Source organism: Hordeum vulgare, chromosome 4H, assembly GCF_904849725.1.
Source record: "Hordeum vulgare subsp. vulgare chromosome 4H, MorexV3_pseudomolecules_assembly, whole genome shotgun sequence".
Taxonomy (NCBI): Eukaryota; Viridiplantae; Streptophyta; class Magnoliopsida; order Poales; family Poaceae; genus Hordeum; species Hordeum vulgare.
This window is the reverse complement of record NC_058521.1, coordinates 492,925,019-493,069,197: the sequence shown is the minus strand read 5'-3', so window position 1 is coordinate 493,069,197 and position 144,179 is coordinate 492,925,019.

Below are 144,179 nucleotides of genomic sequence, written 5' to 3'. Positions count from 1 at the left end.
TGTTTTAAAGGAAAATAAACATTAATGCAGACTTCATGAAAAAAATCCTACCATGTGAACCAAATAGCATCTTTTCTTATTCTATTCAGACTTCCTTTGGTTCCTTGCATAGGAATATCATAGGAATAGGAAACTTGCATACAATGATATGATGCATGCATCTCAAATTCTCTAAATAAGAATAGGAAAAGATATGATATTTGGTTCGCATGATTGTTTTATTGATTCTAGGCTAATCGACAACCCACAAGTATAGGGTATCACAACCGTCTTCATGGGTAGTATTACACCCAAATTTATTGATTCGATACAAGGGGAGCCAAAGAATATTTATTGTTCTTAGTAGTTGAGTTATCAATTCAACCACACATGGAATTTCTTTCTGCAACAAAGTTTTAATAGCAAAGTAACAAGAACAATAGGAACAATAATAACTGTGATCGTGATGATTGTAACAACAACAATAACATAAGCTTGTCAAAAAAACAATAACAACAGTAACTTAGCAAAGATCAATATGTGAAAAGCACATGCATTGATTCAATGATGGATATTTGTGTTGGATGACATTCAACATGTAAAAGTTACATACTAGAGCGACACAGAACTAGCTCCAATTCATCGATGTAATGTAGGCATGTATTCACTATATAGTTAGACGTGCTTATAGTAAGAAATTGCATGACATGTTTTGTCCTACTATCACGTGGGAGGGGGCACATGAGAAAATCTAAGGGATATTAAGGCCTCCTTTCAATAAAGAACTGGAACAAAGCATTAACACATGGTGAATACATGAACTCCTCATACTACGGTCATCATCGGAGATTATCCCAACTGCTGTCACTTTGGGGTCTAGAGATCATAACACATAATAGATTCCTACAACTTGCAAGGTAGGATCCAAAATACTCTCATCTGAACTCATGGCACTCGGGCCCTAATGACAAGCATTAAGCATTGCAAAGTCATAGCAACATCAATCTTAGAACATAGTGGATACTAGGGATCAGGCCCTATTAAAATAACTCGGTTACATGTGAAATCTCATCCAATACCATCATCATCCAGCAAGCCTACGAAGGAATTACTGACTTCCGGTGGTAAGCATCATGGAACTTTTTGTTAGGCAACATCGCATGGGAAACAAAAAAATTCCTACGCTTACCAAGATCAATCTATGGAGACTAACATCAACGAGAGGGGGAGTGCATCTACATACCCTTGTAGATTGCTAAGAGGAATCATATATAATGCAGTTCATGTAGTCGAACGTCTTCGCGATCCAATCACGATCTGTCCCGCGAATCCATCACGATACATCATGATCTAGTGCCGAACAGACGACACTTCTGTCTTCAGCACACGTACAACTCGATGACAATCTCCACCTCCTTGATCCAGCAAGCGAGCGGTGGAGAGGTAGATGAGTTCTCCGTCAGCACGACAACATGGCGGCGGCGGTGGTGGAGCTGTTCTGACAGGGCTTCGCCAAGCAATACCGGAACCGATCTAGTGGAGAAAACTCATCTATGGGGGAGATAGGCCTGCGCCGTGGAATAGGTGTGTTGTAGCCCTCTTTACCCATATGTATGTATAGGGGGAAGGGAGAGTAGGGTTGCACCCTAGGGTTTTCCCCTAGGGGGGCGACGACCAAGAGAGCGAGGGGTGGCGGCCCATGGGGTGGCTTGCCACCCAAGCTAGGGTGGCGCCACCTCCTAGGGTTGGCCCTCCACCAGCCCAGCCGCATGGGCCTTAGGTGGGGAGGTGTGCACAACCCACCAAGGGCTGGTGTGCATCCCTCACAGTCCATGTGGCCCGTACGGGGCTGGAGGCCCCTTCCGGTGGACCCTTGGAACCCTTCCGGCACCCCTTGTACGCTACCGGTGACGCCTGAACCTTTTCCGGTGACCAACTCGGAACTTCCCATATATCAATCTTTACCTCCGGACCACTCTAGAGATCCTCATGACGTCTGGGATCTCATCCGAGACTCTGAGTAACCTTTGTTCACCAACATACATAACTCAACTATCCCGAAACAAATTGTTAAGGAAATCGGTAACTGGTAACTGCTTGGTCAGCTTGGGAGTAGAGATTTATCGGTGAATCGTCTTATGAACTGGATTAACCGGTCGGCCATTAATTGGTAGATTTAATAGGAACCTATGAACATATTCTAGTTTCTTTTATGTATTATACCCTACTCTCATCCTCTCAGTTATGCGATATACCATAATAGTGTACTGTTTGATCAATTCCTAGATATTGAGGAGCGAGAGGAGGATGGGAGAGGTTACATGCAAAAAAATTGGGCCTTTTTAGACCAGAAGTTAGTAGGCCAACTAAGATTAATTGGCCTGACAACCTATTAATCGGTCTAACATGCCATTTAATCGGCCCGACAAGTTAACACGATGAATATGTGTTATTCTAATCGGCCACCCAATGAGTAGCGATTAACTGGTCCATTAACTGATTAATCGGATGAATTCTTGAACAGTGCCGAAACGTCACCGAACCTTAAGTATGCAGACCCTACGGGTTCGAGAACTATGTAGACATGACCTGAGACACTCTCCGGTCAATAACCAATAGTGGGACCTGGATGCCCATATTGGCTCCTACATTTCTACGGAGATCTTTATCGGTCGAACCACGATGTCAAGGATTCAATCAATCTCGCATACAATTTCCTTTGTCCATCGGTATGTTACTTGCCTAAGATTCGATCGTCGGTATCTCCATACCTAGTTCAATATCATTACCGGCAAGTATCTTTACTCGTTCCGTAATACAAGATCCCGTGACTAACTCCTTAGTCACATTGCTTGCAAGCTCATTGTGATGTTGTATTATCGAGTGGGCCCTAGAGATACCTCTCCGTTAAATGGAGTGACAAATCCCAGTCTCGATTCACGCCAACCCAACAGACACCTTTGCAGATACCTGTAGATAACTTTTATAGTCACCCAATTACGTTGTGACGTTTGATACACACAAGGCATTCTTCTGGTGCCCGGGAGTTGCATGATCTCATGGTCATAGAAACAGATACTTGATATGCAGAAAACAGTAGCAATAAACTTACACGATCACATGCTACATTCATAATTTGGGTCTTGTCCATCACATCATTCTCCTAATGATGCGAACCCATTATCAAATGAGAACTCATGTATATGTTCAGGAAACCTTGACCATCTTTGATCAATGAGCTAGTCCTTAGAGGCTCACTAGGGACAGTGTGTTGTCTATGTATCCGCGCATGTATTTGAGTTTCCAAACAATACAATTCTAGCATGGATAATAAACAACTATCATGAACAAGGAAATAAAATAGTAACTATTTTATTATTGCCTCTAGGTCATATTTCCAACAGCCTCCCACTTGCACTAGAGTGAATAATCTAGTCCACATCACTATGTGATTCACACCCAATGAGTTCTGGGGTTTATCATGTTTTGCTTGTGAGAGAGGTTTTATTCATCGGGTCTTAACCCTTCAGATCCGTGTGTGGTTTACAAATATCTGTATCATACTTTATGTGTTGCTACGGCACTCCATTTGGAACTATTCCAAATGACTGCTCCATTATACGAATCCGGTGTGCTACTCAAGGTCATCCAGATTGGTGTCAAAGCTTGCATCGATGTAACCCTGTATGACGAACTCTTTTATCACCTCCATAATCGAAAAACATTTCCTTAGTCCTCAAGTTATTAAGGATAATTTTGACCGATGACCAGTGATCCATTCCTGGATCACTCTTGTACCCCTTGACATACTCATGGCAAGGCACACATAAGGTGCGGTACAGAGCATGGCATACTATAGAGCCTACGGCTAAGGCATAGGCGACGACCTTCGTCCTTTCTCTTTCTTCGAGTCTTACTCAAATTCACACCTTACAACACAGTCAATAACTCTTTCTTTGACCGATCTATTTTGAACTCCTTCAAAATCTTGTCAAGGTATGTATTCATTGAAAGTTTTATCAAGCATCTTGATCTATCTCTATAGATCTGGATGCCCAATGTTCAAGTAGCTCCAGGTTTTTCCTTTGAAAAACTCCTTTCAAACAACCCGGTATGCTTTACAGAAATCCCACATCATTCCCGATCATCAATATGTCAACAACATATAGTCATCACAAATTCTATAATGCTCCCTCTCACTTTCTTGGAAATACAAGTTTCACATAAAATTTGTATAAACCCAAAAGCTTTTATCATCTCATAAAAGTGTATATTCCAACTCCGAGATGCCTCCTCCAGTCCATAGAAATATCGCTAGAGCTTGCATACTTGTTAGCATCCTTAGGATCGACAAAACCTTCTGGTTGTATCACATACAACCTTTCCTCAAGGAAATGTCGAGGAAATAATGTTCTGACATCCGTCTTCAAGATTTCATAATTGAAAAATACAACAACTGCTAACATAATTCGAACAGACTTTAGCATCGCTACGAGTGAGAAAGTCTCATCGTAGTCAAGTTCTAGAAGTTGTCAGAAACCTCTTTGCGACAAGTTGAGCTTTCTTAAATGGTGACATTTACCATCATCATCTGTCTTCCTTTTAAAGATCCCTTTGCACTTAATAGCCTTATGACCATCAAGTAGTTCTTCCAAAGTCCATACTTTGTTTTCATACATGGATCCTATCTCAGGTTTCATGGCCTCCAGCCATTTTTCGGAATCAGGGCCCACCATCGCTTCTTCATAGCTCGTAGGTTCATTATTGTCCAACAACATGACCTCCAAGATAGGATTACCATACCACTATGGAGCAGTACGTGTCCTTGTTTACCTACGAGGTTTGGTAGTAACTTGATCTGAAGCTTCATGATCGTCAGCATTGGCTTCCTCTTCAATTTGGTGTAGGCGCCACATGAACAACTTCGTGCGCCCTGCTACACTCTATTTGAAGTGACGGTTCAACAACCTTATCAAGTTCCACCATACTTCCACTCAATTATTTTGAGAGAAACTCTTTCTCGAGAAAGGACCCATTTTCATCAACAAACACTTTGCTCTTGGATCTGAGATAGGAGGTATATCCAGCTGATTCCTTTGGGTATCCTATAAATATGCATTTATCCGCTTTGGGTTCGAGCTTATCAGGCCGAAGCCTTTTGATATAAGATTCACAGCCCCAAACTTTAAGAAAGATAGCTCAGGTTTTTACAAACCACAGTTCGTACGGTGTCATCTCAACGGAATTATATGGTGCCCCTTTTGAAGTGAATGTTGTTGTCTCTAATGCATAACCCCAAAACGATAGTGGTAATTCAATAAGAGACATCATAGTATGCACCATATCTAATAGGTCGCGTCTACGTTGTCCGGACACACCATCACACTATGGTGTTCCAGGTGGCATGAATTGTGAAACAATTTCCACATTGTGTTAAATGTATACCATACTCGCAACTCATATATTCATCTCGACGAGCACATTGTAGATATTTCATCCTTTTGTCACGACGATCTTCAACTTCACTCTGAAACTGCTTGAACTTTTCAACACTTTAGACTCGTGATTCATCAAGTAAATACATCAGTAACTCGAATCATGACTGAAGTAAGAACATAATGATATCAACAGCGTGCCTCAACACTCATTGGACTGCATACATCAAAATGTATTTTTTGTAGTAAGTCACTTGCTCATTCCATCTCAATGGAAAACGATGCCTTTAGTCATCTTGCCCATGTGGCATGATTTGCATGTCTAAATTGATTCAAAATCAAGTGAGTCCAAAAGATCCATCTGCATGGAGTTTCTTCATGTGTTTACACCAATAGGCATGGTTCTCATGTCTCAAACGACTCAAAATCGAGTGAGTCCAAAGATCCATCAGGATGGAGCTTCTTCATGTGTTTTATACAATTATGACTTACGGGGCAGTGCCACAAGTAAGTGGTACTATCATTATTGCTTTGTATCTTTTGGCATCAATATTATGAACATGTGTATTAGTACGATCGAGATTCAATAAACCATTCATATTAGGTGCATGACCATTGGAGGTATTATTCAAGTAAACAGAGTAACCATTATTATCTTTAAATAAATAACTATATTGCAATAAGCACGATCCAATCATGTTCATGCTCAACACAAACACCAAATAACATTTAGGTTTAACACTAATCCCGAAGGTAGATGAAGCGTGCGATGGTGATCTCATCAGCCTTGGAAACAATTCCAACAAACATCGTCACCTCGCCTTTAGCTAGTCTCCGTCTATTTTGCAGCTTTTATTTCGAGTTACTAACATTTAGTAACTAAACCGATATCTAATACGCATGTGCTACTAGGTGTACTAGTAATATACACATCAATGACACATATATCTAATATACTTCCGTTTCCATCCTTCTTATGTACCAAGTATCCAGGGCAGTTCCACCTCAGTGATCATTCCCCTCATCATAGAAGCACACATTCTCGGGTTTGAGTTCAACCTTGGGTTTCTTAATTGGAGTGACAACTGACTTGTCATTCTTGAAGTTTCCGTTCTTTCCTTTGCCCTTCTTGAAACTAGTGGCTTTACTAACCATCAACACTTGATGCTCCTTCTCGATTTCTACCTTCGTGGTGTCAAACATCGCGAATAGCTCAAGGATCATCTTCTCCATCCCAGGTATGCTATAGTTCAGCATGAAGCTCAGTAGTTTGGTGGCAGTGACTTTGGAGAACTATGTCAACCACTATCTCATCTCGAAGACCAACTCCCACTCAATTCAAGTAATTGTACTACTGAGACAATCTGAGCATATGCTCAATGATTGAGCTTTTCTCCTTTACTTTGTAGGCAAAGAATCTTGTCGGAGGTCTCACACCTCTCAACACGGGCACGAGCCTAAAATCCTAATTTCAGCTCTTGGAACATCTCATATGTTCCATGACGGTTAAAATGTTTTGGAGCCTCAATTCTAAGTTGTAAAGCAAGACACACTAAACTACCATGTAGTCATCAAAACGTGTATGTAAGATGTTCATAACATCCACAGACGACGCTTGGGGTAGCTCACCCAGCGGTGCATTAAAGATATAGGCCTTATGCGCAGCAATGCGGACAATCCTCAATTTATGGACCTAGTCCGCATAATTGCTACTATCATCTTTCAACTTAGCTTTCTCTAGGAACATATCAAAATATAGAGGAGCTACAGCACAAGCTAATCATCTACAACATAATTCGCAAAGAAATTTTGACTATGTTCATGATAATGAGTTCAATTAATCATACTACTTAAGAACCCCCACTCAAATTTACATCCCTTTGGTTATTCATTGGTACATGATCCAAATCCACCAACCCATGTCCGATCATCACATGAGATGAGGTGGCTTCAATGGTGGACATCTCCATGTTGATCATATGTACTATATGACTCATGTTTGACCTTTCGATCCCTTGTGTTTCGAGGCCATGTTTGTACATGCTAGGCTTGTCAAGTTTAACCCGAGTGTTTTGCGTGTGCAAAACTGTCTTGCACCCATTGTCTGTGAACGTAGAGTCTATCACACCCGATCATCACGTGGTGTCTCGAAACGACGAACTGTCGTAACGGTGCACACTCGAGGAGAACACAATTTTATCTTGAAATTTTGGTGAGGGATTACCTTATAATGCTACCATCGCCCTAAGTAAAACAAGGTGCATAAATAGTATTAACATCACATGCAAATCATAAGTGACATGATATGGCCGTGATCTTGTGCTTTTGATCTCCATTTTCAAAGCACTGGAATGATCTCCATCGTCATCGGCACCACACCATGATCTCCATCCTTGTGTTGCCATCAAGGTCGTCGTGCCAACAATGCTTGTACTACTATTGCTACCATTTGGCGATAAAGTGACGCATTACATAGCACTTAATGAGTGACACGAAGGTTGTACAATAATTAAAGACAACGCTATGGATGATGCCGGTTGCTGAAGCATCGACATGCAAGTCGATATTAACCATTACAACATGATCATCTCATACATCAAATATATACCATCATGTCTTTGGCCATATCATATCACAACATACCCTCCAAAAACAAGTTAGACGCCTCTAATTTGTTGTTGCATGTTTTACCTCGCTGTTATGGGTATCTAGCAAGAACACTTCTTACCTACGCAAAAACCACGACGGTGATATGCAAGTTGTTATTTAACCTTCTACAAGGACCGCCTCCGTCTAATCCAATTCAACTAAAGTAGAAGAGACAAACACCCGCCAGCCATGTTTACGCAATAAGTTGCATGTCAGTCAATGGAACCAGTCTCTCGTACGTGGACGAGTAAAGTTGGTCCGGGCCGCTTCGTCCCACAATATCGTTGAGTCAAGAAAACACTAAGGAGGGAAGCAATTTGAATATCAATGCCCACAAACTCCTTTGTGTTCTACTCGTGATGTCATCTAAGCATATACCTAGCTCTGATACCATTGTTGGGAACGTCGCATGGGAAACAAAACTTTTCCTACGCTCACCAAGATCTATCTATGGAGACTAAGATCTACGAGAGGGGGGAGTGCATCTACATACCCTTCTATATCGCTTAGTAGAAGCATATATAATGCCGTTGATGTAGTCGAACATCTTTGCAATCCAATCACGATCCATCCCGCGATCTCATCACGATCCGTCTCGTGATCACATCACCATCCATCCCGATCTAGTACGGAACAGACGACACCTCTACATTCAACACACGTACAACTCGATGACGATGTCCACCTCCTTGATCTAGCAAGCGAGTAGTGGATAGGTAGGTGAGTTCTCCTTTAGCACGAATACATGGTGGCATCATGGTGGAGTTGTTCCGCTAGGGCTCCACCAAGCAATATCAGAACCGATCTAGTGGAGAAAACTGATCTTAGAGGGAGATAGGGCTGTGCCGTGGCATAGGTGTGTTGCAGCCCTTTCTCCCCATCTATATATATAGGGGGGGAGGGAGAGGAGGGCTGCGCCCTAGAATTTTCCCTAAGGGGGCGACGGCCAAGAGAGGGAGGGGTGGCGTCCCATGGGGTGGCTTGCCACCTAAGTTAGGGTGGCGCCACCTCCTAGGGTTGGCCTTCCACCAGCACAGCCGCATGGCCTTAGGTTGGGAGGTGTGCCCAGCCCACCAGGGACTGGCGTGCATCCCTCATAGCCCATGTGGCCCCTCCGGTGCTGGTGGCTCCTTCTGGTGGACCCCCGGAACCCTTCCAACACCCCCGGTACGCTACGGTGACGCCCAAACCTTTTCCGGCGACCAACTCGGAACTTCACATATATCAATCTTTACCTCCGGACCACTCCGGAGATCCTCGTGATGTCCATGATCTCATATGGAACTCCAAACAACCTTCGGTCACCAACTATGCCGAAACATCACCGAACCTCAAGTGTGCAGACCCTGCGGGTTCGAGAACTATGTAGACATGATATGAGACACTCTCCAGTCAATAACCAATAGTGGGATCTGGATGCCCATATTGGCTGATACATATTCTACGAAGATCTTTATCGTTTGAACCACGATGTCTAGGATTCAATCAATCCCATATACAGTTTCCTTTGTCCATCGGTATGTTACTTGCCTGAGATTCGATCGTCGGTATCTCCATACCTAGTTCAATCTCGTTACCGTCATGTCTCTTTACTCGTTCCATAATACAAGATCCCGTGACTAAATCCTTAGTCACATTGCTTGCAAGCTCATTATGATGTTGTATTACCTAGTGGGCCCTAGATATACGTCTCCGTTAAACGGAGTGACATGCGGAGCACCTTTATAGTCACCCAGTTACGTTGTGACATTTGATACACACAAGCCATTCTTCCGGTGCCCGAGAATTGCATGATCTGATGGTTATAGAAATAGATATTGTACATGTAGAAAACAGTAGCAATAAACTGACACGACCACATGCTACGTTCATAGTTTGGGTGTTGTCCGTCACATCATTCTCCTAATGATGTGGTCCCGTTATCAAATGAGAACTCATGTCTATGGTCAGGAAATCTTGACCATCTTCGATCAACTCGCTAGTCCTTAGAGGATCACTAGGGACAGTGTGTTTTCTATGTATCCACACATGTATTTTAGTTTCCAATCAATACAATTCTAGCATGGATAATAAGCAATTATCTTGAACAAAGAAATATATTAATAACAAATTTATTATTGCCTCTAGGGCATATTTACAACATTTTTTATGGAGAAGGTTTGGTGATGACAAGGATGACGAATCCCCCTCTCTGGGGCTCCAAACAAACTCCAAATAAGCCTAACCAAGGCAAAACAAGAGGTGGCAGCAGATCCATCTCATAAAAAATGACAAAATATTCTCTCTGATTTTTTCCTCCGCGGGACAGAACTTATAGTGTTGGATTTAGGTGAGCCAGGGCCATGAGGGGCCCACAATCTCAGAAGGCGCGCCCTAGGGGCGGCGCCCTCTAGGCTTGTGACTCCTTGGTGACCCCCTCCGGTGTATCTTTACACCAATATTATTTATTAATTCCAAAAATATTCTCCATATTTTTTTAGCTCAATTCGAGAACTTCTATTTCTCCACAAAAATGACACCATGGTATTTTTGTGGAAAATATCATTAGACCGAATTAGTTTCATTCAAATCATGCAAATTAGAGTCCAAAACAATAGAAAAAGTGTTTGGAAAAGTAGATACGTTCGAGACGTATCAATTCCCACAAGCATAACTCACTGGTTGTCCTCAGGCACTTCAGTTGAAAAACTAAAAGTGATAAAAAGCTTTTACAAAATCTTTTGTTCATGTTGTTGTATATATGCTTAGCTAGTGTTTAGGTTTTCAGACAAAATCATAACTAACCATTTCAATTATAAGAATTATATTTACCCATGACAATAACATAACCAACTAGCAAGTAATAATAAGATATCTCAAATACTAATAATTTGTCAAAACAATCATGATATAATATGATAATATGGTATCTCGCTAGCCCTCTGTGAGACCGCAAAACATAAATGCAGAGCACCACTCAGGTTCAAGTAGTGACTAAACATTGTAATTAAGGGCAGAGAAGATCCAATCATGCTCACATCCAACATTAACTAGACTTAATGCATAAAAATGACAATAGTGCTCTCACGTCTGGTGTTTTGTAGGAAGGTGATGAATCACCAAATAATGATAAAATACATGAAAGTAAATAGAAAGGCCCTTCACAGAGGAAGCATTGATTTGCATCGGTGCGAGAGCTCATGGTTTAAAACTAAGATGAAATTGTAACTTTGGGTGGTGTGCTTTTCTTGTCAATGTCACGACAAAGGATTTCAGTATCTTGCATGCTAAGCACATTATCAGTGGTTCCCAATCGGAATTGTAATGTATCCTCCCCTCCACCATCATACACAAACCATGGCTAACCGAATCCACGGGTGCCCTCCAATAATCAACTTCCCAGAGGAGTTTGTTTAATTTATTTTTGATTATGCAGGAATGGGCATCCATTTTACAAGCATCTCTCATGCAATGATAGGGGAATAAAGGCCCATCTTGGGAATAACTCGCTTAGCATGGAGGATACTGACCGCCCCGTCACTCCATGAGAGGCATGAGCACACAAAGAGGTGTTTATTTGAATGATTAGAAGTGGCACTTGCAAATTTTCTTGCAACGGTGGGGTAATACCGCATATAGGTAGATTGGTGGACTCATTTGAAACATATTAGGTTTAAGGATTTTGGATGCACACGTAGTATTTCCACTTAGTAGAGGTGAAGGCTAGCAAATAGATTGAGAGGTGGCCAACTAGAGAGCGAAACATTCATAGGCTTGCATTGAGAATAATTAGCATCGAACAATAGCATGAGTAGTGTCAGGGATATAAACCCACGACATCACCCGCCATACTGGGCTGGGTCAAACCATAGAGAAGACAAGAAGATGGTCCAAATGACTTATCCAATAAGCCGCCTGGCGGCCCAACACCGGAAGACGACGACTCAAGGCCCACAAAGGAAGAGACGCCAGAAGTTTTCCTAAACTTGGGAAGAAAGGTAGAATAGAATCGTAGTAAGTCACGGGTGTTTATTTGACACAGACTGTGTTGTAAACTTGAGGCCTCTACCTATATATAAAGGAGAGCCCTCGAGCCAGAAAGATCAAGTAAGAAACTCTCGAGAGCTAGGTTGGCAATTACGCGTCCTTGCAATCGAGATCCCTATCAATATAGACACCAAAGCAGAACATAGGCTTTTACTTCCATTGGAGGGGCCTAACCTGGGTAAATCCGCCTCCTGCTCCCGGTTAACCTCTTCGAGTCGCCACACCACGACGATGGCCTCACCACTAAGTCCGTTCACGAGGACATCTACCATGACAAAACCACGACAGTTGGCACCCACCATGGGGCTATCGCAAGGTGGAATTGAGTCCTCCAAGGGAACCCGCCCAGGGTTCGGGAGGTACGTGGTTGCTATGACGATCAAGAATCGCCATAGTGATCGCTAGGCCAACAATCTAGGTCAGGATTATACAATATAACTTGTCACAATTACAACAGAAAACAAATTAAAAAAACAATTATACAAAAGAAATAGCAATAAACCTAAAAGGACTAAAACATTATTTGTTTTGCTTAAAACCCTAATTTAAAATATTATAAAAATTCTGAAATTATACCTACTCATAAATAAGATCACTAGTGACCAGTAGCAAAAAGAATCAACTCAAAACCTATTTTTAAACTCATGATATTTAGAAAACAAGATTTGAATCAAATCTGTTTGAATTCAAATTTAAAATATTCAAACATGGTCAAAATTTATATCTAAGAAACTACATAAACTTTGTGACACAATGCAAAAAAGAATCACTCAAAAATAATTTAAAACATAAAAGATATACAGAAAACAAAGCAGAACTAATTATGTTAAAGAATTAAAAACTGGAAAAACAAAAAAGTTAGCTCGCGCACGGGGGGCTACGTGGCGTGCTGTGAGTGGTTGAGAGGCGTGTGCTGTGGGGCTAAAGTGACCGACGGCCGCACGTTAGAGAAAAACGTTTCGGCTAAAGTAACTAAAAGAAAACCGCCCGGTTCACTTAAAATAGACAGAAGGGGTAACTACTTCTAATCTTAGACGTTGGCTGCAGATCTAACGGTTGAGGAGGAGGGGATGTTCACCTCGGCGGCTGGATGAGACTCCGGCGATGTCCGACGGTGGACGACCTTCGGTGGTGGTCGGGGCTGGGGCTCCAGCGGTCATTTGCGGCGACGGAGATGACCAGGAGATGGCGGCGATGCTCCGGGGGCGATTGACGGCGTCTACAGGACTTGGGGGCGGTGAAGGGGAGTGGCACGAGCTCAGGAAGAGCTTCGGGTCTTGTCGAAGTCCGACGAGGTGCAGCGGGGCGCTTTGGCGAGTGGTGGGGGGTTTCGGGTGGAACGGGTGCGGGGCTCGAGGGGGTTTTATAGAGGGTATCGGGGGGCTCGGAGGGAAGGGGATCGCGTAGGTCGGAGGCGGGATCGTGGCGGTTCCAGCGATGGAAGGTGGGGGCGCGAGGAGGGAGGAGACGACCGGGGCGAAGCTCTGGTCGGGCGATGGGGCCCAGCGTCAGCGAGAGAGGAGAGGCCCGGGGTGGGGCGGTCGGTCGATCTAAAGTTGATTCGAATCTAGCGAGGGATCTGCGAGCCGAAACCTTCCTATCGGGCCACTCGCGATTTTCCTATTAAAGGACAATGTTCCTTTTAATTAAAAAGAGGAAATAAAACTAAAGAAAGGAAATAAAATATACTCCAAATATAGGAGTATTATATATTAAAATTATCAGAAAAATAAATCCAATAAGGTGAACATTTTTCCATGGCCAAAAAAATACTTCAGAAAAACATTTTTTTGACAAAATTGCCTAAATGATTTGTTTCCTTTTACAAATATTTTTTTCAAAAGACCCCCTAAGTTTTTGGGTTCAAATATTTCTCAAAATGCCCGTGGTTTGGAGTGTCATGTTCCTCCTCTCATATTTTTAATATTTGAATTCATTTAAACTTTTAAAATAGAGCCAAAATGAAATGAATTCCAAAAAGAAAAATTTCAGAAGTTTTCAAATACAATCCATTCAAATCCTTTATTATGAAGAAGTCATGTTATCTTCTCTCAGTGGTTTGGATTGGATGAATTTGAAATTCAAAAGACAAGGGGAAAGTCATTTTATTCCCTCTCACTTTTAAAATGTCAAAAATTTCAAATTTCACTCAATTTCAAATCACTCAAACAAACAATCAATCAATCAATCTAGTAATTATTATAACATACCAAATTTTGGGATGTTACATATAAGTAAGAGAAATCAAATACTAACAAAATAAAATGATGCTCCAAGTAAAGCACATATTATGTGACGAATAAAAATATAGCTCCAAGTAAGATATACCAATAGTGTTGAAGACGAAAGAGGAGATGCCATCCGGGGCATCCCCAAGCTCAGACACTTGAGTATGCCTTGGATATTACCTTGGGGGTGCCTTGGGAATCCCCAATATTAGGTTCTTGATGCTCCTTATTCTCCTCATATCGGTATCTCACCCAAAACTTGAAAACTTCAATCACAACAAACTTAACACAAACCTCATGAGATCCATTAGTATATTTGGCAAATCATAAACTTTAGATCCTGTTATAAACTAATTCTTATTTACTTATTGCATCAGGTACTATATTCAAACTTCTCCGTGGCTGCATCAAAACAAGCAAACTATGCAAGCAAAAAACAGAATCTGTCTAAAACAGAACAGTCTCAAATGATCAGCACAAACACAATACTTATATAACTGAAAAAAAATCTGAAAGTTAGGACGCCCGGGGAAATTTGTATATTAATACTATGTAAAAAATTAGATCAAAAATACATTCAAGTAAAATCATAGAAATTCTGCACTGGACGTCAAAGTTTCTGGTTTTGCATCAGATCAATTCTACTCATCATCCAAGTCATCCCAAAAGATTTACTTGGCGAGTACTGAAATAAAAGACACAAAACATGATTACTAAAGTATCTTAATCATGTGAAAACACACAAACATAAAGTATAAGTGTTGGGTTGTCTCCCAACAAGAGCTTTTCTTTAATGCCTTTTAGCATGGCATGATAATTTCAATGATGCTCACATAAGGATAGTTGATGAAACATACAAAAGAGCAACATGAAAATTGAAAAGCACATTATTTTTGTGGTATAGTGGTATATACGAGGGGATGAATATTTTTAGGAGAAAATTCTGTCAAAAAATCTACATTTTTTCAATGAGAATGAACGAAAGTGTTCAAGGTCGACCCTCACTTCTTCAATGCATAAGTTTCCAATCGCTTCTCTTTTAAGAGGCAAGTAAAAAATTTGTGTTTTTCAATTTTTCAATTTTTTTGTTTCACCCACAACTAAATAAATAAAACAAGAAAACATAAACAAAACACAAGCAAAATCTACTTACTTGTAGAATCAAACAAGCATACACAAAAATATTAACACCACACTATTGCTCCCCAACAATGAGGGGAGAAAAGAGCTTGATAATGCCCAAGTGCGAGGAATAATCGTAGAAATTTCCAAAGATTGAATGGGTGAGTATGGAGTGTCGAAACCACAAGGAGCTAAAGGTAAGATAAATATTCTCTCGAATCATATCTACCAATGATACAACTCTACATACACCGATCGTTTGCTTCTATCTAGTAACGACAAATAAAACCACATCGTGGTATACAGAGGTTAGCTTTGCATGAAATTGGAGAACAAAAATATGAAAATAATTGTTGCCTAAATAAAGTTACAATATATTACAAATAGTGAGTGTGGAATAATGATGGTATGGTGTGCAAAATCATCCTAGGCAATTGATAACAAGATCGGTAATCATTCTTGCAATTTTCCATTATTGGATCATATGAACTTATGATTGGATCTCTAGCAAGCATCTACAACTACTAGAAATCATTAAGGTAAACTCAACCATAGCATTAAACATCAAGTCCCCTTTACTTCCATATGTAAGCAACCCCCTTACTCGGATGTAAGCTTTTGTCACTCAAGCTACCCACTATAAGAGAATCATGAACATATAGGAACACCCTCCAGCTTGAATACTTCACGTGTGTGGCTCACAAAAGGCACCTTAGTACAGCACGAAAATAAAACATACAATCAAACCAATCAAGATCATCGATCAACCCAAAGGACAACATATATCTACTCAAACATCATAGGATGTCAATGCATCATATATTAATAATATGTGGCATGGAACACCATGTTCAATTAGGGTATTACAACGGGGTGCTGGAGAGTGGACCACCAAAGATAGATGAGGGAAGGTGATGGAGACGGTGATGTTGATGAAGACGATCACCGTGGCGATGGTTCCCCCGACGTCACTCTGACACCACCAGAAGAGAGGGGAGAGAGTCTCCCCCTTAGTCTTCCTCCTCCATGGACTCTCCCCATCTAGGGAGAGGTAGTCACTCTGGTCCTTGGCTTCAATGGCTCTCGGAGGGGGAGATCCCCTTTGAGATTCGACATCTCTCTTTGTTTCTCTCCTATTTTTGCTATTGTTTTCTCGCCCTTCATCGTTTGTTAAATATCCAGAGATCCGTAACTCCGATGGGGCTAAAATTTTGAGGGGGGGGGGGGGGTTATCGGAAAAACATATCCTGGTTAGCGAAAGAAGGGCCTCAACCGACTTAAGGAGTGGTCCCAAGGTATCAGGGTGCGCCCCCCCTGTGGACGTGCGTTGTTGTCTTGGGAGAGCCTCACACATCGTGTGGCGATGATTCTTCTTCCCAAAATTGACATACATTTATCGGGACCCCGATCCTAAATCATAAGAACCCAACATGTAACACATCACATCACTTTGCGGCCTCACGCACGGTAAATTCCATGGCTGCCACCTTACCTTGGCCGGGACCATTTGCGTATTTTGGCTCATGTATATGAATGTGTCGCTAGCATTCAAACGACAAAGAACCCGGGTTGACATGACTAGTTATAAACCCAAGTGGTACATCCGTACAGGGACAGTCATACATAACCCAGCAAAGCAGGTGTCGGTCATCAGCGTGTGTAGACGAGTCATAGCAAGCTACAAGGACTCCATTACACCGCGTGACATTTCCCGAAGGGACAGACACGACAGCAAAGAAGGATACATGCCGACCAATCAATGTGTCCAGAGCAGTAGCAAGCTACCAAAGCTCGGTGGAAGCACAAATAGGCATTTCCCCGTAAAGAGTACTACTAAAGGCACACAACTAGGTGTCGAATCCCACACATATAATGCATTTCATAACATACACACAATATGCACGATATGTGTAGATACAACATGGCATCACAACATAACTCTATGACTCAAGTTATTATTAAAGACTCATAAGAGTCAACATAGTACGATATTACAAACAGGGGTCACACGACCCTACACTCAAGTCATACAACCATCAAGCAGAAGCATAATATGTCTGAGTACAGACATCTACTAAAAGTGGCTGGAAGAGCCTGAAAAGCTACAATGACCCTACCAAAGGAACCAAACCTCTTTCTGGGATTCCCAAGCTATTCGGTCAACATCGAACACATCGCGTAGAAAACTTTAATGAGACTAAAATCTTCTATGCAAAACATAAATAAAACAACTGTGAGTACAAAGGTACTCAGCAAGACTTACGTCAGAACTATCTACGTATGCATCAGTATCAATGAAGGGGTTGTGGAGTTTAATTGTAGCAAGCCAGCTTTGACTCTTGGCTAACATGTACTACGACTACAAGTTCTTACTTTGAGGTGGGTTAGCGCACACGTGTCCACATATTCACCAATTCAATACACCACTATGGATCCACCCTCGTCTCCTACGAGAAAGCCATCCATAACACTCACACTTACTTGCATGTTTTAGAGTATCCATTTAAATTGTCTATGTACCACATAATGTTTCCAAGTAGTCCATATCCGAGGACGCTACTATTCGAATAGATTAATTTAACCTACAGGGGTATACTTCTTCACACATGCTCTCACCACTTAGCAGCATATGCACGTCATGCATCTCGGCAACCTTCAAGCGGAAGCACTGGCGTGGGTGTCGGCCACGATCGTTAACCACACAAGACCCTACTCCAGGTTTTTCGCCTATTTGAGACTGAACCCGCAAGGAAGTCCGGCCGAGGTTTCCTCTACGGCCGCAAACGATGTGCGCAGGGTTCCCAAGCCCACCATCCGGGTGCCACTTGGTACACCGTGCCACTGTGTATCTACCGTAGTGAAGCCTACCCTGTCGGTCAGAGCTAAACACGATCGCCAACACTTTTCCTACAAACACCCGAAACTAGTTGGAACTCCTGGACAGAGATCTAGGCGATTAATAAGATGAGCAGGGTCATATTTCAGGGCCCAATGCATGGTAGTATCTTGTCTTGGATAACATACACAGAACTCAGTTCTTAAGGATGGTCCTAGTGAGATAACCCACCATGTACTCCTACATGGCCTCTCATCGCTACCTTTACCAAATCATATTCACACTTTTACTCTCACACTGTAGGACATGAACACAACCATTTCGATTCATCATCCAGACGGATCAGACCTAACACAACTCTAATCATAGCAGGCATAGTAATCAAGCATGGATGAGTAAGCACAACAAGGCTCAACCAGTTGCTACTCATGCCAAGTGGTTTCAACTATTTACTGGGGCAAAAACAAGTCATGTAGAGGAATGGATTCAACTGCCGAGAACATGTAACAGTTGAATCGTGTTTGTCCTAATGCAATAAAAGAGAGCAGGAGCGAGAGAGTAGGATTGTATCGGAATGCTAAAGGGGCTTGCTTGCCTGACAGTTGTGAAGATAGCAATGAGTCTTCATTAATGTCAACGATCACATCGTCGGAACCATCGTCTACCGAGAGGAACAACACCGGCAAACAAGAAAGAACAATATTTACTTCACGGAAATGCAACACTGTGATGCATGATCATGACATGAAAATGAAATGTGGCATGGGCTAATGTAGCTACCACTTCTTAGGTTGAAGCTAATTTGAATCAAAATTCAAATATCACTTCAAATAAGGTATTTTTCAAATACCCTTTTAATTAATTTGACCTGATGCTCAGGTATAACTTGTTTGATCATGCATGAAAATAGCACCATTGGATTCCTTGATTTTTTCTGATCATTTTTCATATATAAATTATTTCCCTTGGATTTATATTTTATTTTCTATGATTTTTCAAAGTTTTCAGCATTTTCTGGAATTATTTTTATATCAAATAATTATTTATTGCATCAGCTCTGCGTTAGCATTGCGTCAGTAGGTCAACTGACCTAGTCAGAGTCAAACCTGACGTGTGGGGTCCACACGTGAGTGTCTCATTTGGCTAACAAAGATAATTAGTGATAATGGTTGTTAAACTAAAACTAAAAAGGGGTGGGGCCCGCGTGTCATTGACCTCTCGGGGTCAATCTTGGCCAGCAAGGTCAAGGCCACCGGCGGCTCAACACCGGCAGCAGCAAACACGGCGGGGCTCATCTACTCGCTACGCCTATAGGGATTTCCTTGGCAAATATGCAAAGGATTCCCCCGCGGCCTTGGAGACTTGCGTTGGTGTACCCTTGAAGAGGAAAGGGTGATGTAGCACAGCAGCGGTAAGTATTTCCCTCAGTTCCAGAACCAAGGTATCAATCCAGTAGGAGGATCGCGTCGAATCACAAGTACGTGCACAAACACAAAGAGCTTGCACCCAACGCTATGAAGGGGTTGTCAATCCCTTATAGATTGTTTGCAAAGTGTGAACTGAAAGCAAAAAAGTAAACAAAGCAAAGTAAAAGTAAAAGTGGAGACGATAGTTGTGAATAGACCCGGGGGCCGTAGTGTTCACTAGTGGCTTCTCTCATGAAAGCAAGTAGACGGTGGGTGAACGAATTACTGTCGAGCATTTGATAGAACCGCGCAAAGTCATGACGTTATCTATGGCAATGATCATACATATAGGCATCACGTCCAAAACAAGTAGACCAATACTTTCTGCATCTACTACTATTACACCACACATCGACCGCTATCCAGCATGCATCTAGTGTATTGAGTTCATAAGAACAGAGTAACGCCTTAAGCAAGATGACATGATGTAGATGGACAATCTCAAATCTATGATGAAAGCCCATCTTGACCCTTGATGGCAACAACATGATGAGTGCCTTGCTGCCCCTTCTGTCACTAGGAAAGGTCACCGCACGGTATGAACCCAAAACCAAGCACTTCTCCCATTGCAAGAATCATAGATCTAGTTGGCCAAACAAAACCCAAGACTCAGAGAGACTTACAAGGATATCAAATCATGCATATAAGAAATCAGCAAAGACTCAAATATAATTCATAGATAATCTTGTCACAAATCCACAATTCATCGGATCTCGACAAACACACTGCCAAAGAGGATTACATCGGATTGATCTCCATGAAGATCATGGAGAACTTTGTATTGAAGATCCAAGAGAGAGAAGAAGCCATCTAGCTACTAACTACGGACCCGTAGGTCTGAAGTAGACTACTCACGAGTCATTGGAGAGGCAATGATGTTGATGTAGAAGCCCTCCAGCTCCAAAGTCCCCTCCGACAGGGCACCAGGAAGGGTATCCAGATGAGATCTTGCGGAAACGGAAGCTTGCGGCGGCGGAAAAGTGGTTTCGTGGACGCCCTGATTTGTTTTGGGATTTTAGGGAATATATAGGCCAAAGAGCTAGGGCAAGGGAGCTCGAGGGAGGCCACAAGCCTGGTGGCCGCGGGCCCCCCTGGCCGTGGCCACAGGGCTTGTGGGCTCCCTGTGGGCCTCCTGCCTTGGCCCTCAAGTCCCCCGGTCTTCTTCTGTTCTGGAAAACTTTATTTCAGGGATTTTATTCCGTTTGGACTCCGTTCCAAAATCAGATCTGAAAAGAGTCAAAACCACAGAAAAATCAGGAACTGGCACTTGGCACTGAATTAATAAGTTAGTCCCAAAAAAGATATAAAAGGTATATAAAACATCCAAAGTTGACAAGATAACAGCATGAAACCATCAAAAATTATAGATACGTTTGAGACGTATCAGGCTCGACGGACTTCGCCATCCGGCGACCATTCGGACGGCCGAGGCCATTTACGCGAAGCCGAGGCTCGAGCGAATCTGATGGGGCATAGGGAAGGATGTGAGGTCGCCGGAATGGTGGCTGGCGACGAGCCTGGCGGCGGCGAGCTTCGGGCATGGCGGTGCTATCGCCTATAGGCACGAAATGGAACGGGGAGAAGGGGAAATGGACTCTGTGGCTCACTGCGAGGAGGATGAAGCCAAAGGCGATGGAGGGGGGCTCTGCTCGCGGCATATTGATGCGGCATCTGACGACCAGAGATGGGAAGATGGCAGCGATGGCGCCGCTCCGAGGCCTTCGGGCTCGATTCCGGTGGCAAGGGGGATCAGGGAGACGAGGCGGTTCCGTTGGGCTTCTCGAAGAGGCGAGGGGAGGCTGGAGGCTGCGACAACTCGAGCAGAGCTCGACCATGGCGAGGAGAAGCGACAGGACCCGAGGGGGGAGAAAAAGAGAGGGGTGGCTCGGTGGCGTGAGGATAAGGGAGAGGGGGGCGACGAGGCAGGCCGGCAGCTGTTGGCGTGGTGCCGAGCAAGCCTTCCGTGGGCTCCTTCTCCTCTGCCTACTAGCAGAGGAAGAAGACGACAGGGGGAACTCGATGATGGGTTGGGGCAGGTGAGCGCCAGGTGTTGGAAATTAGCCCTAGAGGCAATAATAATTACTTATTATTATATTTCTTTGTTCATGATAATCGTTTATTATCCATGCCATAATTGTATTGATTGGAAACACAATACTTGTGTGGATACATTGACAAAACACTGTCCCTAGTAAGCCTCTAGTTGACTAGCTCGTTGATCAAATATGGTCAAGGTTTCCTGACCATAGGCAAGTGTTGTCACTTGATAACGGGATCACATCATTAGGAGAATCATGTGATGGACTAGACCCAAACTAATAGACGTAGCATGTTGATCGTGTCATTTTGTTGCTACTGTTTTCTGCGTGTCAAGTATTTGTTCCTATGACCATGAGATCATATAACTCACTGACACCGGAGGAATGCTTTGTGTGTATCAAACGTCGCAACGTAACTGGGTGACTATAAAGATGCTCTACAGGTATCTCCAAAGGTGTTCGTTGAGTTAGTATGGATCGAGACTGGGATTTGTCACTCCGTGTGACGGAGAGGTATCTCGGGGCCCACTCGGTAATACAACATCACACACAAGCCTTGCAAGCAATGTGACTTAGTGTAAGTTGAGGGATCTTGTATTACGGAACGAGTAAATAGACTTGCCGGTAAACGAGATTGAAATAGGTATGCGGATAGTGACGATCGAATCTCGGGCAAGTAACATACCGAAGGACAAAGGGAATGACATACGGGATTATATGAATCCTTGGCACTGAGGTTCAAACGATAAGATCTTCGTAGAATATGTAGGATCCAATATGGGCATCCAGGTCCCGCTATTGGATTTTGACCGAGGAGTCACTCGGGTCATGTGTACATAGTTCTCGAACCCGCAGGGTCTGCACACTTAAAGATTCGACACTGTTTTATGCGTATTTGAGTTATATGGTTGGTTACCGAATGTTGTTTGGAGTCCCGGATGAGATCACGGACGTCACGGGGGTTTCCAGAATGGTCCGGAAACGAAGATTGATATATAGGATGACCTCATTTGATTACCGGAAGGTTTTCGGAGTTACCGGGAATGTACCGGGAATGACGAATGGGTTCCGGATGTTCACCGGGGGGCAACCCACCCCGGGGAAGCCCATAGGCCTTGGGGGTGGCGCACCAGCCCTTGGTGGGCTGGTGGGACAGCCCAAGAAGGTCCTATGCGCCAAGGATATAAAATCAAAGAGAATAAAAAGGAGGTGGAAAGGAGAGTAGAACTCCACTTTCCAATCCTAGTTGGACTAGGATTGGAGGAGGACTCCTCCTCCCTTGATGGCGCAGCCCTTGGGGCTCCTTGAGCCTCAAGGCAAGCCTCCCCTCCCTCCTCCTATATATATGGAGCAATTAGGGCTGATTTGAGACAACTTTTTCAAGGCAGCCCGACCACATAACTCCACGGTTTTACCTCTAGATCGCGTTTCTGCGGAGCTCGGGCGGAGCCCTGTCGAGATAAGATCATCACCAACCTCCAGAGCGCCGTCACGCTGCCGGAGAACTCTTCTAGCTCTCTGTCTCTCTTGCTGGATCAAGAAGGCCGAGATCATCGTCGAGCTGTACGTGTGCTGAACGCGGAGGTGCCGTCCGTTCGGCACTAGATCGGAGCGGATCGTGGGACGGATCGCGGGACGGTTCGTGGGACGGTTCGGGGGGCGGATCAAGGGACGTGAGGACGTTCCACTACATCAACCGCATTTCTTAACGCTTCTGTTGTGCGATCTCCAAGGGTACGTAGATCGGAAATCCCCTCTCGTAGATGGACATCACCATGATAGATCTTCGTGCGCGTAGGAAATTTTTGTTTCCCATGTGACGTTCCCCGACAGTGGCATCATGAGCTAGGTTCATGCGTAGATGTCTTCTCGAGTAGAACACAAAAGTTTTTGTGGGCGGTGATGTGCGTTTTGCTGCCCTCCTTAGTCTTTTCTTGATTCTGCGGTATTGTTGGATCGAAGCGGCTCGGACCGACATTACTCGTACGCTTACGAGAGACTGGTTTCATCGCCACGAGTAACTCCGTTGCTCAAAGATGACCGGCGAGTGTCGGTTTCTCCAACTTTAGTTGAATCGGATTTGACCGAGGAGGTCCTTGGATGAGGTTAAATAGCAATTCATATATTTCCGTTGTGGTGTTTGCGTAAGTAAGATGCGATCCTACTAGATACCCATGGTCACCACGTAAAACATGCAACAACAATTAGAGGACGTCTAACTTGTTTTTGCAGGGTATGCTTGTGATGTGATATGGCCAACGATGTGATGTGATATATTGGATGTATGAGATGATCATGTTGTAATAGTTAATATCGACTTGCACGTCGATGGTACGGCAACCGGCAGGAGCCATAGGGTTGTCTTTAAACTAACATTTGTGCTTGCAGATGCGTTTACTATATTGCTAGGACGTAGCTTTAGTAGTAAGGGCATGAGTAGCACGACAACCCCGATGGCGACACGTTGATGGAGATCATGATGATGGAGATCATGGTGTGACGCCGGTGACAAGAAGATCATGCCGGTGCTTTGGTGATGGAGATCAAGAAGCACATGATGATGGCCATATCATGTCACTTATGAATTGCATGTGATGTTAATCCTTTATGCACCTTATCTTGCTTAGAACGACGGTAGCATTATGAGGTGATCTCTCACTAAAATTTCAAGACGAAATTGTGTTCTCCCCGACTGTGCACCATTGCGACAGTTCTTCGTTTCGAGACACCACGTGATGATCGGGTGTGATAGACTCAACGTTCACATACAACGGGTGCAAAACAGTTGCACACGCGGAACACTCGGGTTAAGCTGGACGAGCCTAGCATGTGCAGACATGGCCTCGGAACACATGTGACCAAAAGGTCGAGCATGAATCGTATAGTTGATATGATTAGCATAGAGATGCTTACCACTGAAACTATTCTCGACTCACGTGATGATCGGACTTGAGATAGTGGATTTGGATCATGTACCACTCAAATGACTAGAGAGATGTACTTTTTGAGTGGGAGTTCTTAAGTAATATGATTAATTGAACTAATTGTCATGAACATAGTCTAATGGTCTTTGTGAATTACGATGTAGCTTGCGCTATAGCTCTACTGTTTTTATATGTTCCTAGAGAAAATTTAGTTGAAAGTTGATAGTAGCAAACTTTGCAGACTGAGTCTGTAAAACCGAGGATTGTCCTCGTTACTGCGCAGAAAGCTTATGTCCTTAATGCACCACTCGGTCTGTTGCACCTCGAGCGTCGTCTGTAGATGTTGTGAACATCCAACATACACGTTTCTGATGACTACACGATAGTTCAGTACAAAATACTTAATGGCTTAGAAGCAAGGCGCCGAAGACGTTTTGAAACGTCACGGAACATAAGTGATGTTCTAAAGAGATGAAATTGTGATTTCATGCTTGTGCCCTTGTTAAGAGGTACGAGACCTCCAACAAGATTCTTTGTCCACAAAGTAAAGGAGAAAAGCTCAATCGTTGAGCGTGTGCTCAGATTGTCTGAGTACGACAATCGCTTGAATCAAGTGGGAGTTAATCTTCCAGATGAGATAGTGATAGTTCTCCAAAGTCACTGCCACCAAGCTGTGTGAGCTTCGTGATGAACTATAACATATCAAGGATAGATACAATGATCCTTAAGCGATTCGCGATGTTTGAAACTGCGAAAGTAGAAATCAAGAAGGAGCATCAATAGTTGATGGTTTGTAAAACCACTAAGTTTCAAGAAAGGCAAGGGCTAGAAGGGATACTTCGTGAAATGGCAAAACAGTTGCTGCACTAATGAAGAGACCCAAGATTAAACCCAAACCTGAGACTAAGTGCTTCTGTAATGAGGGGAACAGTCACTGAGGCGGAGCAACTCTAGATACTTGGTAGATAAGAAGGCTGGCAAAAGTCGAAAGAAGTATATTTGATATGCATGATGTGTACTTTACTAGTACTCCTAGTAGCATGAGGGTATTGGATACCGGTTCGGTTGCTAAGTGATTAGTAACACGAAATGATAGCTACGGCATAAATGGAGACTAGCTAAAGGCGAGGTGACGATACGTGTTGGAAGTGTTTCCAAGATTGATATGATCAAAACATCGCACGCTCCCTCTACCATCGGGATTGGTGTTAAACCTAAATAATTGTTATTTCGTGCTTGCGTTAAGCATGAACATGATTGGATCGTGTTTATTGCAATACTATTATTCATTTAAAGAGAATAATGGTTACTCTATTTGCTTGAATAATCACCTTCAATGGTTTATTGAATCTCGATCGTAGTGTTACACATGTTCATAATATTGGTGCTAAAAGATACGAGGTAATGATGATAGTACCACTTACTTGTGGCACTTCCGCTTGAGTCATGTTGGTATAAATTGCATGAAGAGGCTCCATGCTGATGGATCTTTATACTCACTTGATTTTGAATCACTAGTGACATGCAAATCATACCACATGAGCAAGGCCTTGTTTTCATTGAGATGAAACAAGATAGTAACTTGTTGGAAGTGATACATTTTGATGTATGCAGTCCAATGGGTGCTGAGGCACGCAGTGGATATCAGTATGTTCTTACTTCAATGACGATTTGAGTAGATACAAGAGTATTTACTTAATGAATCACAAGTCTGAAATATTGAAAAGTTCAATTCTGTTTCGGAGTGAAGTTCGTCGTAACAAGAGGATAAACTGTCTACGATATGATCATAGAAATGAATATCTGAGTTACGAGTTTTGGTACGTAGTTAAGACAATGTGGAAATTGTTTTGCAGTTCATGCCACCTCGAACATCATAGTGTGATGATGTGTCTGAACGTCATAGCCACACACTATTTGGTATGGTGCATGCTATGATGTCTCTTATCGAATTACCACTATCGTTTATGGGTTATGCATTAGAGACAACCGCATTCACTTTAAATAGGGCACCGCGTATTTCCGTTGAGATGACACAATATAGACTGAGGTTTAGAGAAATCTAAACTGTCGTTTCTTGAAAATTTGGGGCTTCGACACTTATGTGAAAAAGTTTCAGTCTGATAAGCTCGAACCCAAAACGGATAAATGCATCTTCATAGGATATCCAAAACAGTTGGGTACATCTCCTATCTCAGATCCGAAAGCAAAGTGTTTGTTTCTAGAAACGGATCCTTTCTCGAGGAAAGGTTTCTCTCGAAAGATTTGAGTGGGAGGGTGGTAGAACTTAATGAGGTTATTGAACCATCACTTCAACCAGTGTGTAGCAGGGCGCAGGAAGTTGTTCCTGTGGCGCCTACACCAATTGAAGTGAAAGCTGATGATGGTGATCATCGAGCATCAGATCAAGTTACTACAAACCTCGTAGGTTGACAAGGTCGCGTACTACTGCAGAGTGGTACGGTAACCCTGTCTTCGAGGTCATGTTGTTGAGCAACATTGAACCTACGAGTTATGGAGAAAGCAATGGTGGGCCCGGATTCTGACAAATGGCTGGAAGCCATGAAATCCGAGAGAGGATCCATGTATGAAAACAAAGTGTAGACTTTGGAAGAACTACTTGATGGTCATAGGACTATTGAGTAAAGATGGATCTTTAAAAGGAAGACAGACGATGATGGTGATAAGTCACTATTAAGAAAAGCTCGACTTGTCGCAAAGATGTTTCCGACAAGATCAAACAGTTGACTATGATGAGACTTTCTCACTCGTAGCGATGCTGAAAGTCTGTTAGAATTATGTTAGTAGTTGTTGCATTATTTATGAAATATTGCACATAGGATGTCAAAACATTGTTTCCTCGACGGTTTCCTTGAGGAAACATTGTATGTGATACAACCAGGAGGTTTTGTCGATCCTAAAGATGCTAGCAAGTATGCAAGCTCCAGCGATCCTTCAATGGACTGGTGCAAGCATCTCGGAGTTGGAATATACACTTTGATGAGATGATCAAAGATTTTTGGGTTTGTACAAGGTTTATGAGAAACTTGTATTTCCAAAGAAGTGAGTGGGAGCACTATAGAATTTCTGATAAGTATATGTGGTTGACATATTGTGGATCAGAAGTAATGTAGAATTTCTGTAAAGCATACAAGGTTGTTTGAAAAGAATTTTTCAAAGGAATACCTGGATTGCGCTACTTGAACGTCGAGCATCAAAGATCTATGGAGATAGATCGAAAGCGCTTAATAGAAGTTTCAACAAGATGCATGCCTTGACAAGTTTTTGAAGGAGTTCAAAATAGATCAGTAAAGAAGGAGTTCTTGGTTGCGTTGTAAGGTGTGAATTTGAGTAAGACTCAAAACCTGACCCCGGCAGAATAAAGAGAATAGACGAAGGTCGTCTTCTATGCCTTGGCCGTAGAATCTGAAGTATGCCATGCTGGGTACCGCACCTGATGTGTGCCTTGACTCAAAGTCTATTGAGAGATACAGAGAGTGATCCATGATTGAATCACTAGCAGCGGTCAAAATTTATCCTTAGTAACTGATGGACTAAGGAATTTTTCTCGATTATGGAGGTGGTTAAAGAGTTCGTCGTAAAGGTTTACGTCGATGCAAGCTTTGACACTAATCCGAATAACTATGAGTAGTGAAACGGATTCGTATAGTAGAGTAGATATTTGGAGTATTTCCGAATAGCACGTAGTAGCAGCATCTATAAAATGACAAAAAGATTTGTAAAGAACGCACGGATCTGAAAGTTTCAGAACCGTTGACTAAAACCTGTCTCATGAGCAAGACGTGATCAGACCCGAGAACTATATGGGTGTTTGATTCGTTGAAATCACATGGTGATGTGAACTAGATTACTGACTCTAGTGCAAGTGGGAGACTGTTGGAAATATGCCCTAGAGGCAATAATAATTAGTTATTATTATATTTCTTTGTTCATGATAATCGTTTATTATCCATGCTATAATTGTATTGATTGGAAACACAATACTTGTGTGGACACATAGACAAAACACTGTCCCTAGTAAGCCTCTAGTTGACTAGCTCGTTGATCAAAGATGGTCAAGGTTTCCTGACTATAGGCAAGTGTTGTCACTTGATAACGGGATCACATCATTAGGAGAATCATGTGATGGACTAGACCCAAACTAATAGACGTAGCATGTTGATCGTGTCATTTTGTTGCTACTGTTTTCTGCGTGTCAAGTATTTGTTCCTATGACCATGAGATCATATAACTCACTGACACCGGAGGAATGCTTTGTGTGTATCAAACGTCGCAACGTAACTGCGTGACTATAAAGATGCTCTACAGGTATCTCCGAAGGTGTTCGTTGAGTTAGTATGGATCGAGACTGGGATTTGTCACTCCGTGTGACGGAGAGGTATCTCGGGGCCCACTCGGTAATACAACATCACACACAAGCCTTGCAAGCAATGTGAATTAGTGTAAGTTACGGGATCTTGTATTACGGAACGAGTAAATTGACTTGCCGGTAAACGAGATTGAAATAGGTATGCGGATACTGACGATCGAATCTCGGGCAAGTAACATACCGAAGGACAAAGGGAATGACATACGGGATTATATGAATCCTTGGCACTGAGGTTCAAACGATAAGATCTTCGTAGAATATGTAGGATCCGATATGGGCATCCAGGTCCCGCTATTGGATATTGACCGAGGAGTCACTCGGGTCATGTCTACATAGTTCTCGAACCCGCAGGGTCTGCACACTTAAGGTTTGACGTTGTTTTATGCGTATTTGAGTTATATGGTTGGTTACCGAATGTTGTTCTGAGTCCCGGATGAGATCATGGACGTCGCGAGGGTTTCCGGAATGGTCCGGAAACAAAGATTGATATATAGGATGACCTCATTTGATTACCGGAAGGTTTTCGGAGTTACCGGGAATGTACCGGGAATGACGAATGGGTTCCGGATGTTCACCGGGAGGGGGGGGGGCAACCCACCCCGGGGAAGCCCATAGGCCTTGGGGGTGGCGCACCAGCCCTTGGTGAGCTGGTGGGACAGCCCAAGAAGGTCCTATGCGCCAAGGATAGAAAATCAAAGAGAAAGAAAAAAAAGGAGGTGGGAAAGGAGAGAAGGACTCCACTTTCCAATCCTAGTTGGACTAGGATTGGAGGAGGACTCCTCCTCCCTTGATGGCGCAGCCCTTGGGGCTCCTTGAGCCTCAAGGCAAGCCTCCCCTCCCTCCTCCTATATATATGGACCAATTAGGGCTGATTTGAGACAACTTTTCCAAGGCAGCCCGGCCACATAACTCCACGGTTTTACCTCTAGATCGCGTTTCTGCGGAGCTCGGGCGGAGCCCTGCCAAGATAAGATCATCACCAACCTCCGGAGCACCGTCACGCTGCCGGAGAACTCTTCTACCTCTGTGTCTCTCTTGCTGGATCAAGAAGGCCGAGATCATCGTCGAGCTGTACGTGTGCTGAATGCGGAGGTGCCGTCCGTTCGGCACTAGATCGGAGCGGATCGTGGGACGGATCGCGGGACAGCTCGTGGGATGGTTTGCGGGGCGGATCGAGGGACGTGAGGACGTTCCACTACATCAACCACGTTTCTTAACGCTTCTGCTGTGCGATCTACAAGGGTACGTAGATCGGGAATCCCCTCTCGTAGATGGACATCACCATGATAGGTCTTCGTGCGCGTAGGAAATTTTTTGTTTCCCATGCGACGTTCCCCAACACCAGGTTAGTCCTCTTCTTATCTTTTTTTTCTTTTCTTCTTTTATTTGTTTTCTTACATTTGTGTTTGAAATTAATAAAATAACAAACCATTTTGTAAAATCCTGAAAATAAATATGGAGTATGTTTGGAATATTTCCAATCTCCACAGAAAGTTTCAGCATTTTTGAGTGATCTAAAATATTTATAGTTATTTGTTTTAAGCATTTCAGTGGCTTTTAAGAACTATTTAAAATGTCAAAATTGGTTGAAAAAATAAAATTCTTCACTGGAATGTTCTTTCCAACATTTATCACAAAATTAGAACATTTTTGTAAGCCATTTTGGGTTCACTGAAAATCACCACTATTTGGATTTGTTTTATTCAATGACTTGCTTGGGTTTTGTTAGCCCAAAACTCAAAATCATTTAGGTTTAATGTGATGCAAGATGATGGTGCAACTAGTTGCAAGCAGTCATTTAGGGCTTTGACAACTCACCCCCACTAAACAAGAATCTTGTCCCGAGATTCAAGTGTAGGGTAGGAGTAATTAGGGGACACTAGATATCACAATCTTCGCGATCCAATTGCCCTTCGTGGAGATGTTGGTTCATTGCATCATGCTGATCTTGACATCTTTGTTTTTGACGCCTTCATCTAACACAATGACAAAAGAACAGGAAGACTCTACAAGATTTGATCTCCTCGAAGATCGAGCAACTCATGATCAACTCATAGAATGAGACGTAGGAACGTCCCTTGAGATGAGACACAAAACACATAACAGGAATGAGGAACTGAGGCATAGACAGAGGTTCAATTGGTAGGCAACAATTCCACGCTTAAAATAGATGGTGACGGGGTTTCAAAGTAGCAAGGAGTTAAGTTGCCCTTCATACCATAACGGGGCACCTTAGATAGGTGACTCGTAGAGTTATTCCCTTAAGTGGCAAACAGAATTACTTTTGATACGAAGATCATTAAAACTCTGCATACCAGGGTAAGGCAATTCACAATTGATTGTTTGAAAGAATTCGAAAGAATGTCATACTCAGTTTGGAAAGAAACTAGAGTTATAGAGCAGATCGGCAAACGGAAGGCACATTCCAATTGATACCAAGGGTATAACCTAGTGTCTGAGCATGCTCTCAAGAACTTGAGAATTTCCTTATTCATCAAAGTTTTACCAATATCTGTGCCAAGATCTTGGTGACACATCATACTATCATGATGAATAATGGTGGAGGATGCAGATGCAAAGGAAGACAACACTTTCTCAGATTTCACCTTAGATATTCCAAGGAAACGAAACCTAGATAATCGATCGAGAGACATTTAGCACTCCGCTTCTAAAGTTCTCCTTGATGTAATAGATAACTTAACTTCTTGGTATCTAGAACATCAAGTAAAGGTCGAACTTCGGGGCTCAAAGGGTCCATGAGGAACATCTTCTAAAATAAGTCATCCAAAGACCTCACGGGGAGATGGCTAAGGTTGCTGATGCAAGATATTATAATATTAAGTCTTCCGGCTAGGTGTGTTAGCCATGACATCACTTTACCGGGTTACAGAGAGACCAATATTATAATTCACGTCGGTAACTTGCACCAATTACATGTGAATGGAGAGGAAGTCACTTCTTACACCTAACATATACTTCATCAATATACATGAAAACAATGTCTACAAAGTTTCCAACACTAGCTTAATGTTCAACATAAATCATGGAACAAATGAAAATGTTGACGATGGGCTCAACAACAATTCATCGAGATACCCATATAAATGGATTTCTATTACTATGTGAGCAAGATAATAGCATTGGTCATATCAAAGAATATAATGGTGTATGCTCAAGGAAATCCACGAGTAAGACACCATTACGAAAATCTTTGGTTCTGAGTTTGATTTGACAATAGCCCAAACTCAAATCAAAATTGGACAAGATAATATATGCAACAATTGATCACACGAATCAACCGATGAGAATATCATCGTTCTTCAAGACTCAAACAACAGAAAAGATATCCCTATAAAATGAACTAAGTTAGGCAAAGCTTTTATCTTCCAACTAGTTTCAGAGGTATCCAACACGGATTCTTGGAGAAGGGTGGCTTAGAGGGAAACCAACTTGATCAGGAGCTCTATCATAATAGTCAGGAAACAACCTGGTAATACTTCCGAGAAGATATTCGGAAAACCACGAACCACCGATATGTTTTTAAGCTTGGGAACAATCTCGCTTTTCAGACAAGATGATATGATCAATATAGCGAGGGATTGACACAATCCTAACCTATTGATCGAAAAGTGCACCATGAAACATGGACTAGGTATCACGGTCATCTTTAGAATGATGATTTAATAACCAACACACTAAGAATGAATTTATTGTCCATTAACTACAAGGCAACTAAGTTGCTAAGAGTATTGATTTCACACATCATGGTTCACTTGTCGATATTCCGGTTACAACCAACACAGAAACTGAGGGATGAATAATGATGTCGAAAAGTATCATTACATCAAGAGCTCATAAGAGATGGTGCAATTCTCACAACAGTCTTGACAAAAGAGGGTAATACTCCTAGATAGAACACAACAAAAGCTGGTTTGGCATTTGATCTGCGGCATATAACTAGTTTGACCCAATCCAAGAAATGGATGAGGTACTGGAGTTTGCTTCTCCCAGTCATTTTGAAATAGAACAACTTGACAGACCACAGGTATAATAGACATCAATGACACGAATGCACAACTACTCTTGACAATCATCTCATAAATGAAGGCCAGAAACAATTGAATAGTGCCAACTCAAGAGCACATGATTTTTCTGAGTTGTGGATGCATAGATTACCATATCGAACGAGTTCAACATAATTCTTCCAGATAACCCATGAAGAAGGGCAGAGTTGGCAAAATCACAATATGGAGTAGAGAACTCATGACAAGAACTCTTGTTATGATCTTTAGTTCACGAAGAACTTCTGCCAGAGATGGTCCATGCTGTTGGAAGAATGATATACCACGAACCTTGGAAACTACAACAAGGTTACTAATCATTCTAAAGGAACTAGCAACACTATCAACAGAAGTGAGCAGAATGATCCTTCGGTTCAAGAACCCAGAAATAGAATACCTACTAGCTAAATAACATCAGGGGATGTGTTCAAAAATGATGGCCAGAATTATCACACTAAGAACCAAAACACATCTAGACTATTGGGTGGTTTTCAGAAGTAACATGGTTTCCTAATACTTCAACAATATGTCGAGGTAATAAAGTACCTCAACACAATAATTAGTGTGGTTTGTCTGGCCAAAAAGACATTAACTCGGGATGAGAGGATTTGCAATTGCATCAGATTATTTAGAAACCTTGGAAAACTCGGACAGCATAACGGCTGTACGGGCATGAAATATGAGGCAACCTGCAAGAAAACTGACAACATAACAATTGAATTCTTATGGAGACTATGATTCTTATGGAGAGTATTCTGATGCAAGATGATGGTGCAACTAATTGCAAGAAGTCATTCTAGCGCTGTGACAACATTCCAAAAAAATCTCCGTAAATTTTTATCGCATTTGGACTCCGTTTGATATGGAATTTCTGCGAGACAAAAAACACATAAAAAACAGGAACTAGCACTAGGCACTAGATAAGTAAGTTAGTCCCAAAAATAATGTTAAATGTTGCCAAAAGTATATGAAAGTTGTAGAAACTTGGCATGAATACTTCATAAACTACCGATACGTTGGGGACGTATCAGCATACCCAAACTTAATTCTTGATTGTCCTAGAATAGGTAAATGATAAAAGAAATAATTTATGACGTGTGAATGCTAGCAGAGTATATAGGTTTGATAATGTTACTACCAATCACTTCTTCTAGCATCATAAAATAGCAACTCTTTTCTCATAGAACTTCTCATGATCAAGTAACAAGCTATTCACATGTTAAAGTACATACCATAAACTTTCTTTAGAACTAGCAAACTATGTTTCTTAGTCATCAAACAATTACAATTCATCTTATTTTCAGGAAGCGTCTATGTCAGAGCTTTGATTTAGAACAAGAACTTTCAATCAAACACACAGGAAGATAGGGGCTTAATGTTCTGCCTCCCAACTTATTTGTCTCAGGGATAATGTCAAAACTAATGAATCATGATCACCTATATCCAACTGGATATATGTGCCTAGATATTTCCCCACCACATGATGCTTTCCAACTAATAAATTGAGGTTGCGATAAGAAGTTGAATCAACAAGAAAATAAGTAACATGAAATTAAATAGGTTATACCTTCTCAGAGCGAAGCACAGATTTGCACGGGTGTCAGGCCTCATTGTTTCAAAATAGAGATGAAGATGTAATTTTGGTTGGTGCGCCTTTCATGTCAACATCACAAGAGAGTTTTCAATACCTCCAATGCTAATCACATTATTAGCAGTTCCCAAAGAGAATTGAAATTTTACTCCCCCTCAACCATTCAATCGCATTCCATGCCTAGCCGTATCCATGGGTGCTCTCCAAACAATCAACTTTCTGGGGGTCCTTATTTATTTATTTTTGTACTATGCACGACTATGCATCCTTTTTACCAGCCTCTCTTGTGCAATGACAACTGGATAAACAGTCATCATGAGAATAACTCACTTATCATGGAAGATAATAACCGCCCTGTTGCTCCATGATTGGTACGAGCACACAAAACAGATGTTTCTTTGAAGATTTTAGAGGTGGCACATGCAAATTTACTTGGAATGGCAGTGAAGTACCATATATAGGTAGGTATGGTGGACTCTCATGTAAGAACCTTGGTTCAAGGGTTTGGACACACAAGTAGTATCTCTACTTAGTACGAAGTTTTGGCTACGAAAAGGTTCTAAGAAAGCATCACATGTTAGAGGATTCCTGACAATATAACTTCTAGGTGAATATAAACAAACATAACCATTATGCTGTCTTCCTTTTCCAATGTCAACTACTTGACCATGTTTGAAAATAATTAATGGGAGCTCCCAATCATAGAAGATGTCCAAGATAGTATATTTATACGTGAAATCTTTATTCCTTCAATATTATTTCAATAATTTTTCAAGTGACTAATGCTATGTTTGCTAACCTCCAATAAATTTATTGCTTATACTCTTAGTATGTGAAGTCACTATTCCCCACGGGACAAGCATATGAAGCTTATATAAATTCATGTTTTATGAAATTCTATTCATTCAACATTTTCTCTTGGGATATAAGTGAAGCACAAGAGTGATCATGAAACTACTCTCGACATGATATAAGTGAAGTTCATAGAGCATTCTTCAAACAATATAGAGAGACCAATATCCAAGCTCAAAATATAAAAGTGAAGCACGTGAAGCATTCTATAAAGCCATACTCAAAAGATTTAAGTGAAGCACATGAAGCATTTTATAAGTAAACCAAGGTTTATCTAATTCCACCATGGTGCATATAATAATAAGGAATACTAAATACATAATATGCTCCAAGAATATCACAAGTGAACGAATGAAAACTGAGGATCACATTGGCTAAACGATAATTGTTGACGAAGAGAGGTGGGATGCGTAGCATCCCCAAGCTTAGATGCTTGAAACTTCTTGTAATATATACTTGGGGTGCATTGGGCGTCGCCAACCTTGAGCTTTTGTATCCTGTTCAATAGCCTCATATCTCGGTTTCACCTAAGCCTCAAAACTTCATCGAGAGAAACATTAATAGAACCCGTGAGATAGATTAGTACACATAATAATAAGGGACATTTACATTTTCCCCCTAATTTTGGCCCGACCTCATCTTTACCCCTAAAAAACAGTGCTCAACTTTCTCCCTCTTCGTTAGATGGCGTTATGGAAATTCCCTTCCGTCTCGTTTCCGTCCGGACAAAGGGGCTTGACCGTTAAATTGTGGACGAAAAAAACTATGTCCAGGAAATGTCTCGATAACGTTCTAACCCCTTTGACCTGATGGAAATGGTACGAAAGGGTATTTCCATAACGCCATCTAAAGGAAGAGGGGCAAATTGAGCACTATTTTTTAGGGGTAAAGATGAGCTAGGGCCAAAGTAAGGGGGAAATGGAATTGGCCCTAAGAATAAATCTACACTTCATGTACTGCCAAGAGAAGTTGCATAATCATTTTCAAACATTACGTATTGTATACTATCATTTTCACAATTTATATCTACCAATATAAGCCATGAAAACTCTAGGATAAGTAGATGGAAAACTATGACAACAATATGTCCAAACAAAACAATTTGTAGCAATTCATTTAAATAGTACACTTATGCATCTCCAAAAATTCGAAAATTTAGGAAATGCTAAAGAATTTGTATGACAGTAATGTATAAATATTCCATAAACTTTCCACGTTCCAGTAGAATCTATTTATTCAAATACTAAAACAAAGTTTTTGTTTTTATACAGCACACCTCACACATGCAATTCAAGCATTTTAAAGGCGATTCTTGGAATTTTTTATTGAGAAACAGGATTCTAAGTAATAGCAAGAAAATACTACTAAAATAAAATTACGCTCCAAGCAAAACACATATTATGTGACGAATAAAAATATTGCTCCAAGTAAGATATACCCATAGTGTTGAAGACGAAAGAGGAGATACCATCCGGGGCATCCCCAAGCTTAGACGCTTGAGCCTTTCTTGGATATTACCTTGGTGGTCCCTTCGGCATCCCCAAGCTTAGGTTCTCCATGCTCCTTATTCTCCAAATATCGGTATATCACCTAAAAGTTGAAAACTTCAATCACAGAAAACTTGACAGAAACCTCTGAAATCCGCTAGTATAATAGGCAGAGCATAAACTTTATGTACTATTATAAATTGGTCCATGTTTAATTATTGCATAAGGTATCGTATTCTAACTTCTCCATGGATTATAGCCCTCGATACAATCCGTAGCATCATCAAAACAAGCAAACTATGCAAGCAAAAAACATAATCTATCTAAAATAGAACTCTCTGTAATGATCAGCACAAACACCATACTTATGTAACTCAAAAAACTCCGAACAATTGGGAATACCTTGGTATTTTGTATATTAATACCATGTAGAAAATGCACATCAAAAGTACGTTCTAGTAAATTCATAAAAATTCTTCATTGGATGTCAAAGTTTCTGTTTTTGCACCGTGTCAATTCTACTCATCATCCAAATCATCCCAAAGGCTTTACTTGGCACATTATTGAAATAAAAGACCCAAAATATGATTACTACAATAGCTTAATCACGTAAACAAACAAAAACAGGAAGTATAAGTGTTGGATTGTCTCCCAGCAAGCGCTTTTCTTTAAACCTTTTAACTAGGCATGATAATTATAGTTGATGAAACATGCAAAAGAGCATAATGAAATTTTTGAAAAGAATATTATTTTTATGGTACAGTGGTATATACAAGGGGATGATTATTTTATTAGAAACTTCCATGAAAAATTCTACATTGTTTCCATGAGCATGAACACAAGTGTTCAAGGTCGACCCTCACTTCTTCAATGCATAACTTTCCAACCGCTTCTCTTTTAAGGGCAAGTAAATTTTTTGTGTTTTTAATTTTTCAATATTTTTTTGTTTTCAACCAAAAGTAACGAAGAAAAACAGGAAAAAAATCTACTTAGTGATAGAAGCAAACAAGCATACACAAAAATATTAACCCCACACTACTGCTCCCCAGCAATGGCGCGAGAAAAGAGCTTGATAATCCCCAAATGCAAGGAATCATCATAGCAATTTCCAAATATTGAAGTTGTGAGTATGGATTGTCGAACCCACAAGGAGCTAAATATAAGATCAGTATTCTCTCAAGTCCTATCTGCCACTGATAGGACTCTACATACACCGAACATTTGCTTCTATCTAGTAACAAGAAATAAAACCGCGTTGTGCGTATAGAGAGGATAGCTTTGCATGAAATTGGAGAAACAAATATGAAAATAGTTGTTTCCTAAATAAAATTATAATATATTAAAATATATTACAAATAGCAAGTGTGGAATAATGATGGTATGGTGTGCGGAATCATCCTAGACAATTGATAAAAAAGATCGGTAATCATTCTTGCAATTTTATATGAGGGAGAGGCATGATCTAACATACTTTCCGTAATTGTATCATATGAACTTATGATTGGACCTCTAGCAAGCATCGCCAACTACTAGCAATCATTAAGGTAAACCAAACCATAGCATTAAACACCAAGTCCCCTTGTACTCCAATACTTAAACAACCCCCTTACTCGATTGTAAGCTTCTATCACTCTAGCCACCCACTATAAGAGAATCATGAACATATTACAACACCCTCCAGTGTGAATCCTTCATGTGTGTTCCTCATGGAAGGCACCTTAGGACAACACCAAAATAAAATATACACTTAAACCAATTAAGATCATCAATCAACCCAAAGGACAACATAGTTCTACTCAAACATCATAGGATGGCAACAAATCATTGATTAATAATATGTGGCATGAAACACCATGTTCAAGTAGGGGATTACAGCGGGATGTGGGAGAGTGGATGTCCATAGACAAATGAGGGAGGGTGATGGAGACAGTGATGTTGATGAATATGATCACCGTGGTGATGCTTCCCTCGACGGCACTCCGGCATCACCAGAAGAGAGGGGGAGAGAGTCTCCCCCCTTAGGCTTCCTCCTCCATGGACTCTCCCCATCTAGGGAGAGGTTGTACCTATGGTCCTTGTTCGCCATGGTTCCCGGAGGGGCGAGAGCCCCACCGAGATTGGACCTCTCTCTGTTTCTCTCCTGTTTTTGGTGTTGTTTTCTCTCCTTTCACCGCTTCTTAAATATCCAAAGATCCGTAACTCCGATGGGGCTGAAATTTTGAGGGGATTTTTGTAGGAAAAAATATCTCCTTGTGGTGAAAGAAGGGCCTCAACCGTCTTAAGGCGTGTCCCCAAGGTATCAGGGAGAAACCACTACCCTTCGACGTTCCATGTTGCCTTGGGAGATCCTCGGGCATCGTGTGCATTGATTCTACTTCCCAAAATTCACATAGATTCCAAAAAAATCTCCATAATTTTTATCGCATTTGAAATCTCTTTGATATGGAATTTTTGTGAAACAAAATACACACGAAAAACAGGAACTGGATAAGTAAGTTTGTCCCAAAAATAATAAAAAATATTGCCAAAAGTATATGAAAGTTGTAAAACATTGGCATGAATGCTTTGTAAGTTATGAATACGTTGGAGACATATCAGCATCCCCAAGCTTAATTCCTGCTTATCTCGATTAGGCAAATGATATAATAAATAACTTATGAAGTGTGAATGCTAGCATAGTATATAAGTTTGATCAATGTTAGTACCAATCACTTTTTTTAGCATCATAAAACAACAACTATTTTCTCATAGAACTTCTCATGATAAAGTAACATGCTATTCACATGTTAAAGTATAGACCATAAACTTTCATGAAAACTATCAAACTAGGTTTCTTAGTCATCAAAAAATTACAATTCATCTTATTTTCAGGAAGGATCTATGTTAGAGATTTTATTTAGCAATTTTCACATACTCAACTATCATTTAGTCTTCCATGATTGCTAAAACTCGAGACATATTTTTAGAACAAGAAGTTTCAATCAAACACATAGGAAGATAGGGGCTTAATGCATCGCCTGCCAACTTATTTATCTTAGGGATAATGTCAACAATAATGAATCATGATCATCTATATCTAACTGGGTATATGTGCTTGTATCTTTCCCCACCACATGATGCTTGCCAACTAATAGATTGAGGTTTGAATAATAAGTTGACTCAACAAGAAAAATAAGTAACATGGAAATATATAGATTGTCCCTTCGCACAGGGAAGAAGGGATTCGCAAAGGTGCCAGAGCTAATTGTATTAAAACAGGGATGAATATGTAATTTTGGGTGGCGTGGCTTTCATATCAACGTCACAACAAAGTTTTCAATATCTCCCATGCTAATCAGATTATTGGCGGTTCCCAAACAGAATTGAAATTTTACTCCCCCTCACCCATTCAGTCACATTCCATGGCTAGATGTATCCATGGGTGCCCTTCAAACAATCAAATTTCTAGGGGTCCTTGTTTATTTTATTTTTTGTATTATGTAGGACTCGGCCTCCTTTTTACGAGCCTCTCTCGTGCAATGACAACTAGATAAACAGTCGTCATGATAATAACTCGCTTAGAATGGAAGATAATGACCGCCCAGTCTCTCCATGAGAGGTACGAGCACACACAACAGATGTTTATTTGAACGTTTTAGACTTGGCACATGAAAATTTACTTGGAATGACAATGAAATACCATATAGGTAGGTATGGTGGATTCTCATGGAAGAAACTTGGTTCACGGGTTTGCATGTTGTCGGCGTTCTTGGAATGGGGGTACCCAGACCTGCATGCGTGCGGCTGAGGGCTGGCCCACTTCATCAACACAAGATCGACTGGAACGACACCACCCGGGACAAGGCCCTCACGAGGGGCCAAGCCTTGTGAGGAAGAGCGACATCAAGACCCGCAGGGGGCCTCCTTAGAACCCCTCCAGAGCAGCGGATATTTCGAGGCAAGGTCGGGCCTTAGGAGTCAAGGGGGACGCGAGGGAAGAACAAGCGAGCAGTAGATGGCAGGACGAGACAGTTTCCACATTAGTGCAAAGGAGGTGGGAGTGTACCAGGGCTCCAAAGGCATCTTCCAAAGGTTTCCCTTCCGGTGCAACAAGACCATGGCCGCCCGTCGGGAGGACAAGCGTCATCCCTGCGCCCACCTCTGCAGCGCTGGCAGCTACTTTGCACGCGAAGACCACTTTTGACAGGGGAAGCATGTTCCCTTGTCCCCCACCGAAAATGGCCGTCGTGGGATCCCTTCCCAGCAACGAGCAGGGAAGAGGACCCGGGCCTCCAGTATAAATAGAGAGAGTAGGATACTTGGGAGAGGACCGGACCGAGGAGAGTTCATTCCAACCACAGGGCAATACACCTAGCCACTTGGCCTCCGGAGGCTCGAGAGCACTGTACTAGTTCATCCACCACCTCCGTGAGAGGCAATCCACAAAAAGGAGTAGGGTTTTACACTTCCCAGAAGCCTGAACCTGGGTGAACTGTTGTGTTCTGTGCTACCCTTGCCATTGAGTGAGTCCTTCATCGTTTCCATCGAGTAGCGGGCTAGGTAAGGTCGAGCCGGGAGAGACTGCCGTACACGCCCCTGCGCTCGAATCCTTAGGGTTTTACGGAGCCCGAAATCTGACATTTGGCGCGCCAGGTAGGGGGCGTGTGAAGGTCTTCTCCTAGCTTCCTCCATCCCAGGCTGCTGCACCAATGGCCGGCGACCAACCAGCTTCTCTGAGCCTCGTTGAGGTGGTCTCCAACCGCCACATCACAACGGCTAGAAGCTCGCATGTCGGCGTTGCGGTACCAGGCGGCTTGTACCAGGTCGTTAACATCGTCTCCATCGTGGAAGCCACCCGTGCCACCCAGGCACATGGTGGCTGGGCGGCGGCCCAGGCATCCGCAGCGCCCCGCATCAACTTGGGAGACCTCAGTGCACACGAGCGTTGCAGATGGCAAGAGAGATTCTCCGCCAACGACCGACACCAGGGGGCTTTGACGCCTGGGCGAACCACATCATGGAGCCGATTGCCATCGCCCAGAAGACCATCCAACCTGGTGCATCCTCAAGGCCACACGCGTCGGGGGCTCGCACCACGTGCCGGTCCCCGGGCCTGCAAGCTTGGGGGCCCTACCTGCTCTGGGCGGGGCCGAGTGAGACGCGCTTCGCGCTGCCCTCAACATTCTCCAGACCCTAGCGACCGGCCCCGAGGCGCACCACACCAACAACCACCAGGGACGCGAGGAGAATGACGGGACGACCGACGCACATGCTAGCGTGCATCACCAAGACCAAGTCGGCCCTCGACAACCCGGGCGGCTAGACAGGAGCACTTTGTCCGGTGCAGCCACAAGAGGGCGGAGGCGATGGCGCGGACGAACTACAACAGCGGAGACATGAAAGGACACCAAGGAGGGAGTTATACGTCCCAAACGTATCTATAATTTCTGCTTGCTCCATGCATGTTTTGGGTGATATTGCTATGTGTTTTGTATACTTCCATACCTTTTTCAACATATTTGGACTAACCTACTAACTCAGTGCACACAGTGCTAGTTTCTGTCTGCTGATGTCTGTAAATTGCAGGTTTATACCCATATTTACAGTGCCCAAAAAATTCCACAAAAAATATATAAAAAATCAACGTTCCAGAAGACTCCATACGGCCAAAGGAGGGCTAGAGGGGGGGTCACCAGGCCCCCAGGCGCACTGGTGGCGAGGCCTGCCCCCCTGGCCGCGCCCACAGGTCGCCTGGGTGGGGCCCACCCCCCTGGTTCCCTACTTTGGCTCCTAGTTTTTCCCCACGGAGGAAACCCTGATTATGGAACCCTTTTCTCCAGAAGAAATTCCGATCACCGCCGCCATCGCCAACAAGTTTATTCCTGTGCCGGCACCCTACCAGGACGGGGAAGTGCCTCCGGATTCATCTCCATCGACGTTGCTTCCTCCCTTCATGAAGCGGGAGTAGTTCCTCCTCGGGGCTGAGGTCTTCTACAGTAGCTATGTGGTTAATTCTCTCTCCCATGATGTGATCTTGATTGTGATCATATGCTATGTTAATCTAGGGTGATCCCATGATGTTTCCCCTTCTTCTATTTATTGGATTGATGTACTCACTTGATCTTATATAGTATAATCCCCGAGACCATGGTGACAGCGGTCTATTGGACATGGATTGGAAGAATATTTTCATTAGTGATTTCCTCTTTTGTGAATTGATTGAAGATTGAGAGTCTCTTGGTGCTTGTCTTTGACTATCCTTGAGATACGTTGTGGTGATTGTGGTACTCTCTTTGGCTGGCCGCGGTGACATTGGGAAATCAATAGATGAGAACTACGAACTCTGAGGTGTGCTTTTGTAGCCCTACATAATTCTCATCCTCTCTTGATCACAAAGGAATGACCTCCGAGTACGTCTCCATTGCATGTTTTAGTGGAAATATCATGTGATTAGACTATGTTAATGTTGTTGGGAGTTTCCACCAGTGAAAGTATGAAGCCTAGGCCTTGTTTCTCACCATTGTTACACCGTTTATGCTCACTTTTGTCACTTGCTACCTTGCTGTAATTTTTATTACAGATTTATATTACCTTGCTTTGCCACACCTATCACCCATATTTTACCATCTCTTCGCTGAACTAGTGCACCTAATACAATTTACCATTGTATTAGGTGTGTTGGGGACACAAGAGACTTCTTGTTTCTTAATTACAGGGTTGCTTGAGAGAGACCATATTCAACCTCTACTTCCCTGAGTTCGATAAACCTTAGGTCATCCACTTCAGGGAAATTACTGTTATCCTACAAACCTCTGCGCTTGGAGGCCCAACATAGTCTACAAGAATAGAAGCGTGCGTAGACATCAGGGAGTCAGCACCGGGCGGCACCGGGACCAGCCAACGGCAGCAACATGAACAAGCGGCTTCGTGCGGAGGCCTTTCGCATGAAATACTTCGAGCATTACGGTCGGGGAAACCCCCCTCCGCCACCAAGGGGGACCACCACCTTCGCACTGCTGACCGGCCACGGGGGACGGTCGAGCGCCTACATGGAGTCATACGTGCCGGAGTATGCGGCACTACCCGACCCTCCCGACGAGGAAGAGCTTCAGGAGTCCCTCCCGGGCGCCTATCCTCCTCAGGAGTGAGGAACCTTTTGGGGCCCCTCCTTGAGCCGGGCCCAAGAGGCGCGGACAGGGAGGCGCCCTCTAGCCGCAGGGCGCGGTGCTAGTCGCCTTCCCCGTGGAAGAACTATGTAAGGCCAAACCCACGTGCCTCAGGAGGACGAGTCAAAAATGTCGCGACGAGGCGCAAGTGGCACGGATCACCCATGACGACCGCGATGCAAGCGTGGGCATCGGGGGGGCTAGGCCTCGCGAGGCGCTCCTCAAGCACAAGGGGGCTATTCGAGGTAATATTTTGGATTTACTGCCTTAAGAAGTGTCTGCTGACTGCAGGGACTTCAATTATTCGGGACATACTTCTGCATGGTGCACCATTTGCGCAATCTTTTACAATTTCCATTGCACCCACTTGGCGATCTGACACACTGCCTTGATTGCATCTTTTGGTGATCCACCTCCCTCGCTCAGGGGCACCGACCGCGACGCATCACCCCAACGCGAGGATTGGGGAAGCTCCATGGCTCCTCGGGACCACAATCGACATGATAAAATCAGAGTCGCTTGAGCATCAAGGGGGGCTCCTGAGCATCGCGCCTCAGGGGCCTTACCGGTCACAAGACCACATGCCGCCCTTGATATCGCCCTCGGTAATCCAGTCGTTATCAGGGTGGCAGGGTCTGACCCCGTGGCTACATCCCTTCACTCGGTCTAGACAACGACGGTCGAGAAATGTGCGGGACCGGGTCCTAGCGATGCAGAGCCACTTGAACGTCAAAAGGGGGCTCCTGAGCATCGCGCCTCAGGGGCCTTACCGGTCACAAGGCCACCTACCGCCCTCGGCAACGTCCTCGGTTTCCGGTTGTTGTCAGGGGTAGCAGGGCCTGACCCCGTAGCTACATCCGTTCACTCGGTCCCACGCAACGACGGTCGGGAAATGTGCGGGACTGGATCCTAGTGACGTAGAGCCGCTCAAACGTTAAAGGGTGCTCCTGAGCATCGCGCCTCAGGAGCCTTACCGGTCACAAAGCCACTTGACCACCCTTTTGTCGTCCAGGCTTGGTCAGTATCAGGGGATGTAGGGGCCTTGCCTCGTGAGGCGCCTCATGACGGCAGGGAAATGTGCGGGGCTCGGACCTGTCGACGTAGAGCCATAAAAGCCCTTAACTATCCTCTGAGGAAGGAGCACGCCAGACCTGCATCAACCCGTCACACCTCTACATCGTACTTCAATCCTTCCGGAACCTACTTCATCCCATGACACTCTCACGTAATAACGAGCCGAGGCTGTATACGCCGAGGGCCCCCGAGGACGCGGAAGGGGTCCACCCCACGCCTAGTGGAAGGCCTATGCTCCGCGCTGGGTACAAAAGGAGGAAATGAACACAATCCACCATTGACTTCCCGAAGCTCAGGCCCCAATGCCTCGGGGGTAGGGACACTCACGAGGCCAAAGCGTCCTCGCGACCTCCCATATACACCCCCACTGTGACACTCTCACGTAATAACAAGCCGAGGTTGTATACGCCCAGGGCCCCCCGAGGACACGGAAGGGGTCCACCCCACACCTAGTGGAAGATCTATGCTCCGCGCTGGGTAAAAGACGAAGGCTATCAGCATGGTCCGCCAATGACCATGCTCGTAGCTCGCAAGGAAACCCATATAGTCCGCCAATGACTATGCCAACCTTAATGCCGGACGCCGCGCTTGCTTGCTTTTTCTTGGATCTCGTACTATCTTCTGCTGAGTTTAAACTGGCCGATTTCAAAAGTTGGTTTTTCCAATCTCAATGCCCGACGTTTGAAAAACAAAAAAGGGGGGAAACTTTCTCTGGCGTTTCTTATTTCACTGGCTTTGGAACTCCCGATCGGAGGACGTGTTTGGAGATAACCGCTCTGCGCCGCCCCTAGGAGTCAAGGAGCATAAAAGCAAGGACTTGTCGTCCCAGGGGCGGACATTTTCAGCGAGCAACCTCCGCTCGGGGGTCTGGATCGAAGCACAGTATCACAAAGAGTATCGGGGGACCTCAGCCCCCCCGGGGAGATGACCAAAGGAACGAAGTGCGGAATCGCTCGAGCGCCAGAAAGGGGGCTCCTAGGCACCGCCTCAGGAGCCTTACCAGTCACATGGCCACCTGGCCTCCGGGTCAGGGCTTTGCCCTACGAGGAACAACCTTGGTAACGGGTTGCGCCTTACAGGGGCAGGGAAATGTGCGGGACCGGGACCTGCAGACATAGAGTGCTGAAAGGGTCTTCACCACGTTCCACCTACGAAACAGGATCTACTCAGGAGGGACTACGCAAGGGACAGGCAGAAACCCACGAGCTAAGTACCCCGCAGGCCCAGACTGGAACCCTATCGTCTTACGCCAAACAAACATCGAATTAAAAACATGCATACTAACAAAGGGATGCAGAGCCTAAGGATTCAGTTGCGGCAAGGAAGTAAGCCATCGATCAAGCGTGCGGCAACACGAGCGGTGCCTCCGGAGGACAGGACCTCTTGAGGGCCCTGACCCCTGTCATCCCCGAGCGATGGCTGGGGCAATGACGGATCCTAAACCTCGAAGCCAAGCCGCGTCGACCACCGATGATCAAGCCATCAATCTAAGAGAAAAAGGAAAAATGAGAATGATGAAGGCAAACAGAAGTTGGGGGTGCCTAGGGGGAGATGCCGCCGACACCGCCCTTGGCGCCTGCACGCTCGGTTTCGGAGCCCTTCTCCCCGCTGGAGACGGGCACCCGGATGTACCGCTCCATCAGGGCGTCCGTATGAGGGCGAACTTCACCCCAGAGAAGACGATGGGACTCAGCAGGCACCGACTCGATGGTGTGCTGGAGATCAAGCTCTGGAGCGAGAGCATCACCGCGTAGCTATGGGACATGTGGGCCGCCTAGCCCGCAGTCAAATGGGGCCCGCGACGCTTCGGGCCGCCCTCAAGGCTTTGCCGAGAAGACAACCCAGGCGCGTCTTGGGCCCGGGGGCTACTGTCGGCATTCTGGGAATGGGGGTACCCAGACCTGCCTGCTTGCGGCCCAAGGCTGGCCCACTTCATAAACACAAGATCGACTGGAATGGCACCACTCGGGATAAGGCCCTCGCGAGGGGCCAAGCCTCGCGAGGAAGAGCGACATCAAGACCCGTAGGGCCTCCTCAGGACCCCTCCGGAGCGGTGGATATTTCAAGGCAAGGCCGGGCCTTAGGAGTCAAGGGTGATGCCAGGGAAGGATAGGCGAGCAGTAGATGGTAGGACGGGACAGTTTCCACTTTAGTGCAAAGGAGGTGGGAGCATACCAGGGCTCCAAAGGTATCTTCCGAAGGTTTCCCTTCCGGTGCAACAAGACCACGGCCGCCCGCCAGCAGGACGAGCGTCATCCCTGCGCCCACCTCTGCGGCGCTGGCACGTACTTTACAGGCGCAAGACCACTTTTGACAGGGAAGCATGTTCCCTTGTCCCCCATCGAAACTGGCCGTTGTGGGATCCCTTCCCGCCAACGAGCAGGCAAGAGGACCCAGGCCTCCACTATAAATAGAGAGAGTAGGATACTTGAGAGTGGATCGGACCGAGGAGAGTTCATTCCAACCAGAGGGCAATACACCTAGCCACTTGGCATCCGGAGGCTCAAGAGCACTATACTAGTTCATCCACCACCTCCGTGAGAGGCAATCCACCAAAAGCAGGAGCAGGGTTTTACGCTTCGTAGCGGCCCAAACCTGGGTAAACTGTTGTGTTCTGTGCTACCCTCGCCATCGAGTGAGTCCTTCGTCGTTTCCATCGAGTAGCGGGCTAGGTAAGGTCGAGCCGGGAGAGACCGCCATACACGCCCCTGTGTTCGAATCCTTAGGATAATACGGAGCCCGTAATCCGACAGATGCAAAGTAGTATCTCTACTTTGTATGAAGTTTTGGCTAGCAAAAGGTTTTAATAAAGCACCACATTTTAGGGGATCCATGACAATATAACTTCTATGTGAATATAAACAAACATAACCATTACGTTGTCGTCCTTGTCCAACGTCAACTACTTTATCATATTTGAAGATAATTAATGGGAGCTCACAATCATAGAAGATGTCCAAGATAGTATATTTTGTTGGAAATATGCCCTAGAGGCAATAATAAAATATTTATTATTATATTTCCTGTTTCAAGATAATCGTTTATTATCCATGCTATAATTGTATTGAATGGGAACATAAATGCATGTGTGGATATATAGACAAAAACAATGTCCCTAGTGAGCCTCTAGTTGACTAGCTTGTTGATCAAGGATGGTTAAGGTTTCTTAGCCATAGACAAGTGTTGTCACTGGATAACGGTATCACATCATCAGGAGAATCATGTGAATGACTTTTTTCGTATAGTTGAGTTATAGATGTTGGTAACTGAATGTTGTTCGGAGTCCCGGATGAGATCCCGAACATCATGAGGGTCTCCGGAATGGTCCGGAAACAAAGTTGATATATAGGATTGTTGCATTTGGCTTCCAGAAATATTTCGGGCATTACTGGTAAAGTACCGAGAGTGACGAATGGGTTCCGGGGTTTTACCGGAAGGGGCCACCCACCCGGGAGAGGACCTAAGAGGCCCATGAGTGGCGCACAACCCTTGGTGGGCTGGTGAGGCTAGCCCAATAAGCCTATTTCGGCTGAAGCAAAAATAATAAGGAAAAAGGGAAAAAAAGGAAGGAGGTGGACAAGATGGGAAGGACTCCACCAAACCGAATTGGAGGAGGAATCCTCCCTCTTGGGTTTGGCCGAACCCTACTACTTGGTGTAGGAGGCAAGCAAACCCTCCCTCTTGTTCCTCCTATATATAATGGAGATTTGAGAGGGTTTTTGCACCCCAAGCGTTTGTGCAGCCCTCTCTCCCTAAACTACTTCGTGACACCTCGTAGCTAATTCGGTACGACACGGCGAAGCCCTGCCGGAGTAGCTCCACTATCATCACCGCCACGCCCTCATGCTGCCAGAGAATTCATCTACCTCTTCGTCTCTCTTGCTGGATCAAGAAGGCAGGGATCATCATCGAGCTGTACGTGTGCTGAACGCGGAGGTGTCGTTAGTTCGGTGCTAGATCAGGACGGGTCGTGGGACGGCGGCGATTTGGATCGCGAAGACGTTCCACTACATCAACCGCGTTTCTTAATGCTTCCCATTACCGATGTACAAGGGTATGTGGATCCGATCTCCCTCTCGTAGATGATCATCACCATGATAGGTCTTCATGTGCGTAGGAAATTTTTTGTTTCCCATGCAATGTTCCCCAACAGTGGTATCAGAGCTAGGTTCATGCATGATGATATCTTGAGTAGAAAACAAAAGAGTTTGTGGGCATTGATGTTCAATTTTCTGCCCTGCTTAGTCTTTTCTTGATTCAACGACATTGTTGGATTGAAGCGGCCCAGACCAACTTTACTCGTACGCTTACGAGAGACCGGTTTCATCGACTGACATGCAACTTGTTGCATAAAGATGACTAGCGGGTATCTGTTTCTTCAACTTTAGTTGAATCGGATTTGACCAAGGCGGTCCTTGGAGAAGGTTAAATGGCAATTTGCACATCACCATTGTGGCTTTGCGTAAGTAAGTTGCGATCATACTAGATACCCATAGCAGTCGCGTAAAACATGCAACAACAAATTAGAGGACGTCTAACTTGTTTTTGCAGGGTATGCTTGTGATGTGATATGGCCAAGGACATGATATGATATATTGGATGTATGAGATGATCATGTTGTAATAGTTCAGCATCGACTTGCCCGTTGATGCTACGGCAACCGGTAGGAGCCATAGGGTTGTCTTCATATTTATTTTGCGCTTCTAGATGCTCCTGCTATATCCCTAGGCAGTAGCTTTAGTAGTAACAGCATAGATAGCACGACAACCTCGATGGCAGCTGATACGTCTCCAACGTATCTATAATTTTTTGTGGTTCCATGCTATTATCTTGTCAACTTTGGATGTTTTGTATGCATGAATATGTTATTTTATATCTTTTTGGGACTAACCTATTAACTCAGTGCCAAGTGCCAGTTTCTGTTTTTTTTTGTGTTTTTGACCTTTTTCAGAGGAGAATATTAAACGGAGTCCAAACGGAATAAAACCTATGGAATGATTTTTTCCATAACAGAAGATACGCCGGAGACTTGTGAACCAAGGCAGGGGACCTCGGGGGAGGTCACAAGCCCCCAGCCCCAGCCTGGGGGGGGGGGCTAGTAGGCTTGTGGCTCCCCCTTAGCTCCTCTGCCCTACCTCTTCCGCCTATAAATTCTCTAAAAATCCAAAACCACCAGAGAGCACCATGAAAATACTTTTCCGCCGCCGCAAGCTTCTGTCTCCGCAAGATCCCATCTGGAGACCGTTCTGGTGCCCTGCCGGAGAGGGATTCAGACACGGAGGGCTTCTTCATCAACACCATTGCCTCTCCGATGATGCATGAGTAGTTCACCACAGACCTTCGGGCCCATAGCTAGTAGCTAGATGGCTTCTTCTCTCTCTTGGATCTTCAATACAAAGTTCTCCATGATCTTCATGGAGATCTATCTGATGTAACTTTCTTTTGTTGTGTGTTTGTCGAGATCCGATGAATTGTGGATTTATGATCAGATTATCTATGAATATTATTTGAGTCTCCTCTGATCTCTTATATGCATGATTTCGTATCCTTGTAATTCTCTTCGAGTTATGGGTTTCATTTGGCCAACTTGATCTATAATTCTTGCAATGGGATAAGTGCTTGGTTTTGGGTTCATACTGTGCGGTGTCCTCACCTTGTGACAGAAGGGGTAGCGAGGCACGCAACGTGTTGTTGCCATGAAGGGTAAAAAGATGTGGTTTATATCATATTGCATGAATTTATCCCTCTACATCATGTCATCTTGCTTAAAGTGTTACTCTGTTTGTTATGAACTCAATACACTAGATGCATGCTGGATAGCGGTCGATGTGTCGAGTAATAGTACTAGATGGAGACAGTATCGGTCTACTTGTCTCGGACGTGATGCCTATATGTATGACCATTGCCTTAGATATCATCATGACTTTGCGTGATTGTATCAATTGCTCGACAGTAATTCATTCACCCAGCGTAATATTTGCTATCATGAGATAAGCCTCTAGTGAACACTATGGCCCCCGGGTCTACTTCACATCATATTTTCAGATCTACACTTTAATAATCGTGAAGGGATTGACAACCCCTTTATAGCGTTGGGTGCAAGTTTGTTTGTTTTTGCGCAGGTATCCTCCTAATGGATCGATACCTTGGTTCTCAAACTGAGGGAACTACTTATCGCTACTGTGTTGCATCACCCTTTCCTCTTCAAGGGAAAAACCAACGCAAGCTCAAGAGGTAGCAAGAAGAATTTCTGGCGCCGTTGCCGGGGAGGAGGATCAAGTCAAGAATAGTCTCTCATCAATGTGCCAATTTCTGGCGGCGTTGCTAGGGAATATTCAAAGTGAAGCATATCCAAGTAACTATCGCAAACGCGTCTCTTGCATTTACTTTATTTGCCTTTTGCCTTTTCCTCTCCCCCACTTCTGAAAAACAAAAATTTACAAAAATATTTGCCTTTTCCGTTTGCCTTTCCTTTGCTTGTGTGCTATGTGCCTTCAATATTCTTGCATCTTCGCTTGTTGAAAATCTATTGATATGGATCCTCATCCACTTGCTAATCTTTTCAAAAGATCCAATTATGTTGAACCAATTGCTAGTAAGTTTTGTGCACTAGATTATCTTTATGAAGTTTTGCTTGAGATGTGTGAATTTGAAAATTGTGATGAAGAAATTTATGAAGTGATTCACGAGGGCTCCTTGAATGAAAAGCATGATTGCAATGGTTTCACTATAAATTCTATGAATGTCAATCATGCTAAAAATATGCAAAACCCTAAGCTTGGCGACGCTAGTTTTGCTATGTCCACTACTTGTTGCAATGATCATGATTGAGGTGATGATTTTTCTTATGATCTTGAAAATTTGTTTAAGCCTCATGAAGAATACGATATTGATAATAATGTTTGCAATAATATTGAAAGTGGGTTTGGAGAAGTCATGACTTTAGTCGATGATAATCCCACTATTTTTGAATGCATGTGGATCATGAAAACAATATCCTATGTGATAGTTATATTGTTGAATTTGAATATGATCCCACATGTAATTATTATGAGATAGGAAAATATGGTTGCAGAAATTTTCATATCACTAAATCACCTCTCTTTATGTTGAGATTGCTATTGTCTCTTTCTTCTTCCTTGCATATGGTAGTTATTGCTTGTCTTGATAATTTGTTTTCCTATAAAATGCCTATGCATAGGAAGTATGTTAGACTTAGATATGTTTGTCACATGTTTCATGATGCTCTCTTCGTGTCCGATTGCTATCTTTTATGTGAGCATCATTAAATTATCAATGCCTAGCTAAAAGGCTTTAAAGAAAAAGCGCTTGTTGGGAGGCAACCCAATGAATAAATTTATTTTTACTTTTTACTTTCTGTTTTGTTGAGTACACACCATCATAATTCTGTTATAGTTGTGTTTTTTATGTTTTAATTAGTGTTTGTGCCAAGTATAACCTTTATGGTTAGTTTTGGTGATAGTTGTTTAATCATGCTGAAAAGAACAAAAACTTTGGGATCACGAAATTATTTTTAATTCCTATCCAGAATGAGATTTTGAGTTTATTCTTTTTGCTTCTAATTCATATGCAAATTTCCCTAGTTGTCATAATTTTTCAGAATTTTTGGGATACAGAAGTATACTAAGTATACAGATTGCTACAGACTGGTCTGTTTTTGACAGATTCTGTTTTTTGTTGTGTTGATTGCTTATTTTGATGAAACTATGGATAGTATCGGGGGGTAATAGCCATGGAAAAGTGAGAATACAGTAATCTAACATCAATCTAAATAGAAATCAAGTTTACTACAGTACCTAAAAAGTTGGTGGTTTGTTTTCTTATGCTAATGATATCACGAGTTTCTGTTTAAGTTTTGTGTTGTGAAGTTTTCAAGTTTTGGGTGATGTTATTATGGACAATGGAATAAAAAGTGGAAAGAGCTTAAGCTTGGGGATTCCCAAGTCATCCCAAGCCAAATTCAATAACACCAAAAAGCCTAAGCTTGGGGATGCCCCGGGAAGGCATCCCCTCTTTCGTCTTCAATCCATCGGTAACGTTACTTGGAGCTATATTTTTATTCACCACATGATATGTGTTTTGCTTGGAGCGTCGTGTATTATAGGAGTCTTTTCATTTTGTTTTGTCACAATCATCCTTGCTGCACACCTTTTTGAGAGGGACATGCACTCATCGTGATTTTGCTAGAATACTCTTTGAGCTTCACTTATATCTTTTGAGCTAGATAATTTTGCTCTAGTGCTTCACTTAAATCTTTGTAGAGCACGACAGTGTCATATTTTGTAGAAATAAAAACTCTCGATTTCACTTATATATTTTTGAGAGTGCTCTCTCTCTCAGTAACTTGGTAATTGGCATGTGCTATGAAAGTAGTCCTAAAGATGATAGGCATCCAAAGAGGATATAATAAAAACTTCCATATTCAAGTGCATTGATTAGTAAGAGAAGTTTGATTCCTAACAATTAAGTTTTGAGATATGGATTTGGTAATATTAGAGTTACGTTAGTAGGGTGTTGTGAATCTAGAAATACTTGTGTTGAAGTTAGTGATTCCCGTAGCATGCACGTATGGTGAACCGCTATGTTAGGAAGTCGGAGCATAATTGATTTATTGATTGTCATCCTTTGTGTGGCGGTCGAGATCGCGCGATGGTTAACACCTACCAACCCTTCCCTTAGGAGTATGTGTTTAGCACTTTGTTTCGATTACTAATAAAACTTTCGCAATAAGTATATGAGTTCTTCATGACTAATGTGAGTCCATGGTATAGATGCACTTTCACCTTCCACCATTGCTAGCCTCTCTAGTCCTGTGCAACTTTCGCCGGTACACAAAACGACCACATACCTTCCTCAAAACAGCCACCATACCTACCTATTATGGCATTTTCATAGCCATTCCGAGATATATTGCCATGCAACTCCCACCGCTCCGTCTCATGACTTGTGACATCACTTTCATATTTCCTTTGCATGATCATAAGATAACTAGTGAGATGTTTCAACGTCATACGCTAAGCTAGATCGTTGCACATCCCGGTACACTGCCGGAGGCATTTCCTATAGAGTCATCATTGTTCTAAGTATTGAGTTGTGAGTAAATAAAAGTGTGATGATCATCACTATTAGAGCATTGTCCCATGTGAGAAGAAAAAAAGAGGGCAAAGATACCCACCAAAAAAATAATGAAAAGAGGCCAAAGAGCCGAAACAAAAAAAAGAGAGAGGGAAAAAGAGAGAAGGGACAATGCTACTATCTTTTTCCACACTTGTGCTTCAAAATAGCACCATGTTCGTCATGATAGAGAGTCTCTTGTTTTGACACTTCCATATACTAGTGGGAATTTTCATTATATAACTTGGCTTGTATATTCCAATGATGGGCTTCCTCAAAATTGCCCTAGGTCTTCATGAGCAAGCAAGTTGGGTGGACACCCACTAATTCTCCTTTTGAGCTTTCACACACTTATAGCTCTAAGTGCATCCGTCGCATGGTAATCCCTACTCATTCACATTGATATCTATTGATGGGCATCTCCATAGCCCGTTGATACGCCGAGTCGATGTGACCATCTCCTCCTTTTTGTCTCACAACCTCCACCACACTCTATTCCACCTATAGTGCTATATCCATGGCTCATGCTCATGTATTGCATGAGAGTTGAAAAAGTTTGAGAAAGTAAGAGTGCGAAAACAATTACTTGGCCAATACCGGGGTTGTGCATGATTTAAATTCATTGTGTGGGGATGACGGAGCATAGCCAGACTATATGATTTTGAAGGGATAACTTTCTTTGGCCTTGTTATTTCAAAAGTTCATGATTACTCGCTCTGAAGTATTATTGTATTCATGCTTGAAGTATTATTGTTTTCATGTCAATAGTAAACTATTGTTTTGAATCTTATGGATCTGAACATTCATGCCACAAGAAAGAAGTTACAAAGGAAAAATACGTTAGGTAGCATTCCACATCAAAAATTCAGTCTTTATCACTTCCCTACTTGAGGAGGAGCAGGAGTTAAGCTAGGGGGTGCTTGATACGTCTCTCATACGTCTCAAACGTATCTATAATTTTTTATGGTTTCATGCTGTTATCTTGTCATCTTTGGATGTTTTATGTACCTTTTATATATTTTTTGGGACTAACTTATTAATTCAGTGCCAAGTGCCAGTTCCTGTTTTTTCTGTGTTTTTGGCTCTTTTTCAGATCTCATTTTGGAACGGAGTCCAAACGGAATAAAATCCCCGAAATAAATTTTTCCCGAACGGAAGAAGATCAGGGGGCTTGTGGGCCAAGCCACGAGAGCTACAGGGAGCCCACAAGCCCTGTAGCCGCCACCAGGGGGCGGCGGCTAGCAGGCTTGAGGCCTCCCTGGCGCCCCCATGACCTAGCTCCTTCGCCTATATATTCCCTAAAATACAGAAAAAATCAAGGGATCCACGAAAATACTTTTCCGCTGCCGCAAGCTTCCCTTTCCGCGAGATCTCATCTGGAGACCCTTCCCGGTGCCCTGCCGGAGGGGACTTTGGAGTTGGAGGGCTTCTACATCAACATCATCACCCCTCCAATGACTCGTGAGTAGTTCTCTTCAGACCTACGGGTCCGTAGTTAGTAGCTAGATGGCTTCTTCTCTCTCTTGGATCTTCAATACAAAGTTCTCCATGATCTTCATGGAGATCTATACGATGTAATCCTCTTTGGCGGTGTGTTTGTCGAGATCCGATGAATTGTGGATTTGTGATCAGATTATCTATGATATATATTTGAGTCTTTGCTGGTTTCTTATTTCCATGATTTGATATCCTTGTAAGTCTCTTCAAGTCTTGGGTTTTGTTTGGCCAACTAGATCTATGATTCTTGCAATGGGAGAAGTGCATGGTTTTGGGTTCATACCGTGTGGTGACCTTTCCTAGTGACAGAAGGGGCAGCAAGGCACGCATCGTGTTGTTGCTATCAAGGGTAACAAGATGAGGTTTTATCGTAGATATGAGATTGTCCATCTACATCATGTCATCTTGCTTAAGGCGTTACTCTGTTCTCATGAACTTAATACACTAGATGCATGCTGGATAGCGGTCGACATGTGGAGTAATAGTAGTAGATGCAGAAAGTATCGGTCTACTTGTTTTGGACGTGGTGCCTATAGATATAGTCATTGCCATAGATGACGTGACGAGTTTGCGTGGTTCTATCAATTGCTCGACAGTAATTTGTTCACCCTCCGTCTACTTGATTTCATGAGAGAAGCCACTAGTAAACACTACGGCCCCCGGGCATATTCGCACCTATCGTTTCCACTTTCGCTTTTACTTTGCTTTGTTACTTTGTTGCTTTCAGTTCTCACTTGGCGAACAATCTATAAGGGATTGACAACCCCTTCATAGCGTTGGGAGCAATTATTTTTGTGTTTGTGCAGGCACTTTCGATACTCCTTCACCGGGTTGATACCTTGGTTCTCAAACTACGGGAAATACTTACCACCGCTGCGCTACATCATCCTTTCCGCTTCGAGGGAACACCAACGCAAGGCTCCAAGTCCACGGGGGAAATCCTTTGCATATTTGCCTAGGAAGTCCCTTAAGGCGTAGCTGTAGCAGAAGGATACCTGGTGCCGTTGCTGAGGAGTATCAAGACAAGAACAGTCTCCCGTCAGCACGTTTCTGGCGCCGTTGGAAGGTCTTTTCTTGCAGTAGCAGTCTCCAACTTATCTATAATTTTTGATGGTTCCATGCTATTATCTTGTCAAGTTTGGATGTTTTGTATGCATGAATATGCCATTTTATATCTTTTTTGGGACTAACCTATTAACTTAGTGCCAATTGTCAGTTTCTGTTTTTCCGTGTTTTTGACCTTTTTCACGGAATAAAACCTGCGGAATGATTTTTTTTCCATAAAAGAAGATGCGCAGGAGACTTGAGAACCAAGGCAGGGGGCCTCGGGGGAGGTCACAAGACCCCTAGCCCCGGCCTGGGGGGCTAGCAGGATTGTGGGCCCCCCGTGGCTCCTCTGCCCTACCGCTTCCGCCTATAAATTCTCTAAAAATCCAAAACCACCAGAGAGAGCCACGAAAATACTTTTCCGCCGCTGCAAGCTTCTGTCTCCGCAAGATCCCATTTGGGGACCGTTCTGGTGCCCTGCCGGAGGGGGGATTCGGACACGGAGGGCTTCTTCATCAGCACCATTGCATCTCCAATGATGCGTGAGTAGTTCACCACAGACCTTCGGGTCCATAGCTAGTAGCTAGATTGCTTCTTCTCTCTCTTGGATCTTCAATACAAAGTTCTCCATGATCTTCATGGAGATCTATCTGATGTAACTTTCTTTTGCGTGGTGTTTGTCGAGATCCGATGAATTGTGGATTTATGATCAGATTATCTATGAATATTATTTGAGTCTCCTCTGATATCGTATATGCATGATTTCGTATCCTTGTAATTCTTTTCGAGTTGTGGGTTTCGTGTTGCCAACTTGATCTATAATTCTTGCAATGGGAGAAGTGCTTGGTTTTGGGTTCATATCGTGCGGTGTCCTCACCTAGTGACAGAAGGGGTAGCGAGGCACGCATCATGTTGTTGCCATCAAGGGAAAAAGATGGGGTTTATATCATATTGCATGAATTTATCCCTCTACATCATGCCATCTTGCTTAAAGCGTTACTCTGTTTGTTATGAACTCAATACACTAGATGCATGCTGGATAGCGGTCGATGAGTGTAGTAATAGTAGTAGATGCAGACAGTACCGGTCAACTTGTTTCGAACGTGATGCCTATATGTATGATCATTGCCTTAGATATCATCATGACTTTGCGCGATTCTATCAATTGCTCGATAGTAATTCGTTCACCCACCATAATACTTGCTATCATGAGAGAAGCGTCTAGTGAACACTGTGGCCCCCGGGTCTAATTCACATCATATTTTCATATCTACACTTTTACTTTGTTGCACTTTCCACCTTCAGTTCTCACCTTGCGAATAATCGTGAAGGGATTGACAACCCCTTTATAGTGTTGGGTGCAAGTTTGTTTGTTTTTGCGTAGGTACATTGGTGCCTCATCTTGATACTCCTACTAGATCGATACCTTGGTTCTTGAACCGAGGGAAATACTTATCGCTACTGTGCTGCATCACCCTTTCCTCTTCAAGGGAAAAACCAACACAAGCTCAAGAGCTAGCATCAGAACAGTGATGGAGATCATGGTGTGGCGCCGGTGATGATGGAGATCATGCCGTTCCTTTGGCGATGGAGATCAAGAAGTACAAGTTCATGTCCTTATATTGTCAGTTTTTGATTTGCATGTGATGTTAATCCTTTTATGCACATTATTTTTCTTAGAATGATTGTAGCATTATAAGGTGATCCCTCACTAAAATTTCAAGATAAAATTGTGTTCTCCCCGACTGTGCACCGTTGCGACAGTTCGTCGTTTCGAGACACCACGTGATGATCGGGTGTGATGGACTCAACGTTCACGTACAACGGGTGCAAAACAGTTGCACACGCGGAACACTCGGGTTAAACTTGACGAGCCTAGAATGTACAGACATGGCCTTGGAACACAAGAGACAGAAAGGTCGAGCATGAATCATATATTTGATATGATCAACATGGAGATGTTCACTACTAAAACTATACTCAACTCACGTGATGATCGGACTTGAGTTAGTGAATTTGGATCATGCGACACTCGAATGACTAAGGGGTGTCAGTGGGAGTTTATTAGTAATATGATTAGCTAAACTCAATTATCTTGAACATAGTCTAAGTAATCTTTGCAAAATTTAATGTTGTAGATCAATGGCTCGCATAGTAGCAACCCTGAATTTTAATACGTTCCTAGAGAAAGCTAAGCTGACAGATGATGGAAGCAACTTTGTTGACTGGGCTCGTAATCTGAGGCTTATCCAAAAGCAATATGTCCTTGATGCTGCGCTAGGTGATGCGTCACCCGCTACGGCGACACAAGACGTTTTGAACACTTGGCAAGCGCGTAAGGATGACTACTCACTAGTTCCATGTGAAGTTTTGCATGGCTTAGAACCGGGACTTCAAAGACGTTTTGAACGTCATGGAGCATATGAGATGTTCCAGGAATTGAAGTTTATCTTTGAGAAGAATGTCCGGATCGAGAGGTATGAGACCTCCGATAAGTTCTATGCTTGCAAAATGGAGGAGAATTCGTGTGTTAGTGAACATGTGCTCAGAACTAACCGTCTAGCTCAGCTGGGGATTGAACTCCCGCAAGAAGCTATCACTGACAGAATTCTTCAGTCATTGCCACCTAGCTATAAGAGCTTCATGTTGAACTATAACGTGCAAGGGATGAATAAGTCACCCAGCGAGTTGTTTGCGATGCTAAAAGTCGTTGAGTCAAAAATCCAGAAAGAACATCAAGTGTTGATGGTCAATAAGACCACTAGTTTCAAGAAAAACAGCAAAGGCAAGAAGGGTAACTCCAAGAAGAGTGGCAAAGCCATTGCCCCTTCGACGAAGAACCCAACAGTAGACCTATGCCGGAAACTAAGTGCTATTATTGCAAGGGGACTGGTCACTGGAAGCGCAACTGCCCCAAGTATCTGGCCGATAAGAAGGCGGCCAACGCCAAAACAAGGTATATTTGATATACATGTTATTGATGTGTACCTCACCAGCTCTCATAGTAGTGCATGGGTATTTGATACCGATTCTGTTGGTCAGATTTGCAACTCGAAATAGGAACTACAGAATAAATGAAGACTGGCGAAGGATGAAATGACGATGCACGTGGGAAATGGTTCCAAGGTTGATGCGATCGTCGTCGGCACGCTCTCACTTCAGTTACCATCGGGATTAGTGATGAACTTAAATAATTGTTATTTAGTGCCTGCGTTAAGCATGAACATTATATCTGGATCTTGTTTATTGCAAACGGTTACTCATTTAAGTCACGGAATAATGGTTGTTCTATTTATATGACTAATATCTTTTATGGTCATGCGCCCAATGTGAGGGGTTTGTTCATATTGAATCTAGATTGTGATGACACTCATGTCCATAACATTAAGACCAAAAGATGTAGAGTTGATAATGATAGCGCCACTTTCTTGTGGCACTGCCGCTTAGGTCATATTGGTGTAAAGCGCATGAAGAAACTCCATGTTGATGGACTTTTGGAGTCACTTCATTTTGAATCACATGACACATGCGAACCATGCCTCATGGGCAAGATGAATAAGACTCCGTTCTCTGGAACAATGGAGCGTGCAAGTGACTTGTTGGAGATCATACATACTGATGTGTGCGGACCGATGAGCATAGAGGCGCGCGACGGATATCGTTATTTTCTCGCCTTCACTGTTGATTTGAGTAGGTATGGCTATATCTACTTGATGAAGCACAAGTCTGAAACGTTTGAAAGTTCAAGCAATTTCAGAGTGAAGTTGAAAATCATCGTAGTAAGAAGATCAAGTTCCTACGATCTGATCGAGGAGGTGAATATTTGAGTAACGAGTTTGGTGCTCACTTAAGACAACGTAGAATTGTTTCACAGTTGACACCATGTGGAACACCACAGTGTAATGGTCTGTCCGAACGTCGTAATCGTACTTTATTAGATATGATGTGTTCTATGATGTCTCTTACCAATTTGCCATTATCATTTTGGGGCTATGCATTGGAGACAGATGCATTCACTTTAAATAGGGAACCATCAAAATCCGTTGAGACAACACCATATGAGATGTGGTATGGCAAGAAGCCAAAGTTATTGTTTCTTAAAGTTTGGGGATGTGATGCTTATGTCAAAAAGCTTTAGCCTGAAAAGCTGGAACCCAAAGCGGAAAAGTGTGTCTTCGTAGGTTACCCAAAAGAGATAGTTGGGTATACCTTCTATCTCAGATCCGAGGGCAAAGTGTTTTCACTAAGAACGGAGCTTTTCTTGAGAAATAGTTTCTCTCGAAGGAATTGAGTGGGAGGAAGATAGAGCTTGATGAGGTTGCGGAATCTCTACTTCAACAAGATGGTTGCGTAGGGGAGAAAGAAATTTCTATCGAGGTGACACCAGTTGAAGAGGAATCTGATGATGGTGATCATGAAACTGCAGGTCAAGTTCTGTCGGACCTTGTGGGTCGACAAGAGCACGTACTGCTCCTGAGTGATACGGGAATCTTGTCTTGTCAATTATGTTGTTGGACAATAATGAGCCTGCGAATTATGGAGAAGCAATGGTGGGCCGAGATTCCAACAGATGTTTAGAAGCCATGAAAACCGAGATATGATCTATGTATGAAAACAAAGTATGGACTTTGCAAGTATTACCTGAAGATCGAAAGGCTATTCAGAACAAATGGATCTCTAAGAAGAAGACGGACGCAGACGGTAATGTGACCGTTTATAAATCTCGACTTGTGGCAAAGGTTTTTTCACAAGTTCAAGGAGTTGACTATGATGAGACATTCTCACCCATAGCGATGCTTAAGTCTGTACGAATCATGTTAGCAATAGCTGCATTTTTCAATTATGAAATCTGGCAAATGGGTGTCAAAACGGCGTTCCTTAACGGGTTTCTTAAGTAAGAGTTGTATATGATGCAACCCGAAGGTTTTGTTGATCCAGAGAATGCTGACAAAGTATGCAAGCTCCAGCGATCCATTTATGGACTGGTGCAAGCATCTCAGAGTAGGAATCAACGCTTTGATGAGGTGATCAAGTCGTTTGGGTTTATACAAGTTGTTGGAGAAGCTTGTATTTACAAGAAAGTGAGTGGGACCTCTATAGCGTTTGTAATATTATATGTGGATGACATATTACTGATTGGAAACAATGTAGAGTATTTGAAAAGTGTAAAGGATTACTTGAATAAAAGTTTTTCAATGAAGGACCTAGGAGAAGGTGCTTACATATTGGGCATAAAGATCTATAGAGATAGATCAAGGCGCCTGATAGCTCTTTCACAAAGCACATACCTTGATAAACTTTTGAAGAAGTTCCAAATGGAACAATCCAAGAAGAGGTTCTTGCATGTGTTACAAGGTATAAAGTTGAGTAATACTCAATGTCCAGTTACTTCAGAAGATAGAGAAAAGATGAATGTCGTCCCCTATGCTTCAGCCATAGGGTCTACCATGTATGCAATGTTGTGCATAAGACCGGATGTGAGACTGGCCATAAGTATGGCAGGAAGGTTTTGGAGTGATCTAGGAGTGGAGCACTGGGCGGCGGTCAAGAATATTCTGAAGTACCTGAAAAGGACTAAGGAAATGTTTCTCGTTTATGGAGGTGATGAAGAGCTCGTCGTAAAAGGTTATGTTGATGCAAGCTTTGAAACTGATTCGGATGACTCTAAGTCTTAAACCGGATACATATTTATTCTTAACGGGGGTGCGGTAAGCTGGTGCAGTTCCAAGCAAAGCGTCGTAGCTGATTCTACATGCGAAGCGGAGTACATAGTTGCCTCAGAGGCGACTAAGGAGGGTGTGTGGATGAAGCAGTTCATGTCAGATCTTGGAGTAGTGCCAAGTGCACTAGACCCAATCAATCTATTCTGTGACAACACTGGTGCCATTGCTCTAGCCAAGGAACCAAGGTTTCACAACAGGACTAGACACATAAAGACGCTTCAATGCCATCCGCAATTACATCAAGGAGGAGGACATAAATATTTGCAAAGTGCACACGGATCAGAATGTTGCAGATCCGTTGACTAAACCTCTTCCATGAGCGAAGCATGATCATCATCCGAACTGTATGGGTGTTAGATTCATTACATTGTAAATCACATAGAGATGTGAAGATAGATTATTGACTCTAGTGCAAGTGAGAAGCTATTGGAAATATGCCCTAGAGGCAATAATAAAATAGTTATTATTATATTTCCTGTCTCAAGATAATCTTTTATTATCCATTATATAATTGTATTGAACGGAAACATAAATGCATGTGTGGATATATAGACAAAAACAATGTCCCTAGTGAGCCTCTAGCTGACTAGCTTGTTGATCAAGGACGGTTAAGGTTTCCTAGCCATAGACAAGTGTTGTCACTTGATGACGAGGTCACATCATAAGGAGAATGATGTGATGGACAAGACCCAAACTATAAACGTAGCATATGATCGTGTCATTTTGTTCCTATTGTTTTCCGCATGTGAAGTATGCATTCCTATGACCATGAGATCATGTAACTCACTGACACCGGAGGAATACCTTGTGTGTATCAAATGTCACAATGTTACTGGGTGACTATAAAGGTGCTCTACAGGTATCTCCGAAGGTGTCTGTTGAGTTAGCATGGATCAAGACTGAGATTTGTCACTCTGTGTGACGGAGAGGTATCTCGGGGCCCACTCGGTAATACAACATCATGAACAAGCCTTACAAGCAATGGGACTAAAGAGTTAGCCACGGGATCTTGTGTTACAAAATGAGTAAAGAGACTTTCCGGTAACGAGATTGAAATAGGTATGTCGATACCGACGATCGAATCTCACGCAAGTAACATACAGAAGGACAAAGGGAATGATATACGGGATTGTGTGAATCCTTGACATAGAGGTTCAACCGATAAGATTTTGGTAGAATATGTAGGATCCAATATGGACGTCCAGGTCCCGCTATTGCTTATTGACCGGAGAGTGTCTCGGTCATGTCTACATAGTTCTTGAACCCACGGGGTCTGCACACTTAAGGTTCGGTGACGTTTTCGGTATAGTTGAATTATTGATGTTGGTAACTGAATGTTGTTCGGAGTCCTGGATGAGATCCTGGACCTCACGAGGGTCTCTGGAATGGTCCTGAAACGAAGATTGATATATAGGATTGTTGCATTTGGCTTCCGGAAAGATTTCGGGCATTACTGGTAAAGTACCGGGAGTGACGAATGGGTTCGGGGTTTTACCGGGAGGGGCCACCCACCCGGCAGAGGACCTATTAGGCCCATGGATGGTGCACCAGCCCTTGGTGGGCTGGTGAGGCCAGCCCAATAAGCCAATTTCGTTTGAAGCAAAAATAAAAAGGAAAAAGGAAAAAATGGAAGGAGGTGGACAAGATGGGAAGGATGTTGGAAATATGCCCTAGAGGCAATATAAATTAGTTATTATTATATTTCTTGGTTCGTGATAATCGTTTAATATCCATGCTATAATTGTATTGAATGAAAACATAGATACATGTGTGGATACATAGACAAAACAATGTCCCTAGCAAGCCTCTAGTTGGCTAGCTAGTTGATCAATCATAGTCAAGGTTTGCTGGCTATATGCAAGTGTTGTCACTTGATAACTGGATCACATCATTAGGAGAATCATGTGATGGACTGGACCCAAACTATGAATGCAACATATTGATCGTGTCATTTTATTGCTATTGTTTTCTGCGTGTCAAGTATTTGTTCCTCTGACCATGAGATCATATAACTCACTGGCACCGGAGGAATACCTTGTGTCCATCAAATGTCACAACGTAACTGGGTGACTATAAAGGTGCTCTACAGCTATCTCCGAATGTGTCCGTTGAGTTAGTATGGATCAAGACTAGGATTTGTCACTCCATGTGATGGAGAGGTATCTCGGGGCCCACTCGGTAATACAACATCACGCACAAGCCTTGCAAGCAATGTGACTAAGTGTAAGTCACGGGATTTTGGGGATGCTTGATACGTCTCCAACGTATCTATAATTTTTGATGGTTTCATGTTATTATGTTGTCAAACTTTGGATGTTTTGTATGCCTTTTATATCTTTTTTGGGACTAACTTATTAACTTAGTGCCAAGTGCCAGTTCGTGTTTTTTTCATGTTTTTGACCCCTTTCACAAGAGGATTTTGAACGAAGTTCAAACGGAACGAAACTGCCAAAAAGATTTTTTCCGAAACAGAAAAAGATCGGAAAGCCTGAGAATCAGTGCAGGGGGCCTGCAGGGACCCCACAAGCCCCCTAGCCGCGGCCAGGGGGGCCGTGCCTCCCTGGCTTGTGGGCTCCCTGGGCCACCTCTGCCCTAGTACTTTCGCCTATAAATTCCCTAAAATCCCAGAAAAAATCAGGAGATCATCGAAAGTACTTTTCCGCCGCCGCAAGCTTCTGTCTCCGCAAGATCCCATCTGGGGCACGTTCTCGTGCCCTGCCGGAGGGGGGATTCGGATACGGAGGGCTTCTTCATCAACACCATGACCTCTCCGATGATGCATGAGTAGTTCACCATAGACCTACGGGTCCATAGCTAGCAGTTAGATGGCTTCTTCTCTCTCTTGGATCTTCAATACAAAGTTCTCCATGATCTTCATGGAGATCTATCCGATGTAATCTACTTTTGTTGTGTGTTTGTCGAGATCCAATGAATTTTGGATTTATGATCAGATTATCTATGGATCTTATTTGAGTTTCTTCTGATCTCTCTTATGCATGATTTCATATCCTTGTAATTCTCTTCGAGTTGTGGGTTTTGTTTGGCCAACTAGATCTATGATTCTTGCAATGGGAGAAGTGCTTGGTTTTGGGTTCATACCGTGCGGTGACCTCACCCAGTGACAGAAGGGGTAGCGAGGCACGCATCATGTTTTTGCCATCAAGGGTAAAAAGATGGGGTTTTCATCATTGGTTTGAGATTATCCCTCTACATCATGTCATCTTGCTTAAGGCGTTACTCTGTTCGTCGTGAACTCAATACACTAGATGCATGCTGGATAGCGGTCGATGTGTGGAGTAATAGTAGTAGATGCAGAAAGTATCGGTCTACTTGTCTCGGACGTGATGCCTATATGTATGATCATTGCCTTATATATCGTCATGACTTTGCGTGGTTCTATCAATTGCTCAACAGTAATTTGTTGACCCATCGTAGTATTTTCTATTTTGGGAGAAGCCTCTAGTGAACACTATGGCCCCCAGGTCTACTCCACACCATATTTTCAGCCTTACTCTTTTTCTTCGTTGCACTTTTCGCCTTCAGATCTCACTTTGCAATCAATCTTGAAGGGATTGACAACCCCTTTATAGCGTTGGGTGCAAGCTCGTTTGTGTTTGTGCAGGTACTCTGGACTTGACGAGATTCTCCTACTGGATTGATACCTTGGTTCTCAAACTGAGGGAAATACTTACTGCTCCTGTGCTGCATCACCCTTTCCTCTTCAAGGGAAAACCAACGCAAGCTCAAGAGACGACAGAAGGTTTCTGTCGATGTAGCAGAAGGATTTCTGGCGCCGTTGTGAGGGAGGATCAAGTCAAGAACTCATCCAAGTAAGTGTCGCAAACTCATGTGTTGCATTTACTTTTTTGCCTCTCGTTTTCCTCTCCCCCACTTTTGAAAAACAAAAATTTACAAAAAAATATTTGCCTTTTTCGTTCGCCCTTTTCTCTCGCTTGCTCTTTGTTCGCTTGTGTGCTTGCTTGCTTGCTGAAGTCACCATGACTGAAAACACCAAACTTTGTGACTTCTCGAATACTAATAATAATGATTTTATTAGTACTCCGATTGCTCCCGCCACTAGTGCGGAGTCATACGAAATCAATGTCGCTTTGGTGAACCTTGTTATGAAAGAGAAATTATCCGACCTTCCTAGTGAAGATGTCGCATCCCATCTTAACACCTTCATTGAGCTTTGCGATATGCAAAAGAAGAAAGATGTGGATAATGATGTGATTAAATTGAAGTTTTTTCCTTTCTCGTTGCGAGATCGAGCAAAAACTTGGTTTTCGTCTTTGCCCAAAAATAGTATCGACTCTTGGGATAAGTGCAAAGATGTTTATTTATCCAAGTATTTTCCGCCGGCTAAGATCATCTCTCTCCGTAATGATATCAGGAATTTTAAGAAACTTGATCATGAACATGTTGCACAATCTTGGGAGAGAATTAAATTGATGATTAGAAATTGTCCCGCTCATGGCTTGAGTCTTTGGATGATTATACAAATCTTTTACGCTGGCTTGAACTTCGCTTCTAGAAATATCTTGGACTCCGCCTCAGGTGGAACGTTCATGGAAATCACGTTAGGAGAAGCCACAAAACACCTAGACAATATCATGACACACTACTCTCAATGGCACACTGAAAGGTCACCTACTAGTAAGAAGGTACATTCTATAGAAGAAATTAACTCGTTGAGTGCTAAGATGGATGAGTTAATAAATTTGGTTGCTAGTAGAAGTGCTCCTTTAGATCCTAATGATATGCCCTTGTCTTCCTTGACTGAGAGTAGCAACGCTAGCGTGGATGTTAATTTTGTTGGTAGGAATAATTTTGGCAACAACAATGCCTTTAGAGGAAGCTATGTTCCTAGGCCTTTTCCTAGTAACTCCTCTAATAACTTTGGCAACTCCTACAACAATACTCATGGAAATTACAATAGATTATCCTCTGATCTAGAGAATAAAATCAAAGAGTTTATCAACTCGCAAAAGATTTTCAATGCGTCCATAGAGGAAAAACTACTCAAAATTGACGATTTGGCTAAGAGAGTTGATAGAATGTCTAGTGATATTGATGCTTTGAAACTTAGATGTGCTCCTCCCAAAATCAATATGGATGAAACTTTGAAAGCTATGTGTGTTTCCATGATTGACAGCAAACAAAGAACCACCCAAATTCGTGCTAGACATGAATGGCTAAAAAGGCGTGTTCTCGTGATAAGAATCACGAAGGTCTTAAAGTGCTTGGTGTGACTCCCATTGAATCTTTGTTTTCTTGTGTCAAACCCAATGATGATGGTGCTGGATACGTATCCACTTTGGTTGAAAAGCGCCCCAATGATTCGGAGTCCACCTATCTTGATGCTAAAAGCATTGAAAGTGGAGTAGAAGATATTAAAACTTTGAGTAGTAATGAAATTACTACTTTGGATTTCAAGGAATTCAATTATGATAGTTTCTCCTTGATTGAATGCATTTCCTTGATGCAATCCATGCTAAACTCTCCACACGCTTATAGCCAAAACAAAGCCTTTACCGATCATATCATTGACGCTATGATAAAATCTCTTGAAGAGAAACTTGAATTGGAATTCTCTATCCCTAGAAAGCTTCATGATGAGTGGGAACCTACTATCAAAATCAAAATCAAAAACTATGAATGCAATGCTTTGTGTGATTTGGGTGCTAGTGTTTCCGCGATTCCAAAGTCTTTATGTCATGTTCTGGATTTTAATGAGATTGAAGAGTGTTCTCTTAATTTGCATCTTGCAGATTCTACTGTCAAGAAACCCATGGGAAGGATCAATGATGTTCTTATTATTGCAAATAGGAACTATGTACCCGTGGATTTCATTGTGCTTGACATTGATTGCAATCCTATATGCCCTATTATTCTTGGTAGACCTTTCCTAAGGACTATCGGTGCTATCATCAATATGACGGAAGGGAATATTAGATTTTAATTTCCTTTAAATAAGGGCATGGAGCACTTTCCTAGAAATAAAATAAGATTGCCTTATGAATCCATGATGAGGGCTACTTATGGTTTGAGCACCAAAGACGACGATACGTGATTCTATCGCTTTTATGCCTAGCTAAGGGCATTAAACAATAGCGCTTGTTGGGAGGCAACCCAATGAATTTATCTTTTTCTTTCTGTTTTGTTGCGTCCACGCCATCATGATTGTGTTTTTTTTGTGTTTCTTTTTGTGTTTGAGCCAAGCAAAACCTTTATGACTAGTCTTGGTAATGGTTGTTTGATCCTGCTCGAAAAAGACAAAAACTTTTCGCTCACGAGATGATTTTTCATTTTTATTCAGAAAGAGATTTTGAGTTGATTCTTTTTGCTGCTGGTTTATATGACTTTTTCACAGGAAGTCGTAATTGTTCAGAATTTTTGAGGTAACAAAAGTATACGAAGTATACAGATTGCTATAGACTAGTCTGTTTTTGACAGATTCTGTTTTTGTTGAGTTGGTTGCTTGTTTTGATGAAACTATGGATAGTATCGGGGGGTACTAGCCATAAAAAAGTGAGAATGCAGTAGCCCAACACCAATATAAATAGAAATAAAGATTTCTACAGTACCAAAATAGGTGGTAGTTTGTTTTCTCGTGCTAATGTTATCACGAGTTTCTGTTTAAGTTTTGTGTTGTGAAGTTTTCAAGTTTTGGGTGATGTTCTCATGGACAAAGAGATAAGGAGTGGAAAGTGCTTGATACGTCTCAAACGTATCTATAATTTTTGATGGTTTCACGCTGTTATCTTGTCAACTTTGGATGTTTTGTTTACCTTTTATATCTTTTTTGGACTAACTTATTAATTTAGTGCCAAGCGCCAGTTCCTGTTTTTTCTGTGTTTTTGACTCTTATCATATCTGATTTTGGAACGGAGTCCAAACGGAATAAAATCCCCGAAATAAATTTTTCCAGAATGGAAGAAGATCGGGAGGCTTGAGGGCCAAGCAAGTGGGCCCACAGGGGGCCCACAAGCCAAGTTGCCGCGGCCAGGGGGAGGTCGCGGCAACCAAGCTTGTGCCCCCCTGGCACTCCCCTGCCCTAGGTCTTTGGCCTATAAATTCCCTAAAAATCCAGAAAAAATCTGGGAATTCATGAAAACACTTTTCCGCCACCGCAAGCTTCCGTTTCCGCAAGATCTCATATGGAGACCCTTCCCGGTGCCCTGCCAGAGGGGACTTTGGAGTTGGAGGGCTTCTTCATCAACATCATCGCCCCTCCAATGACTCGTGAGTAGTTCACTTCAGACCTACGGGTGTGTAGTTAGTAGCTAGATGGCTTCTTCTCTCTCTTGGATCTTCAATACAAAGTTCTCCATGATCTTCATGGAGATCTATCCGATGTAATCCTGTTTGGCGGTGTGTTTGTCGAGATCCGATGAATTGTGGATTTGTGATCAGATTATCTATGATATATATTTGAGTCTTTGCTGATTTCTTATTTGCATGATTTGATATCCTTGTAAGTCTCTTCGAGTCTTGGGTTTTGTTTGGCCAACTAGATCTATGATTCTTGCAATGGGAGAAGTGCATGGTTTTGGGTTCATACCGTGTGGTGACCTTTCCTAGTGACAGAAGGGGCAGCAAGGCACGCATCGTGTTGTTGCCATCAAGGGTAACAAGATGGGCTTTTATCGTAGATATGAGATTGTCCTTCTACATCATGTCATCTTGCTTAAGGCATTACTCTGTTCTCATGAACTTAATACACTAGATGCATGCTGGATAGCAGTCGACGTGTGGAGTAATAGTAGTAGATGCAGAAAGTATCGGTCTACTTGTTTTGGACGTGATGCCTATAGATATAATCATTGCCATAGATAACGTCACGACTTTGCGCGGTTCTATCAATTGCTCGATAGTAATTCGTTCACCCACCGTCTACTTGCTTTCATGAGAGAAGCCACTAGTGAACACTACGGCCCCCGGGTCTATTCACACCTATCGTTTCCACTTTCGCTTTTACTTTGCTTTGTTTCTTTGTGCTTTCAGTTCTCACTTGGCAAATAATCTATAAGGGATTGACAAACCCTTCATAGCGTTGGGTGCAAGCTTTTTTGTGTTTGTGCAGGTACTTGTGATATTCCTTCACTGGATCTATACCTTGGTTCTCAAAACTGAGGGAAATACTTACCACCGTTGTGCTACATCACCCTTTCCGCTTCGAGGGAACACCAATGCAAGGCTCCAAGGCCACGGGGGAATCCTTTGCATATTTTCCAAGGAAGTCCCTAAAGGCGTAGCTATAGCACAAGGATTCCTGGTGCTGTTGCTAAGGAGTATCAAGTCAAGAATAGTCTCCCGTCGGCAAGCTTGTTTCTCGCGTCATTGGAAGGTCTTTTGTTGCAGTAGTAGAAGTATTTTTGGCGCCGTTGCTGGGGAAGGAGGAGATCTATCCAAGTAGGTCTCACAAACTCATCTCTTGCATTTACTTTTTTGCCAGTTGCCTCTCGTTTTCCTCTCCCCCACTTCACATTTGCCATTTTCATTTGCCTTTCTCCTTTGCTGTTTTCTTTTGCCTTTTGCCTTTTTGCTGTCTTCCTTTGCCGTTCTCTTTTGCCCGCTTCACTCGCTTACTTCCTGCCCGTTTGTGTGTGGGATAGTCCATCAATGGCTAGACCCACTACTCCAAACGATACCCCTGAGAACGAAGTTCTCAACTTCAGGCAAAATGAGGAAGAAAATTTAAAGGACGCTTGGTACCGGATTTGCAATGCTCAGAGTAGATCTTCTCGTAAGCAATCCACTACCGTTATTCTTCGCAGTTTTAATGTTGGAATCTCTCCTTGGAATAGGTATACTCTTGATACCATCGTAGGCAGGAATTTTTTGGGGAGCCATACTGTTGACTCCTATGGAGCTATCATGAATTTGGTAGGCTCACCCCCGCTCATGGTTAATGGAACTACCTTAACCTTGGAACACGTGGTGCAAAGGCTTGACGCTATTGAAAACAAAATTGCCACAGTTGAACTTATTGAGGGTTTGGATAGAAATATCCACAATCAAATTACTCAGTACGGATCCAAAGTGGGAAATGTTTTGAAAAATTTAAGGGAGAAGGAACCCATAGTTAATGATTCCTCTAGAATTGGCAAACTAGAGGATGTCATAACCAACTTGGGTTCCGCTTTTGCCGCTGTGCAAAATACTCCAAATCTCACTCTCAAAAAGACTGTCAAGTCTGTTTTTGTTCCTAAAGCTAGTGGTGAGTCATCCAATAAAGATGAAGATCTTAAGATGATAAATGATCACGCTACTTATGGTTTGAGCGCCAAAGATGACTATACGTGATTCCATCACCTTTTGCCTAGCTAAGGGCGTTAAACAATAGCGCTTGTTGGGAGGCAACCAAACGAATCTATCCTTTTTCTTTATGTTTTGTGTTTTCCACACTTACATAATTCTGTTATGATTGTGCTTTTTGTGTTTCTTTTTGCGTTTGTGCCAAGAAAAACCGTTATGATTAGTCTTGGGTATGATCATTTGGTCATGCTGGAAAAGAGAAACTTTCTGCTCACGGAAAGAATTTTCATTTTTTTCTGTAAGAACTTTTGAGTTGACTATTTTTTCTGCTGATTGCTAGGAAAATTCTTAAGACTGTCGTAATTTTTCAGAATTTTTGAAGTACCAGAAGTATACAAAGTATACAGATTGCTACAGACTGGTCTGCTGTTAACAGATTCCGTTTTTGTTGTGTTGGTTGCTTATTTTGATGAAACTATGGATAGTATCGGGGGGTATTAGCCATGGAAGATTGAAAATACAGTAACCCAACATCAACATAAGTATAATTTAAGTTTGCTACAGTATCTAAGGAAGTGGTGGTTTGCTTTCTTATACTAATGTTATCACGAGTTTCTGTTTAAGTTTCGTGTTGTGAAGTTTTCAAGTTTTGGGTGAAGTTCTTATGGAAAAAAGATAAAGAGTGGCAAGAGATCAAGCTTGGGATGCCCAAGGCACCCCAAGATTATTCAAGGATGCCGTAAAAGCCTAAGCTTGGGGATGCCCCGGGAAGGCATCCCCTCTTTCGTCTTCAATCCATCGGTAACGTTACTTGGGGCTATATTTTTATTCACCACATGTTATGTGTTTTGCTTGGAGAGTCTTGTATCGTAGGAGTCTTTTATTTTTGTTGTGTCACAATCATCCTTGCTGCACACCTAGAGAGAGAGACATGCACTCACCGTGATTTTGTCGAGCTTCACTTGTATCCTTTGGTTAGACAATTCAGCTCATATGTGCTTCACTTATATCTTTTGAGCTTGTAGCTTTTTCTCTGTGTGCTTCACTTATATCTTTTAGAGCACGGCAGTGCGTGGCTTGGTAGTTGATCTATGCTTTGAAAGTAGTCTCAAAAGGGGTAGTTATCCAAAGGGATACGAAAACTTCCACCTTCATGTGCATTGAATAGTTAGAGAAGTTTGATTCATCTCAACTAGTTTTGAGTTGTGGTTATGGTAATATTGAAGTTATGCTAGTAAGGTGTTGTGTATCTAGAAATACTTGTGTTGAAGTTAGTGATTTCCGTAGCATGCACGTATGGTGAACCGCTATGTGATGAAGTCTGACCATGATTAGTCTATTGATTGTCATCCTTTGTGTGGCGGTCGGGACCGCGCGATGGTTTATACCTACCAACCCTTGCCCTAGGAGTATGCGTTGAATGCTTTGTTTCGATTACTAATAAAACTTTTGCAACAAGTATCTGAGTTCTTCATGACTAATGTTGAGTCCCTGGTTTAGATGCACTTTCACCTTCCACCATCACTATCTTCTTAGTGTCGTGCAACTTTGTAGCGACCCGACTCAAAACGAGTCAAGCCTCTGTGTATCTGTGCCATCCCTGGATCAGTATGCTGGCACACACAGTACATCAATGTATATATCAAAGTGCAATCACATGTAAATAGCGTAAAACTGATATATACCTTAAATATTTCAACGGAAGCATTCAAGGGTGTGGAGTCCCAATAAACACCAACGGCAAGTTGAGTGTAGACCGTAACCCTGAATCGTACTCTTACTCGTCGAAGAATAATATCTGCAACATGAGACGTTGCAGCCGGGTAGGTCAGCATATTGAATATGCCGGCAAGTCATCAAAGAGAGGGGTAAAATAATAATCAACTATCTCTACATGCATATTTGGTCGGTGGAGCTAAGTTTTGCATAAAGCCAGTTTTATCCTACAACAAGAGGGGTTGAAAGCAAAATGTTACTACAATGTTTGTTGTCAACAAGATGGTTCCGCCAACCAGTTCTCGTACCCGAGTTGTCAATAATTCCCACATCAGATATATTTAATGGTGTTGAGAAATCCAGATAACTTCAGTTCCTTTGGCTCAAGTTGTCCATGACCGTGGACATGGCTAATCGATTAGGTTTGAGTACTCTGCAGAGTTTTGCACACGTTCCCCACAAGATTTGATCGCCTCCGTGTATGTCCTCGCACTTCAGGTGTTTGAAGACCGGATGATCAAAACATGGTCTTTCAACGGGTCCCTCTAAATCCCTGTCGGTGCCCATCCAATCCTACCGTTCTTCTACATCTGCTAGCACCGCCTGTCCAGAGTCGCCGCGTTGTCCAACCAAGCCAGAGCCCATAATGACTTGTGGCTGTGCAGGTAAGCCTTGAGTCTTGAAAATATCCGTCCGTCTCTTTGAGCCTGGGTGAAGCTTTCCGCAGGATGACATGGCCTCTCCAGCATCCCGGGCATCCACTGGGTTTTCCAGGGAGCCGATCAACCGTCCTTCACCCAGTGTTGCATTGCATTCGAGGTCTTGAAAATCTTGTCTTAGTCCGGTCTTGATTATTATATCAACCTCGCATCACTTGTGGCATACACTCAACCGATAACCCGTCTACTAGAGCATAGCATATATAACATTGTCGTCCCGGGGCCAAGTATCGGGGTGTTGTGTTCCTACCACATGCTACTACATCTTATGCTAAAGTTTCCAAGTACCTAGGCAGCATGCAAATTGGGCAAAGAAGGTGATCTACTATGCATTGAAAACATAGGTAAAAATAACATGATCAAAGATGACTTGCCTTGATGATAGTTGTCCTGCTCGAGCGTCTCTAAGTAACACGCTTCGCACTCCAGATGATCTACCGATACAAACATAAAGCACACCATAAGCAATTCAATCATGCCACGAGTCAAAATAACATCACATGCAATGATTTGCGAAAGACTACGCAAAAGCATTTATCGCGCGCCGGTATGGCAGAAACTTGTTTCTGTTGAAAACACCAGTAAAAATACTTTAAGAATTCTGAAAATTCTACCACAGTAAGATTTTTCCCTAGAAAACAGTACCAAAAAGAATCAACTCAATATCATTTTTCAAACTCCTGGAATAGGCAAAACAGTGTTTAAACTAAATCTGCTCTAACTTATATTTAAAAATTCAAACACAGACAAATTATATATTTTTAAAAACTACAGGAAATTTGTGAGCTACTGGAAAAAGAATCAATGTCATTGGACTTCGGGATAAAAAGTTGTGGCCAAAACAAGATTGAAACTTGCTGTTTTTGCAATTTTTGACAGAAAAAACTGCAGTTACTAGTGCTAAAAGAGAGGTACACGTGGCAAGATGCTACTGGCCGAGAGGGTGTTTGATGAATGGTTTCGGGAAAACGGCCGATGGTTAGCAAATTCGCCGGTTTAAAACTTAAGTGACAAATAAAACCTACTGGTTTTTCTCACTAGACCGAAGGAGTACTAGTGTTTTAATCTTAGCCGTTGCATGGGGATCTAAGGGTTAAAAACAACAGAAAGAGAATAACAGAGAGGAAGAAGGAGGGAGTACCGTGCTGGCCGTGGCTGGGCAGGACTCCGGCGAGGCACGTCGCCGGCGAAGGGGGAAGGGGGGGCTCCGGGGCGGTGAGGAAAATGGGGAGGCGGCGGCGGGGTGCTCTTCCTCGGGGGAGACGGAGGGGCTCGACGGGGCGCTCCCAGGGGGCGAGCCGAAGTGCAGCTCGCTGCTGCTGCTGCTCCGGCGAGTGGTGGCTCGGGCGGCGAGGGAGAACTCCGGGGCGGGAAAAATGGGGAGGCGGCGGCGGGGTGAGAGGGCTCGAGTGGCGAGGTGGGGCTCGAGTGCTGGCAGTTGGAGGCGAGGCCGAAGTGCAGTACTTGCACCGGCGGGCGGTAGTGGTGAGGTGTCTAGGGGCGGCGGCGGCTCGGGGTAGGGTTGGGAACGGGGTCGGTGGAGGGTAGGGGTGCTTATATAGGCCATGGGGAAGGTGCTATGGAAGGGAGGAGCAGGAGATCAGGGAGGAAATCGTGGTGGTCTCGGGTGGCAGAAGAAATCATGGAAGGAGCGGGAGGAGGAAGAAAGGTGACGACGTGGGGAGGGCTTCGGTCGTGGGGCCTACTGGCGTGCTGGGCAGAGAGAGGGGGAAGGAGAGTTAAGAGAGGGAGAGAAAATCGGGGGAAGGAGATCGCTGGTGAGGAGGAGCTGCGGCTCGGTACTGGGCAGGAAAGGAAGGAGGAGGGAGGTAGGAGAAAGAGAAGGTGACGTGGGAAGAGGGAAGTTTCGGTTGGGGTGGTCCCTTGGGCAGAGAAAAAAAAGGAAAGTAAGGTGGGGCTCGGGTTGGGCTAAGATACGCCCAGGGCGGTGGCAAGAAAAAAAATAAAAAGTTTCCTAATATAAAACCTTTCCAAAACAGAAAATATAAACGTCAAAAAGAAAGTAAATAAAAAAATATGTATATATGTTATTATATACCAAAAAAATCAGAAAATAAATCTCTTTCCGAATAACATTTTTTTAAGTCAAAATAAAAACTTCAGAAAAAATTTATTTTCCAAAATTCCTAAAAATATTATTTCTTTTTGCAAATAATTTTCAAATTATCCTCTAAGGTTGAGGTTGCAAATAACATTCAAAATGCCCGGATATTTGAGGGTCATGTTCCTGTGCTCTTTTCTGTTTGACAGAATGCATTTCCCGGCATTTTGTTGCACGAAGAAAAATGAATGGAAATGCAAGGAAATTAGAGTGCAAACATCCCCGTTCAAATTCTTTATAGTTGAAGAAGTCATGTCATCTTCTCTCGTTGCTTTTAAGAGCTTGAATTTGAATTCACCGGAGAAGGGGAAGGTCATTTTATTCCCTCTCTTTCAAAAGTTTCAAAAAGTTTCACATTTCACACAAGTTTCAATCACTCAGCAAACAAACAAACAATCAATCTAATAATTATATTAACATTCCAAAATATATAATTTTGGGATGTTACAAACTACCACACTTAAAATGAATCTCGTCCTCGAGATTCGAAGAGGCTAGAAAGAAAGGTTAGGGTTTGGGGGTCTTCTAACAATCCAATCTCCGGCAAGGTGGGATGCTACCACACTTAAAATGAGAGGTATTGGTCCCTCAAAATGCTGTAACGATCCTCTGGGGTTTTTGGCAACTGACATCGCATAGTCTTCATATTAAATCCTTTGGTGATGCTCTTCCGTTGATGTAAGCTTCTTCCGTCACTGGGTCTTCTTAACTGACAGTCTCGTGGTCAATTCTAAATAACATATCGATGGTTCTCATGGTGGTCTATTATTTGTGGTTATCCTGCAGAGAGAGGGGTCTTGGTTTTCATCTTCACCGTACAAAAAAATTCCTACGCGTGACAACAGGTGCCATGTACATGGGCTTTTCTTATACCATTCTAAGGCTTAAACAAAAGCTTCAAAGAACGTCGTCTCTCTATATGGGTAAGTCTCTCAGATTTACCATTCCGAATAGCAAGATAAATGATAAGAGTAAGTCGTCATGGTGATCAATCCATTTCGCACCCAAATCATTTCTCTGTATAAGGTTTAGCGAATCTCGCATTCTAACACTCGGGCATCTTCACAAGCATTGCAGAATTTCTCTTGTCCACGAACGAAGTTCGGATTATTCCATTGGTTCTGCAAGCTGAACAAAGCATCTATCGTTCTTCACAACTCTCAGGTTTTCATATGCTCCTAAGAAAACGTTTTGTTGATCCATCATAGCTTCTTCCATAGATCATATCATTTCATAATCAATCCTTTATTACATCCTTAATTTACCCTCAAAAACTCCAATTCAAAAGTACTTTATTACAAATGCTGCCATCCACATTGTTCGGTATGGTCGAGCATTTCTGCCAACTTTATTCATCTGCCTCTCTTGGAGGTACTTTAGTTCCACTCGAATTTTTCGAGGTGCTCCTTGAAATCATCCATCTTTTCCTTCATCATGGTGGTCATGAGCTTCATCTCCATCATCTCCGCACATACCTCACTCAGGTATTCCTGGGTATGACGGAGTCTTGCTTCAAGTATTTCTCCGATCTGACGGATGGCTTCCATGGCAGCCTCACGAACAGCATCAAAGAAGGTTCCTCGTGGCACATGTGAGATGAAAAAGGATTGCCCCATAGTCTTTGGACAAACTCCTTTCACATGGTGGAGGTGTACTTCCACGTACCAAAGTTCCACTCCATTTTCCACAAATGGGTAGCCTTTGTAGACTGCATCTCCTGCAAGGTGAATGTGCTTCATCATGTCCTTCAGGATTTTCGGGTAATCATGATCACTGGTCAGGGTCATGATCGTTTCTGGGCCCTTGAGGAATGACTCGTAGAGAGTTGTCATCTGCAGGTGTCAGTAAATAGGTACTCACAGGAATGTATGTGTCTCCTTGGTAATCATGGTACATTCCTACTCAGTGGATCCTGTGGGTTTACCGATTACTACCACACTAAAAATGAATTATACTCATGCCTTCATAGACCATATTTTCTCTTATCCTCATAAATGTTCAGAGATCTTTGCTCGTAGAGAAACAAGGCATACAGTTTCAACATAGGCAATCATGAGACAATAAATTCCAATTATTCATGATGTTATTACAATCTCAGGGACTTCTGTTACAAAAATTTCACTCCAAGATCTCATGAAATACAAGAGTGCTTCAGATTACACTTATTGCCATGGTCAAAACTTAACTACTCCATTCTAGCTTTCTTCCTTTGTGGACAATCGCTGGCAAAATGTCCTGCTTCCTTGCAACAAAAGCAAATGAGTTCTGACCAGTCTCGAGGCTTCTTAGCTTCTGCTTTTGCTCCTTGGATTCCCGGCTTCCTTCCTGAGCACATGTATTTGTGGTGGCCAAATTTCATACACTTGTAACATCTGACATGGCTCAGGTCTATGTCTGCAGATATTTGGTTCTTCCGAGGGTACTTTTTCTTCTTTCTGGACTCCTTCATCTTGGCCAGTTCTTCTATTTCAAGTCGATCAAACTCCACTTCTTCCGTCGGGAAGTATCCCAGATACTCTTGGCTTTTCTTCGTGCAGTCCTGTGAATAATGTCCTTCTTCTCCACATGAGTAGCATGCATTGGAGAAAAATCTGGTCAGACCTTGTCCATCAGGGTCTTCAACATTTTCGTTCATCACCGGCTCTTCTAGAATCTTCTTCTGGAGTGTTTCCTTTACTGCATCCTTCTGCTGCTTGACAACTTGTTGTACCTTGGGTTAAATGTGACACTGAGCTGGGTAGTGGGTGGTTCCCTCACAACGGAAACAAGTCACCTGACTACTTGGGCACTCCTCAGTTGGGTGATTTTCTTCACAATGAGTGCATCCATCCGTGTGTTATTCCTGGGTGTGTCCTATTTCTCCACAGATCTTGCATGCACAAGTCTTCTCCTTCGGATTATCATAGCCCTTCTGAATGAGATGGGATCTTAACAGAGTCTTCTTGAATTCGTCCCAACTTTCTGCTCCACTAAATCCTTGTATGGCATGGTGCATTTTCCACCAGATAGCAGCACTTTGTGTAAAGTACTGGAGAGCGTGTTCCACTTCATACTTCCTTGAGATCAAGTTGCTCCCTAAGTGGTTCTCCATGTTCTGAAACCATATCTCGGCTTCCAGCTGGGTCATTGGTCCAGAGACTACAAGTCCAGCTTCAAACTCCATCTGGTAGGGTTGAGGTTTTGGGGATGAGACGGGTAAGAGAGGGAGGGAGATACACATAATACGAACAATATTTTTGAGAATGGGTTTTTTTGTTGTGGCTGTCGGAAAACACACACCAATGACGGCTCACAAATCATCGTATCTAACGCGGGTACATAAAAGGGGTTTGGACTTCTAATGGTCATATAATTATTCGAACGCTTCAGGGTCTTCGAATTCTTCGGGTCTTGAGAGTCTTCAATTGGTGCAGCTTCAATTCTTCAATGCATGATGAAATCCTCTTTACTTTGAAGGGGGACTCAGTTGATCCTTCATGTCGTCAAACGGGTAAGGGTATTGTCTAACTATTTGAGGTGAGAGAAAACGTTTGATGAAATCAGAAGAGATGAGAAGTAAAAGGTGTTGTTTGAAAATAAGATTTTGAGAGATCCTTTCCTAAGAAATTTCCAGTTTCTAGGGTCACGTCCTACAGTCAACATGTGCTCCGATACCATCTCTGTAGCGACCAGACTCAAAACGAGTCAAGCCTCTGTGTATCTGTGCCATCCCTTGTTCAGTATGCTGGCACACACAGTACATCAATGTATATATCAAAGTGCAATCACATGTAAATAGCGTAAAACTGATATATACCTTAAATATTTCAGCGGAAGCAGTCAAGGGTGTGGAGTCCCAATAAACACCAACGGCAAGTTGAGTGTAGACCGTAACCCTGAATCGTACTCTTACTCGTCGAAGAATAATATATGCAACATGAAACGTTGCAGCCATGTAGGTCAGCATATTGAATATGCCGGCAAGTCATCAAAGAGAGGGGTAAAATAATAATCAACTATCTCTACATGCATATTTGGTCGGTGGAGCTAAGTTTTGCATAAAGCCAGTTTTATCCTACAACAAGAGGGGTTGAAAGCAAAATGTTACTACAATGTTTGTTGTTAACGAGATGGTTCCGCCAACCAGTTCTCGTACCCGAGTTGTCAATAATTCCCACATCAGATATATTTAATGGTGTTGAGAAATCCAGATAACTTCAGTTCCTTTGGCTCAAGTTGTCCATGACCGTGGACACGGCTAATCGATTAGGTTTGAGTACTCTGCAGAGTTTTGCACACGTTCCCCACAAGATTTGATCGCCTCCGTGTATGTCCTCGCACTTCAGGTGTTTGAAGACCGGATGATCAAAACATGGTCTTTCAACGGGTCCCTCTGAATCCCTGTCGGTGCCCATCCAATCCTACCGTTCTTCTACATCTGCTAGCACCGCCTGTCCAGAGTCGCCGCGTTGTCCAACCAAGCCAGAGCCCATAATGACTTGTGGCTGTGCAGGTAAGCCTTGAGTCTTGAAAATATCCGTCCGTCTCTTTGAGCCTGGGTGAAGCTTTCCGCAGGATGACATGGCCTCTCCAGCATCCCGGGCATCCACTGGGTTTTCCAGGGAGCCGATCAACCGTCCTTCACCCAGTGTTGCATTGCATTCGAGGTCTTGAAAATCTTGTCTTAGTCCGGTCTTGATTATTATATCAACCTCGCATCACTCGTGGCATACACTCAACCGATAACCCGTCTACTAGAGCATAGCATATATAACATTGTTGTCCCGGGGCCAAGTATCGAGGTGTTGTGTTCCTACCACATGCTACTACATCTTATGCTAAAGTTTCCAAATACCTAGGCAGCATGCAAATTGGGCAAAGAAGGTGATCTACTATGCATTGAAAACATAGGTAAAAATAACATGATCAAAGATGACTTGCCTTGATGATAGTTGTCCTGCTCGAGCGTCTCTAAGTAACACGCTTCGCACTCCAGATGATCTACCGATACAAACACAAATCACACCATAAGCAATTCAATCATGCCACGAGTAAAAATAACATCACATGCAATGATTTGCAAAAGACTACGCAAAAGCATTTATCGCGCGCCGGTATGGCAGAAACTTGTTTCTGCTTAAAACACGAGTAAAAATACTTTAAAAATTCTGAAACTTCTACCACAGTAAGATTTTCCCCCTCGAAAACAGTAGCAAAAAGAATCAACTCAATATCATTTTTCAAACTCCTGGAATTGGCAAAACAGTGTTTAAACTAAATCTGCTCTAACTTATATTTACAAATTTCAAACACAAACAAATTATATATTTTTAAAAACTACAGGAAATTTGAGCTACTGGAAAAAGAATCAATGTCATTGGACTTCGGGATAAAAAGTTGTGGCTAAAACAAGATTGAAACTTGCTGTTTTTGCAATTTTTGACAGAAAAAACTGCAGCTACTAGTGCTAAAAGAGGGATACACGTGGCAAGATGCTACTGGCCGAGAGGGTGTTTGATGAATGGTTTCGGGCAAACGGCCGATGGTTAGCAATGTCGCCGGTTTAAAACTTAAGTGACAAATAAAACCTACTGGTTTTTCTCGCTAGACCGAAGGGGTACTAGTGTTTTAATCTTAGCCGTTGCATGGGATCTAAGGGTTAAAAACAACACAAAGAGAATAACAGAGAGGAAGAAGGAGGGAGTACCATGCTGGCCGTGGCTGGGCAGGGCTCCGGCGAGGCACGTCGCCGGCGAAGGGGGGAGGGGGGGCTCCGGGGCGGTGAGGAAAATGGGGAGGCGGCGGCGGGGTGCTCCTCCTCGGGGGAGACGGAGGGGCTCGACGGGGCGCTCCCAGGGGGCGAGCCGAAGTGCACCTCGCTGCTGCTGCTGCTCCGGCGAGTGGTGGCTCGGGCGGCGAGGGAGAACTCCGGGGCGGGAAAAATGGGGAGGCGGCGGCGGGGTGAGAGGGCTCGGGTGGCGAGGTGGGGCTCGAGTGCTGGCAGTTGGAGGCGAGGCCGAAGTGCAGTACTTGCACCGGCGGGCGGCAGTGGCGAGGTGGCTAGGGGCGGCGGCGGCTCGGGGTAGGGTTGGGAACGGGGTCGGTGGAGGGTAGGGGTGCTTATATAGGCCATGGGGAAGGTGCTATGGAAGGGAGAAGGAGGAGATCAGGGAGGAAATCGTGGTGGTCTCGGCCGGCAGAAGAAATCATGGAAGGAGCGGGAGGAGGAAGAAAGGTGACGACGTGGGGAGGGCTTCGGTCGTGGGGCCTACTGGCGTGCTGGGCAGAGAGAGGGGGAAGGAGAGTTAAGAGAGGGAGAGAAAATCGGGGGAAGGAGATCGCTGGTGAGGAGGAGCTGCGGCTCGGTACTGGGCAGGAAAGGAAGGAGGAGGGAGGTAGGAGAAAGAGAAGGTGACGTGGGAAGAGGGAAGTTTCGGTTGGGGTGGTCCCTTGGGCAGAGAAAAAAAAGGAAAGTAAGGTGGGGCTCGGGTTGGGCTAAGATACGCCCAGGGCGGTGGCAAGAAAAAAAATAAAAAGTTTCCTAATATAAAACCTTTCCAAAACAGAAAATATAAACGTCAAAAAGAAAGTAAATAAAAAAATATGTATATATGTTATTATATACCAAAAAAATCAGAAAATAAATCTCTTTCCGAATAACATTTTTTTAAGTCAAAATAAAAACTTCAGAAAAAATTTATTTTCCAAAATTCCTAAAAATATTATTTCTTTTTGCAAATAATTTTCAAATTATCCTCTAAGGTTGAGGTTGCAAATAACATTCAAAATGCCCGGATATTTGAGGGTCATGTTCCTGTGCTCTTTTCTGTTTGACAGAATGCATTTCCCGGCATTTTGTTGCACGAAGAAAAATGAATGGAAATGCAAGGAAATTCGAGTGCAAACATCCCCGTTCAAATTCTTTATAGTTGAAGAAGTCATGTCATCTTCTCTTGTTGCTTTTAAAAGCTTGAATTTGAATTCACCGGAGAAGGGGAAGGTCATTTTATTCCCTGTCTTTCAAAAGTTTCAAATTTCACACAAGTTTCAATCACTCAGCAAACAAACAAACAATCAATCTAATAATTATATTAACATTCCAAAATTTATAATTTTGGGATGTTACAAACTTTCGCCCGTGCACAAAACCCACCATTAGCCTCCATCAAAACAGCCACCATACCTACCTACTATGGCTTTTTCAAAGTCATTCCGAGATATATTGCCATGCAACTACCACCATGACATGTGCCACCACGTAGACATTGCCATTGCATGATCGTAAGATAGCTAGCATGATGTTTCCATTAATGTCCATGCCATGCTAGATCATTGTCACGGTACACTACCGAAGGCATTCCATATAGAGTCATCATTGCTGTAAGTTTTGAGTTGTAAGTGTGATGATCATCATTGATGGAGCATTCTCCCATGTGAGGAAATAAAAGAGGCCAAAGATGCCCACAAAAAAAACAGGCCAAAGAGCCCATCCAAAAAATGAGAGAAAAAGAGAGAAGGGACAATGCTACCACCTTTCCACACGTGTGCATATTAAGCACCATGATCTTCATGATTGAGAGTCTCTCGTTTTGTCACCACCATATAGCTAGTGGGAAATTTTCATTATATAACTTGGCTTGTATATTCCAATGATAGGATTCCTCAAATTTGCCTTAGGTCTTCGTGAGCAAGCAAGTTGGATGCACACCCACTAGTTTTCTTTAAGAGCTTCCACATACTCTTAGCTCTAGTGCATCATTTGTATGGCAATCCCTACTCATTCACGTTGATATCTATTGATGAGCATCTCCATAGCTCATTGATATGCCTAGTCAATGTGAACATCTTCTCCTTGTTTGTCTTGCAACCTCCACCACATTCCACACCACTTATAGTGCTAAAACCATGGCTCACGCTCATGTATTGCGTGAGAGTTGAAAAAGTTTGAGAAAGTAAAGGTGTGAAAACAATTACTTGGCCAATACCAGGGTTGTGCATGATTTAAATTCGTTGTGCAATGATGATAGAGCATAGCCAGACTATATGATTTTGTAGGGATAACTTTCTTTTGGCCTTGTTATTTTGAAAGTTCATGATTACCTTGCTAGTTTGCTTGAAGTATTATAGTTTCCACGTCAATAGAAAACTATTGTTTTGAATCTAATGGATCTGAACATTCACGTCACATAAGAGGAGTTACAAAGGACATCTATGCTAGGTAGCATGAAAGCATCAAAAATTCTTTCTTTATCACTTCCCTACTCAAGGACGAGCAGGAGTTAAGCTTGGGGATGCTTGATACGTCTCAAACGTATCTATAATTTTTGATGGTTTCACGTTGTTATCTTGTCAACTTTGGATGTTTTGTATACCTTTTATATCTTTTTTGGGACTAACTTATTAATTCAGTGCCAAGCGCCAGTTCCTGTTTTTTCTGTGTTTTTTACTCTTTTCAGATCTTATTTTGGAACGGAGTCCAAACGGAATAAAATCCCCGAAACAAATTTTTCCAGGACGGAAGAAGATCGGGAGGCTTGAGGGCCAAGCAAGTGGGCCCACAGGGGGCCCACAAGCCAAGTTGCCGCGGCCAGGGGGAGGCCATGGAAACCAAGCTTGTGGCCCCCCTGGCACTCCCCTGCCCTAGGTCTTTGGCCTATAAATTCCCTAGAAATCCGGAAAAAATCACGGAACCGACGAAAACACTTTTCTCCCGCCGCAAGCTTCCGTTTCCACGAGATCTCATCTGGAGACCCTTCCCGGTGCCCTGCAGGAGGGGACTTTGTAGTTGGAGGGCTTCTTCATCAACATCATCGCCCATCCAATGACTCGTGAGTAGTTCACTTCAGACCTACGGGTCCGTAGTTAGTAGCTAGATGGCTTCTTCTCTCTCTTGGTTCTTCAATACAAAGTTCTCCATGATCTTCATGGAGATCTATCCGATGTAATCCTGTTTGGCGGTGTGTTTGTCGAGATCCGATGAATTGTGGATTTGTGATCAGATTATCTATGATATATATTTGAGTCTTTGCTGATTTCTTATTTGCATGATTTGATATCCTTGTAAGTCTCTTCGAGTCTTGGGTTTTGTTTGGCCAACTAGGTCTATGATTCTTGCAATGGGAGAAGTGCATGGTTTTGGGTTCATACCATGTGGTGACCTTTCCTAGTGACAGAAGGGGCAGCAAGGCACGCATCGTGTTGTTGCTATCAAGGGTAACAAGATGAGGTTTTATCGTAGATATGAGATTGTCCATCTACATCATGTCATCTTGCTTAAGGCGTTACTCTATTCTCATGAACTTAATACACTAGATGCATGCTGGATAGCGGTCGACGTGTGGAGTAATAGTAGTAGATGCAGAAAGTATCGGTCTACTTGTTTTGTACGTGATGCCTATAGATATAATCATTGCCATAGATAACGTCACGACTTTGCGCGGTTCTATCAATTGCTCGACAGTAATTCGTTCACCCACCGTCTACTTGCTTTCATGAGAGAAGCCACTAGTGAACACTACGGCCCCCGGGTCTATTCACACCTATCGTTTCTACTTTCGCTTTTACTTTGATTTGTTTCTTTTTGCTTTCAGTTCTCACTTGGCAAACAATCTATAAGGGATTGACAACCCCTTCATAGCGTTAGGTGCAAGCTTTTTTGTGTTTGTGCAGGTACTTGTGATATTCCTTCACTGGATCGATACCTTGGTTCTCAAAACTGAGGGAAATACTTACCACCGCTGTGCTACATCACCCTTTCCGCTTCGAGGGAACATCAACGCAAGGCTCCAAGGCCACGGGGGAATCATTTGCATATTTGCCAAGGAAGTCCCTAAAGGCGTAGCCATAGCAGAAGGATTCCTGGTGCCGTTGTTGAGGAGTATCAAGACAAGAATAGTCTCCCGTCAGCACGCTTGTTTCTGGCGCCGTTGGAAGGTCTTTTGTTGCAGTAGCAGAGCTCAGGCTTGGGAATGCCCAAGGCATCCCAAGCCAAATTCAAGGACACCAAAAAGCCTAAGCTTGGGGATGCCTCGGGAAGGCATCCCCTCTTTCGTCTTCAATCCATCGGTAACATTACTTGGAGCTATATTTTTATTCACCACATGATATGTGTTTTGCTTGGAGCGTCTTGTATCGTAGGAGTCTTTTATTTTTGTTGTGTCACAATCATCCTTGCTGCACACCTTTTTTAGAGAGAGAGAGAGACATGCACTCATCGTGATTTTGCTAGAATGATCCTAGTGCTTCACTTATATCTTTTGAGCTAGATAATTTTGCTCTATGTATTTCACTTAGATCTTTTAGAGCACGACGGTGCGTGACTTGGTAGTTGGATTATGCTATGAAAATAGTTCCAAAGGAGATAGGTAGCCAAAGAGGATACAAAACCTCCATCTTCATGTGCATTGAGTAGAAAGAGAAGTTTTGATTCCTCTCAATTAGTTTTGAGACGTGGATTTGATAATATTAAGAGTTATGTTAGTAGGGTGTTGTGAATCTAGAAATACTTGTGTTGAAGTTAGTGATTTCCGTAGCATGCACGTATGGTGAACCGCTATGTTAGGAAGTCGGAGCATAGTTGCTCTATTGATTTTCATCCTTTGTGTTGAGGTCGGGATCGCGCGATGGTTAACACCTACCAACCCTTCCCCTAGGAGTATGCGTTTAGCACTTTGTTTCGATTACTAATAAAAACTTTCGCAACAAGTATGTGAGTTTTTCATGACTAATGTGAGTCCATGGTATAGATTCACTTTCACCTTCCACCATTGCTAGCCTCTCTAGTGCCGCGCAATTCTCGCTGGTGCACAAACCCACCATATGCCTTCCTCAAAACAGCCACCATACCTACCTACTATGGCATTTTCATAGCCATTCTGAGATATATTGCCATGCAACTCCCACCGTTCCGTCTCATGACTTGTGCCGTCACTCTCATATTGCCATTGCATGATCGTAAGATAGCTAGTGAGATGTTTCAACATCATACGCCAAGCTAGATCGTTGCACATCCCGGTACACTGCCGGAGGCATTTCCTATAGAGTCATCATCATTCTAAGCTTTGAGTTGTGAGTAAATAAAAGTGTGATGATCATCATTATTAGAGCATTGTCCCGTGTGAGGAAATAAAAAAAGAGAAGAGGCCAAAGAGCCCATACAAAAAAAAGAGAAAAAAAAAGAGGCCTAAGAGCCCAAATAAAAAAATAAAAAAAGAGAGAAAAGAGAGAAGGGACAATGCTCCTATCTTTTTCCACACTTGTTCTTCATAATAGCACCATGTTCTTCATGATTGAGAGCTTCTTGCTTTGTCACTACCATATGCTAGTGGGAGTCTTCATTATATAACTTGGCTTGTATATTCCAGTGATGGGCTTCCTAAAAATTGCCCTAGGTCTTCGTGAGAAAGCAAGTTGGATGCACACCCACTAGTTCTCCTTTTGAGCTTTCACATACTTATAGCTCTAGTGCATCCTTTGTATGGCAATCCCTAATCATTCACATTGATATCTATTAATGGGCATCTCCATAGCCCTTTGATATGCCGAGTCAATGTGACCATCTCCCCCTTTTTGTCTCACAACCACCACCACACTCTATTCCACCTATAGTGTTATACCCATGGCTCACGCTCATGTATTGCGTGATAGTTATAAAAAGTTTGAGAAAGTAAGAGTGCGAAAACAATTACTTGGCCAATACCGGGGTTGTGCAAGATTTACATTAGTTGTGTGAGGATGATGAAGCATAGCCAGACTATATGATTTTTGTAGATATAACTTTCCTTGGCCTTGTTATTTTGAAAGTTCATGATTACCTTGCTAGTTTGCTTGAAGTATTATTGTTTTCATGTCAATAGCAAACTATTGTTTTGAATCTCACGGATCTGAACATTCATGTCACGTGAAATAAGTTGCAAAGGACAACTATGCTAGGTAGCATTCCACATCAAAAATTCAGTCTTTATCACTTCCCTACTCAAGGACGAGCAGGAGTTAAGCTTGGGGATGCTTGATACGTCTCCAACGTATCTATAATTTTTGATGGTTTCATGTTATTATCTTGTCAAACTTTGGATGTTTTGTATGCCTTTTATATCTTTTTTGGGACTAACTTATTAACTTAGTGCCAAGTGACAGTTCCTGTTTTTTTCATGTTTTTGACCCCTTTCACAAGAGGATTTTGAACGAAGTTCAAACGGAACGAAACTGCCAAAAAGATTTTTTCCGAAACAGAAAAAGATCGGAAAGCCTGAGAATCAGTGCAGGGGGCCTGCAGGGACCCCACAAGCGCCCTAGCCGCGGCCAGGGGGGGCGTGCCTCCCTGGCTTGTGGGCTCCCTGGGCCACCTCTGCCCTAGTACTTTCGCCTATAAATTCCCTAAAATCCCAGAAAAAATCAGGAGATCATCGAAAGTACTTTTCCGCCGCCGCAAGCTTCTGTCTCCGCAAGATCCCATCTGGGGCACGTTCTCGTGCCCTGCCGGAGGGGGGATTCGGATACGGAGGGCTTCTTCATCAACACCATGACCTCTCCGATGATGCATGAGTAGTTCACCATAGACCTACGGGTCCATAGCTAGTAGTTAGATGGCTTCTTCTCTCTCTTGGATCTTCAATACAAAGTTCTCCATGATCTTCATGGAGATCTATCCGATGTAATCTACTTTTTTTGTGTGTTTGTCGAGATCCAATGAATTTTGGATTTATGATCAGATTATCTATGGATCTTATTTGAGTTTCTTCTGATCTCTCTTATGCATGATTTCATATCCTTGTAATTCTCTTCGAGTTGTGGGTTTTGTTTGGCCAACTAGATCTATGATTCTTGCAATGGGAGAAGTGCTTGGTTTTGGGTTCATACCGTGCGGTGACCTCACCCAGTGACAGAAGGGGTAGCGAGGCACGCATCATGTTTTTGCCATCAAGGGTAAAAAGATGGGGTTTTCATCATTGGTTTGAGATTATCCCTCTACATCATGTCATCTTGCTTAAGGCGTTACTCTGTTCGTCGTGAACTCAATACACTAGATGCATGCTGGATAGCGGTCGATGTGTGGAGTAATAGTAGTAGATGCAGAAAGTATCGGTCTACTTGTCTCGGACGTGATGCCTATATGTATGATCATTGCCTTAGATATCGTCATGACTTTGCGCGGTTCTATCAATTGCACGACAGTAATTTGTTCACCCACCATAATATTTGCTATTTTGAGAGAAGCCTCTAGTGAACACTATGGCCCCCGGGTCTACTCCACACCATATTTTCAGCCTTACTCTTTTTCTTCGTTGCACTTTCTGCCTTCAGATCTCACTTTGCAATCAATCTTGAAGGGATTGACAACCCCTTTATAGCGTTAGGTGCAAGCTCATTTGTGTTTGTGCAGGTACTCTCGACTTGATGAGATTCTCCTACTGGATTGATACCTTGGTTCTCAAACTGAGGGAAATACTTAGTGCTCCTGTGCTGCATCACCCTTTCCTCTTCAAGGGAAAACCAACGCAAGCTCAAGAGCCGACAGAAGGTTTCTGTCGACGTAGCACAAGCGCGTTATTTTTATGGTACAGTGCTATATAAAAGGGGATGATTATTTTCATGATAAACTCCCATGAAAAATTCTACATTCTTTCCATGAGCATGAACGTGTTCAAGGTCGACCATCACTTCCTCAATGCATAATTTTCCAATCGCTTCTCTTTTAAGAGGCAAGTAAAAAAAATTGTGTCTTTAATTTTTCAATTTTTTTGTTTGTTTCACCCACAAGTAAATAAAGAAAACAAGAAAACAAAAACAAAAAAACACCATTGGATGGCAACACGTCATTGATTAATAATATGTGGCATGAAACACCATGTTCAAGTAGGGGATTACAGTCGGGTGCGGGACAGTGGACCGTCATAGATAGATGAGGGAAGGTGATGGAGACGGTGATGTTGATGAAGATGATCACCTCGGCGATGGTTCCCCTGACGACACTCCAATGCCATCGGAAGAGAGGGGAGAGAGTCTCCCCTTTTAGGCTTCCTCCTCCATGGCCTCTCCCCATCTAGGGAGAGGTTCTTGGTCGCCATGGCTCCTGGAGGAGGGAGAGCCCCTCCAATATTGGATCTCTCTCTTTGTTTCTCTCCTGCTTTCGCTGTTGCTTTGTGACCCTTCATCGTTTCTTAAATATTCGGAGATCTGTAACTCTGATCGGGCTAAAATTTTGAGGGGATTTTTATCAGAAAATATCTTCCTTGCACCAAAAGAATGGCCTAAAACGACTTAAGGGGTGGCCACAATGCATCAGGGTGAGGCCACCCCCTGGTCGGGCCCTCTTGCCTTGGGATAGCCTCGGGCATCGTGTGGCCTTGATTATTCTTCTAAAAATTCAGATATATTCCAAAAAAAATCTCCGTAAATTTTTATCGTGTTTGGACTCCGTTTGATATGGAATTTATGTGAAACAAAAAAGACACTAAAAAACAGGAACTCGCATTGGGCACAAGATAAGTAAGTTAGTCCCAAAAATAATACAATATTTTTCCAAAAGTATATGAAAGTTGTAGAACATTGGCATGAGTACTTCATAAATTATGGATACGTTGTAGATGTATCATTACCCTACATGGGTTGAAGTCTCCATCAACGTGGGCATACGATAACACCACCTATCGGAACTGCGGCAAAAATCACCATGTCATGTTTGCATTTGATCTTCCTAAACATTATCCTTACTTTCATGTGCATGTCTTTACTTTCCGCTAATATACTGTTAGACTTGCATGTGTAGGTTGTGCTTGACTTGCTATAATTGCTAAAATCTGCCAACCATTAAAATTGGGAAAAGGTTAGGTTTTAATTTTGTCAAGTAATCTATTCACCCTCCTCTAGACATCCCTTCTAGTGTTCCCACAATTGGTATCAGAGCCTTGGTCTCCATAGCCTTGGTTCAATCACCATTAGAGGAAGATGGATGTGTCTAGTGTGGGGAATCTTAATTGTAGAGTGCCTATTCTTGACGGGGAGTACTATAGTCCATGGAAAGATGAAATGCTTGATATCCTTGATAAATTCCATTTGAGCAAGTATGTTCAAAACCCCTATGTGCCTACCATTGATCCTTACATCCTTCTCATGAGGAACAATTTGATATGCATTGCAATCTCAGAACTATTAATCTTATCATTAGAGGATTGCCAAGAATTGTACTTAAACAAATGATGAACTTTGACTGTGCATATACCTTGTGGAAAGATTTGGAGTAAAGATATCCCAATTACTCCTTTAAAAATCATGATGTCATTTTCCATAAATCTATTGCCTTTAACAAAATGAAGCCCAATGATCCAAACTTTGATAATTACTTGTTTGAGCTTCGTGACCTCATCCGTGCTAAAGGAGATGTCATTACCATCAATAGCATCGTTGTTGAAGCTATTCACACTCATAAACTTGAACATTGTTATGGTCAAAATTCTAACGAATATCTTGATTCTTGTGACAAGAATATACCATTTGACGATGACAATGTGGAGCACGACTACTATGATGAAGATGAGAGGTTTGACATTGAATGTGAGAATACCATGAGGATCCTAAGTCTTATGGCAAACCTTAGATACTACATGGTCGGAGGAAATGAGTGGATACTCGATAGTGGATGCACTGATCACATGACCAGGGATAGAGAGATGTTTCAATAGATCACACCAAACCATGGACCACGACGGTATGTAACTTTTGGAAACAACTCCAAGGGTAAGGTACTAGGTCTTGGTAAGGTGACCATATCTCATGATAGTTCCATTCAAAATGTCATGCTTGTTGAATTTCTTGGTTATAATGTTCTTTCCATATCTAGACTAGCGGATTTTGGTTTCAGTGTGCTATTTATGAAAATTGATTGCCAAGTGTTTCGTCAAGATAATCATAAATTGGTTTTTATCGGTTTTTGTAGAGGTGATCTATACATTGTCGATTTCACTGAAAAATCCAAACCTCATACATGTCTTATCGCAAAATCATCTAAAGGTTGGTTATGGCATAGAAGGCTATGACATGTTGGTATGTGTAATCTAGACAAGCTTATCAAAGGTGATCATATGCTTGGTGTTGAAGATGCTATATTTTACAAAGATAGACTTTGTAGTGCTTGTCAAGGAGGGACAAAAGTAGGTGGAAGTCATCCCGTGAAGAACATCATGACTACTACAGGGCCGCTCGAGCTGCTTCACATGGATCTCATTGGTCCTAATGCTTACAAGAGCCTCGGTGGAAATTCTCTCGGTCTAGTTATTGTTGATGATTTTTCCAGATTTATGTGGGTATTCTTTCTTGATGAAAGTTGCAGGTACAAAAGATCTTCAAGAACTTCGCTCGGAAAGCCCAAAATCAGTTTGAAGTGAATATCAAGAAAGTTCAGAGCGACAACATATCAGAGTTCAAGAACACAAATGTAGATACCTTTCTTGGAAAAGAAGGTATCTCACATGAGTTCTCGGCTAGGTACACACCTAAAAAATTGAGTTATTGAGAGGAAGAACTGGACTCTCATAGAGATGGCTAGAACAATGCTGGACGAATACAATACGCCAAGTCACTTTTGCGTAGAAGCCGTGGAAACAGTTTGTCATGCTACAAACCGGCTCTACCTTCACAAGCTTCTCGGTAAAATGGCATATGAGCTACTCACCGGTAACAAACCCCAAGTTGGATAGTTTCGGGCATAAGGCTCAAAGTGCTACGTTCTTGATAAGCATCGTCATTCTAAATTTGCTCCTAAATCTCATGAAGATTTCCTACTTGGTTACGGACCAAACTCTCACACTTACTGTCGTGGTTTTGTCACGATAGATGTCCTGGTGAAAGGACTTAGGTGTGAGTCTGTCGCAACTATGTGGCGGCTTGAGAGGGGTTAGTCAGAGTCGAGAGGCGCGGGTTTACCTAGGTTCGGACCCTCTGATGGAGGTAAAAGCCTGCATCCTGCTTTGTGTTTATATCTGTTGATGATGATCTCAATTACAAGGGTGCAGAATCGCTACCTCTAGTCTCAAGGATTTTTAATCTATCTATCCTAATGACTTGTCTTGTCCAGGCTTAACTTGTCCCACTTGGGGTGCCTTGCCCCTCCTTATATAAGTTGAAGGGGTAGGCTTACATAGAGTCCTACTAGGACTTGGACTAGCTTCTCTTGAATCCTAATCTGGGTCTTGATTCCCTTGTGAGCAAATATTTCCTCTACTTGGGCCTTTTCTGATGAGCTGTCCTTCAGGCCTCTTCATGAGTAGCCTTATGCCGGCTTGCACACACACCTTGTTATCTTGGTCAACTCGATAAATGAGGTGACACAATGAGCTGCCAAAAAGTGGGTCGGGTCAGACCATGGGGTTATATCCCCAATATTTGCCCCCCATGTTAGCTTGAATTTATTCATGGTAAGCTCCTGAAATAAGAATAATAAATATGTTAAGGGACCAGCTTGCTCCTTGGCCAGCTTATTTCAATGAATTGCTTCCTCCAAAATCCGGGTTCTTGGAGCCGTTTTTCACAATCATCTTGCACGTTTGTGTCATTTGCAATAAAATATTGGGAATAAAATATCCATATGTCGTTGAGTCGGCCTCCAATGATTTTGGCTTGATGAAAATATTGAAGGTAAGAAAACCATATGATGTTGAACCGGCTTTCAATGCTTCAGCTCCACTCAAAAATTAATCGCTTGCAAGTGTTCTTCCTCTCTTTTTATATCCATATTACCAGTAGCCCCCAAGCTTCGAGTTTATCAATTCACAATGACTTGATGCTTTCCATTGAAATAATACCTTGACAGTGTAGCCCCCAAGTGCTGGGTTGTCTTGCCCGTAACAAACTGGGACGTGTAATTGCCTTATACTTATAAAGCTTAAGCTAATGTAGCCCCCAAGGGTCGGGTTGTTTTGCGTGCAACAGCCAAGACTTGAACTTAGTTTTGAATGTTGTAGATAGCTTTGACAAATCCGGGTTATCCATCTGAGTCGCTAGTTCTAACTGAATTTGTTGCTTTTCACATGTGTATCCCCCAAGGGCCGACGCATAAGTATGTGATGGGTTGGGTCTTCAATTTGGACCTCATAATATGATAAACAACTGAATATTGTAGACTCCAAGTGCCGGGTCGCATGCCTGTGGCAACTTGATATTTTAGAAAAAATTATCTGAGCAGTGTAGCCCAAAATGCCGGGTCTTTTGCGTGTAGCAACCCAGGACTTATATGTACTTCTCCTTTGAAAATAAAAACATCATATGATGTAGCCCCCGAGTGTCGGGTCGTATGCTTGCAGCGACTTGGGACCGTGTGAGAATATAACTCATCATAATGTACTTCAAAAGTTCTCTTGAACCTGAAAGAATCCTTGACAATGGTTGTAATGCAACCCGGTAATTTATTGTTTGTATGAATATCCTGGAATAATGCCTTTGTGTCTGAAAGGAAATCCATGCCCATTGTTGCGGGGCAACCCGGCAAATATATGTTTGAGAAATCCATAAGTTGAAGAAATCCATGAGTCGTCCAATTAGATGACCCGACATCATAAGTGATGGGCCAGCTTAGCAATATGTAATATACCAGCTCAACAATATGTAATATACCAGCTCAACAATATGTGGGAAACTAGCTCTTTGAGAATATTTATATCTCCTGAGCTAGCTTGAAAAATCTGAATCATTTAATACTGGTTATGATAAACCATGATGAAAATGCGGCCATTTTGGCTATCAAAGATTTATTTGCCCCTGCAGAAGTTTATGTTGTAGCCCGGTTTGAAGACCGGCATGATATATATGTATGATGCATGATGCAATGATGCAATGCAGGATGATGCATCTATACGATAGAAAAGTGTTGGTTTTTTAGACTCGGATCTTACTTGAATTGAGTTTATCCTCGATCTCTGTAAGCCAGCCCTCACATGACCCAATCGATGTTTTAACTTGATAAGTTCGGACACGACTTATCGAGAGTACACGAGGTAGGAATAGCATCTTGCGAATAGGCAGGTATAACCAAGTCCCAAAGATTGAGGCTTAATAGCCCGTGGAATATCCTCGCTTTCTGTAAGCCAGCTCTCACATAACCCAATCTATGTTTTATCCTCGATAAGTTCAGAGTCCATGTGGATTGACTTATCAAGAGTACACGAGGTCGGAGTAGCATCATGCACACACGCAGGTTTAACCATGATTTTTTGCCAATAAGGCAGGACACCCATGTTTGAACTGCGCATCATGGCAGCTAGTCCTCTTTGGTGACCTTTAACTTTTCACTGATGAGGCAGGACACCCATGTTTGAACTATGCATCATAGCAACTAGTACTCTTTGGTGACCTTTAATCACCCATGTTTGAACTGCTTGGTATTGAATCATTTGATGTCCGTGGCTTTGATTTTATGGGGCCTTTTCCTTCCTCTAATCGGTATACTCATATTTTAGTTGCTGTTGATTATGTCAGTAAGTGGGTAGAAGCTATTCCAACTAGTGGTGTTGATCATAACACCTCTATTACAATGCTTAAAGACATCATTTTCCCAAGGTCTAGAGTCCCTAGATATTTAATGACTGATGGTGGTTCACATTTTATTCATGGTGCTTTTCATAAACTCCTAGATAAATATTGTATTAACCATAGAATTGCATCACCTAATCATCCTAAGTTTAGCGGCCAAGTTGAATTGAGCAAACGAGAAATAAAATTAATCTTCCAAAAGACTGTCAATAGTTCTAGAAAGCATTGGTCTAAGAAATTTCATGATGCTTTATGGGCTTATAGAACTGCTCGTATAAATGGTTTATGGAAAAGCTTGTCATTTACCTCTTGAGTTAGAACATAAAGCTTATTGGGCAATTAAAGAAATTAATTATGACTTTAAACTTGCCGGTGAAAAGAGGTTATTTGACATTAGCTCATTAGATGAATGAGGGACACAAGCCTATGAAAATGCCAAGTTATTTAAAGAAAAGGTTAAAAGATGACATGACAAAAGAATCCAAAATGAGAATTCAGTGTAGGAGATCTAGTGCTTTTGTACAATTATCATTTTAGATTCTTTGCAGGTAAACTCATCTCCAAATGGGAAGGCCCGTATGTCGTCGAGGAGATATATTGCTCCGGTGCTATAAATTTTAGTAACTTTGAAGGCAAAAATTCAAGAGTGGTAAATGGGCAAAGAATTAAGTATTACATCTCAGTTATGCCCATTAATGTTGAAACTAACATTATTCAAGTAATTACACGAGAGGAACACATAAGAGAGACCTTCTAGAACGCTCCAGAAACCTGAAAAGGAGTAGGTACGTTAAACGATAAGAAAACCGACTCCAAAAATTCCAAAAAATTATGTTGTGTTGGTTTTTCTATTTAAAAAAAATCCAAAAATAAAAAGGAGTCACGGGGACCCACGAGGGAGACACAAGCCAATAGGGTGCAGCCACCCCTGGCCACGCCCTAATGGCTTGCGGGGCCCTCGTGTGCCTCTCAGACTCCTTTTTCTTCCCGAGCGCGTATTCTGACCTAGAAAAAAATACTATATATTCTCCCGACTATTTTGACCACCACATCGCGACTTTTTTTTCTCTATTCTTGTTTCGGACTGTTTTTCTGACAAATGGACAAAGGTGTGGAGCTATGTCTTCATCCTCCTCCAACAACATCGAGGACCAAGCATGGCTATTATAGATGGAACTCTAACAAGAAGGATCTCAGGAAGTTATCTTGGGATAAGGACCCAGGGACTCCATGGAAGTGCACCCCAGCCTTAGAATGTGGAACGCTAGCTTCCATATCCTCTTCTCGAAATCCTTTCCCACAAATGGGGAGGAGAGTCGAGCCAGCTCAGGAAGCGCAAGGTGAATCTACCATAAGGCGGTCCCTTGGCAGGTTACATGCAAACAACTTTCACAATTTGATTCATAATTATGGAGTGGAGAATATTCCTCGCTCGCATACACCCTCCAATTGGGACATCTCTTGTCCAAGTGAAAGAGATGCAGGAAAAGGCTCTTGGTGGCCTAAAAATAAACATATCATGGTGGAAGAAGAAAAGAACATTGCAATGATCCAACAGCTATTTCATGATATGAGGGAACTAAAGACTGCCCTACTAACTTTCACGGAGAACAAGCCTACTACATCATCACCATCTTCACCCAAGAAGGACGCGTGAGTACAAGGGTATGGGCACCACCTTTAGCTTGTTCCAAGCTTGGAGGATGTGCCCTAGTATCGTATCACCATCACTTCCACCATTACCATCTGTATTAGTCTAATCCTTAGTTGTTTCGTGATTTAGAGAAATAAAATTTCAGATTTGCTTCCCTTATAATTTTTTCTTCGAGATCTATCTATCCTTGTAACCAAGTGTGAGAGTTATATAATAATGATTAGTTGAGTTTGTGTGCTTTACTTGTATGTACCCTGTCGGTGCACTAAAGACTAGGGTCTCTAGTGCCCCAGACTTGGCACGGGCACGGACAGCCCCTGACGGTAGGGCGCGGCAGGATATTGACAACACACAACCCCAAGGCATACAAGGCCCTGACAAGCCTGTCTTGCGGGGAAGACACCCAATGCCACGTCCGTCTAATGGACGTGATGACTGCACCTAGCGCAAGGCCCCGACGAGCCTCCCTCACCGGGAAGATAGCCGAACCCCCTGACAAGATTCCTTGCCTAGACAAAGCACCAAGGCCCCGGCAAGCATCCTTGTCGGGATGACGTGGCAGCACACCAGAGGGCAACCGCCCTAGACACAGTGCCACCGCCCCCAGTTTTCCAGCGCATTCTACACACGCCAGCGGGGCGTCCAGGTGTCGAAACACTTGGACACATGTCTTCGCCAGCACTTAGCTGACATGGACAAGACATGCATTTAATGCACCTGACAACGGTAGATAGCTAAGTGCCGCTGTAGGTTCACTGTAACATCTCGTGAACCTACCATTGAGCACTGTAGGTGACCCCTTTGCCTATAAAAGGAGGCCCTTAGCTTATTCACAAGGGTTAGACTTTTTGGAGATTGACCAGAAGACGGTTACTATCATTGTAAACGAACAACAAAATAATGCTTAATACGAACAGACAAGCATGACGTAGGATTTTACGCGTAAGCGGCCCGAACTGGGTAAAAAGGCTTGCCAGGTGTTGATCGTTAGGTTTGCTCTTGATGTAATTCTTCCCGACCTGCGATCACAAGGGTATCGTATTGATCCCCATAGGTGTTGTTGAGGATGCGACACGCGGTCCCAAAGCCCCGGCGCGCACTCCAGTGCGAATGTTGCGCCCCTGAGAGTGTCGCATCGTCGCCCAAACACGCGCTTGGGGGCTCCGCAAGCACGGCCTAGCAAGATAAAAGCAAAAGGGGTTACACCCTGGCTGGCTCTTCCTGCAAACGACGGTCGCAGGCCGTCGGCAAGAAGTCCTTGCCAGAGAAGAGACCGCCAGGAGAGGTGATTTCCTGCTCGTCGAGGGCTCCTACGCCCCGACGAAAGATTCAGGGGCCAAACCACGGCGCAGACAGATAAGTTTTCAAGTTTGAGATCCAGATTTGGAGTAGATAGTGTAACGACTAAGATGCGGTCCTTTCCGATTTAGGGATCGAGGCCCCAAAATGGAAAGAAGTGCATCTAAGTGTTTCGCAAGCACGATAACATAGCACATACATAATAAAAGAATGACAAATAGGGAATCGTTTGCCATCTCATAGATAATATCAGAGTTTACATCACACATTTATTCAGATAAGGTAGTTCCGCTATGGACTACATAAAATGAGAAAAGGCTATGCTACCCTGCATGCTAGCCCACGATCACGACCATGCCTCGGTCTTCTGGATAGTTCACGTACAGGCGGTCGTTCTCCTCATCGTACTGCCACGCCAGCTGCGTGCCATCGGGATCACCTGTGTCGGGCGTACATGTACCTGTTGGGGTGTTGAAGTAATCTGTGAGCCACAGGGACTCAGCAATCTATGACCTCGATATCGAAACTAGTCAAGTTGTTAGGTGAGGAAGGTTCAGTGTTTAGGTTGCAGCATCCTAAGCATTTATGGTGGCTAACTTATGTAGAACAAGATATAGATGGTGGTCTATACTAGCGGGCGAAGACTAGTTGATCACTAAGTGATCCCGAACACCTACTTACGTCAAACATAACCCCACCGTGTTCCCGATCGAAGAGAGGTCTTCGAAGGGGACTGTCACGGTTATGCACAAAGTTGGCAGTTTTATTAGATTAAGCTCAAGTTCTCTATAACCGGATGTTAATAAATATTCCAAGTTACCACATAACCGCGGGGACGGCTTCCCGAAAGATTAAACCCAGCAGGGGTGCTCCAACTAGTCCATCACAAATGGTCACAGGCCGCAAAGTAATCCTCTATCACGAATCTCGTGATCTTGTCGGATTCCTTAGAGGAAAACCTCAACTCCGGGTAGAACCAAAGCTTCACCGGGATTCCTATACGCAAGATATATCGCTAAGGTAAGACAAGACTAGCAGGACCTCCCGTCGTGTCGATGACCCCGATAAGAGCCGCGTATCTCAGTCTCAGGACACAACGGATGAGCTAGACGTCGGGATGGCTAAACCTCTGGGTGACCAGGGGGGCCCGGACATCGCTCAGGTGGGACCAACACTCATGAGGAGCACTGGCCCGGGTTGTTGATTAATTCCTCGGGGTAGCTATTCCCTATACAGATTATTATTAAGTGATTAGCAGATTAAAACCAATGCTGGGTCCTGTCGGACAAGTCTTAACACTACACGATTTATCAAGGGGGTCCCCATAACAACCCCGAACGTGTTAGGAGCGATGAGTTATGGAATCAAACACCGGTAGCCGGAAACTATGGTGGCAATAACGGAAAAAAACACCCGGCAAGAGGCTAGGCCTTCCGTTATTTACTAGTATATAGGTGCATTAAAAAAATTAACAGATTTAACATAATGATATCAAACTAATGTTATCACATGAGACAAATGCACCTGCAACTAGCAACGGTAACATTAGAAGCTGAGCAAGCCTACTTAGCCATTCAATTTTAGCTAGGATGGGGAAGGTGTTTGGGTTTCATGGCAATATCACGAGGCAATTATTTCAGTGGTAGGCACAGAGCATAAGACGAAGGAAACGTGAATCTAAGCCAACAAGACTAGAGATGGTATCAAGGTCATGTCATCTTGCGTGTGATGTCTTCAGCTTGGAACTGCTCTTGTTCGTCCTACACGTACTCTCCCAGATCCACGTACTCGCTCTCCGATCCCGGTGCTACCCAACATAAAAATAGCATCCAATGAACAACAACACATCATGATGCAACAAACACATGATGCATGAGATGAGAATGAACATGCATCTCTAAACTAGTCACATGCAAATGCATGAGAAGAAAATACAAACTTCTGGACAGAACTTCACCCTAAGCTATCTTGACATGCATGAAGATGACATGAACAGGTCCATCACGAGAAAACGATGCAAAAGCATATTAAGAATGTTACGAACGGAGCTACGGATCAACTCAAAACAACGAAACAAGAAATGGAGTCCTACGGATCAAAATAACCACGAGCACTCTCCAATGGCATACTTCTGGTATTCCCAGGTTGCCCCATCACCAAATAAACAAGTATAGATGGGGTGGTGCAAAGAAACTCACCACACCATCAACTATGCACTCATAAGCACGAAAACAAAAAAACTATACATTCTGTCCTAAACAGCATCATAGCAGTTTGAGAGCAACATGCAAAGCACCTACAGCCACCCAAATGTGCCAAATAAGATATGTGGCAGAAGCTATTCAAAAGCTCTACACGCATGAGCAAAAAGATAATACAAAGGAGTTACACACAGAAATATCTACAGATGCTAACTTGGCCAAAAATATCAGTTTTCAGGGACTTAGTGAAATTCTAAGATTCTCACTAGCTGTTTATGCTCTGAAGCATTTTGACAGCACCCAAAAAAATATCTATAGGAAGTCAAATGGAATGAAAATTGACAGAGAGCTAGACAAACACAAAAGCTCCAACTTTCCAGTTGATTGCAAGGGCTGATTCCCAACCCATGAACTTTTGCAAGCACAACTACAAGGGAAGAAAATATCAGCAGTTTCTCAGACTTAGTGAAAATCACAGATTTTCACTAAGCTGAAATTTTCAGCCACATGCCTACTTTGACAAAGCACAACTTGCACATATAAACTCCTAAGCATGAAACAAAACCAACATGCTGTAGAGGGGTTCACCCTCCACTACCACAACAAGGAATCATCCTCGGCCTCATCACATCACATTGAAGCAAGCTCTAAACATTGAACAAAACAAAAAATGACATTCCTAGAAAGTATTCCAAAGGCAAAACTGATTCCACCAATGGATTCCTGGGATAATTATACCCCAAAAACATATATAATACCTAGGTACTTGCATAGAACAAATGGGCACAAAGCTAAGAAGAAAATCTACATGGAATCACATAGAGGTAAATGGTGTTATATCACATGTGTTCTCACTAGATCATCACCCACACATGCACTTGCAAATCTCCACAACACCAATGGTGACATGAGGGTTTAGACCTCATGTAGGTGTGCCATAGCACATCACCATACACACACACATACGTCAAGCATCTACACATGCTAGCTCCACACACACACACTTACTTACACTCACATCATGCATACCTACACCTACACATACAAGCTTGCACCAAGTTCTTACTAATTCTATTCCATGCCTTGGGCATGTGGGTGTCACCACACACATGCACACACACTCACACATAATACCACATGCAAGTGAGATCACCCTCACATCGACATGAACAACCTACATCACACATGCACTAGGGTGCTTGCACCACACAAGCACATCACCTCAACATCAACTACACCTACATGTGGGTGCTTGCACCACACATATTCTAGCAACACCATGTGCACAATCTACACCTAGTGCACACTCACATACTAACACACACACATGTAAGCTTGCTCACACATACACCCAAAATCACATCTCCTACTACATGCACATAACTAGAGCAAGGTGTAAAACCTACTGGTGTTCATATTTTGGCAACACCACATTGCTGCCCAAGCATCACAATTAACTAGCAAGGCAAAACGGCAAAAGACAAAAAGATAACAAGAAAATAAAAAGAGGATGCCCTGGGAATCGAACCCATGACCTACTGGTCTAACACACAGAACCACACACCACTGCGCTACTGAACAGGTACTCGACAGAACAGAGGGAGGAAGCAAGATATGCATTCTCTTTGCGCTGCTGTGCCACAACAATTAAATAGTAAAAAAAGGGGGTGGCGATGCGGGACTCGACCCCACGACGTGCTAGTAGAAAAATTGGCCTGCTGCCACTCTGCTGCTCTGCGGTTCTTGGCCTAAGAGGGGTATCCTACTAGGTAAACAACACACGGATCGCCCTGCTCTGCTCTGCACAGAGACGACGGCAGTGACGCTCGCCGGAGCGTGGCCTCCTTCCACTACTCTTGCGCCAGAGGGGATCCTAATCGCTACTACCCCTGTCGCGTGGGAAGTCGCTGCCCTGAGCATCGGGACGAGCCCGAGCACACACAACACATCACATCACATGTGTTGCCGTTCTCATCTCCGATCAGAGAGGCACGGCAACGATCACCTAGGCCGGATCTAAAGAGGGGGAAGGGAGGAAGCAGCACGGCTCACCGAGAGGAAGGAGAAGAGTGGGATCAGATCGGAGGGAGACGCCTGAAGACGATTCGAAGACGAACTGAAGCACAACCGAAGCAGGGGTACGGGACCGCCGGGAACACGTCGGAGACGAGGTCCTGCCCGTTGGTGTAGTCGTGCCCCGACCTCACCGACGACGGGAATGGAACGCGGGGACTTCCCCCGAGCTCCCGGACATGCTTGCCGGCGCCGCAGGCGATGGACGCGTGGTGGAGACGGCGGCGCTCTACTGCTATCTCTCTGCTACCTTCTCCTACATACCTTACCTTGGGGAAGGGAGAGAGAGATGGAGGGGAGGTGGCGGCGCTAGGAGGGGGAACACGGAACCCTAGGCAATAGGGCACGCACACCGAGGATATATGGGCCGCGGATGGGACGCACGCCGTAATCTCTCTCTCGCTCTCTCTAAAGCAACAGATGAAAAGCAGCGCGGGGAATACGCCGTCAGGAGGAAGGATATGGAGCGTGCGTGGGCTGACACTCAGGATAACAGAGAGGAAGAGATGGGCCTCGGGAGGGGGAAGGAGGCCCATGCTGGCGACAGGTAAGGGAGAAAACCCCCTAGGGTTTTCTATTTAGAACCACACCAGCAAATAAATAAGCTCCGAGGGAAAAACTATGGCACCAAAATTAAAATAAAAAAATGCCCCTAGTCATAAGGAATTATGACCTATTTGAATAAAATGAAAAAGGAATTTTTGGAGCATCTAAATATTTACAAAAAAGAAATGATCACACTGTTTTGTGAATATTTGCACCACTCAAACAAAGTTTCAAAACACTATAAACCTAGCATCACATCCATCACAAAACACTTAGAAATATGGACATTTTTGAATCAAGGATGGAGCAAGAGAAACTAGTGCTTAAGATAAATAGAGAAGGGGGGAGTTTTTAAACCCATTTGGAAACCTAGCATAAGTTGCACCCTACTCTCAAATGCACCACTCCACAACACTCCACATATCATCACACATCATCACCCATGGAACCACAACAACAACAAACAATATAATGAAGGCATGGATGAATGGATGCATGAATGCAAAGGGAAACAAGACATGCACATGAAATACCACATGGAATATAACTCTCATTCCAATGAGATGATGGACCCACATACATGAAGGTTCCAAATAAGGCAACTTACACTCTTGGGGCATTACAAACTCTCCCACACTACAAAAAGATCTCGTCCCGAGATCTAGGACTAAAAGAACTCTTGGAATTCAGAACGGAGGTGCTCCTCGTGTTCCCAAGTGGCCTCTTTATTGGAATGATGTGACCACTGCACCTTGAGAAATTGGACAGACTTGTTGCGGGTCTTGCGCTCAGTCGCCTCGAGAACCGCAACTGGATGCTCACGACAGGATAGGTCAGGTTGAAGGTCGATGTCTTGAAGATGAACAGTGCGCTCGGGAGTCTTGAAGCATCTCCGGAGCTGAGAGACGTGGAACACGTCATGCACATTTGCAAAGTTTGACGGGAGCTCAAGCTGATACGCAAGGTCGCCTCTCTTTCCAACAATTCTGAAAGGACCAACGAAACGAGGCGCAAGCTTGCCTTTGATGCCAAAGCGTTGTGTACCCTTCATAGGGGAGACCTTGAGATAGACGAAGTCATCGAGCTCATAAGACATGTCATGATGCTTGCTATCATAATAGCTCTTCTGACGGGACTGTGCTGCTCTGGGATTATCCCGAATGACCCGACACATCTCTTCAGCTTCTTCTATCAAGTCATTCCCAAGAATCTGACGCTCGCCGGTCTCGGACCAGTTGAGCGGGGTACGGCACTTCCTGCAATAGAGAACCTCAAACGGAGATTTGCCTGAACTAGCTTGATAACTGTTGTTATACGAGAACTCGGTGAAAGGCAGGCAGTCTTCCCACTTCATGCCAAAAGAGATAACACAGGCTCTCAACATATCCTCAAGGACCTGATTGACTCTCTCCACTTGACCACTAGTCAGAGGATGAAAAGATGTCTTGAAGCGTATCTTCGTGCCCATCGCAGACTGAAAAGAGTCCCAGAACTTGGAAGTGAAGATACTTCCGCGATCCGAAGAAATCATCATAGGCACGCCGTGCAAAGATACTATCCTGGAAGTGTACACCTCTGCAAGCTGAGCTGCGGAGATGGATTCCTTGACTTGAAGAAAATGAGCCACTTTACTCAACTTGTTGATGACGACGAAGATGGCATCATTACCCTTCTTGGACTTCGGAAACCCGGTGACGAAATCCATCTCAATATGGTCGAACTTCCACTCGGGAATGGGCAATGGATGCAAAAGACCTGCTGGATGTTGATGCTCTGCTTTCACCCTTCGACATACATCACATTCATTTACGAACTGAGCAATCTCACGCTTCATGCGAGTCCACCAGAAGGTCTATTTCAAGTCCTGATACATCTTGGAGCTTCCTGGATGTATTGATAGCAGATAGTTATGAGCTTCTTCCATGATTACCTTGCTGAGATCACCTTTCGGAATGATAAGACGATCCTCAAAGAACAACGTGTCTCTGGCATCAACACTGAAGCACTTATATTTGGGAAGTCCCTTTGCCAAGCCAATCTTAACTTTCTTCACCATTGCATCAAGAAGTTGTGCTGCTCAGACCTGATCTTCCAAGGTAGGAGAGATCTGAAGATTTGCAAGAAATCCCTAAGGTACTAACTGAAGGTTGAGATTTCTAAAAGATTTAGAAAGGTCAGGCTGGAGAGGCTTCAGAATGAGACTGTTGCAGTAAGCCTTCCTGCTCAAAGCATCTGCCACGACATTAGCTTTGCCTGGCGTGTACTCAACGCTCGGATTAAAATCTTGGAGCATTTCCACCCAACGATTTTGCCGGAGATTCAGGTTAGGCTGGGTGAAGATGTACTTGATACTATTGTGATCGGTGAACACTTCAACCTTTCGTTCCAACAAGAGGTGTCTCCAAGTCATCAGAGCATGTACCACTGCTGCCAGCTCAAGATCATGCACAGGATAATTCCTCTCAGCTGGCTTCAACTGCGTCGAGGTATAAGCAACCACTTTCTTCTCTTGCATCAGAACTGCACCAAGACCTTGAAGAGAGGCGTCGCAGAACACTTGGTAAGGTTTGGAATCATCAGGAGGAACCAAGACTGGAGTAGAGGTGAGCTTCTCTTTGAGTGTGTCGAAAGCCAACTGACACTCTGGAGACCAGGCATACTTCATACCCTTCTGAAGAAGACTTGAGAGAGGCTTAGCAATCTTGGAGAAGTTCTCAACGAACCTTCTACAATAGCTTGCAAGCCCGAGAAAGCTTCGAAGCTGCTTCACATTTTGTGGAGGCTCCCACTCAACAATGGCCTGCAGCTTCAATGGATCAACTTTGATGCCCTCGGCAGAGATGATGTGCCCAAGATAGACGAGTTCTTTCAACCAGAACTCACATTTGGAAAACTTGGCATAGAATTTATGCTCTCTCAGCTTATCAAGCACCAGCCTGAGATATTCTTCATGTTCTTCCTCAGTTTCTGAAAAGACCAGAATATCGTCGAGATACAGTAAGACGAACTCATTCTTGAACGGAGAGAATATGTAGTTCATCATTCGACAAAATGTCGGCGGAGCATTTTCCATACCAAAAGACATGACTGTATACTCATACGAGCCAAAACTAGTCCTGAAAGCAGTCTTCGGAATATCCTCTTCGCGAATGCGAATTTGATGATAGCCCATCCTGAGATCGAGCTTGGAGAAGTTCTTAGCCCCTTTCAACTGTTCGAACAACTCATTTATGTTTGGAAGTGGATACTTGTTTCTGATTGTCTTCTTGTTCAATGGACAGTAATCGACACACAATAGGTCCGTGCCATCCTTCTTTTTAACAAACAATACTCCACAGCTCCAAGGAGACGAGCTTGGTCTGATCAGACCCAAACGCTCCTTCTCATCGAGTTGCCTCTTAAGTTCCGTTAGCTCTTCTGGACCTAATTTGTACGGCCGTTTGCACACAGGCCCAGTACCTGGTTCAAGCTCAATAACAAATTCAACTTCTCGGTGCGGAGGCATTCCTGGAAGTTCTTCTAGAAACACATCTTCATATTCGCAGACCACTGGGACTTGCGAAATAGGATTAATCTCACCCTTTTCATTCAGAGAGAACAGAAGGATTGTGTCGTCGCGCGCCGCGAAGATAATCACGTCCTCCAAAGAGTGAGTAAGCTTCACTTCTTTAGCTTCACAATCCATCGATGCCTTGTTCATGGCCAACCAGTCCATACCAAGGATCAAATCGATGTCAGACTTGCCAAGAACAATAGGAGACGCCAGAAAAGAATAACTACCCATCTTGACATACACATCTGGAGCACGAGTACTAGCATGCATGAACTTTCCCAGAGAAACTACTGACAACGGTCTAGGAAGCTCTTAAACATAAAGATTATGCTTGGATGCAAATGGAATGGAGAGGAACGAATGCGAAGCAACAAAATCAAACAAAACCTTAGCGGGAATATCATTAACGAGGAGGTTACCCATAATCACATCTGTCGAATTTTCTGCCTCAGCCGCATTCACCATGTTGACTCGAGCAGACCTGGGGTTGAACTTCACGAGATCATTGCTTAGAGGTTTGCGTGGAGGAGGAGGAGGAAGACGGAGCTGAGAAGTGCACTTGTTGGCATAGTGACCCTTCTGTCAACACTTGTGACAAGTAACATCTGTTGGCTGACGGTACTGTGTCTGAGGAGGCCCTTGCTTCTGCTGCTGGAATCTGTGCTGAAAAGTTGGGTTGGGTGGGTGGGAAGAACCACGGCCACCTAAATGCTTGAACTGTTGCGTGTGCCGAGGAGGAGGAGGAGACACCCAATACTTTTGTTGCTTCTGAACCACCTGAGTTGAGGAAGACGAGCTGGAATCTCTCAAGCGCTTCTTAGAATTCTCCACCCTGAGCAAAGCTGCCTCGGCCCTGAGAGCTAAGTTGTAGAACTTATCAAACTCCTCAGGATCGTGCAAAGCGAGAGCTAACTGCAAATCTTCTTTCAAGCCACCTCTGAACTGATAAATCTTGCTCTTCTGATCAGGGGTATCCTGTAAGGCGCATCGGGCTAGCTCGTGGAACTCGACGTTGTACTTGTACACGGAGTTACCACCTTGCTTCAAGCGCCTGAACTTCTCACGCATCTCCTCCACAAAGATGGACGGGATGTAGTGGGACCTGAAGTCACGGTAGAACTCATCCCAAGTGATCGCTCTAGCACCCCTGGAATCCTTCAACTGTTGCCACCAGATAGATGCTTGCCCCTTCAGCTGGAATGTTGCAAACTTGACGAAATCCTCTGGACAAACATTACTACATTCAAAGTGCTTGTTCATGTCGCAGATCCAATCCTCAGCATCAAACGGCTGGTCACACGAAGTGAAGGTCTTCGGTTGATTTGACAGGAACTGACTCAGATTAGCAAACTGATTGCCACCATGACTGAAGTTGCCTTGCTGCTGATTAGTCCTCTCTTGCAACAACTATATCAGCATCTAAGTGTTTGCATTTGTAGCAGCCATCACCGCTTGCCAAGCCTCTGCAAGAGGAGGCGGCGGTTGAGGAGGATTCTCTGGAGGAGGAGGTGGTGGCGGCACATCCTCACGACCTGGATTCTGACGAGTTGGTGGAGCCATCCTGAAGACGGACAACACATTAGCCCACGGAATAAATTGAAGGTATAGCTGAATCAAAAAGGCAGGAATATCTGAACAGGAATATTAGCAATTGCACTCGAACAAAATAGTAAGAATGTTTCCTCAAAGTGACTGTCGACAAAATTCTGATTAAGACCACTTGCAAACAAGTATGAGCTAGAACTACTCGGAACAAACATATGATCGAGATTTCATCCGATATCTTCGTGGATAAGATCGCACGGGCTCGAACTTACAGTAGCCATCCTATGCAAGGTAGTGCACACGACTTACGAAGTATCCCCGAGTCATAGCGAGCTACAAGGACTCTTTAAGACACAACGAGAACCGTTGTAAGACGACCATGAACAAACATACCCACTGAATGTCGAATCCCAACCTCACATCATGCATTTGTAGGAAGATTGTCCTATAAGTCACTACTTGATATGCCACCTATGAATTCCCGAAATATCTGGTCATGCAATCTGGTACACGGATACAAGGAGTAATATTTACACAACTCCTATACTAACCCGTCCAATGTATCACATTCGTCAACACATAACCAGAATCTCGGACCTTCATCTACTACAGACCCTCGTGATCGCAACGATACAAAGTATGGCAGTACTCCCGAACAATCTGCACCAGTACTGGGGACATCGGGGTTATCTCGCCACTACTAGTATTGAAGCAATTACAAACATCATTCGTTCTGAGATACTCAGAAATCTGAATGATGGCGATGTGCACAAGAATCCCCTGGAGCTCAACTCCCCGGAAGAAATCAAGGCAGACAGGAGGCACTAAGACAGAACTCCGTCACATCGATATCATATAGATATCAAAAATACCCGCGTGATCCTAAAAAAATTTGAGCGAGAAGACGAGTAGAATTAAGATTTCCTAAGACGAGAATCTCACCAGAGCATGGAGGAGGAGAAAAAAGAATCCTACTATCCGATATAACTAAGACTCAAAACATTTTACTAAACTCGACTCGGCCAAGTACGATCACACAAAGGCTCCTGTGGTCCTAAGGCTCTGATTACCAACTTGTAATGACTAAGATTCGGTCCTTTCCGATTTAGGGAACGAGGCCCCAAAATGGAAAGAAGCGCATCTAAGTGTTTCGCAAGCACGATAACATAGCACATACATAATAACAGAATGACAAATAGGGAATCGTTTGCCATCTCATAGATAATATCAGAGTTTACATCACACATTTATTCAGACAAGGTAGTTCCGCTACGGACTACATAAAATGAGAAAAGGCTATGCTACCCTGCATGCTTGCCCACGATCACGACCATGCCTCGGTCTTCTGGATAGTTCACATACAGGCGGTCGTTCTCCTCATCGTACTGCCACGCCAGCTACGTGCCATCGGGATCACCTGTGTCGGACGTACCTGTACCTGTTGGGGTGTTGAAGTAATCTGTGAGCCACAGGGACTCAACAATCTATGACCCTGGTACCGAAACTAGTCAAGTTGTTAGGTGAGGAAGGTTCAGTGTTTAGGTTGCAGCATCCTAAGAATTTATGGTGGCTAACTTACGTGGAACAAGATATAGATGGTGGTCTATACTAGCGGGCGAAGACTAGTGGATCACTAAGTGATCCTGAACACCTACTTATGTCAAACATAACCCCACCGTGTTCCCGATCGAAGACAAGTCTTCGAAGGGGACAATCACGGTTACGCACACAGTTGGCAGTTTTATTAGATTAAGTTCAAGTTCTCTATAACCGGATGTTAACAAATATTCCAAGTTGCCACATAACCGCGGGCACGTCTTTCCAAAATATTATACCCTACAGGGGTGGTCCAACTAGTCTATCACAAACGGTCACAGGCCGCAAAGTAATCCTCTATCACGAATCTCGTGATCTCATCGGATTCGTTAGAGGAAAACATCAACTCTGGGGAGAAGCAAGGCTTCACCGGGATTCCTATACGCAAGATATATCGCTAAGGTAAGACAAGACTAGGAGGACCTCCCGTCGTGTCGACGACCCCGATAAGAGTCGCGTATCTCAGTCTCAGGACACGACGGATGAGCTAGACGTCGGGATGGATAAACCTCTGGGTGACTAGGGGGGCCCCGGACATCGCTTAGGTGGGACCACCACTCATGAGGAGCATTGTCCCGGGTTGTTGATTAATTCCTCGGGGTAGCTATTCCCTATGCAGATTAGTATTAAGTGATTAGCAGATTAAAACCAATGTTGGGTCCTGTCGGACAAGTCTTAACACTACACGATTTATCAAGGGGGTCCCCATAACAACCCTGAACGTGTTAGGAGCGATCAGTTATGGAATCAAACACCGGTAGCCGGAAACTATGGCGGCAATAACAGAACAAAACACCCGACAAGAGGCTAGGCCTTCCGTTATTTACCAGTATATAGGTGCATTAGAAAAATTAATAGATTTAACATAATGATATCAAACTAATGTTATCACATGAGACAAATGCACCTGCAACTAGCAACGCTAACATTAGAAGCTGAGCAAACCTACTTAGCCATTCAATTTTAGCTAGGAGGGGGAAGGTGTTTGGGTTTCATGGCAATATCAGGAGGCAATTATTTCAGTGGTAGGCAGAGAGCATAAGACGAAGGAAACATGAATCTAAGCCAACAAGACTAGACATGGTATCAAGGTCATGTCATCTTGTGTGTGATGTCTTCAGCTTGGAACTGCTCTTGCTCGTCCTGCACGTACTCTCCCGGTTCCACGTACTCGCTCTCTGAATCCGGTGCTACCCAACATAAAAATAGCATCCAATGAACAACAACACATCATGATGCAACAAACACATGATGCATGAGATGAGAATGAACATGCATCTCTAAACTAGTCACATGCAAATGCATGAGAAGAAAATACAAACTTCTGGACAGAACTTCACCCTAAGCTATATTGACATGCATGAAGATGACATGAACAGGTGCATCATGAGAAAACAATGCAAAAGCATATTAAGAACGTTACGAACGGAGCTACGGATCAACCGGAAACAACGAAACAAGAAATGGAGTCCTACGGATCAAACCTACCACAAGCACTCTCCAATGGCATACTTCTGGTATTCCCAGGTTGCCACATCACCAAACAAACAAGTATAGATGGGGTGGTGCAAAGAAACTCACCACACCATCAACTGTGCACTCACAAGCACCAAAACAACAAAACTATACATTCTATCCTAAACAGCATCATAGCAGTTTGAGAGCAACATGCAAAGCACCTACAGCCACCCAAATGTGCCAAATAAGATATGTGGCAGAAGCTATTCAAAAGCTCTACACGCATGAGGAAAAAGATAATACAAAGGAGTTACACACAGAAATATCTACAGATGCTAACTTGGCCAAAAATATCAGTTTTCAGGGACTTAGTGAAATTCTCAGATTCTCACTAGCTGTTTATGCTCTGAAGCATTTTGACACCACCCAAAACAATATCTACAGGAAGTCAAATGGAATGAAAATTGACAGAGATCTAGACAAACACAAAAGCTCCAACTTTCCAGTTGATTGCAAGGGCTGATTCCCAACCCATGAACTTTTGCAAGCACAACTACAAGGGAAGAAAATATCAGCAGTTTCTCAGACTTAGTGAAAATCACAGATTTTCACTGAGCTGAAATTTTCAGCCACATGCCTACTTTGACAAAGCACAACTTGCACATATAAACTCCTAAGCATGAAACAAAACCACCATGCTCTAGAGGGGTTCACCTTCTACTGCCACAACAAGGAATCATCCTCTTGGGCTCATCACATCACATGGAACCAAGCTCTAAACATTGAACAAAACGGAAAAATGACATTCCTAGAAAGTGTTCCAAAGGAAAAACTGATTCCACCAATGGATTCCTGGGATGATTCTACCCCCAAAAACATATATAATACCTAGGTACTTGCATAGAACAAATGGGCACAAAGCTAAGAAGAAAATCTACATGGAATCACATAGAGGAAAATAGTGCTATATCACATGTGTTCTCACTAGATCATCACCCACACATGCACTTGCAAATCTCCACAACACCAATGGTGACATGAGGGTTTAGACCTCATGTATGTGTGTCGTAGCACATCACCATACACACACACACATACATCAAGCATCTACACATGCTAGCTCCACACACACACACACTTACTTACACTCACATCATGCATACCTACACCTACACATACAAGCTTGCACCAAGTGCTTACTAATGCTATTCCATGCCTTGGGCATGTGGGTGTCACCACACACATGCACACACACTCACACACAACACCACATGCTAGTGAGCTCACCCTCACATCTACATGAACAACCTACATCACACATGCACTAGGGTGCTTGCACCACACAAGCACATCACCTCAACATCAACTACACCAACATGTGGGTGCTTGCACCACACATATTCTAGCAACACCATGTGCACAATCTACACCTAGTGCACACTCACATACTAACACACACACATGTAAGCTTGCTCACACATACACCCAAAATCACATCTCCTACTACATGCACATAACTAGAACAAGGTGTAAAACCTACTGGTGTTCATATTTTGGCAACACCACATTGCTGCCCAAGCATCTCAATTAACTAGCAAGGCAAAACAGCAAAAGGCAAAAAGATAACAAGAAAATAAAACGAGGATGCCCTCGGAATCGAACCCATGACCTGCTGGTCTAACACACAGAACCACACACCACTGCGCTACTGAACAGGTACTCGACAGAACAGAGGGAGGAAGCAAGATACGCATTCTCTCTGCGCTGCTGTGCCACAACAATTAAATAGCAAAAAAGGGGGTCGCGATGCGAGACTTGAACCCACGACGTGCTAGTAGCAAAATCGGCCTGCTGCCACTCTGCGGTTCTTGGCCTAAGAGGGGTATCCTACTAGGTAAACAACACACGGATCACCCTGCTCTGCTCTGCACAGAGACGCCGGCAGCGACGCTCACCGGAGCGTGGCCTCCTTCCACTACTGTTGCGCCAGCGGGGATCCTAATCGCTACTACCCCTGTCGCGTGGGAAGTCGCTGCCCTGAGCATCGGGACGAGCCCGAGCACACACATCACATCACATCACATGTGTTGCCGTTCTCATCTCCGATCAGAGAGGCACGGCAATGATCACCTAGGTCGGATCTAAAGAGGGGGAAGGGAGGAAGCAGCACGGCTCACCGAGAGGAAGGAGAAGAGTGGGATCCGATCGGAGGGAGACGCCTGAAGACGAACTGAAGACGATTCGAAGACGAACTGAGGCAGAACCGAAGCAGGGGTACGGGACCGCCGGGAACACGTCGGAGACGAGTCCTGCCCGTCGGTGTAGTCACGCCCCGACCTCACCGATGACGGGAATGGAACGCGGGGACTTCCCCCGAGCTCCCGGACATGCTTGCCGGCGCCGGAGGCGAGGGACGCGCGGTGTAGACGGCGGCGCTCTACTTCTATATCTCTGCTACCTTCTCCTGCATACCTTACCTCGGGGAAGGGAGAGAGAGATGGAGGGGAGGTGGCGGCGCTAGGAGGGGGAACGCGCAACCCTAGGCAATAGGGCAAGCACGCTGAGGATATATGGGCCGTGGATGGGACGCACGCCGTCAATCTCTCTCTCGCTCTCTCTGCAGCAACAGACGGAAAGCAGCGCAGGGAAGACGATGATACGTCTCCATCGTTGTTGGAATTATGCCCTAGAGGCAATAATAAATGTATAGTTATTATTATAATTCCTGTATCAAGATAATAGTTTATTATCCATGCTATAATTGTATTGAATGAAGACTCATTTACATGTGTGGATACATAGACAAAACACCGTCCCTAGCATGCCTCTAGTTGGCTAGCCAGTTGATCGATGATAGTCAGTGTCTTCTGATTATGAACAAGGTGTTGTTGCTTGATAACTGGATCACGTCATTGGGAGAATCACGTGATGGACTAGACCCAAACTGATAGACGTAGCATGTTGATCGTGTCATTTTGTTGCTACTTTTTCTGCGTGTCAAGTATTTATTCCTATGACCATGAGATCATATAACTCACTGACACCGGAGGAATGCTTTGTGTGTATCAAACGTCGCAACATAACTGGGTGACTATAAAGATGCTCTACAGGTATCTCCGAAGGTGTTAGTTGAGTTAGTATGGATCAAGACTGGGATTTGTCACTCCGTATGACGGAGAGGTATCTCGGGGCCCACTCGGTAATACAACATCACACACAAGCCTTGCAAGCAATGTAACTTAGTGTAAGTTGCGGGATCTTGTATTACGGAACGAGTAAAGAGACTTGCCGGTAAACGAGATTGAAATAGGTATGCGGATACCGACGATCGAATCTCGGGCAAGTAACATACCGAAGGACAAAGGGAATGACATACAGGATTATACGAATCCTTGGCACTGAGGTTCAAACGATAAGATCTTCGTAGAATATGTAGGATCCAATATGGGCATCCAGGTCCCGCTATTGGATATTGACCGAGGAGTCTCTCCGGTCATGTCTACATAGTTCTCGAACCCGCAGGGTCTGCACACTTAAGGTTCGACGTTGTTTTATGCGTATTTGAGTTATATGGTTGGTTACCGAATGTTGTTCGGAGTCCCGGATGAGATCACGGACGTCACGAGGGTTTCCGGAATGGTCCAGAAACGAAGATTGATATATAGGATGACCTCATTTGATTACCGGAAGGTTTTCGGAGTTACCGGGAATGTACCGGGAATGACGAATGGGTTCCGGGAGTTCACCGGGGGGGTAACCCACCCCGGGGAAGCCCATAGGCTTTGGGGAGACACACCAGCCCTTAGTGGTCTGGTGGGACAGCCCCAAAGGGGCCTATGCGCCAAGAGAAGAAAATCAAAGGAAAAGAAAAAAAAGAGGGAAGAAGTGGGAAGGGAGGGGGACTCCTCCCACCAAACCAAGTCCAACTCGGTTTGGGGGGGGAGTCCTCCCCCCCTTTGGCTCGGCCGACCCCTTGGGAGTCCCTTGGACCCCAAGGCAAGGTCCCCCTCCCTCCTCCTATATATATGGGGCTTTTAGGGCAGATTTGAGACGACTTTCTCACGGCTGCCCGACCACATACCTCCATAGTTTTTCCTCTAGATCGTGTTTCTGCGGAGCTCGGGCGGAGCCCTGCTGAGACAAGATCATCACCAACCTCCGGAGCGCCGTCACGCTGTCGGAGAACTCTTCTACCTCTCCATCTCTCTTGCTGGATCAAGAAGGCCGAGATCATCGTCGAGCTGTACGTGTGCTGAACGCGGAGGTGCCGTCCGTTCGGTACTAGATCGTGGGACTGATCGCGGGATTGTTCGCGGGGCGGATCGAGGGACGTGAGGACGTTCCACTACATCAACCACGTTCTCTAACGCTTCTGCTGTACGATCTACAAGGGTACGTAGATCACTCATCCCCTCTCGTAGATGGACATCACCATGATAGGTCTTCGTGCGCGTAGGAAAATTTTTGTTTCCCATGCGACGTTCCCCAACAGTGGCATCATGAGCTAGGTTCATGCGTAGATGTCTTCTCGAGTAGAACACAAAAGGTTTTGTGGGCGGTGATGTGCGTTTTGCTGCCCTCCTTAGTCTTTTCTTGATTCCCGGTATTGTTGGATTGAAGCGGCTTGGACCGACATTACTCGTACGCTTACGAGAGACTGGTTTCATCGTTACGAGTAACCCCCTTTGCTCAAAGATGACTGGCAAGTGTCGGTTTCTCCAACTTTAGTTGAATCGGATTCGACCGAGGAGGTCCTTGGATGAGGTTAAATAGCAACTCATATATCTCCGTTGTGGTGTTTGCGTAAGTAAGATGCGATCCTACTAGATACCCTTGGTCACCACGTAAAACATGCAACAACAAAATTAGAGGACGTCTAACTTGTTTTTGCAGGGTATGATTGTGATGTGATATGGCCAACGATGTGATGTGATATATTGGATGTATGAGATGATCATGTTGTAATAGAAATATCGACTTGCACGTCGATGGTACGGCAACCGGCAGGAGCCATAGGGTTGTCTTTATACTAACATATGTGCTTGCAGATGCGTTTACTATTTTGCTAGGATGTAGCTTTAGTAGTAATAGCATAAGTAGCACGACAACCACGATGGCAAAACCTTGATGGATGATCATGGTGTGGCGCCGGTGACAAGAAGATCGTGCCGGTGCTTTGGTGATGGAGATCAAGAAGCGCGTGATGATGGCCATATCATGTCACTTATGAATTGCATGTGATGTTAATCCTTTTATGCACCTTATTTTGCTTAGAACGACGGTAGCATTATGAGGTGATCTCTCACTAAAATTTCAAGACGAAATTGTGTTCTCCCCGACTATGCACCGTTGCTACAGTTCGTCGTTTTGAGACACCACGTGATGATCGGGTGTGATAGACTCAACGTTCACATACAACGGGTGCAAAACAGTTGCGCACGCGGAACACTCGGGTTAAGCTTGACGAGCCTAGCATGTGCAGACATGGCCTCGGAACACATGAGACCGAAAGGTCGATCATGAATCATATAGTTGATATGATTAGCATAGGGATGCTTACCACTGAATCTATACTCAACTCACGTGATGATCGGACTTGGGATAGTGTAAGTGGATCATGAACCACTCAAATGACTAGAGAGATGTACTTTTTGAGTGGGAGTTTAGCATATAATTTGATTAAGTTGAACTCTAATTATCTTGAACATAGTCTAAGTCCACTTTGAATATATTTGTGTTGTAGATCATGGCTCACGCAAGTGTCATCCTGAATTTTAATACGTTCCTAGAGAAAGCTAAGTTGAAAGATGATGGAAGCAACTTTGTAGACTGGGCTCGTAATCTTAAGCTAATCTTACAAGCTGGAAAGAAGGATTATGTCCTTAATGCTGCGCTAGGAGATGAACCACCCGCTACGGCTGATCAGGATGTTAAGAACGCTTGGTTAGCACGTAAGGAGGACTACTCAATAGTTCAATGTGCAGTCTTGTATAGCTTGGAACCGGGACTTCAACGTCGCTTTGAGCGTCATGGAGCATTTGAGATGTTCCAGGAGTTGAAGTTTATCTTTCAGAAGAACGCCCGGATCGAAAGGTATGAGACCTCCGATAAATTCTATGCTTGCAAGATGGAGGAGAACTCGTCTGTCAGTGAACATGTGCTCAAAATGTCTGGGTACTCAAACCGTCTAGCTGAACTGGGGATTGAACTCCCGCAGGAAGCTATCACTGACAGAATCCTTCAATCACTGCCGCCAAGCTATAAAGGCTTTGTGTTGAACTACAACATGCAAGGGATGAACAAGTCTCCCGGCGAGTTGTTTGCGATGCTGAAAGTCGCAGAGTCTGAACTCCGTAAAGAGCATCAAGTGTTGATGGTGAGCAAGACCACTAGTTTCAAGAGAAACGGCAAAGGAAAGAAGGGCAATTCGAAGAAGAGCGGCAAGCCTGTTTCCAATCCGCCGAAGAAGCCCAAAGCTGGACCTAAGCCTGAAACAGAGTGCTTCTATTGCAAGGGTATGGGTCACTGGAAGCGCAATTGCCCCAAGTATCTGGCAGATAAGAAGGCGGGCAAAGAGAAATCAGGTATATTTGATATACATGTTATTGATGTGTACTTAACCGGCTCTCGTAGTAGTGCCTGGGTATTTGATACCGGTTCTGTTGCTCACATTTGCAACTCGAAGCAGGAACTGCGGAATAGACGAAGGCTGGCGAAAGACGAAGTGACGATGCGCGTAGGAAACGGTTCCAAGGTTGATGCAATCACCGTCGGCACAGTGTCACTTCAGCTATCATCGGGATTAGTGATGAACTTAAATCATTGTTATTTAGTGCCTGCGTTGAGCATGAACGTTATATCTGGATCTTGTTTATTGCGAGACGGTTACTCTTTTAAGTCTGAGAATAATGGTTGTTCTATTTCTATGAGTAACATCTTTTATGGTCATGCACCGAATGTGAGAGGATTGTTCATATTGAATCTTGATAGCGATACACATATACATAACATTGAGACCAAAAGAGTTAGAGCAAACATTGATAGCGCCATATTTCTGTGGCACTGCCGCCTGGGTCATATTGGTGTAAAGAGCATGAAGAAACTCCATGCTGATGGACTTTTGGAGTCACTTGACTTCGATTCACTTGACACGTGCGAACCATGCCTTATGGGCAAGATGACTAAGACTCCGTTCTCCGGAACAATGGAGCGTGCAAGTGACTTGTTGGAAATCATACATACCGATGTGTGTGGTCCAATGAGCGTGGAGGCACGCGGCGGATATCGTTATTTTCTCACCTTCACTGACGATTTAAGTAGATATGGTTATGTCTACTTGATGAAGCACAAGTCTGAAACATTTGAAAAGTTCAAGCAATTTCAGAGTGAAGTGGAAAATCATCGTAACAAGAAGATCAAGTTCCTACGGTCTGATCGTGGGGGTGAGTATCTGAGTTTCGATTTTGGTACTCACTTAAGACAATGTGGAATTGTTTCGCAGTTAACACCGCCTGGAACACCACAGCGTAATGGTGTGTCCGAACGTCGTAATCATACTTTGTTAGAGATGGTGCGATCTATGATGTCTCTTACTGATTTGCCGTTATCATTTTGGGGTTATGCATTGGAAACAACTGCATTCACTTTAAATAGGGCACCATCAAAATCCGTTGAGACGACACCATACGAACTGTGGTATGGCAAAAGACCAAAGTTGTCGTTTCTTAAAGTTTGGGGATGTGATGCTTATGCCAAAAAGCTTCAGCCTGAAAAGCTGGAACCCAAAGCGGAAAAATGCGCCTTCATAGGTTACCCAAAAGAGACAGTTGGGTACACCTTCTATCTCAAATCCGAGGGCAAAGTGTTTGTTGCTAAGAACGGAACTTTTCTCGAGAAGGAGTTTCTCTCGAGAGAATTGAGTGGGAGGAAGATAGAACTTGACGAGGTTGTCGAACCTCTCATCCCTCTGGATGGTGGCGCAGGGCAAGGGGAAACCTCTGTCATTGCGACGCTGGTTGAGGAGGAAGTTAATGATGATGATCATGAAACTCCAGTTCAAGTTTCTGTTGAACCACGCAGGTCGACGAGATCACGCGCTGCTCCAGAGTGGTACGGTAATCCCGTCTTATCAATCATGTTGTTAGACAACAATGAACCTGCAAATTATGAAGAAGCAATGGTGGGCCCAGATTCCAACAAATGGCTAGAAGCCATGAAATCCGAGATAGGGTCCATGTATGAGAACAAAGTGTGGACTTTGGAGATACTACCTGAGGGCCGCAAGGCTATTCAGAACAAATGGATTTTTAAGAAGAAGACGGACGCTGACGGTAATGTGACCGTTTATAAAGCTCGACTTGTGGCAAAGGGTTTTTCACAAGTTCCAGGAGTTGACTACGATGAGACCTTCTCACCCGTAGCGATGCTTAAGTCCGTCAGAATCATGTTAGCAATAGCTGCATTTTTCGATTATGAAATCTGGCAGATGGATGTCAAAACGGCGTTCCTTAACGGTTTCCTTAAGGAAGAATTGTATATGATGCAACCCGAAGGTTTTGTCGATCCTAAAAATGCTGACAAGGTATGCAAGCTCCAGCGATCCATTTATGGACTGGTGCAAGCATCTAGGAGTTGGAACAAACGCTTTGATGAGGTGATCAAAGCATTTGGGTTTATACAAGTGGTTGGAGAATCTTGTATTTACAAGAAAGTGAGTGGGAGCTCTATGGCGTTTCTAATATTATATGTGGATGACATATTATTGATTGGAAACAACGTAGAGCTTTTGGAGAGCATAAAAGGTTACTTGAATAAAAGTTTCTCTATGAAGGACCTAGGAGAAGCTGCTTACATTCTAGGCATTAAGATCTATAGGGATAGATCAAAACGCCTGATAGGACTTTCACAAAGCACATACCTTGATAAAGTTTTGAAGAGGTTCAAAATGGAACAGTCCAAGAAAGGGTTCTTGCCAGTGTTACAAGGTACGAGATTGAGTAAGACTCAGTGCCCAGCAACTGATGAAGATAGAGAGCATATGCGCTCCGTCCCCTATGCTTCAGCCATAGGCTCTATCATGTATGCAATGTTGTGCACTAGACCGGATGTTAGCCTGGCCATAAGTATGGCAGGTAGATTCCAGAATAATCCAGGAGTGGATCACTGGACGGCAGTCAAGAATATCCTGAAGTACCTGAAAAGGACTAAGGAGATGTTTCTCGTGTATGGAGGTGACGAAGAGCTCGCCGTAAAAGGTTACGTCGATGCAAGCTTTGACACAGATCCGGACGACTCTAAGTCGCAAACCGGATACGTATTTATTCTTAATGGGGGTGCAGTAAGCTGGTGCAGTTCCAAGCAAAGCGTCGTAGCAGATTCTACATGTGAAGCAGAGTACATGGCTACCTCGGAGGCGGCTAAGGAGGGTGTCTGGATGAAGCAGTTCATGACGGATCTTGGAGTGGTGCCAAGTGCACTGGATCCAATAACCTTGTTCTGTGACAACACTGGTGCCATTGCCTTAGCAAAGGAACCGAGGTTTCACAAGAAGACCAGACACATCAAACGACGCTTCAACCTCATCCGCGACTACGTCGAGGAGGAGGACGTAAATATATGCAAAGTGCACACGGATCTGAATGTAGCAGACCCGCTGACTAAACCTCTTCCACGGCCAAAACATGATCGACACCAGAACTGTATGGGTGTTAGATTTATTACAATGTAATTCACATAGTGATGTGAGGGCTAGATTATTGACTCTAGTGCAAGTGGGAGACTGTTGGAATTATGCCCTAGAGGCAATAATAAATGTATAGTTATTATTATAATTCCTGTATCAAGATAATAGTTTATTATCCATGCTATAATTGTATTGAATGAAGACTCATTTACATGTGTGGATACATAGACAAAACACCGTCCCTAGCATGCCTCTAGTTGGCTAGCCAGTTGATCGATGATAGTCAGTGTCTTCTGATTATGAACAAGGTGTTGTTGCTTGATAACTGGATCACGTCATTGGGAGAATCACGTGATGGACTAGACCCAAACTGATAGACGTAGCATGTTGATCGTGTCATTTTGTTGCTACTTTTTCTGCGTGTCAAGTATTTATTCCTATGACCATGAGATCATATAACTCACTGACACCGGAGGAATGCTTTGTGTGTATCAAACGTCGCAACATAACTGGGTGACTATAAAGATGCTCTACAGGTATCTCCGAAGGTGTTAGTTGAGTTAGTATGGATCAAGACTGGGATTTGTCACTCCGTATGACGGAGAGGTATCTCGGGGCCCACTCGGTAATACAACATCACACACAAGCCTTGCAAGCAATGTAACTTAGTGTAAGTTGCGGGATCTTGTATTACGGAACGAGTGAAGAGACTTGCCGGTAAACGAGATTGAAATAGGTATGCGGATACCGACGATCGAATCTCGGGCAAGTAACATATCGAAGGACAAAGGGAATGACATACGGGATTATACGAATCCTTGGCACTGAGGTTCAAACGATAAGATCTTCGTAGAATATGTAGGATCCAATATGGGCATCCAGGTCCCGCTATTGGATATTGACCGAGGAGTCTCTCCGGTCATGTCTACATAGTTCTCGAACCCGCAGGGTCTGCACACTTAAGGTTCGACGTTGTTTTATGCGTATTTGAGTTATATGGTTGGTTACCGAATGTTGTTCGGAGTCCTGGATGAGATCACGGACGTCACGAGGGTTTTCGGAATGGTCCGGAAACGAAGATTGATATATAGGATGACCTCATTTGATTACCGGAAGGTTTTCGGAGTTACCGGGAATGACGAATGGGTTCCGGGAGTTCACCGGGGGGGGTAACCCACCCCGGGGAAGCCCATAGGCTTTGGGGAGACACACCAGCCCTTAGTGGTCTGGTGGGACAGCCCCAAAGGGGCCTATGCGCCAAGAGAAGAAAATCAAAGGAAAAGAAAAAAAAAGAGGGAAGAAGTGGGAAGGGAGGGGGACTCCTCCCACCAAACCAAGTCCAACTCGGTTTGGGGGGGGAGTCCTCCCCCCTTTGGCTCGGCCGACCCCTTGGGAGTCCCTTGGACCCCAAGGCAAGGTCCCCCTCCCTCCTCCTATATATATGGGGCTTTTAGGGCAGATTTGAGACGACTTTCTCACGGCTGCCCGACCACATACCTCCATAGTTTTTCCTCTAGATCGTGTTTCTGCGGAGCTCGGGCGGAGCCCTGCTGAGACAAGATCATCACCAACCTCCGGAGCGCCGTCACGCTGCCGGAGAACTCTTCTACCTCTCCGTCTCTCTTGCTGGATCAAGAAGGCCGAGATCATCGTCGAGCTGTACGTGTGCTGAACGCGGAGGTGCCGTCCGTTCGGTACTAGATCGTGGGACTGATCGCGGGATTGTTCGCGGGGCGGATCGAGGGACGTGAGGACGTTCCACTACATCAACCGCGTTCTCTAACGCTTCTGCTGTACGATCTACAAGGGTACGTAGATCACGCATCCCCTCTCGTAGATGGACATCACCATGATAGGTCTTCGTGCGCGTAGGAAAATTTTTGTTTCCCATGCGACGTTCCCCAACAATCGTATCTACTTTCCCAAACTCTTTTGCCCTTGTTTTGGACTCTAATTTGCATGATTTGAATGGAACTAACTGGACTGATGTTGTTTTCAGCAGAATTGCCTTGGTGTTGTTTTTTCTGCAGAAATGAAAGTTTTGAGGACATCCTGAAAATTTATGGAGAATATTTTTGGAAAATATGAAAAATACCTGCGCAAAGATCCACCTGAGAGGGTGAGCTAGTGGGCCACAAGCCGTGTAGCCGCCACCCCCCCCCCCCCCCCGAGGTGGCGGCTAGCAAGCTTGTGGGGCACACGTGGCTCTGCCGTCCCCAATCTCAGCTCTATAAGTTCACTTTCGTCCCAGAAAAAATCCAAGAGAGAAGATTTCGTCGCGTTTACGATACGGAGGCGCCGCCACAACCTGTTCTTCATCTGGAGGGCTGATCTGGAGTCCGTTTTGGGCTCCGGAGAGGGGAAATCTTCGCCATCGTCATCATCAACCTTCTTCCCTCTCCAATTCCATGAAGCTCTTCGTCGTTCGTGAGTGATCTATTCGTAGGCTCGCTGGGCAGTGATGAGTAGGATGAGATCTATCATGTAATCGAGTTAGTTTCGATGGGGATTGATCCCTAGTATCCACTATGTTCTGAGATTGATGTTGCTACTACTTTGCCATGCTTAATGCTTGTCACTAGGGCCCGAGTGCCATGATTTCAGATCTAAAATTATTATGTTGTCACCAATATATGTGTGTTTTAGATCCGATCTTGCAAGTTGTAGTTACCTACTATGTGTTATGATCCGGCAACCCCGGAGTGACAATAACCGGAACCACTCCCGGTGATGACCATAGTTTGAGGAGTTCATGTGTTCACCAAGTGCTAATGCGTTGGTCCGGTTCTTTATTAAAAGGAGAACCTTAATATCACGTAGTTTCCTTTTGGACCCCGCTGCCATGGGAGGGATGGACAATAGATGTCATGCAAGTTCTTTTCCCTAAGCACGTATGACGACACACGGAATGCATGCCTACATCACATTGACGAACGGGAGCTAGCCACATATTTCTCCGTGTTATAACTGTTGCATGATGAATATCATCCAAACAAATCACCGACCCATTGCCTACGAGTTTGTCCCAGTGCCGTTGCTACTTGCCTTGCTACTGTTGCTACGTGCTACTGCTGTCACTACTGATGTTCCTTGCCACTATTATTACTCATTACTTTGCTGCTACTACTTTGCTTGCAGATACTAATATTTCAGGTGCGGTTGAATCAGACATATTCAGCTGCTAATACTCGAGAGTATCCTCTCACCTCCTGTTACCAAATCAACAAATTTGGGTCGAATACTCTACCCTCGAAAACTGCTGCGAACCCACACGCTGGTGGGCCGTCAACAACATTCTTCTAGTTTCGTTGCCGGGGAGTGCTAGCAGCATTCTTCTGGTGTCGTTGCAGGGGAAGGTCTGTTGTCAAAGAATCAGCATTCATCTAGCTATTTCTAGAGAGTGCCAATCAGTATTTTTCTGGCGCCGTTGCCGGGGAAGGTCTGTTGTCACAGAATCAGCATTCGTCTAGCTATTGCCAGAGAGTGCCAATCATCATTTTTCTGGTACCGATGCCGGGGAGGTATTGCTATATTCTCTGAGTTACTTGGGATTTATATCTGCTGATCACTATGAAGAATCTGAAGGATCCAAAAACCAAAGTCTTGCCCTCAACTACGAGGGGAGGTAAGGAACTGCCATCTAGCTCTGCACTTGATTCATCTTCAGTTATGAGTAAGTTTGCGACATCACCTCCTGCTAGAAATCTTGATATGTCGCCTGTGCTTGATGATGCTTATGATGCTACTGCTAGAGATACTATGCTTGACACTATTCCTGATGATGCTATGCCTGATACTGCTAGAGATGATATGCCTGCTACTGCTAGAGATACTATGCTTGATACTATGCCTGATGATGCTATGCCTGATACTGCTAGAGATGCTATGCCTGATACTGCTAGAGATGCTATGCCTGATACTGCTTTGCCTGATGATGCTAGAGATTCTATTATGCCAGATGATGCTATGCTTGATACTGCTAGAGACACTACTTTGCCTGATGTTCCACTAGGGGTATTCCTTGATGCTCATATTTCTAGAGTTACTGCCAATGCTCGTGATGCTTTTGAAACTGCCGATACTATTGAGATAGAACCTCTTTTGCTCCTGCTAGATCTAGCTCTCCTAGATATGAATTGCCTGATATACCTAAGGGTTACGTTATGGAGGGAGAGATAGCTGAGGATTTTCTTGCGTGTAAGGATGCTTATGACGCTGATAAAATACTTCTCAAGTGGAAGGAAAAATCTCTGAAAGCTAGGATGAAATACGACCCGAAGTTTGCCACTTCACCTATCTTTATCACCGATAAGGATTATGAATTCTCTGTCGATCCTGAGATAATCTCTCTAGTCGAATCTGATCCTTTCCACGGTTATGAGTCTGAGACGGTCGTAGCCCATCTTACCAAACTACACGATATAGCCACCCTTTTCACTAGTGAGGAAAGGATCCGCCACTACTACATCCTTAAGGTGTTTCCTTTCTCTCTAAAGGATGACGCTAAAGCGTGGTTCACCTCTCTTGCTCTTGGATGTGTGAGTAGTCCCCAGGATATGGTCTATTACTTCTGTGAGAAATATTTCCCTGCCCATAAGAAGCAAGCTTCCTTGTAGGAAATATACAACTTTGCTCAACTCCAAGAAGAGAGTCTTCCACAAGATTGGGGGAGGCTCGTCCAGCTACAGAATGCTTTGCCTGATCACCCTCTTAAGAAGAATGAGATACTTGATATCTTCTATAACGGACTTACCGATGCCTCTAGGGACCACCTAGATAGTTGTGTCGGTTGTGTTTTTAGGGAACGAACTGTAGAACAAGTTGAGACCCTACTGATAACATCTTGATCAACGATAATGCTTGGACTATTCCCGAACCACCTCCTAAGCCAACTCCTAAGAAAAGAGGTATTCTATTCCTCAGTCCCGAAGATATGCAAGAAGCCAAGAAATCTATGCAAGAGAAAGGCATTAGATCTGAAGATGTCAAAAATCTACCACATATCGAATATATCCATGGTCTCGATAACCCGATACAAGTAGTAGAAGTGAATTCTATGCGTAGGTTTGATGAGAGTGATATTCCTTTTGACAAACCTGCTAGCCTATGCTTTGATGAATTTGACAACTTTGTTGCCAAACAACAGAGTTTCAATGATTATGTTAGCAGACATTTGGAACAAAGCACTCATATGCTTAGCCATTTAAGTGCTTGTGTAGACAGAAATGTCAATGATCTGAAGCTTCTAAGTAAACATGCCTCTATGATTACTACTCAGGTAGAACAAGTACTTAAAGCTCAGAATGACTTGCTCAATGAATTGAATGACAACTCTGTCAGAGTCATTACTAGAGGAGGCAAGATGACTGAGGAACCTTTGTATCCTGAAGGTCATCCTAAGAAAATTGATCAAGATTATCAAGGAATCAATGCTGATACACCTAGTCATCCTAAGGAGAAGAAGAAGGATGATAGAAACCTACATGCCAGTTCACCAAATACTGTCACACCTGAAGAACCTAATGATATTTCTGCGTCTGATGCAGAAACACAATCTGGTGATGAACATGAACCTGGTGACAATATGGACAATGATGTTCATAATAATGCTCAACCTAGCAATGATGAGGATGTGGAGATTGAACCTATGGTTAATCCTGATAACCCACAACCTAAGAGATACGATAAGAATGACTTTACTGCTAGGAAGCATGGTAAAGAAAGGGAGCCATGGGTTCAGAGATCTATGCCCTTTCCTCCTAAGCCATCCAAGAAAAAGGATGATGAGGATTTTGAGCGCTTCGTTGAGATGATAAGACCCATCTTTCTGTAGATGCGGTTAACTGATATGCTCAAGATGTCTCAGTATGACAAGTACATGAAAGATATCGTGACTAATAAACGGAAGATACCAGATCTTGAGATCTCCACCATGCTTGCCAATTACACTTTCAAAGGTGGAACTCCTAAGAAACTTGGTGATCCCGGAGTGCCCACTATACCTTGCTCCATTAAAGGAAACTACGTAAGAACTGCCTTATGTGACCTTGGAGCCGGTGTTAGTGTTATGCCGCTCTCTCTTTATCGTAGACTTGAATTGGATAAGTTGACACCCACTGAAATTTCTCTGCAAATGGCCGACAAATCAACTGCTTTCCCTATCAACATTTGTGAGGATGTGCCTGTTGTGGTTGCTAACACCACTATCTTAACAGACTTTGTTATCTTGGATATTCCCGAGGACGATGCCATGGCTGTCATCCTCGGAAGACCCTTTTTAAACACTGCAGGGGCTGTTATAGATTGCAACAAAGGCAATGTCACTTTACATGTCAACGGTAATGAGCACACAGTGCACTTTCCGAAGAAACGATATCAAGTACATTGCATCAATGCTATCGAAAAGACTTCATCGATTCTTAATGGGAGCTTTGAATGCCCTATTCCTCGTGTCAATATGAAGTATGATTTGCTTGTTGGGGATATACATATCTCCATTGAGGTGACTTAGTGGCTATTTGAAAATTCTCCGTTCTCTCTTGCGATTCGAGAAGGTTTTTGTCATGAGGACTTGATCAACCCCATTGACGGATTTCTTTCGATGACCATGAAATGGATGAATCAAAGAGTCACATACCTCTGTTTTGAGCTTTCATTTTTTGTTGCTTAGAATAAAAATGATAGTTTAGTTTAGTTTTTCCTGTTTTCTGTTTTAGCGTCCCGGAGAAAAATACCGTGAAAATAAAAGTTCTCCGATGGTCCTGAAAATTTAGTATGATTTTTTCTGGAATATTTGAAAAATATTGGGCCTGAGAGCTGGCCTGGGGGCCAGAGCAGTGGGCTACAAGCCCTGCCACCGCCACCCCCTAGTGGCGGCTAGCAAGCTTGTGGGGGCCACGGGGACCCCCTCCACTCATTCCAGCTCCCATGCTCTTCTTCCACCTCCAGAAAAAATTGTTTCGCAGCTCAAACCCGTGTTCTTGCTCATTTGGCTGTGATTTTCGATCTCCTTGCTCAAAGCACCATTCTCCCAACCGTTTTGGGGAAATTACTCCTTGTTAAGTGACTCCTCCATTGGTCCAATTAATTTTTGCTCTAGTAATTTATCCTTCGCGTATTCTTGCTACCTTGGTGACCCTGTTCTTGAGCTTGAAATGTTGATTTTAACTGGTCCCAAGTAGTTTTAGCGCGTGATACGGTCTCTAGGCACTAGTAGGAGTAGTTGCTACGAGTTGGGTTAATCCTTACTCACTTTTCTTTCGAAGTCTCTAAAAATTTCAGAATTTTTCAGAGCTAGAAAAGGAAAAAAGATGAGGAGGTTCTTGAGAGGATCTTCAAGCCGTAACCCCAAGGAGTATGAGAAGAACCTCCCCAAGTACGTGGTTCCTCGAGTCACGGAAGTTCGAGCTTGCGAGTGGCCAAGTGATGAATTTTTACGTGCCGCCGGGCTTTATGAAGACTTCTATTACTTGGTGGAGAATGCAGGTCTTACTGCGTTCGTTGAAGATAAGTGCTCACAATACCTCCTCCTCACCAATATTTTCGTTCAAAGCTTCAACTTTTATCCGAGGAAGAATCCTCCCATGGTTGAGTTCATGATATACGATGTCCCCCAGTGCATGACGCTACAGGATTTTTGCAATGTATGCAAATTACCTTATGTTGGGGATATCCATGACCCTCGTCCACAGGACTTAGAGGATTTTATTGGTACTATTGCTGTTGGAGAGGAGAGAGGAGTGTCTCGCGCTAGAATTGCTAGCATACATTTTCCTGTGCTTCGGTACTTCTCACTATTTGTGGGAAAATGTTTGATTGGCCGTGGGGAGGCTGGATCACTTAGTTCTCCAGACCTTGCGGTTTTGCACGAAGGCCTTTATAACGATAAGACTTATAGCCTAGGTGCTATAGTGGCCCAGCGGTTGAACACCAACTGTTCCAAGGGTGTCGTCTATGGAGGTATCTATGCTACCCGTCTTGCCAGACACTTTAAGATACCCATTAGACTGGGAGAGGAAGGAGAGATGCTTCTCCGTGAGAAATATCTGGATTATGACAGCATGGTTCGCCATGATTTTCTGGATAGAGATGCTAGTAGACGGATGATTTATAACCTGGTATTTAGTCAGGGTACTCGAGAGACTATCACTTTGCCTGCTCCTTCCTTGTTCGATCTTCATGCAGGCAGGTACACTATTATGACCTCGGACATCTACGCATATTGGGGCTTGGCCCAACCACAGGTGCCCGTGCCCGAGCCTCCAGTCGAGTACCAGGCGCCAGTTTATCATTGGGAGCCAAAGGAGATCACACAGCAGTGGCATCCACAGTCTGCTCCGGAGTATCCCGGAGCTGGTGATTTCCCACATCGGGAGTAGACCAAGCTAGGCCGAAAGCCTAAGCTTGGGGGAGTACGTGTTCTCACCGACTTTACATTCATGCTTATGCTTTCACTTTGTTAGCCGGTGTTTACACTTTGCCACTGTATTATCCATGCTAGTTTATTTTCGTTTTCTTGTTTTGTGTCCTTTTGAGAAAACCCAAAAAGATTTTTCTTTCTTCTTTTGCTTGTTGGGAGTTTTCCCGTGTAAATAGTTTTATTTTTCTTTGGGTCAAGGTAGAAGATATTGGTTACAATGTTTAGTGGTTCTTGCATGCATACCTGTTTAGCTTTCAAAGAGCCATATTACTTTGTCTTCTCCTTTGAGTTTGCGTGCAGATTCAGCTTAGTCCAATGCTCTTATTATTGTTCACATTGCTCGATCGTGCAAATGAAAGGCAATAATGATGATATATGATGAAGTGACTGAGACTTGAAAAGCTGGTATCAACTCTATCTATTTTGTTTCTGTAAATATGACTAGCTTGTCATGCCTGATTCAGCTTTGTTGTGAGAGAACCATGTTTGCAATGACAACTTAGAGATCATAGTTTCTGATGCCATTCTTATTTAGCTGAGAGCTTATAATGGTTTGTCTTGAATGCCAACATAGATTTTGAGATGACAATGATGTAGTATGATAGGATGGTATTCTCCTTTGAATGATTCAAGTGGCTTGACTTGGCGCATGTTCAAGCATGTAGTTGAAACAAAATCAACATAGCCTCTATGACGTTCGTGTTCATGGTGATTTATATCCTGTTCATGCTTGCATTCAATGTTAGTCAAACTCATTGCATCTTGATGACTGTTGTCGCTCTCTAGTTGGTCGCTTCCCAGTCTTTTGCTAGCCTTCACTTGTACTAAGCGGAATACTGCTTGTGCATCCACTTCCATAAACCCAAAAGATTTTCCATGAGAGTCCATCATACCTACCTATTTGCGGTATTTACCTGCCGTTCCAAGTAAATTTGCATGTGCCACTCTCTAAACCTTCAAGAAATAATCTGTTTTGCATGCCCGAACCGCTCATGTGGTGACAGGGGGCTATTGGTATCTTCCATGCTAGGAGTGTTATCCTCTACATGTGTTTATTCACTATCATTCACAAGAAAGGGGGCGCTAATTGGAATGCCCAGTTCCACGCTTAAATCAAAAACATAAATGTAAAACAAGACTCCCCCCGGATTGATGTTAGTATGGACGGTACCCGAGGATTCGGCTAGCCATGGAGTGTGATTGATTGGTGGTGGGGGAGTTAAAACTTTACTTTTCTGTTTGGGAACCGCCTATAGCATGAGTAGCATGGAAGACATTGAGAACTCTTGGTCATTGCATTGACAATGAAAGCATTCCACCCAAAATTATTATCCCTGTTTTCAAAGCTTGAGCTCTGGCACCTCTGCAAATCAATGCTTCCCTCTGCGAAGGGCCTGTCTATTTATTTTCCTGTTGAGTCATCCTCCTCTTTTATAAGCGCCAATTAGAGAGCGCCTCTATCATTTTTATGCTTTGCTTTTGATTGATATTGAGTATGACTATGACTGGATCTTCGTTGCTATGAATTACAATGTTTAGTCAGCCCTTGATCTTTGAAAGTGCTCTGCATTTATGTTTTGCGGTCTCAGAAAGAGCTAGCGAGATACCACCTATTCATATTGCTTCATGCTTGTTTTGATTGAAGTGTTGGTATTCGAAACTCATTACTATTTGCTCGTTAGCTGATTATGCCATTGGTATTAGTTTATCGTGAGACCTTTGTGTCACTTGCTTATATGGTTAACTTGTGATATTGCTGAAATTCTGGTTATGAGTTAGACATAGTTGCAATAACAAGATCAAACAGAGTTTGTCAAAGTTTTTCTTTCTCTCTCAGTTTGTCAACTGAGTTGCTTGAGGACAAGCAAGGTTTTAAGCTTGGGGGAGTTGATACGTCTCCATCGTATCTACTTTTCCAAACTCTTTTGCCCTTGTTTTGGACACTAATTTGCATGATTCGAATGGAACTAACCTGGACTGATGCTGTTTTCAGCTTGCCTTGGTGTTATTTTTGTGCAGAAATGAAAGTTCTCAGAACGTCCTGAAAATTTACGGAGAATATTTTTGGAAAATATGAAAAATACCTACGCAAAGATCCACCTGAGGGGGTGGGCCAGTGGGCCACAAGACCTGTAGTCGCCACCCCCTTGGTGGAGGCTAGCAAGCTTGTGGGGACCACGTGGCTCTGCCGCCCCCAATCTCAGCTCTATAAGTTCACTTTCGTCCCAGAAAAAATCAGGAGAGAAGATTTCGTCGCGTTTACAATACGGAGGCACCGCCACAACCTGTTCTTCATCTAGAGGGCAGATCTGGAGTCCGTTTTGGGCTCTGGAGAGGGGAAATCGTGGCCATCGTCATCATCAACCTTCTTCCCTCTCCAATTCCATGAAGCTCTTCGTCATTCGTGAGTAATCTTCGCTGGGCGGCGATGAGTAAGATGAGATCTATCATGTAATCGAGTTAGTTTTGATGGGGATTGATCCCTAGTATCCACTATGTTCTGAGATTGATGTTGCTACTACTTTGCCATGCTTAATGCTTGTCACTAGGGCCCGAGTGCCATGATTTCAGATCTGAAATTATTATGTTGTCACCAATATATGTGTGTTTTAGATCTGATCTTGCAAGTTGTAGTTACCTACTATGTGTTATGATCCGGCAACCCCGGAGTGACAATAACCGGAACCACTCCCGGTGATGACCATAGTTTGAGGAGTTCATGTGTTCACCAAGTGCTAATGCATTGGTCCGGTTCTTTATTAAAAGGAGAACCTTAATATCCCGTAGTTTCCTTTTGGACCCCGTTGCCACGGGAGGGATGGACAATAGATGTCATGCAAGTTCTTTTCCCTAAGAATATATGACGACACACGGAATGCATGCCTACATCACATTGACGAACGGGAGCTAGCCACATATATCTCCGTGTTATAACTGTTGCATGATGAATATCATCCAAACAAATCACCGACCCATTGCCTACGAGTTTGTCCCACTGCTGTTGTTACTTGTCTAGCTACTGTTGCTACTTGCTACTGCTGTCACTACTGTTGTTCCTTGCCACTGCTATTACTCGTTACTTTGCTGCTACTACTTTGCTTGCAGATACTAATCTTTCACGTGTGGTTGAATCAGACAAATTCAGCTACTAATACTCGAGAGTATCCTCTCACCTCCTGTTGGCGAATCAAAAAATTTGGGTCGAATATTCTACCCTCGAAAACTGCTACGAACCCACGCGTTGGTGGGCCGTCAACAACATTCTTCTAGTTTCGTTGTCGAGGAGTGCTAGCAGCTTTCTTCTGGTGCCGTTATAGGGGAAGGTCTGTTGTCACAGAATCAGCATTCGTCTAGCTATTGCCAGAGAGTACCAATCAGCATTTTTCTGGCGCCGTTGCCGGGGAAGGTCTGTTGTCACAGAATCAGCATTCGTCTAGCTATTGCGAGAGAGTTCCAATGAGACGTCGTCAGGAGGAAGGAGATGGAGCGCGCGTGGGCTGATGCTGGGGATAACAGAGAGGCAGAGATGGGCCTCGGGAGGGGGAAGGAGGCCCATGATGGTGACAGGTAAGGGAGAAAACCCCCTAGGGTTTTCTATTTAGAACAACACCAGCAAATAAATAAGCTCCCAGGGAAAAACTATGGCACCAAAATTAAAATAAAAAAATGCCCCTGGTCATAAGGAATTATGACCTATTTGAATAAAATGAAAAAGGAATTTTTGGAGCATCTAAATATTTACTAAACAGAAATAATCACACTGTTTTGTGAATATTTGCACCACTCAAACAAACTTTCAAAACACTATAAACCTAGCATCACATCCATCACAAAACACTTAGAAATATGACATTTTTGAATCAAGGATGGAGCAAGAGAAACTAGTGATTAAGATAAATAGAGAAGGGGGGAGTTTTTAAACCCATTTGGAAACCTAGCATAAGTTGCACCCTACTCTCAAATGCACCACTCCACAACACTCCACATATCATCACACATCATCACCCATGGAACCACAACAACAACAAACAATATAATGAAGGCATGGATGAATGGATGCATGAATGCAAAGGGAAACAAGATATGCACATGAAATACCACATGGAATATAACTCTCATTCCAATGACATGATGGACCCACATACATGAAGGTTCCAAATAAGGCAAGTTACACTCTTGGGGCATTACAAATAGATTCTTCGCTTTTTCCCTTCAAAAATTTCAAATCTTTGTGTGAAGAGTTTGCGCGTACTAGGACCTTCCCAAAGCTCGGTGCACCTTGTCTTTGTTTTGAACTTGTTCAAATGACCTGAACAGCCACAGAGCACCTTCAAACAGTTGCGAACCTGATCAACAAAGCAAGTGGCTACGTAGCACCCGATTTCGTCTCAAGCCGCGCTTGGCGATTTCCATGGTTGCACCGAACGGGGCAAGGAGCCTTGACGGTAGTCGCCGGCAAGCTCCCAGATATGCTAGAGCGAATCACACAGAGAGAAGAATCGAAAAAGGGAAAAACAGTCTTTTTCATTCATATGAATATACACATTTAGCTCCACCTACATAGCGTGGTTATCCTAACCTAAGGACTTTGTCTTTTGACGAGGATTAACCTACGCGGAGGAATTGGAGCTCATGAAGACAGGACGTGACAAGGCCCGCGATACATCCACCCTGGCTCTCCGAGTGATGTACCGACGGAAGCGGGTTCGGCCTTGTCAAGCCGCAAGAAGGGGGCGACGGATCCGGTTGAGATACCCCCCCCCTCCGAGGCGAGGGAGGGGTGTGGCCTGGCCGCATCAGTGCAGGAAGCACTCAGTCCCAGCTGGGGGATCGCCATCCGATTCAATTCCCCCGAGCTTGGGACTAGGCCCGGCACCACCGTCGTCGACGTCCCCCTCATCACCGTTGCTCGAGGCGGAGCTCCCAATGCCGCTCGAGCGACCTTCGCAGCAGCCGAGAAGCACACATGGGGCCCCCTAAAGCAATATGGAGGGCTGCCACAGAAGCAAGCCCCGGGAAGGCGGAGGCGTTGGAGTAGCGCTCCGCCTCCCCTGCCTCGACCTCCGAGGCGACCTCAGACCCTCGCCCTTCCTCCACAATGGGCGTTCGGGCCGCCTTCCACCGCGGCGCCCCCAGAAGTTGTGGCATGATCCGAATGGGATCCCCTCGCTACCATCACGGCAGACGGTGGCCAAGCCCGTCCAAAACCATGGTTAAGGACAAGCGCCACCACAGGACAGAAGAAGATTCGGAAGACCAAGATTGAGGAGTTGGTGGATTCAGAGGGAGTTGGGTGAGCAAAACCCCTTGCAAAACCTCCCAATTTATAGGACAGGGCGCGGGGGCTAGCCTCTCTTACTCCAGAAGCCACCACCCTCTATGACCAATCGCTCGAGTTCACGGGCGAACGGAGAACCGCCCTGATGCGCCAATGCATGCACGGGCGGCCCCAGCCACTACTGTGCCTTTTAAGGCCTCGACTGCCACCTGTCCATCAATGACTGCGCATGCCACGCACGTGGCAGAGGAGTTTCAGGAGGTAGAGAGGCCACTCCGTGCATGACCTCCCACTTTGTGCATCCGATGCGCGGCGTGGGGAAAGTCAACCGCCAGCAGATCTAGCCGCAGAGGCCCATACACCTCTTTGGGCCTGGCCCAACAACGCTCCGCACGCATGTGTGGCCCAGGCCCGAGGGCTCCTGTCGGTGCACTAAAGACTGGGGTCTCTAGTGCCCCAGACTTGTGCACGGGCGCGAAGAGCCCCTGACAGTAGGGCGCGGCAGGATACCGACAAGACACAACCCCAAGGCATCCAAGGCCCCGACAAGCCTGTCTTGCCGGGAAGACACCCAAGGCCACATCCGTCTAATGGACGTGATGACTGCACCTAGCGCAAGGCCCCGACGAGCCTCCCTCGTCGGGAAGACAAACAAAGCCCCCGGCAAGCTTCCTTGCTAAGACAAAGCACCAAGGCCCGGCAAGCATCCTTGCAGGGATGACGTGGCACCACACTAGAGGGCAACCGCCCTAGCCACAGTGCCACCACCCCCAGATTTCCAGCGCATTCTACACGCGCCAACGGGGCGTCCAGGTGTTGAAACACCTGGTTCACCAGCACTTAGCTGACATGGACAAGACGTGCATTTAATGCATGTGACAGCGGTAGATGGATAAGCGCCGATGTAGGTTCACTGTAACATCTCGTGAACCTACCATTGAACACTGTAGGTGACCCCTTTGCCTATAAAAGGAGGCCCTTAGCTCATTCACAAGGGGTTAGACTTTTTGGAGATTGGCCAGAAGACAGTTACTATCATTGTAAACGAACAACAAAAGAACGCTTAATACGATCAGACGAGCAGGACGTAGGGTTTTACGCGTAAGCGGCCCGAACCTGGGTAAAAAGGATTGTCGGGTGTTGATCGTTAGGTTTGGTCTTGACATAATTCTTCCCACCCTGCGATCACAAGGGTATCATGTTGATCCACATAGGTGTCGACCTAGCATCGCCGACACACCCATAATCATAGCATGGCAATACAAAGAAATAGAAATATCAAATGCATGTATCATGAGAAGTAATGACTTCACATGGAGAAGGGTATAAGTGATAAAAGTTGTTGATAGTAAACAAACACATTATTAGTCATTGATGCAGTCTAAGCAAGATTATGATAAAGGAGAGAAGACTCACATATAACTACACTAACTTGGACATCTTTTATGATTGTGAGCCCTGCCAAATATTATATAATGATCAAGTGTTGATGTTGGACATGGAAGCCAATGTAATGATTATTGTAGTTTACATTCACAAAGAAGTTATATGGTCATGAATCCTTTAACATGTGGTGCTTGATTTACATCCTTTCTAGCCCAAAAATTCCGCACTAAGTAGAGATACTACTTGTGCATCCATAACCTGAAAGCTAGTTTCTTGCCATGAGAGTCCACCATACATACCCATGGACTAAGTAAGATCCTTCAAGTAAGTTGTCATTGGTGCATCAAGCAACAAAAGTTTCTACTAAAATGTATGATTTTTATTGTAAGGGAAAATAAGCTTTGTACGATCTTGTGATGGCAAAAAATTAAAGCGATAGACTGCATAATAAAGTTTGCTATCACAAGGGGCAACATAAAGTGACATTCCTTTGCATTAAGAGTTTGTACATCCAAAAATTTAAAAGTGCATGACAAGTTGTGCTTCCCTCTGCGAAGGTCCTATATTTTATCTTCACGAGTTCAATCATGTGTGTGAGTCAATAAAGTTTATTCCTCTTCCTACCTACTAACTCTATAGTGGCAAGTATCATGTGTTGAGGAAAGATCCAGACTTATATATCCTAGTAGATGTAGATGATCATGATTTATTATTGTTGCCACTAACCTTGAGGTAAATAAGTTGGGTGGCAAATCATCGAAGCCCCTATCTTCCTATGTGTCCTATGGAAACAAGAGCTCCCAAAATATGTCTTGAAGGTGAGCAATCATAGAAGATTAAATGATAGTTTAGTATGTGAACTTGCCAACAAGAAAGCTCTTACATAGACTCTCCTTGAAATATGATGAATTATGATTGTCCCAACAACCGAGTGCATAGTCTTTTGATTGTCAATAAAGTTAATGCTTCATACTCCAATAATTTATGAGGAGATATATGATAAAATACTTGTTTCCATGCTAATATTCATGATGCTCTCATGTCTGTATTTTATTTTTATCGAACTCTCCCTCTCAAATCATGTGGCCATTATTTTCGAGCTCGGCTTTCGCTTTAGGCCAAGCGAGGTCTAAGCTTGAGGGAGTTGATACATCCATTCTACATCATGAATTATTATTGATATTTGTGTTATTCTTGTCCATTATTCCTTGTTATCATACAATTCTTATGCCCTTTCTCTCTGAATATGCAAGGTACATCACAAAGAAGGAAGTATCTGGAAACTAGAATTCTGGACAAGGAAACCGAGAAAAAGGCGGAAAAAATCAACAAACTCTAAATGACAAGAAACTTCACGAATAATTTTTATTGAATATTTAATAATTATTGGGCCAAAAATATATGAGAGGGGGGCACCTACTGGCCACAAGACAACTGGGTGCGGTCGTCCCCCTGGCCTCACTCTAATGGCTTGTGGGGCCCTTCATGGCCCTCTGATGTCCTTGTTCTCCTATATGGTGTGTTTTGACCTAGAAAAAATCATAATCAACCTTCCGGGATCAAGTGCCGCCGTCTTGAGGCGAAAACCTGGGCGGAGGCTCTTTTGCTCTCCGGCAAAGAGATTCTGTCGGTGAAACTTCCCTTCGAGAGGGGGAAATCAAAGGCATCCTCATCACCAACGCTTCCTCCTTCGTGGGAGGACCAATCTTCATCAACATATTCACCAACACCATCTCATCTCCAACCCTAGTCATATCTTGTATTCAATCTTTGCCTCAAAACCTTAGATTGGTACTTGTTGGTTACTAATTGTGTTGATTACATCTTGAAGTTGATACTTGTTGGATAACTTGGTGGAAGAAATTATGTTCAGATCCTTAATTATTATTATTACATCTCTGATCTTGAACATGTTGTTGAGGTGTGGTAGGAACTATTGTTCTTAAGGACATGTGAGAAGTCTTGTATCATATAAAGTTGGTATTCGTCCGATATTTTGATGATATGTATGTTGTTACTTCTCTTGATGGTGTCTGTGAACGTCGACTACATGACACTTCACCATGTTATGGGCCTAAGGGAAGTCATTGTGTATTAACAAGTAGATGATGGGTTGCGAGAGTGACACAAGCTTAAACCCCAGTTTATGTGTTGCTTCATGAGGGGCTGATTTGGATCACATGTTTAATGCTCTGGTTAGATTTATCTTAATTCTTCTTTCGTAGTTGTGGATGCTTGCGAGAGTCGTAATCATAAGTTGGTTGATTGTTCAAGTAAGAACATCACCTTATAACCAGTCCACCCACATATCAAATTATCAAAGTAGCGAAAGTGAATCAACTCAATATGATGAACATGACTAGACAAAAATTCCCATGTGTCCTCGAGAGCGCTTCCATAATATAATAGTACTTCCAGGCCTGTCCTTTGCTATAAAAGGATTTAACTACCTTGTTGCACCTTCGCTACTGCTGTTACTTATCATTTGTTACAAATTATCTTGCTACAAAACTATCTCTCATTGTTACTTACATCACTTGCGGAGAATACCTTGGTGAAAACCGCTTGTCATTTCCTTCTGCTCCTCGTTGGGTTCGACACTCTTACGTATCGAAAGGACTATAATTGATCCCCTATACTTGTGGGTCATCACCCGTTCCTCGCACCTTTTTACAAAAAAAAACCTTTAGTTTTTTGAAATCAACCCGCAGTCCATGTTTTAGTCACAATAAAACTATTTTTTTTGCATTTTCTCAGAAAACCCCCTCATGTTTAGGGAAATCAACTTGTCGTCCATATTTAAGTTTATGTGTTTTCATGTGATTTAACACAAACCCCCCTAATTTTCCGGTTAATCAATTCATAGTTTATCTAAAACTACTCAACATATCTTTTAAAACGTAACTCCGATGTTAACATGTTATATATGAATTTGATTAGAAAAATGTGTAGAATCTAAATATGATGTTATTTTTAGTTGTTACATATTTGTAAAATATTATTTTGGGTGCAAACTTAATATAATGTGTATAGTCTATTTTTTCGTATCGTTGGCGTTCCGAATTGCAAATAAACACTTGTTAAAATCACATTGAGAGTGAAAAACATCGATAACCACGCATGCAAACCTTTGAAAAGACTCTCCGGGAAAAACAACATATTTTTCATCTTATTTCGAATGAGTGCATGCACACGAGAGAGAGAGGGGGAGACATAGAGAGAGAGGGAGAGAGGTCTTAGGACTAACCACATTCAAACACATTTTCATTGTGTGAGAACTGAGGCCACCATTGGCAACAAAAATGTGATGCCATGTTGAAATAAAAGACATGGACCTATTAGGGTCTTGAGTCATGGTTGGTTATTGGTCTAAGAGTGTGTGTTATTTTATCCCCCGTTGCAATGCGCGATCTCTTCTCCTAGTAAAGATTCAATAGGATAAACACCAATCATTTTAATATCTTCATCATGATTATAGTAAAAACCAGGTGGAAGAGCCTTTTCTATGAATTCCCGCTTATCTGTCAACCCAATGGTCCTCTCCTTACCTTCATTAATATACACTTGAAAATATTTAATGGACTCATTAATATCATGCTTTGGTGGCAAAATTTTACTTTTAAGAGTATCCACATCATGAGGAATCATATTCATGTTTCTAACCCATCATCAACTTTATAGTTTTTCCTTCTACCATAATGTTGAAAATCTTTTAACAACTAATAAATTATATAATGGTGTTATCAAGCTCAGAGGGTATCCTATTATTGTTACATGAATTACCATAGGAATTACCATAATTAGCAGAGGAATTACCGGTATATGGTCTATGGTTGAAATTTCCTCTATAAGCATTGTTGTTCAAATTATTTCTAGAGTCAAAATTCACATCAATAGCATCATTATTTTTCTCAAGCAAAGTAGATAATGGCACATCATTGGGATCAACATGAGCATTCTTGTTAGCAAACATATCCATAAGAGCATCCATTTTATCACTCAAGGTAGTGATTTCTTCGAGAGAGTTTACCTTCTTACCAGTTGGAGCTCGCTCGGTATGCCATTGAGAGTAATTTTCCATGACATTATCCACAAGTTTTGTAGCTTCTCCCAATGTAATTTCCATGAATGTACCACCTGCGGCAGAGTCTAGAAGATTTCTGGACACAAAGTTTTGTCCCGCACACAAATTTTGTATTATCATCCATAAACTTAAGCCATGAGTGGGATAATTTTGTATTGGAACTTGGGATAAGTGTAAGGAATGCTTTTATTGCTAAATGTTATCATCCATAAACTTAAGCCATGAAATTGTCCCACTCATGGCTTAAGTTTATGGATGATAATATTTTCATCCAAGTTGAGATATAAAGTTTAGATAAAGATGAAAATCATGTTTTAGCTTTATATCTTAGTGAGAAGGGAAACAATTTCAACTTAACCACATCCTTATCCACATTTTTTCTTTTACATATCACATAATTCAACGAAGGTTCTAAGATGTGAAGGTACATCCTCATTAGGACTTCTAGCAAATTGTTCTTTCATAAATTGTGATGCAACATTTATATCATAAAACTCTACACTAGTGGTGGGTGATATTGGAGTACTAATAAAATCATTATTATTAGTAATTGAGAAGTCACACAGTTTGGTATTTTCTTGAGACATAGTGACAAAGCAAGTAACTAACAGGCAAAATTAGCAAAGATAAATATTTTGTATTTTCTACATCTTTTGACAAGCAAATATAAAGGCAAATAAAAAGTAGAATAAGTGAATGGAAAACTGTATGAAGGAACCCAATGAGGATTTGATGATGTCTCCCCGGCAACGACACTTGAAATTCTTCCTGCTACTTGTAAATGGCGTTGGTTTTTCCCCCGAAGAGGAGGGGTGATGCACTATAGTAGAGATAAGTATACCCCTCAGTGAGAACCGAGGTTATCGAACCAATAGGAGAATCACACAAACTCTGATTGTCGACACCTACACACACAAAACCAAACACTTGCACCCAACACGGGCAAGAGGGTTGTCAAGCCCCTTGAACTCGTTACTTGCAAGGATTAATTCTGATAGATAGATAATATAAATAAAAAGTTAATACATAAAACTAAAATTGTATCAAGGTAATTTTGGTTTTGGGCAATAGGATTAAGTAGACCCGGGGACAATAGTATTCACTAGAGGCTTCTCTCCCAAACATAGCACACACTGGGTAAACAAATTATTGTTGGGCAATTAACAAAATAACACATAGTTATGACATGTTATTCATGATAATGATTGTGTGTATATAGGCATCACGCTCATAAACAAGTAGACTAAAATGATCATGTAGCTACTAAAATTACTCCACTTCAAGAGCGCTTATATGCTTGCCTATCTAGGTATTTGCTACCTCTTGAGCTTGTGTTGGTTTTTCCCTTGAAGAGGAAAGGGTGATGCAGCACAGTAGCAGTAAGTATTTCCCTCAGTTTGAGAACCAAGGTATCAATCCAGTAGGAGTATCAAGACAAGTTCCTAAAGTACCTGCGCAAAATAAGTAAACTTGCACCCAACTCTACAAAGGGGTTGTCAATCCCTTCACGGTTTATTGCAAGGTAAGATCTGAAGGCGGAAAGTGCAACAAAGTAAAAGTGTGGAGCTAAAAATATAATGTGAAGTAGACCTGGGGGCCATAGTGTTCACTAGAGGCTTCTCTCATGATAGCAAATATTACGGTGGGTGAATGAATTACTGTCGAGAAATTGATAGAACTATGCAAAGTCATGACGATATCTAAGGCAATGATCATACATATAGGCATCACGTCCGAGACAAGTAGACCGATACTTTCTGCATCTACTACTGTTATTCCACACATCGACCGCTATCTAGCATGCATCTAGTGTATTGAGTTCATGACAAACGAGTAACGCCTTAAGCAAGATGACATGATGTAGAGGGATAAATTCATGCAATAGATATAAACCCCATCTTTTTACCCTTGATGGAAACAACACGATGCGTGCCTCGCTACCCCTTCTGTCACTGGTTGAGGTCACCGCACGGTATGAACCCAAAACCAAGCACTTCTCCCATTGCAAGAATCATAGATCAAGTTGTCCAAACAAAACCTACAACTCGAAGAGAATTACAAGGATATGAAATCATGCATATAAGAGATCAGAAGAAACTCAAATAAGATTCATAGATAATCTGATCATAAATCCACAATTCATAGGATCTCGACAAAGACACCGCAAAAGAAGATTACATCGGATAGATCTCCATGAAGATCATGGATAACTTTGTATTGGAGATCTAGGAGAGAGAAGAAGACATCTAGCTACTAGCTATGGACCCGAAGGTGTGTGGTGAACTACTCACACATCATCAGAGAGGCAATGGTGTTGATGAAGAAGCCCTCCGTGTCCGAATCCCCCCTCCAGCAGGGCACCAGAACATGCCCCAGATAGGATCTTGCGGAGACAGAAGCTTGCGGCGGCGAAAAAGTATTTTCGTGGCTCTCTCCCGTGGTTTTGGATTTTTCGGAGATTTATAGGCGGAAGAAGTAGGGCACATGAGCCACGGGGGACCCACAAGCCTGCTACCCCCCACCCCCAGGCCGCGGCTAGGGGCTTGTGGCCTCCCCTGGGACCCTTTGCCTTGGTTCTCAAGCTCCGTGCGTATCTTTTGTTCCGGAAAAAATCATTCCATAGATTTATTTTCCATTTGGACTCTGTTTAAAAATCTTCTCTGAAACGGGTCAAAAACACAGAAAAAACAGGAACTGACACTTGGCACTGAGTTAATAGGTTAGTCCCAAAAAAGATATAAAATGCATACAAAACATCCAAAGTTGACAAGATAATAGCATGGAACCATCAAAAATTATAGATACGTTGGAGACGTATCAAGCATCCCCAAGCTTAACTCCTGCTCATCCTCGAGTAGGGAAGTGATAAAAACAGAATTTTTGATGTGGAATGCTACCTACATATTTGTCCTTTGTAACTTCTTTCATGTGACATGAATGTTCAGATCCGTAAGATTCAAAACAATAGTTTGCTATTGACATGAAAACAATAATACTTCAAGCAAACTAGAAAGGTAATCATGAACTTTCGAAATAACAAAGCCAAAGAAAGTTATCCCTACAAAATCATATAGTCTGGCTATGCTCCATCATCCCCACACAACGAATTTAAATCATGCACAACCCCGGTATTGGCCAAGTAATTGTTTTCGCACTCTTACTTTCTCAAACCTTTTTTAACTCTCACGCAATACATGAGCATGAGCCATGGATATAGCACTCTAGGTGAAAAAGAGTGTGGTGTAGGTTGTGAGGCAAAAAGGAGGAGATGGTCACATCGACTCGGAGTATCAATGGGCTATGGAGATGCCCATCAATAGATATCAATGTGAAGGAGTAGGGATTACCATGCAACAGATGCACCTAGAGATATAAGTGTGT